The sequence below is a fragment of the Budorcas taxicolor genome, chromosome 21 (assembly GCF_023091745.1).
Source record: "Budorcas taxicolor isolate Tak-1 chromosome 21, Takin1.1, whole genome shotgun sequence".
NCBI lineage: Eukaryota > Metazoa > Chordata > Mammalia > Artiodactyla > Bovidae > Budorcas > Budorcas taxicolor.
In genome coordinates, this window is record NC_068930.1 from 219,654 (window position 1) to 363,832 (window position 144,179).

Here is a 144,179-nt window from a genome sequence, read left to right on the forward strand (position 1 = left end):
CCACCCTAAAGGAAATCAGTCCTGAATATTCATTTGAAGGACTGATGCTGAAGCTGAAACTCCAACACTGGAGACTGAACTGAACTGAACTGAAAGGGCTGAAAATTTTCTGGGCATCCAACGCAAAGAATTAGGAATGAGGCCAAATAGAATGGGTTTATCCTTGGGTCAAATAACACAGGAAGCAGGATTGATTGAACAATCTCGATGTAGCAATAGATAAGCAATTGTTTTCTTTATTAAATAAATGTTATCATTTATTAAATGTCAAATTCCCATCATCCATGCAATGGTATAGCAGTGCTTTCTGGTAAATCCAGCCCAGTTCAGGGATTCTGATCTGTGCATGAACTTCTTCAGCCTCCAGAGTCTCTCTGATCAGTACCTTTGGCACAACGGCACTGTGTCTCTCTCTCTACCTCTCTCCCCAACTCTTTGCCACTTTACAGCAATGTTATGTCTGAAATTCCAAATTGAGCCTTACCTTTTGTTTTTAGCTGTGACTCATCTTTGACACTCTTGAGAACTCCCACCTCGAACATGGATCCTTTAGATTTTAGCCACAGCTTTACACAGACCATTGCAATAGACAGAAGTACAATTAATTTGTATTTGGCATCCAGGACTATATCACAACAAGAAGATTCATATGGGACACTATTTTTACACATTAACAAAACTATTGGTCACCTTACCCTATTACAGTGTGACCTCTGATATAATCGTGGCCTTTTCTTCTTCTTGTGTAATTTTAAAACATGAAAACATAAAACAAAAACCCATAAAGAAGATATGATACTTAAGTCCCCTTTCCAGTCCTCCCTTCTTGCACCTCTTAGTTTGTTTTCTCTTCCACCCCTCCTTTTCTCATGTTTGCTTTTTCTTTCATTTCTCTTTCTCACAAAGCTGCTTACTCCCTTAAATAAACTATTGGTGACACCCAAAAGCATGTCTTTGTCTGTTTTTGGTTGCCCTCAGAAATAGAGATTGTTGTAATTGTTGTTTAGATGCTATGTCATGATGGACTCTTTTGTGACCCCCAAGGACTGCAGCCCCCGGCTCCTCTGTCCGTGGGATTTCCCAGGCAGGAATACAGGAGTGGGTTGTCATTTTCTTCTCCAGGGGATCTTCGCGGCCCATGGATTGAACCTGGGTCTCCCTTTAGTGGCATGTGGATTCTTTACCTCTGAGCCACCTGGGAAGCCCCAAAGAGCTCATAAGCTCTTGCCTATTGATTAAGCAATTGGAGTCTTCACTTTTCTTGATCCTATTCCAACTAAAAAAAAACAAAACCAAGTTTATTAACATATGCTACCAAACTATTACTTAAAGTTTAGTGCCTTTACATTTTAAATTAATCAAAATGTAAATTAAATTAATGGTCAAAGATCTCTAATGAAAATGTTTTCAGAAACTGATGATGTCTAGATGACCAAGATGGAGCTCATCTGTGGTTCTGATGTAAAAACCAAAGAAACAAAACACACTAGCACGCTGTTTCTGAGGAAGTCTTCTCTTGCTGAACCTTGGGGTCTTCCATTGTAATTCCAGACACAACTACTAAGTTACTTACACTTCTGGCATGTCCAGGTCTGTGTAAGTTGCCCTGGAGGGCTTTCACACTCCTAGGACGGCTGTGTAAACTTTTTGACCTTGAAGATGGGAATCCCAAAGTTTGGTGTGTTTTCACAGACAGTAAGTTTTCCTTGTCAGTTCTGTCAGTAAAAGACAAGCAAGAGATCTGAGGGGCTGTTTTAAAAACACAGTTTTCATCTTCCTTGTCTGTGAAATGTCCACAATGCTCAGCCTGCAGTGCAGCTTCGGACGAAAAGGAAGGTATTTCCGTGCTCCGAGAACGCATAATCTTTTGAACTTCATACTTCCATTCCGTGGTCCACTGCTGAACTGTCGAGGGGCATGTTGGGTCCCCGGCTGCACCCCAATTGTTAGCCCCGCCAACCACCTTTCTTCCCCGGGAATACACAAAGCTTCTGGACTTTAGCGTTTTACAAGCGCTGAACGTCTCATCAGGGTAATAGCGGCTTGGCTTTGTTTCTTCCAGGGGATAAGAAATGGTGCCTTCTATCTTCGTGGTTTCCACTGTCTGCTGAGTGCTTTTTTGAAAATCCGACTTGTTTTCTCCATGTATAGCATCTGTTTGACTTAAACGTGGGGAAGTCATTTCTTCTTTTTTAGGGACTACCTGCCTTTCATCATTTTCAGCGGAAATCCCAGTATCTGAACCTGACTTCGGTTCCGAGCTGCTCTTGCCGTTGTCGGAGGCAAGCTGACCTCGGTCTGGGGATGCTGGCGCGCCGGTACTGGGTGGCAGGCGAAGGCTGCCCTGGCGCTCTGGGGCCAGGTACGTCCTTTGGTCCTTCTCTTCCTTCCCACGGAAGGAACCGGCTTTTTTCCTGTTCGCTGCCCCCAGGGGCATGCAGAAGGAGGTATCCTCATACAACAGCTCGTCCCCGTTGAAATGGTACCTGTACAGGCTGTAGCCATCGGCGCTGCTGATGCTGCTCCGCCTGAGAAGGAACGTGGCATCACATTCCGAGGAGGCCCGGGACCGCGTCTGTATCAGGTCAGACTTGTCGATTCCCGCCAGGTTTTCCAGCGCGTTCACCATTCTGTTAGATAGTTCTTCCAGTTGGGAGAGGCGAAGGTCCACAGTCTGTAGGGAAGTTTTCATAAAGTTTTCTCTTTCGTTGATTTCCTCCAACCTCATAGACATGTTTTCAACTCTAGTAAATACAAAGGGACAGGTGTATTACCCCGAGATGAACTAAAGATTAAAACCAAAAATTAATGTTATTGTTGTTGTATGATTTTTTCAGGCTTTGGGGAATCGTGGGACTCGGACATATTTTTAAACGTCACACACTCGTAATATAACCACTGAAAATTACCCTGAGGAACATCCGGAAACAACAGAAGTACAGTTAACACATAGGGTGCTCTTTACCATTCATCACACTGCTGCTGCTGCTGCTGCTAAGTCACTTCAGTTGGGTCCAACTCTGTGTGACCCCACAGCCGGCAGCCCACCAGGCTCCCCCGTCCCTGGGATTCTCCAGGCAAGAACACTGGAGTGGGTTGCCATTTCCTTCTCCAATGCATGAGAGTGAAAAGTGAAAGTGAAGTCATTCAGTCGTGTCCGACTCTTAGTGACCCCATAGACTGCAGCCTACCAGGCTCCTCCGTCTATGGGATTTTCCAGGCAAGAGTACTGGAGTGGGGTGCCATTGCCTTCTCTGTTCATCACACTAAGTACCTTATATATGTATTAATACGTACTCACTGAGGTCCTACTCTAGGCTTGTTTAATCTCACAGCAGCCCTATGAGGCAGGCAGTCTTTCCAACACCCCCGTTTTATTGATGGGGCTTCCCAGGTGGCTCAGTGATAAAGAAACTGCCTGCCAATGTAGAAAGACGCAGATTTGATCCCTGTGTTAGGAAGATTCCCTGGAGAAGGAAATGGCAACCCACACCAGTATTCTTATCTGGGAAATCCCATGGACAGAGGAGTCTAGCAGCTGCAGTCCATTGGATTGCTGAAGTGTTAGTGACTGAAGAACAACAACATTTTACCCATGAAGAAATAGAGTCAAGGAGAGGGTAAGTAATCTGCCTAAGGATGCACAGCTGGCAGACACTGGGGCTCCAACATGAGCTCCAGCTCTGCTGTCTTAGCTGGCACATCACACTGCCTCTGATGATAAAGGAAGACACTAGCACTTAGGTTTGAGAGATTTGAGTATAGCTGTCAGCAAGCAATGGTTACAATGACAAAATAAATACATTCAAATCCTTATTTGAAATTCAGGGTTCAGAAAATACATTGTTAATAGTTAAGTTTAGGTTTATCACAAATTATTGGAGGAATGCAAATCAAAACTACAATGAGCTATCACTTTACACCAGACAATATATCCCTCATCAAAAAGTATACAAATAACAAATGCTGTAGAGGGGTGTGGAGAAAAGGAAACTTCCTACACTGTCAATGGGAATGTAAGTTGGTGCAGCCACTATGGAGAAGAGTATGGAGGTTCCTTAAGAAACTAAAAATAGAGTTGCAATATAACCCAGCAATCCCACTCCTGGGCATATATTCAGAGAAAACCATAATTCAAAAATATACATGAACTTTTGTGTTTATAACAGCACTAAAATAGCCAGGACATGAAAGCAACCTAAGTGTCCATCAACAGATGAATGGATAAAGAAGATGTGGTATGTATAGACAAAGAAATATTACTCAGCCATAAAAGAGAATGAAATAATGGCATTTGCAGCAACATGGATGGACTTAGGGAATATCAGACTAAGTGAACTAAGTCATATGGAGAAAGACAAATACCAAATGATATCACTTATATGTGTAATCTAAAATACGACACAAATGAACCTATCTATGAAATGGAAACAGACTCATAGACTTAGAGAACAGATCTTGTGGTTACCAAGGGGGAGAGAGAGTGGGGAGGGAAGGTTTGGGAGTTTCTGATTAACAAATGCAAACTAGTATATGTAGGATGTATAAACAATTAAGGTCCTACTGTATAGCACAGAGAATTATATTCAATATCCTGGGTAAGCCATAATGGAAAAGAATATGAAAAATATATATGTATGTAACTAAATCACTTTGAAGCAGAAATTAATACAATATTATACATCAATTATACGTCAATGAAGTAATTTTTAATGCAAAAATAATTAAGTTTAGATTATCAGATATTTTACTTCAGGGACAAGTAGTCATTTAGCTATCTGAGAAATACCAATGAACTTAAATTGTTAACTATATTTAATAATTGGTCTTCCCTTATGGGGTTGTAAGGAAGATCATGGCAGATTATAAATACCTGCTTTTGGATTTTCTTCTAATTCTTAGATGATCAGGCAACAGCCTGTGAAATCATAATGTTGCCTGAACTAAAACCTGCTAAGGTTCTACTGTTGGCCGCATTGAACAGCTGTGCTCTGATGTGTGGGAGGGTCCTTGGATTCTATTCTTAATTTTTTTCGTGAGGAGAGAACTATTTTTATGCCCCTTAGGAAACCACATCATTTGAGCAGGAAGGATCTGGCTTCCTGGAAGTTTGCCACCAGGAGGACCGATTTCACCAAATTCACCATGTATGAGGAGATGTGACTTCCTCCTTTAGAAGCTTCCCTATGGGGATTAACATACACACACTAGTATATATGAAATAGATGATCAAGATAAACCTACTGTGTAACACCAGGAACTCTACTCAATATTTTACAATAATCTCTATAGGAAAAGAATCTGAAAATATATATATATATATATAAAACTGAATCATTTTGCTGTACAGTTGAAACTAACACAACATTGTGAATCAACTATGCTTCAATAAATAAATATTAAAAAAAAAAACACAAGCTTCCCTACCATTGGGCTTCCCTGGTGACTCAGTGGTAAAGAACCCACCTGCCAAGCAGGAGACGTGGGTTCCATCCCCGGGTCAGGAAGATCCCCTAGAGAAGAAAATGGCTACTTACTCCAGTATTCTTGCCTAGGAAACCCCATGGACAGAGGAGCCTGGTAGGATACAATCCATGAGGTGGCAAAGAGTTGGACACAACTTAGCAACTAAACAACTACAACAACCATAGGGAGCCCGACTACAGTTTCTAAGGGTTCTTTCTCCTCCTGCATTTCAGGGACCAACAGAAGAACTTTTCACTCCTAATTTTCCATGACTTCAAGTCCAACTTAATTTTCTCTGTTAAATGTCATGTCTTCTCACACCCTTCAAATCCATTGCCACGAGGATTCATTCTTTTTGTATTAGAAATCACATTGCCTCTGGAACAGACTTGAGATCCTTGAACAAACACAGAATTTTGAGATGAAGCAGCTGTGCAAACTTTTAAAAATAAATAAGCTGGTAAAATAGAGATAAGTATCTTCTCAAATCTTTTCTAATTCTCTGCCTGACTTATCCCTTGTGTGACCTAATCCAGAAGATAGCATCACCAGCCACTCAGAAAAAGGAGACCTCAGACTCATCTGATTCTGTCACCCTGACATCTCCCTACCGTCCCTCCTCCCCTGTGATGACTAGATAACCCCACTGTGCGTAAGAAGCCTCTTTAGGTGTCTCAGAAATGCCCCATCCCTACTGTAGCCACTCCCTTAACTGAAGCTGTGGAGGAAATAAAGCTTCAAGATGTAGTTTAAGTTAAGAATATTATTTCAAAATAGATAACTGTCAAGAACCTACTGTACAGCTCAGGGCACTCTACTCAGGCTCTGCAGTGACCTAAATGGGAAGGAAATCCAGAAAAGAGGTGATATGTGTATACATATAGCTGATGTGCTTTGCTGTGCAGCAGAAATAAATGCAACATTGTATAGCAACTATACTCCAATAAAAAAGTAACTAAATAGAATGTTATTTCAAGCTTATTTTTAAATAGCTACAGCATGGAGACAGAACATTTTATGCCAAACCAAGGAAAGTTGTATTGAATTTTTAGAGCATGTGTGAAAGAAGGAAGAAAGAACCAGATGCCATTCACTTCTCTCTGAAATGATTTAACAGAAAGGACACTTGGAAAACTATCTCCCCTTCCAGCCTTGACTTGTAACTTTTATAACATGATGACTTAAGTGTGTTTCACAAATCTTGACATCCATATATGGAAATCGAAGGAGGGGTTTCCATTTCAGGAGGGGAAAGAGAAGGGATGGAGGAAACCGTTGGGAAAGGGTCCCATCTCTACACACTGAATGGCAGGAGAGCATTTAAGAGAAATCCATCGTTTATAACAGAACTCACAGTGAGATACGGACTTTCCTGGCTTTTGACATCTTAATTCTGTTTTCTTTTCAGCACAGAACAAAAAATTGTTCTAGGTCCACAGCCTACCCATGAAATAAATTCGATTTCCTCTCGAAGACATATTTCCAATAATGTCGTAATCCTAAGGTCATGTTTTCTCTTTAAAGCTATCATACAGTTAGTTGACTACTTTTTCTTTTGGTGTATGGTTCTTTTTTTTTTTTTTAATGTTTATTTATTTATTTGGCTGCACCAGGTCTTGTTTGTGGCATGCGAGATCCCTGCACCCCCTGCGTTAGAATTGCGGTTTCTTAACCACTGGACTACCAGGGAAGTTGCTGACCCATTTTTCATTGGATCATTTCCCCCTTATTATTGAGTTTTGAGAGTTCTTTAGATATCCTGTACACTAGCCCTACAGCAGATATGTGATTTGCATGTGTTTTCTCCCAGTCTGTGCCTCATTTTTCATTGTCATAGCAGTGTCTTTTGTAGAGCAAAAGTTTTTTCTTTTGATGAAATCCAGTCTATCACTTTTTCTTTTCTTTTATAGATGCTTTCTGTGGGTTGTACTTGCAGTTTCAGTTTAGTTTTAAAAACTTTCAGTGAAAGGATTCCCTGAACTCTAGGTGCTGAACAGGTATAGAATGACATGACCATACGGGTAGAGGTGGTTCGGTTCAGTTCAGTTCAGTTCAGTTGCTCAGTTGTGTCCGACTCTTTGCGGCCCCATGAATTGCAGCACTTCAGGCCTCCCTATCCATCACCAACTCCTGGAGTCTACCCAGACCCATGTCCATCGAGTTGGTGATGCCATCCAGCCATCTCATCCTCTGGCATCCCCTTCTCCACCTGCCCCCAATCCTTCCCAGCATTAGGGTCTTTTCCAAAGAGTCAGCTCTTCACATGAGGTGGCCAAAGTATTGGAATTTCAGCTTCAACATCAGTCCTTCCAGTGAACACCCAGGACTGATCTCCTTTAGGATGGACTGGTTGGATCTCCTTTCAGTCCAAGGGACTCTCCAGAGTCTTCTCCAACACCACAGTTCAAAAGCATCAATTCTTTGGCACTTAGCTTTCTTCACCATCCAACTCTCACATCCATACATGACTACTGGAAAAACCATAGCCTTGACTAGACGGGCCATTGTTGGCAAAGTAGTGTCTCTGCTTTTAAATATGCTATTTAGGTTGGTCATAATGGTTACAGATCTTCAAATATTTTTGTCCGTATCTCAGTATATCTAATACCTAGAGGATTTAAATTTGAATCTTATACCACTAAACCTGAAAGTAGTTTAACCAAAATGCATTTTTGTTAAGGTTCTGTGAATAATGTTTTCCATTCCATTCACATAATAGGCACAACAATCTATAAATCACTGGAACTTTTGTAGTAACTTGGGCTTCCCAGGTGGCACTAGTGGTAAAGAATCCACCTGCCAATGCAAGAGACAAGAGATGCAGGTTCACTCCCTGGGTTGAGAAGATCCCCTGGAGAAGGAAACAGCAACCCATTCCAGTATTCATGCCTGGAGAATCCCATGGACAGAGGAGCCTGGAGGGCTACAGACCATGGAGTTGAAAAGAGTCGGACTTGACTGAAACGACTTAGCATGCACCAAGAGAATATACGCCTAAGTAGGGCATAACTTTATTGACTTTCATAGACTCTTATCTATTAAATATAACGTCCAGGCTAGTGAGAAGTAGCTGTATAGCACAGGGAGTTCAGCCTGTGCTCTGTGATGGCCTAGTGGGGTGGGACGGGAGGTGGGAGGGAGGCTTAAGAGGGAGGGGATATATGTATACTTATAACTAATTCACTTTGTTCTACAGCAGAAACCAGCACAACACTATAAAGTAATTATCCTCCAATTAAAAATAATAATAAATAAATAAAAAATATGAGGTCCAAATTCACATTCTCATGGTAAGAGTCCTGTGTGTCTTTGCAAAGGACAGAACACAGACATTGGGAGCTCTGTAGTAAGCCAGTTATTAAAACTCATTTTTTGTACAGTCATTGTTTTATGTGAAACAATCACCCTTTACCTGCAAGGCGTCTCACAAATTATATGGGAACGTTTCCTTAATGATAGAGTTAAAAGGTAACATAAAAACATAATGTTAGTGGAGCAACCAGGTCCGGTTCCTACTTGACAAGACCCATGTTTCAAGATTGCATGGTCATCTATGTTGAGTTCTAAGACTATTCCTACCCTGTCATTTCATTCCAGGTCTATAGATCATAGAGTTGTCTCATCCAGCCAAAATTCAGCTATTTTAATTCCCATCTGCTTCTTCGTATGGGGCTGCCTTGTAAGTTTAGTAATTGTAGGGAGAACACCCAGGGTGGCACCTGGTTGTGTTTACTTATGGAGTTTTTATATGTGAAAGGCTAAACAAAGAACAATACTTGAGTCTTCAATCTTCTGTACTCATTCTTTTCAGTCAGCAAAAGACTTAGTAATCACTGAAGAATATTAAGTTCTCTGGGATTCTGTCTCCATGCCACATCATTTATACACAGCAGCTTGGCCAGGCACACCTCAAACCTTGGATTCTAGAATTCAGGTCATCTAAATCATTAACCTTTCCTGACTCTGTTCTCTGCTCTGGCCAGACTCTGGTCAGGCCCTCAGAGAAGCTCTTATTGATACCCTAGGTTGTCTCTCCCTTACTTCCAACGTAGTAGTGACAGTCCCTAAGCCTTCATCCATCATGACCAGGACTACAGGGCTGGACAGGGATAAACAGGGCTGGAGGTGATGTAATATGTTTTGCTGCCATTTGTGAACCCTGACATCACCATGGAACCTGCACTGACTGGTTCTCAGCAGCCCAGGCCACCATCAGCCTCCCTTTTGCTGTACCTCAAGCATCATTCACTTTCTGCATCCTTGCCATCAGGTTGAGAGGCATGGAGCCACATTGACTTGACACAATACAGAGCCACAACTGGGTTGTCATTACTGCCACCAGGCAACTTCTTGGTTAATGACGTTCCTACTGTATTTCCCCTCAAGGTGAACTCAGATCCTCCTTCTGGCTTCAAGTCTGTAATGTTGCTGGGCCATTCTTTCTCCCCATTCCTACTGCTTCTTCTTACAATTCGAATTTTCCATTCGTATAAAACTCTTGGCCTCTCTCTAGCCTTTCATTTACTCTTGACAAAAACTGATTTTCTGGAGTGGGGACCAGGACATGAGTGTACTTCTCTCACTCTCTCTCTCTCTCTGGGAGCCTGCTGCTTGCAGGGAGTGTGGGTTCTCATTTTGTCAGAGTCATGGAGTAAGCTTAGCAGGGGAGAAGACGGCGTGGGCTGTGGGCTCCTGGAGCTGCCTGTGCCTGGGTGAGGACAGGAGTGTGTATTTGGCAAGACCTGATCCACATCCTCTAGCACAAAATGTATTACTAATAAAGCTGATGTTTTTAATCTCAGTCCAATGTCTGCAATGATCTCCGATTTGGCTTTCAAAGTCACATAAGGAGCGAGATTGTCATTTACCAGACACATTGAAACTCCACCACTTCATCCCACTCCTCTTCTATCATCTAAGCATCCTTGACTCTTATGAATTTATAAAATTAAGACTTTCAGGTAAGCTCTTCCCCCACCTTCCCCACTCCTATGTGGACGGCATTCTCTCCATCAGAGGAATTACCACCTCCTTTCTAAGACTGATCATTCTTTGAGGTCTTTTTGCAGTTACTGTCTTGTTTCTCTTCGTTATGTCTTTGTTAGAAGCATCTTTCTTACCAGCATCTTCTCTTCCTGGTACTTGGGAAGAGGATACCAAAGATCACCAAAAGATCAATTGCTGATTTCTCATTAAGCCGACAGGAAACCCAAGACCTTCACAAGATCCTCCTCCCACATTGCTCCCCAGTCCTGGTTAAGGGTGAAGGAAAGCCACTTTCTCCTGGACCCCCTCCTCTTTCTGTCTCTGGAATCTACCTGTGATTCAGCCAAGAAAGCGTCAACAAAGGGAAGTGGAGGGGCAGGAATGTGCTCCCGTCACCCTGAGAACACAGCCAAGGGAAATGGAAAGCATTGTGTTTTTACTACCTTCCCACCCGCTGCCACCAGCCCCAGCACACTTTCATTCCTCTTACGTGTGCAAGGAGCCCCAAGAGGAAAATGCAATTTGGCAGCAACCTGATAATCACATTCCTGGAGCCTTGATCCAAGAATGGTAAAAATCCAAACAATGCTGGGAAAGGGAGAGGGGGCCAGGCAGGGTGAAAGAGCACTGTTCCCATGGTAAATCACTGCCTGTGATTACAGTCAAGTTAACGTATAACTAAAACGTGGAGATTAGGTTATAAGATGAGGCACCTTATCCTTCTCATACAGAAACCATTTTTCATCATCTTGAAAGGTTAGTAATTACTAGTAAAATAGCAAAGAAGTGTCTCAAAGTTTTATTGAAAAGTATTAAGGCCAAAAGTTGGTGTAGATAACCCTTGAGTTTGGCTGGTAGAATTATTAATACAAGGTGACTAGGTGTATGAGTGGGGAGGGGACAGAGCCCTGCAGCTGCCTGAGGCACCGTCCCTCCTGTGGCCTGGGGCAGAGTCGGTGGCCTAAACACACACCAGGAAGACTTCATTGTGTATCATGTATTCTCTTGTAATTGCTGAGGCCCCTGATTGGGAATTATGTGCTGACATATTCTTTTGACATTGTACCATGTTTTTAAGTTTCTCGGTATACACATGTATATCAGACATGAAATACATGGTTTCAGAAAACTTTAATGCTCAAGACTCCAGGGTAGAAGGGGACTTCCCCAGTGGTCCAGTGGCTAAAACTCTGCTCTCCCGATGGAAGGGGCCCAGGTTTGATCCATCGTCAGGGAACTAGATCCCATGTGCCTTGACTAAGAGTTCTCATGCTGCAACTAAAGATCCTGCATGCTGCAATGAAGATCGAAGCTCCCCAGTGCCACAACTAAGACCTGTTACAGCCAAAATAAAATAAATAAAATTTAAAAAGAATGATGCTCCAGAATCCCCTTAGGCATGGCTCCCTTGCTATGCTCATCCTTCAAGTCTTTGGAATGATGTCTTATCAATTCTCATGCACTTTAACAAGCTTCAGTTGCTTTTATGAAGTGACCAAGGTTCTTAAAGACTATAAAATGCGAAAAAAAAAATGTCCATAGTGTGGGTTGATTGTTCTTGTCCACCTTTGCTAGTTGCTCTGTGGTGAGCTGCTGCAGGAAGTGCAATACTACAAAGCATAGAACAAGTCCCTCTCTGTCCCTCCCAGACCTGCCTTCCTCTAATTGACTGACTCCCAAGCTACAGTTCATGTAGCTTGTAAGCGATGATGCTGATCTTGATGGGTAGCCAGGACAGATGACTGCACTTCCTGTACCTGTGTTCCCTGAGGGTGGAAAGGTGATGGGAAGGAGCAAGGAGGGCACAGTCAGGATGAGGAAATCAAGCTGGGGACAGACCACCCTTGGCTAAGGCAACAGCATTTGTCAAGAGCGGGGGAGAAACGTCCCCAGCAGTTACACGGCCCTGCAGCTGATGGTTCTCCCCATGTATTGAATTGTAAAGGCGCCCATTTAGGGGCTGGGGAAGAACTGTCACAGTTTTGTTTGTTTTGGTTTGGTTTTGGCCTGGGATATTTGCGATAAATGTCATCATTCACTTCTTTATACAATGTATAAGCATCATTTGGAACATTCACACTATTTCAGGGAGGGAAACGCATTAAAAAGCCAAAGTTGGGTCAACAGGAGAACTGCAAGTGAATGTTAAATCAAACTCGATGTCCCCTTCGGCCCTGATGCCCCGCTCCCCCGGTGGCCATGCCCCAGGTGCACCTCTCGCAGGTTACACGGATGCGTTCCTCGCTGGAAGACTGCTGCTCATCCTCCTTCTCCTGGAAGTGCTCCCGGACGCACTGCTCCTCAAACTCGTGCAGCCTCTTCAGCTCCTCGTCGCTGAGAAACAGCTCTATGCATAAGCAGAAGAGGTTACCACGTGAGACATCAGCCAGGTAGATGTGTCCTAGTGATTTTCACAGGCCGCCTTTAATCAAGCTCATTTCCCTATCCCTTGCAGGCAGCACCCTGCCTCCTGGACTGGTTATCACACAAAGACTCTGTAATATCAGTGATCATCTTTCCATTGGAGATGAACAGCTCACTTTTAATAAAAATTTTTATTGAGGTATGCATGCTAAGTCACTTTAGTCGTGTCTGACTCTTTGCGATCCTATGGACTGTAACCTGCCAGGTTCCTCTGTCCAGGGAATTCTCCTGGCAAGAATATTGGAGTGGGTTGCCACTCCTCCAGAGTATTGAGGTATAATTGATTTATAATACTGTGTTAATTTCTGCTGTACAGCAGAGTGACTCAGTTATACACACATTTTTTTTCATATTCTTTTCTATTATGGTTTATCACAGGGTATTAAATATAGTTTCCTGTGCTCTACCGTAGAATCTTATTGTTTTTCTATCCTATATATACCAGTTTGCATCTGCTAATCCCAAGCTCCCAACTGGTTCCTTTCACTGAAAGTTCAAATTTCAAGCACAGAGCGTCTGGCTGCGTCTGCTGGGTTGCATGACACCTAAACAGCTCACTTTTTAACACAACTCAAATTGCTGCTATTTGGAACGTGAAACCAAGCATTTTCTGGAAAATGTTTTCCATATATCTTATGGATAGAGGCAAGGTGGCAGGAATATTTTCCCATTCTCCTTAAGTGTAACACAGTAAAATATTTGGAAAGGAACAATGGGTTTATAGAGAAAAGTTATTTTCAAGAACTCTCTCAAATTTTCATCCCCTCAGGAGTGGACTTTCAGTGATATTAATTAGTAATAAACTAACGGGTATCCAATTGTAACTCTTCAGAAACTCGCCCAGGATAGCACATACTCAATCCACGATCCTGTTCGTCTTGGTCCCCTTCTCGTTTCTTCCTGCAGCGACGGCTGAGACGCATGATGATAATGTAGATGTGGCTTAAAATGATCATTGGTGGAGGCAGGACAGGCCGGTCATGAAATGTCATGATTAGCTGATAACGCTGGAATTTCCACACTTGGTTAGATATTGACTTCACTTCAAAGAAGGTATTGCTTTAAAAAGATTACAGGTTTAGTTAGCTATATTACTCAAAAAACTTTTTTTTATCGTGACAAAAGTCACATAATATAACCATATGGTCATATAGTAAACAAAAGTCATATAATATAATCATATTGGCCCTAGAGTGTGTCATACAGAATTAAATAAGTCAGGAAGAAAAACAAATACTGTGTATTTATGCATATATGTAGAATCTAGAAAAATGGTACAGAGGAACCTATTTGCAAAGTTGTATTACTTTTGTTAGCACTAGAATAAGTATTTTAATTTTTAATTTTTAAAATTGGAGTATAATTGCTTTACAATGTTATGTATACATGTAGCTGATTCACATTGCTGTACAGCAGAAAATAACACAAAGTTGTAAAGCAGTTGTAATACTTTTGATTGTGATTTCCCAGAACAATCAGAGTTACTCACACTGAATTGAAAATATGCAATAAAATGGCCTTTTGGTTCCATTCTAGGAATTAGGGCTGACTTCTAGATGACTTGTCTTTTGGTTTGTCTATCAGTGTGGCTTGTCTACATTGAAGGGCATTTTACTTGTATAAATAATTAAGAGTGAAGGGTATTGAGATTGTTATCCCCTACTTTCTTGAAAAACCACACCATAGTCTACAGACTGCTCCAGATATTTTATTTCATATAGTTAAAGATATGAGCCATTCAGCTAAGCATTTTGAAGTATTTAAACTTTCAATTCAGTCATAAAACTAGTTGACTACAGTTTTTTGGAACTGAGTTCATTAATTATTGAACATTTTTTATTGAAGGTGCATTATTTTGGATATTCAGTTCACTTCAGTCACTCAGTCGTGTCTGACTCTTTGCAACCCCATGAATTGCAGCACGCCAGGCCTCCCTGTTCATCACCATCTCCCAGAATTCACTCAGACTCACGTCCATCAAGTCTGTGATGCCATCCAGCCATCTCATCCTCAGTCGTCCCTTTCTCCTCCTGCCCCCAATCCCTCCCAGCATCAGAGTTTTTTTCCAATGAGTCAACTCTTCTCATGAGGTGGCCAAAGTACTGGAGTTTCAGCTTTAGCATCATTCCTTCCAAAGAAATCCCAGGGTTGATCTTCAGAATGGACTGGTTGGATCTCCTTGCAGTCCAAGGGACTCTCAAGAGTCTTCTCCAACACCACAGTTCAAAAACATCAATTCTTCGGCACTCAGCCTTCTTCACAGTCCAACTCTCACATCCATACATGACCACAGGAAAAACCATAGCCTTGACTAGATGGACCTTAGTTGGCAAAGTAATGTCTCTGCTTTTTAATATGCTATCTAGGTTGACAGAACCTGGTCCACTGGAGAAGGGAATGGCAAGCCACTTCAGTGTTCTTGCCTTGAGAACCCCATGAACAGTATGAAAAGGCAATATGATAGGATACCAAAAGAGGAACTCCCCAGGTCATTAGGTGCCCAATATGCTACTGGAGATCAGAGGAGAAATAACTACAGAAAGAATGAAGGGACGGAGCCAAAGCAAAAACAATACCCAGTTGTGGATGTGACTGGTGATAGAAGCAAGATCTGATGCTGTAAAGAGCAATATTGCATAGGAACCTGGAATGTCAGGTCCATGAATCAAGGCAAATTGGAAGTGGTCAAACAAGAGATGGCAAGGGTGAACGTCGACATTCTAGGAATCAGCGAACTAAAATGGACTGGAATGGGTGAATTTAACTCAGATGACCATTATATCTACTACTGTGGGCAGGAATCCCTCAGAAGAAATGGAGTAGCCATCATGGTCAACAAAAGAGTCTGAAATGCAGTACTTGGATGCAGTCTCAAAAATGACAGAATGATCTCTGTTCGTCTCCAAGGCAAACCATTCAATATCACAGTTATCCAAGTCTATGCCCCAACCAGTAATGCTAGAGAAGCTGAAGTTGAATGGTTCTATGAAGACCTACAAGACCTTTTAGAACTAACACCCAAAAATGATGTCCTTTTCATTATAGGGGACTGCAATGCAAAAGTAGGAAGTCAAGAAACACCTGGAGTAACAGGCAAATTTGGCCTTGGAATGCGGAATGAGGCAGGGCAAAGACTAATAGAGTTTTGCCAAGAGAATGCACTGGTCATAGCAAACACCCTCTTCCCACAACACAAGAGAAGACTCTACACATGGACATCACCAGATGGTCAACACCGAAATCAGATTGATTATATTCTCTGCAGCCAAAGATGGAGACGCTCTATACAGTCAACAAAAACAAGACTGGGAGCTGACTGTGGCTCAGATCATGAACTCCTTATTACCAAATTCAGACTTAAATTGAAGAAAGCAGGGAAAACCGCTAGACCATTCAGGTATGACCTAAATCAAATTTTGGATATTAGGTTGGTACAATCTTTGTCTTCTTTTAGCTTCCAGCAGAAGGCAGTAAGCCTAGAATTGTTGGAATCCTGATCAAGTGTGTGGTCTACACGGGGTCCTTAGAAAAGCCAGCTAACCTCTGTCAACCTTCATTTTCTCATCTGTTAAGTCAGGAGTGTAACCATATTCTCTCCAGTGCCTTGGTCAGCTCTGAGAGTCTCTATTTCTGTGAGGGATTTTTCTCTCATATTTTTCATCTTAGAAGCTAAAATAGTTTTTTCAACATTTATTAAACATGGTCACATCCTCAATGCATCATGCCAAGAGGGGCAAGTTTTACAAGAAACTGGACTGTGAATTTTAAGCCATTTTTTTCCTAGGTCACTTTATCTTCTATTCAGTAAATTATAAGAAAAATATTTCACGTAATAAATAGTACAGTAATTGTCATGGTTGTTCATTGGCTAAGTCATGTCTGACTCTTTGTGACCCCATGGACTGCAGCATGCCAGGCTTCCCTGTCCTCCACTATCTTCTGGAGTTTGCTCAGGTTAGTATCCAGTGTTAGCCACAGCCTATAAAATTAGCTTTGCTTTTGTGCCTCTGATCATAAATTCAAGACTCAACTTGATAAATCTTTCTATCTCAAGAGACTTTCATCTGAGGAAATACTTTCATTAGATTAAAATTCATACCAAAGTGTTAAAATACAAACTAAGATTGAATGTAAATATATTGAGGTGTCAACTCTTTATTTAGGAATGTATGAAGTCTGATTGTGGTTGAACAAAAAGGACTGCAAAAAAAAATTTGTATGCATTTGAAAGCCCTAGTGGATTCCATGTAAACGCCAGGCCGCCTCAGAGGTTTCTGAGATTAGACTGAAAATCTGTAAAGCAGTAAATAGTAAGCACACCGTCATCAGCTGTGACACGCACTTGAAAACGGCGATGAGCAGGTTCACGAGCAGGATGTTGGCCACTAGCAGGTAGCAGGCCATGATGGCAGGCGTGAGCCAGGCACCCGGGATGCAAGGGGGGAGCCGCTTGCCTTCCTCATCGTACTGGTTGTCACCACAAGGAGCTGAAATGAGAGTTTGTCTTTTTGTGCTTGATTTTCACATAGAATGGAAAGATTAATAACTGACCTATGCTATTAAAGGACCTATTTCTTTTTTACTGTGATTTTTTTTTCTGATTTCCTAATCAGTAATTTTCCATGTGAAAGATATCGACTCATACAAAGGAGATAAAAAACTCATTTCTGCACTCAGAGTTAGTTTTAACTTGTCATATTTATAAATATTTTCTCATTTCTGCATTATGTTTTTCAATCTACAGTGAAAATCTATAATGAAAAAATGTGTTCTTCATCTTTAAGCAGACACATCTGTCTTTATGGTGTTTTTTTTTTTCACTGTTAACCATTAGAAAGTGATTGGGTCTTCTAATTATGTAATATTAACTTACATTGTCTTCTTGATCATTAACTTTGAAAATGATTTTATTATGAGGTAGGAGGTAAGTATCCTCTCTAGGCTCAAATTCATTAGTTGGCTATTCTGTGCTCTGAAAAACAATCTTTTTTCTCTCTGCTTATATGAAATGCTACTTTGATCCTATGGGACTTATTTTCTGAAGAAAAAGATAGGATGATCCTAAGAGTCATTAATGAAGTAATATCCATGAATTCACAGTCTACTTATTTTTCACTTCCTATTTTAAAAAAGCACTGATACCAGAAAACAAGTATTTGAAACCAGCATACAACTCTGGGTAATTAGCTGAGGAAGAGACTTTAATTAATACACACATTCCATAGACTAGAGTCATCAATTATGTGTAAACTTACGATTAATTTCCATGGCGTAGACTATAGAGTGATTGGATAGCAGCATTTTATTTTTTTAGTTTTGACAGGAAGGAAGAAAAGAACATAAGACAGTTGAGAGAAATGTCAAACAAATGATGAGTAATATAAGAACTGTTTTGCTGTCAAGAAATGCAAAGTATTCAAGGGAATTACACATTCACACGTGGAAACAGTGATCTACTTAGGAGAATTGTGCACATTATTAGTTCTAGGAAATATATGTATATATATTTCATGAATATTTATTTTATGATGTCATAAGCAATAGCTAAAGCTCACTAGTTAAAAAGACTGTGAAAAAGACGTGAGGCTACTGACAGATGATCATTTTAATGTGTAGGTTGACCAATCAAACATCCCCTGTATGCCAACCCAAATACCTCATCAGCACAAATAAATACAAAATTACTATGAAGTAATCAGATCAAGAATTGAAAATCTACATTTCCCACTGTTACTGAAAATAGCCTCAAGTTTGCCTCTTCATTTTCTGTTTTTACCCAATTTAATTAAAAAATATTACAACTTACGTCTAGATCCAGGGACTTTTTCCACATTTATGTATGTTTACTGAAGCTAATATTCTTTTGAAACCAAATTAGATTTTTATGTTCTGGTTTACCAAGCTACAAACACATCCACTAATTGACTCTGAGATAATCATGATAAAAATGTGGTCTGAATCACATGACGAAATGCAGTAGGTGGAAGGCATTTGTGTGAACTGGTTATCAGTCTCACCTAGTGAAGATACACTGAACAACCCTGCATCTCCTACAACGCAAGGATATTCAAAACCTTCTAGTCTAAAGAAGCTTCTGCTTCTACTGGAAGTAGTAGCCATGGTACTGTACCTGGCGCTTTTTGACAGAACACAATATGCAAATCGAAATATGCAGTGTGAATATGAATATGGGTCTGAAGCTACTTGTTCACTGATAATGCGAGCTCATTATCATGTAAGCTCATTTGAACTTCACTTCCCTATAACACAAGAGACACTGTGACCTACCAATTCAGCTTGGGCAGAGCTGGGGCCTGCATTCCCCAGAAATCCATGTAAGATTGCAGCTCATCTCCTCTGCTAACATCCATATTACTGTTGATAATACAAAAATAGCACCTCAGGAGTGAGGAGGAGATGCACAGCTACATGGAAAAGGAACTGTGAAGCCTGAACAGGATGACACAAGGCACTAGTCACCTTCATGCTCACTGTCTCATTTGGCTGAAATAACACCATGAGCTCTATCTTGGGGCAGAAAGAGATCTAGGTTGAAGAAAAATTAGGATGTTGGCATTGGGACCACATTCATGTGTAGAATGTGCTCAAGGGATGTGAGACTCAGATTTCCAGGGAATGGTTCTCAGAGTAGAAGATTGGTGTCTCAAAAAATCTGTATTTCATAATCTGTACTGATTTCTTCATAAAATAATTGGACGCCTATGACACAATAAAAAATACCTACTCCCAAATTAACACAGGTTCTTCCATTAATTTGGAACTGATCATCTGCCTCAGGAAGCAGGGAAGAGAATCTTACTATGAATTCTATTCTTACGGTCTATCTGGTCTGCAAACACCTCCCCGTAGATCATCCAGTAGGGCATGTAGAAGATGTTCCGGGCCAGTTTCCAAGAAGGTTCCTCATCTGGATGCAAGATGGCTTGACGGGCTACTCCAAAACTCATCAGCACCACTAGCATGATGACCACGAAATACAGCATGTCAATCATCTGAGGAGAGAGGAAATGGGCCAAGTCCACCTGGTTCATTACTGTGTGCTCCCCTCAGAGACTTCATGAGTGCTTAATTAGGATGGAGGAAGCTTCTTCCCCCCTCTCCCTGCCATCCATGGGCTACTAGTTCTTGTATTCCATGCAACACATACACCTTATTCTAGAACATTGCCACTCCCATCTCCTGCTCTCAATCTTTCTTCTCCTCTCTTGTGTATGTGTTAGTTGCTCAGTCATGTCTGACTCTTTGCAAGCCCATAGACTGTACCCCACCAGGCTTCTCTGTTCTTGGAATCCTCCAGGCAAGAATACTTGAATGGGTAGTCATTCCCTTCTCCAGGGGATCTTCCCAACACACAGGGATCAAACTCAGGTCTCTAGCATTGCAGGTGGCTTCTCTACCATCTGAGTCACCAGTGAAGCCCCTCCTCTCTTGTTACCCATAACAAATTCCTCTAGTAACTACGACTGCAAGTAGAGAAAGAGAACCATTATGGGAAAACAGGAATTTGTACGGGAAACTCAGGGGTAAGAAGAGGAGATGTCTAGGGGGGTATAAGATGGTGAGTTGAGAGTGTATACTAATGTTCGTTCATTATACTAACGGTGAGTCGTTACAGTGAGTAATGCTCTGGTTGCTATGGATACTGGCCTTGTGTAATTCTTAATTTTGAACATCCCTGAAGATGAGAGCCCTGACTGGGATCACCTAGACTATGTGTTCCTTCCCTCAAAACCACTTGCCATACAAAGAGTTATTCCTAAGCTTGAAAGATGTCCTGTCTTTTAGGACCAGTCCTAACCCTGAGACTATTTTAAGTGATGTAAGGATGGTTCATTCTTAGTTGCATATTCTATAGCCTCTTCTGGATAAATGTTGCCATGGATTTGTCTTGACTTCATCCCCTGCATTGCCTGTGTCCACTCAGTGAGGAATCTGCCTACAACGCAGGAGATGTGGAATGCAGGAGACGCAGATTCAATCCCTGGGTTAAGAAGATACCCTGGAGAAGGAAATGGCCACCCACTCCAGTATTCTTGCCTGGAAAATTCCACAGACAGAGGAGCCTGGCAGGCTACAGTCCATGGGATTGCAGTCAACCAGGACTGACTGAGCACTGAGCAAGTTATATGTTACTCCAGTCTAGAGTATGTGATCTGAAAACTGTCTGGAGTTGCGGTGGAGGAGTGACTGCACCCACCTGTTTGTCTCTGGCTTCTACAACATGTTAGGAGATTAACCATTGGGTTATCGACAGAAATACATATACATACAGCAGGCCCTTAACTCTTGTTTGTCAACTGGATTTAATTAAGTGATCAATATGTAGAAGAGCTTAAAGCAAAGAACATTTCCTGTAAGAAACCAATTGCTGGGGAAAGATCAAATGAAACGTCACAGAGTCACGCCTGAGGCCTGACCCCAGGTCCTAACCAACAGCCTTGTGCTTGTAGTTCCTCATGGGCCATCGGCACTAACCATCTTTCCGATCATCATCACGTAGGGTCCCAGGTACTTGTTGACACCAAAGATGTCCAGGACACGGATGTACCAGAAGATGATGTCCACGCAGTAGATCACGCGGCCGTAGCCCATGTAAGGCTGCTTCTGGAGGCGAAGGATGGCTCCAATCATGAACATGGAAATGGCCACGAGGTCTGTGATATTCCAATACTCCTGCAGCCAAACTTTTATTTTCTGGCTTAGTTTACCCGGTTCTGACATGAGGATCTGAAAAGAAATGCCAAACAACAACAACAACAACAAACAACAGGGAGAGTGGTTTTGGAAGCTTAACCTTAGAATCCTGGGTATGGAGGGCTGGAGCAGCATTCCAGGGGCTTCCCCTGAACCGCAGTGGCTCAGACAGTAAAGAATCTGCCTGCAATGGGGGCAAACTGGGTTCGATCCCTGGGTTGGGACGATCCCCTGGAGAAGGGCATGGCAATCTGCTCCAGTATTCTTGCCTGGAGAATCCCACAGACAGAGAGCCTGGTGGGCTCAGTCCATGGGGTCACAAAGAGTCAGACGTGACTGCGCACCTAAGCACAGCACAGCAGCATTCCAGGGCATCTGGTCGCCCTTCCTGCTCGAGATTTCTAAGTACTCATCTTCTTAGGCAGATAAAATATCTAGAAAGGGAAATTCCACAAGACGCCTTTAGATTCCTAGTTTCACAAACTCTCAGGAAATGCCTTCTGAGTTATGTCCCTCTGGCCATAATGAAAGCAGCTGCCTTTTGACCCCTTTTCCAATTTTCTGGACACGTGCCGGTGAGCCCATGTTCCAGAGTTAGTCCAGGAAGAAAACCCCAGAGCAGAGATAAACCTATGTGGTCCCACAGAGGGGCGTCCCACCCACAGGAGATGGAGGGACTGGGATAGGACGGGTAAATCAGCCCAGATTCCTTTGTAACTCAGAGATGAGAAGTCAGGGGAAAGCTGAGCTTCATTTTCTCCTGCTTGAGATCTTACCCTTTCAAAGTTACCACAGCTTAAAAGAACACTTTCTCAGAGGCTTTCCTAGTGACCCAAAGGGTAAAGAATATGCCTGCAATGCAAGAGACCCAGGTTTAATCCCTGGGTTGGGAAGATCTCTTGGAGAAAGGAATGGCAACCCACTCTAGGACGCTTGCCTGGAGAATTCCATGGACAGGGGAGCCTGGTAGGCTACAGTCCATGGGGTCATAAAGAGTTGGACATGACTGAGTGACTAACACACACACACATCTTTGTCGGCAAAGTGATGTCTCTCCTCAGAGTAGAACTGAAAATATTTAACAAGCAGCATGCAGGGGCACACACAAAGCAAACATAGATGCAGCTATGGTGTGCAGCAGGGTGGGGTCTTTAAAGGTTGTGCACCTTTAGCTATGGAGTTTCTTAATAGGTCCTGGGGACCCCAGGGGTGGAATGGGGTGGTAGCTATTCATAATCCAACTCAGAAGGCATTCACTAGTTTGAAAACCCATGCACTCTGACTTATGCCTGCTGCCCTCTTTCCTATAACTGAGGGTGGGGGGCAAGGACAATGGGCTCTTTGCAGTAAAGAACAGTGTCTTAGCATAGGGCTGGTGCTCAGTGAGCTCACAGTAGCACTAGAGGTGGCACGCAGGCCACTTGGGAAGTCCCTGTTGTAGCATGCACAGAGTTTGAATGAAGCCCAGGTAGAAAAGAAAGAAGTGTAGGAGATGGGTTGTAACATTTTAGACCTGGCACTTTTCCTTTGGGGCTGTCATCAGACTGACAGCATGTAATTAGCTCTCCTGGGAAGAAGTTGCCAGTAATAATTTTTCAGTTCAGTGAAAGGGTCAATACAAAAATTATATTGCAAAAAAATAATACTGCTTCTCTCTCAGTGGGAGAAAGAATACGAAATTCTGCTGTGTGTTATCTCAAGTTCATTTCTTCTTGGGTTCAGTTCAGTTCAGTCGCTCAGTCGTGTCCGACTCTTTGTGACCCCATGAATCGCAGCACGCCAGGCCTCCCTGTCCATCACCAACTCCCGGAGTTCATTCAAACTCATGTCCATCGAGTCAGTGATGCCATCCAGCCATCTCATCCTCTGTCGTCCCCTTTTCCTCCTGCCCCCAATCCCTCCCAGCATCAGAGTCTTTTCCCGTGAGCCAACTCTTCGCATGAGGTGGCCAAAGTACTGGAGTTTCAGCTTTAGCATCATTCCTTCCAAAGAAATCCCAGGGTTGATCTCCTTCAGAATGGACTGGTTGGATCTCCTTGCAGTCCAAGGGACTCTCATGAGTCTTCTCCAATGCCACAGTTCAAAAGCATCAATTCTTTGGCGCTCCCCTTTCTTCACAGTCCAACTCTCACATCCATACATGACCACTGGAAAAACCATAGCCTTGACTAGACGGACCTTTGTTGTTGCTATTTAGTCTTGCAGTTGTGCCCAACTCTTTGCGACCCCATGGACTGTAGCCTGCCAGGCTCCTCTGTCCATGGAATTTACCAGGCAAGAATACTGGAGTGGATTGCCATTTCCTTGGATGTAAGCTTTCCCTTTATAAGCTGATATAATGAGCTGAAACCTGTAGGTGATATTAGAAAGAAAAGGACCTGGCCCATACTTTTTCTGCCACCTGCAAAGACTGCCCTCTCAGATATGTGAGTTTCAAGTCCCCATGATATGAGTCGTGCATGAACTGGTGTCCTTTTTCAACACTTCGTTGAAAACCTTGTTTCCTGTGTTTGCAGCAGATGTGCTGGAAGCCTACCCAGAGGTGCTGGAGGCTTCCTCTGGGTGGGGGTGCCCAGCCCCCACCTGCTGCAAGGGCCACTGTTCCCTCCCACTTGCCCCCTTAGGCAATGGGAGCCCTTACCCAGAGGCCCTGCTGGCTGACTCATGTGGGTATGAAACTCAGATCCCTTTGGTCAAGATGGAACAGACTCTACAGTACTGAATACATTCAGAGTCCGAGGCCAGGGACAGATTGCACTGAAGCCACACCTCCCTCAGCCCTGTCCCCTCTCCGGCCTGACCACCCTGCTCCTTCTCCCCGCTCTCCTGGAAGCTCTCCTTTAATAAACCACTTGCACAAAAATCCCCACCTCAGATGGAGGAAGACCCAGCTAGTACAGGGTGGTTCAAAGTCCTAAGTTACAAGAAAAATGTCGTCTCCTACATCTCCCTGTCTACGTTCAACTCCCAGAAAATGGAGCCCCAATTTGTACCCAGTTGGAGTCATGGGTTTATCTTAGGTACCTGGCAGAATTCCTGCTGCTTTTACAGGCCCTGAGATTTGTTTTTTTATCACTAAACACCATCTACTCTGCTTTGTGTTCTGATTTCCAAGTTCAGTTTCAGTTTGAAACAGAAGGCATATAAATCTGCGAGGGAACAATCAATTTGGGATTGTGACACCTGGAAAGAAAACATCCAGGGCACTTGGGATTTACATGACTCATTTTTGCAATAAGAAGCAACTTATGAGGACTTCTCTGGTGATCCAGCAGTTAGGACACTGTATTTTCATTGTAGGGGGCACAGGTTCAATCCCTGCTGGGTAACTAAGATCCTACATGCCTTGTGGCTGAAAAGAATTTAAATAAATAAATAAAGAATCTACATCTGAATTGAAGTCATTGGTGAGTGGGGATGGGATAGGTCTTCAGAGCATCACCTCCCGAATCTTCTCCAAGGCCAGGCTCAGGATGTAGGAGATGACGATCCACTCCTGGAGGCAGGGCCAGCGCTCCATACGCACCAGGATGACGTAGTTGAACAGCAGTAGGTACCCCAGGTAGGATATCTGAAAGACAGAGATCGACAGCAGTGTCTGGGATAGGGGGTGGGAATCAGAGCCCGGAAAAGCTCTGAAACCCTGTTTACAGGGGGACAAATCTTCTAAAACAAATTTTCATTTTTAGGTGCACGGAGTCTATTAGAGGAAACCTTCTACTCACATCACAGGTGCAGTAAGAACCTTGAGACAGATTGGGAGGCAATTTGTACTTTAGCATAATATGCACACTGAAAGTCCATTCTCTAAATGAAAGTATATCTGTTGCTAGTGTCAGCTTCATGGGACTTCCCTTATGGCTCAGCAGTAAAAAATCTGCTTGCCAATGCAAGAGATGCAGGAGATTCATGTTTGATCCCTGGGTCGGGAAGATCCACTGGAAGAGGAAATGGCAACCCACTCCAGTATTCTTCTCTAGGAAATCCCATGGACAGAGGAGCCTGGTGGGCTACAGTCCGAAGGGTCACAAAGAGTCATACATGTACGCATGCGTGCACATCAGCTTCATGGGGAAATTATGAAGTTGCACAAAATTATGATAAATAGAGAAACACTGAGTAGTATACTGGTATGCCTTCTACATTCCTGGAAATTGGAAAATGTTACTGACTCCTCCCTGCATTGCTAATTTCCTTCTTCAATCTTCCCACTGCTGATGGACAGGGGAGTTTTGAAAGTGGGGAGGGTGACAATGGGGAATCTGCCCAGCACGCCCAGCAGTCCTGAGGCCCCTTAATTAGCATCCATATGTCTGTGGTGTGCTGCACCCACAACAGGGTCCCTATCTCTGAGGCATGTAGAGCTGAGTGAGACAGGAGTGAGGTACGAGGTTGAGGAAGGTGATCTGAAGATGAGTGAGGTTGACTCACTCCAAAGATGAAGAATCTTCAGCTCTAGCCCCTACCCCTCTGGTCCAGGCCCCTTCTAAAGTTTTGGTGGTGTGGGTAAGGTGTGTGCTAGCAACTGATCATTTGTGATTCCCAGTCTTTTTTTTTTTTCTAATGGCCCCTTCCTGATTGGTTTTTTTAATCAGGATACAGGCAGCATCCCATGTCTAGTCTTTGCAGGAGGTTAGAGCGAGAGTTCTCAAAGTTGGGTTGCACTGGGAACCCCTTTTACTCAGTCATGTCAGTTGTGTTCAACTCTTTGCAACCCCATGGACTCTAGCCTTGCAGGCTCTTCTGCCCATGAGATTCTCCAGGAAAAGAATACTACTAGAGTGGGTTGCCATTTCCTTTTCAAGGGGCTCTTCCCAGCCAAGGAATTGAACCTGCATCTCCTGAGCTGTAAAAGCATGCGACCCCCCTCCCCTACATCTGCAGGCTGCATTTAGAGGCCCTGGGGAGACACCCAAGGCTTGTTAGCCTCTTGGCTCCACCCTCTTTATCCACTTGAGCTCAAGTTCTGGGCCTGGGCTCAGAACCACCTGGGCCTCAGCTGGTTCTGACCAGAACAGATGGACATCTGTGGCTTCAGGTGTGGCTGCCAAGAGGTCGGGTGTCCAGGCTCTCACTGGCCTGGGTCCCCATGTAGCCCTGAGGGTGCTGTGCCCTGGAGCTCCACCTCCACCTTCTGGCTACCCACATCCATTGCCCTGTCCATGGCCTTGGACCTGGCTCCTCACTTTCCATCACCTGCTCATGCCCAGTCACTAATGGATCCACTAATGGCCAGGATCTGCCTGAGATGGGCTGTGCCCTGGTACCTGGGGCTTCACAACCCTCCTGAAGACTGCAGTGATTTCAGGAGGCACAGTGTGCCCACCACCCCTGCTGGGACCACCCACAACCAGCCCAGTTTCCTTCAGAACCTTCCAAACTGCTCCAGTCTCTTTGCCCCACTTCTCCTGCCCATCTGCATGTGTAAGACTGGACCATTCCTGCTTCAGGTGCAGTGCCCTCCTAGAGCAATCCAGACAGTGGCCACAGATAGGGCTGTATGAGAGTATGTGGCCACAGTTTGGAGGCCTTGATTCATTCCTCAAATACAGGACTTCATGCTTTGGATTCAACTCTACTCTGAGTGATCCCATCAGTCTTCTGAAAAATAGCCTCCGTGAACTTGCTGTCTCAATATGAGTCATCTTTGTTCATTGTCGGACTAGAACTGTATTTTCCTAAGTGTGTATTACTATAAGACATTTGAAAATCCTTCTTCTTAAGGAAATAGAATATGATTATTTGGCTTTATGAAATGGTATAGTTAGTCTAGAATGATCACATTCCTGTATATAAATATTATCTACCTAGGTCCAATTTTAGTTGAAGATCTGAGTTAGTCCCACTTCATGTGCATAATTCATTTTAATCCACTGATTTTTTTTAACTTTTTATTTTACATTGGAGTGCAGCTGATTAATAATGTTGTGATAGTTTCAGGTAGACATCAAAGGGACTTGGCCATATATATACATGTATCCATGCTCCTCCAAACTCCCCTCCCATCCAGGCTGCCATGTAAAATTGAGCAGAATTTTCCCTGTGCTATATAGTAGGTCTTTGTTTGTTATTCATTTTAAATATAGCAGTGTGTATATGTCCATCCCAAACTATCCCTTACCCCCATCCTTCCCCTCTGGTAACCATAAGTCAGTTTTTTAAGTCTGTGGATCTCTTTCTGTTTTGTCAGTAAGCTCATTTGTATCATTTCTTTTTAGATTCTGCATATAAGGGATGTTATATAATTTAACTGAGGATCTGAGTTAGTCTCACTTCTATTTTCATAATTCATCTTAATCCATTGATTTTTTTAAAAGCACTTTTTTGAAGAAGAAGAATCATTCTTCTTGATTCTCACACATCTAAAACATGCTAAGGGAGGCCTTACTGTGTAAAACCAGAACTTGACGATGGGGGCGTTGTAGAATTCACAGATCTTGGTCCCAATGGGGACACTTCGTTGCTTTTTGTGTTCGTTCTCCTCGTCCCCCTTTCTGGAGCTGACATCTGCATTTGCATCCTGAAAACAGAGCAGAGCACATGGCAAGCAGGCTGCCAGGTGGGAAACTCTTGGGACCCTAGCCCCACAGTCAACAGACAGGCACCTTCCCAAATCAAGGATTATAAAAGTGTTCTGTATTCTTTTTCTTTTGACATATTATTGTGATTTATTAACAACTGAATTTTTCCAATGGCTAATGACAGAAGGCAACAAAATTCTGTAAAGCAATTATCCTTCAATAAAAAATAAATTAAAAAAAAGAAAAGGAGTAAAAGATTTGAATAGACATTTCACCAATGAAGGTATAAGGAAAACAAATAAATACATTAATGATGTTCAACCTCAAATGTTCTGTGTTCCTGCAGTGTCTAAATTCACGGCAAGAGAAATAACAATCATTTTGAAGATGAGGGTTGATGGTCGGGGGCATCACTGACCATATTCTCCTCTTCTTTTTCTTTGCCGTCCTCATTTTCCTTGGATGTCTGATAGGAGAAGTCATCATAGGTACGAAAGTCCAAAAACAAGATGGTTGGAGGGAGAAGAATCCCCATGATAACCTAGGTATATTGAGAAAAGTGGATTTTTAAGCTATGAGAACTCTTGAAAATTTTCCCAGTATAGGTAAAATTTTAAATGATGAGCTTCAGCATTCCTCAGTAAGCTAGCAGCCCTGGAGTGGGTCTGTCTCTGCTCTGATGGTCTGTGACTTATTCGGTTTAGTACATGGATAGAATTGCAGACACTGAGAAATGTGAACAACCACCACATTGTTCAAGATGAACAGCAAGCAGGATGGTGTGGAATCCTAACTTAAAAAGTAAAGATCTTACATTGAGTTTCAAAGCAGGTAATTTTTTAAAGTAAAATATAGTAAGTAAAAATTAATTAATTAGACCAAAATATTTTAAATAGAAATAACTTAGATGTAAATGTGAATATATGGGCCAAGAGTTGGAAGACGAATGTGACACCTCAAAGACGGATTTGTGGATGTACTTAGTGCCATTGAGCTGTATAGTTAGATAAGGCTAAAACAGTATGTTTTATATTATGTGACTTTTATCACAATAATAAAAAACATAAAAAACAAAAAAAGAAGAAAAAAACTCAAAGTTTTTCTGAAGAAGTAGGAATTCTGCCTCAAGAATGTAATATAGAAATCCTGATTTCTGTATTACAGATTCTGATTTACCAGTCTTCATACTCAATCATGTGTGTTGATTCTATAAAATAAATAAATTGGTTTTGTTCTTCTAGGAAAACAAGAAAGAAGAACTTAACATGGGCTCAGCCTAGACAGCAAAAGCATGGCCTAACCTATAGATGGAGACCTCTGTCATTTAAAAAAAAAAAAAACACATTTCTGTTTTTATTTTTTAATTTTTTAGCCATGCTGGGCAGCATGTGGGTTTTTAGTTCTCTGGCCAGGGATCAAACCCCCAGCCCCTGTATTGGAACAGTGGAGTTTTGACAAATGGACTACCAAGGAAGTGCCACTCTTGCCATTTTTATCAGTGTTGTGTTGTGTACCTCCAATACTGAGCTGTTTCCAATGTTAAGTCCTAATTTTTTAAAAAACTTTCCCCTCAGCCATCCATTATTAAGAACAACACAAAGGGGCTATTTCTATCATATACTAAAAATTATATTATAAAACACTAATAATTAAAACAGTGTAGTACAGGTATATGAAGAGACCAAACAATGGAGCAGAATGGAAGGATCCAGAAAAAGATTCAAATACACAAAAGTCATTACTTGTGAGACAAACACCACATTCAATGGGAGGAGTAAAGATGACTATTTAATGCATGGTATTGAGAATCTGTGTGATCATCTATAAAATAAATAAGTTGAATCCATATCTCACACAATCACTAGAATAACTGTCTAGCTCAATAATTTCATGAAAGAAAATAGGGGAGGGGGATGCATAGAGAGACAATTAAACAACTAAGTATCATCACATGAGAATTCTTTCATAAATGGAGGAGAAAGCCTTTCTAATGATGCTCCCAAATCAAGACACAATCAAAGCAAAGATCAATAAATTTCATACTTAAATCACAAACTTCTGCACAGCAAAAACACGTATCACAACCACAGTAAAAAAAAAAAAAACAAACTCATGGGAAAATATACTTGCAGCTCTTGACACAGGCAAAGGACGAATCTTTCTAATTAGGAAAGATCTCCTAGACTTCAAGAAGGAAACTTCTAACAACCCAGCAAAAAAATGGGAAAAGCAGTGAACTTAGGGACATTTGTATTTACAGCAAATGGGTTCAATTTCACTCACAAGAGATATTCAGAGACTTTCAGGTAGTCCAGTGGTTTGATCCCTGGTCAGGGAACTAAGATCCCATGTGCAGTGTGGCCAAAAATAAAATAACAATAAAGAAACTGATAGCATCTTTAAAAAGGTCGGGGGTGGGGTGGGGGAAAGACATTCAAAGAAACTATGCAAAGATCTCATTTTTTACCATTAGATTGTAAAAATTCCAGTGTGTGCTCACACACCATATTGGTGGGATTGTGGGAAAACTCTCTGCACAATGGCAGGGGGTACACTTCCACAGAAGGAAAGGCTATCAAGATCAAAAGTCCATATGCCCATGGGGCCAACAGCTCCCCTTCTGGATGTTCACCTAGCAGACATGTGAGGCACAATGTGTGTCCAAGAGCAGCCTTGGTGGCCATGAGTATAGCACCCCCAGGGGTGAGTGACTTACACTGGGGACTGGCCTGAGCTGTGACAGTCCAGTGTAAAGGAAAACAGGGGAAGCAGGTAAGAATGAAGGAATGTTCTATGTCGTAATACAGAAAGAGTTCCCAGAGAAGTGGAAAAAATGTACATAACAATGACTATGTCAACCTTTGTGAAAAAGAAAAACAGTAAGTATATTTAATTCACCAGGAAAAGAAAAGAGAGTATTCACATTCACTTTACATATGGAAATATACACAAGAAACAAATATCAGTGGTTGCCACTGGGTGGAATAGGTCACATGGGGGACAGGAGTTAGCAGAAAGACCTGTCACACTTTTAAACAGTTTTATTTTTATTTTTTTGATGTGCACCATTTTCAAAGTCTTTATTGAATGTGTGACAATGTTGCTTCTGTATTATGTTTTGGTTTTTGGGCCCAGAGGCATGTGGAATCTTAGCTCCTTAACCAGGGATGGAACCAGGGATTGAACCCACACTTGAAAAGTGAAGTCTTAACCACTGGACTGCCAGGGAAGTCCCATAAACAGTTTTAATTTTTTCATATGTGCATATCATATGACCAAGTCAAAGAATTAAATTTAAAAAAACAATCCTGGCTTTATAATAATTACATATTTATATTGCAAATTAAAAATGCTTTGAAGGAAATTTGATGCTTACAAATATTTATACCAATGGATAGACATTATATCAAAAAAAAAAAGGATTAGGTTAAAAAAAGAAAAGGAAGAGATTGCAAAACACCCACCAAATCTCAAAAACTTAGTACAAAAAAAGAATATAGACTATCTCATTAATGATATTTTTCCTTTTGGAAACATTTTATACCTACTGGTTTAAATCAATATATTATTAAAATTAACTTCAGGACTTCCCAGGTGGTCCAGTGGCTAAGACTCCGAGCTCCCAATGCAGGAGGCTCATGTTGTCTCCCTGGTCAGGGAACTAGATTCCATATGCTGCAACTAAAAGGTCCCACATGCCTCAATGAAGACTGAAGATCCTGCATGCTGAACTAAGACCCGGTGCTGCCAAATAAACAAATAAGTTTTAAAAGTTAACTTCAACTGTTTCTTTTTTACTTTTTACAATGTACTTGAAAAACTTTTTATAGCTATTAAAAATCTTTTTGTAATGGGAATATTTAAAGTTTAAAGCACATATGTGATTTATTTCTGTTGGACAGTGCTGCTGAAGATAATACAGTTTAATCTCACTCTTTAAATTCTGGCATGTTTAAAAATTACTTTTTAGTATATATATTCAACTACTTTTTTTTTTTTTTTAGCTGTGCCAGGTAGCATGTGGGATCTTAGATCCCGTCCGGGGATTGAACCAGTGCCCCCTGCATTGGGAGCCTAAAGTCTTAACCCCTGGACCACCAGGGAAGTCCTGGTGAACTTTTAGTACACATGTACCCTGTTCGTTTATGGGTTGAAGAGCTGGAACATATGGACCTGTAGACTTGATCACAGAGTGGACTTGGGGGTGCTCCTCTGGCTTTCTTATTTTCTGCCACTTGGCAGCTGCATGCTGAGGCTGGACCAGACCTTGGTTGGTTGTGTTTTTTTTTTTTTTAATTTTATTGAAGTATAGTTGATTAACAATATTGGGTTTAATTTCTGCTGTACAGCAAATTGACTGTTATACATATATTCTTTTCCATCATGATTTATTACAGAATATTGAATATAGTTCCCTGAGCTATACAGTGGGACCTTGTTGCTTATACATACTATATAAGCTAGTTTGCATCTGCTAATTCCAAACTCCCAATCCTTCCCTCACCCACCAACCCATCCCCCTTGGCAACCACAAGTCTGTTCTCTATGTCTGTGAATCTGTTTCTGGTTCATAGATATGTTCAGTATAGAGGTTCTTCAATAAACTAAAAATAGAGTTGCCAAATGATTCAGCAGGCCCACTCCTGGCCATATATCTGAACAAAACTATAATTCAAAAAGATACATGCACCCCAATGTTTGTTCATTGCAGCGCTATTAACAATAGCCAGGACATGGAAGCAACATAAATATCCATCAACAAAAAAATGGATAAAGAAGATGTAGTACATATATACAATGGAATACTATTCAGCCATAAAATAGAATGAAATAATGCCATTTACAGCAACATGAATGAACCTAGAGATTACGTGGGCTGCTCTGGTGTCTCATCAGTAAAGAATCCACCTGCAACACAGGAAACGTGGGTTCTATCAATGAGCTGGGAAAATCCAATGGTGAAGGAAATGGCAACCTACTCCAGTATTCTTGCCTGGGAAATCCTATGGACAGAGAAACCTGGTGAGCTACAGCCCATGGGGTCACAAAGAGTCAGATGCAACTGAGCCACTAAACAACAATGACAGGGATTATCATACTTAGTGAAGTTAGTCAGACAGATATTATATACGGTCACTCACATATAGAATCTAGAAAAAGAATACAAATGAACTTATTTACAAAACAGAAATAGACTCACAGACATAGAAAACAAACATATTTAATAAAGCCAAAGCAAGGAGGGATAAACTAGGAGTTTGGGATTAGCAGATACAAACTATTATATTAAAATACTTTTAATATAATATTAAAACTATTATTACATAGTAATTTTATGTAATATTACATAATACTATGTATAAAATAGATAATCAACAAGGACCTACTGTATAGCACAGGGAACTATGTTCAAAAACCTATAATGGAAGAGGATGTAAAAAAGGAAAATATATATATATATATATATAAAACTGATTCACTTCACTGTATACCTGAAACTAACACAACACTGTAAATCAACTATATTTCAGTGAAAATTAATAATAAAATGATAGCAAGTACTTTCAGAGTCATAAGGCAATCTATAGCCACAGAGCTCAGGTGCCTGCCTTAGTGGTGGGTGGATGGTCAGGGGTGCACAACTCGTTAGAGTAGACTCCATGCCCACAAGCTAGTCTTGCTGCAGGTTGGGCTCTGGTGTTAGACCACTCGTGTTCAGGTCCTGCCCTTCACCTTACAGCTGGGATCCTAGGCGAATCCCTTCATCTCAAAGTTTCAGGTTCTCCATCTGTAAGGCAAGGATTGCCGCAGGGTCTCCCTCCCGGGGTTGTTCAGAGTCATGGATGAAATAATCCACAGAAAGTGTTTAGCTCAGCCGGGCAGGGAGTCAGAGCCCACAGGTGTCACTTGACACTACATAGCCACGTCACAGGTACCTTCAGGCCAGGGTTCTTCCTCATCCGCAGCCTCCCCATCCACATGTCCGTCAGCAGCATCTGGCTGCAGGTGTGGGCAATGAAGTCCCGGTGTTTGGCTGCCACAGCCAGTTTGAGGCAGGTCGAATTGCTCCAGTTTTTCAGCTCGTACGTCAGTAGTTTCATGGCAATCTGCTCATCATGCTTGTAGGACTGGTCCAGGAGCTCCACAGCCAGCTGGCCAAAGTCTCTGCCGAGACACAGATGGGAGCGGGTGAGGCAGTGACAGCCATATACTTTGTTAGAGAGCCGTGTCCATGGGGACATCACGGAGCCACAGGACACAGAGTCCTTGACTCCCTGTCCTCTCCCATTAGGGAGCTCCCAGGGCAGCCAGAGGCCAGGGTCCGTGCTCAGCCATGTTGGAGGCTGACTTCCAGAGGTCCCATGAGGACAAATCGGCAGATTAATAAGTCTGGGGAGCCTTGGCTTAGAGAAAGAAGTGTGTCCACGCTTTCATTTGTTTTACCTCCAGGTGCCCCACCGAGTTCTCACAGGGAAGATGGGAGGAGAATCCCCTCATCCTGCCAGCCTGGGGAGGGTCCATTCTGAACTATGCCCAGAGCACTCTTTTCTTCCTAACAAAGCCTGCCCTGGGGAAAACTAGTTAACCAGAGTCCAACCTATTGGTGTTTTATCAGAGACTGACTGAGCTGAGGGTAGGGAAATACCTAGCTCCAGCCCCCTGTAGCCATCCTGTCCTACCTAAGAGGTCCTTGGGAAGATCAAGTCCAAGGGCATAGGTTCACTAAGGCTGTACTCCTCTGAATGTGTGTTTCCTTATAAAAATCAGTTTTGTTGTCTTTGCATTTAAATTGTGTTTCCCAGAAAAAGAATCAAGGACATAGAGAACACAGCAGTGATTACCAACTGGAACTGAGGAAGGGAGGGGGTGGGTAGTTGAGGTTAGCAGACATAAGCTTTTTTATATAGGGTAGATAAATAACAAGGTCCTACTGTATAGCACAGGGAACTATATTCAGTATCCTATGATAAACTATAATAGAAAAGAATATAAAAAAGAATCATATATATGTATACACTGTTGTACAGCAGAAATTAACACACTGTAAATCAGCTATATTTCAATAAAGATATACTGTCTAAAATTGTTTTTCCACAAATATCAGGTATTAATGTATGTATGTGGAACCTAGAAAAATGGTATAGTTGATCTTATTTGCAAAGCAGAAATAGAGACACAGACATAGAGAAAAAATGTATGGATGCCAAGGAGGAAGGGAGGGTGAGATGAATCAGGAGATTGGGATTGACATATATACACAACTAGGTATAAAATAGATGACTAATGAGAGCCTATTGTACAGCACAGGGAACTCTACTCAGTGCTCTATGGTGATGTGAATGGGAAGTAAATCCAAAAAAGAGGGGATACACGTATAAGCGTAACTGATTCTCTTTGTTATACAGCAGAAAGTAACACAACATTGTGAAGCAACTATGCTGCTGCTGCTGCTGCTGCTAAGTTGCTTCAGTCATATCTGACTCTGTGCGACCCCATAGACAGCAGCCCACTAGGCTCCTCTGTCTCTGGGATTCTCCAGGCAAGAATACTGGAGTGGGTTGCCATTTCCTTCTCCAATGCATGAAAGTGAAAAGCGAAAATGAAGCCGCTTAGTCGTGCCCGACTCTTAGTGATCCCATGGACTGCAGCCTACCAGGCTCCTCCGTCCATGGGATTTTCCAGGCAAGGGTACTGGAGTGGGGTGTCATTGCCTTCTCCGGAAGCAACTATACTCACATAAAAATTAATTAATGAAAAATTGCATTTCCATAGTTTGCACAAGAAGACAGTCAACAAAAACAATGACGGTTCAGAAATGCCTCAGAAAGACAGAAGGAAAAATATTGACACAATGGCAAAGCATTTGATGAACAAGCTTTAAATGTGATGATACTTAAGTGAGAACCATATTTGCCACCCTTCCTGGAAAAGGAGTGGTTCTCAGAACAACCAGGTCTCCCTGAGCTCTACGTTCCCTCCAGACACTCACTTTGAGTTGTTGTCCAGGTCCTGGGAGATGTCGTCCACCAGCTCGCTCTCGGAGGACTCATGGGCCATGGACTTGTAGAGCTTGCATGCCACCAGGGCCTTGGCCATGCTCTCCTCCCCCCGCTGCCAGAGGAAGACCGCCATCTTTTGGCGCTTCATCAGCACAGCCCACACCATCAGCTCGTGGAAGGGGTACTGGAATCGACTCACGGCCGGGTCATCCACATCAATGTCCAACTCCTCCTCCTTTTTCTTTTTCTTCTTCTTCTTCCCTTTGGCTGGCGGCTCGTCATCCTGAGGGGAGAGAAACACCCTTACCGTGGTTCTGCCATAAACATGCAGTAAAGGGTTTCAGGACCAACTGGAAGAAGGGAAACCTCACTGTCTGTGGGAACAGAGAGACTTCTTAAGTACATCTGTGTGTCCACCCATCTTATGAATTCTTTTGGAAAGATGCACATGTTTATTATGAGAAGTAAACCATTGAAAATCAAATGAGCTGAAAAGGCATACTACTGTTTGAAGTTTATATTCCTGGGTTGGCAGGTTTGTTTGTTTGTTTGTTTGTTTTTTCCAGAAGCCTCTAAAAATTGAAGAGAAGCTGCAAAAATGAAAACAAAGAAAACACCTCAATCCAAATCATCCTGTGGGAGAGATAAAGCCCAAAACTCATTTCTTGAGGGATGTCTTTAAATACCAATACTCTGAACCAGAGATTAATAGGAAAAATGTAGAAGGAGGTGGAGAAAAATATCTTGGTTTTCTACCAGTAGTTTGGGCTTCCCAGGTGGCTCAGTGGTAAAGAATCCACCTGCCAATGCAGGAGATACAGGAGACAGGGGTTTGATCTTTGGATTGGGAAGATCCCCTGGAGGAGGAGATGGCAGCTCACTCAAGTATTCTTGGCTGGAGAATCCCATGGACAGAGGAGCCTGAAGGCCTACAGTCCATGTGTTCTCAAAGAATCGGACATGACTGAGCATGCACACACATCTACCAATAGTTTAAGGAAGCAGGGGTTCTATTTTCAATGAGATTTGTCTTCTCATGGATGTGTTATAAATGGAAGGCCAATGCTTTCCACTTCCAAGGGATTATGAGGGGTCATTCTAATAATAGAGCAGGATCCTAAAGGAAGGCATTCATGACTGGGAAAACTGGTGGTGAAACATGCATGTGGCATGGAATCATTCAGAAAACTAAGATCATGGCATCTGGTCCCATCACTTCATGGCAAATAGATGGGGAAATAATGGAAACAGTGACAGACTTTATTTTGGGGGGTTCCAAAATCACTGCCGATGGTGACTGCATCCATGAAATTAAAAGACACTTCCTCCTTGGAAGAAAAGCTATGACCAACCTAGACAGCCTATTAAAAAGCAGAGACATTTGTTTGCCAACAAAGGTTTGTCTAGTCAAAGCTATGGTTTTTCCAGTAGTCATGTGTGGATGTGAGAGTTGAACTATAAAGAAAGCTGAGTGCGTAAGAATTGATGATTTTGAACTGTGGTGTTGAAGACTCTTGGGAGTCCCTTGGACTGCAAGGAGATCCAACCAGTCAATCTTAAAGGAAATCAGTCCTGAATATTCACTGGAAAGACTGATGCTGAAGCTGAAACTCCAATATTTTGGCCACCTGATGCAAAGAACTGACTCATTGGAAAAGACCCTGATGGAAAAGATCGAGGGCAGGAGGAGAAGAAAACAACTGAGAATGAAATGGTTGGATGGCATCACTGACTTGATGGACATGAGTTTGAGTAACCTCCAGGAGTTGGTGACGGACAGGGAAGCCTGGTGTGCTGCAGTCCATGGGGTCGCAAAGAGTTGGACACGACTAAGTGACTGAACTGAACTGAATAAACTATTCCAGGCTGAGGATCCGGTACCCAATAGGATAACAAAAATGGATCTCTGCTCTTTTGCAAATAGCTTTCTCATCAGTGACCTTGTTTTATTCTCACACTGATCCTGAGAGGTTGTTAATGTCTTCTAGTCAGTCAGATGAGGAAGTTGTGGCTTAAAGGCTGAATAATTTGCCCATGTTCACATGAATGGAGAGGCTGGGCATGGGGGGGGGGGGAGGGGGTGGAGCCTGAGTCTTCAATTCTTATGGCAAGTAGATCATGACTAAACCAAGTTTTATAAGCTCATTATGAGGTGTTCTGATGTTTTTATTGAAAGTATCATATCTTGCCTTGAATTTAAATGTTTTTGTTCTAATTTGTCCCAGTCACTGCAGTTTCAGTCACTCAGGGAATATTGAAATTAAAAAAGAAATATAAAATTTTCAAGATTATATCAAGTCAAATAAAAATCCGCTAAGGACTAATGAAATATTGTAAAACAGAAAGCTTTTTTTTTTTTTTTTTTTTGCTACACTACGAAACCTGGAGGACCTTAGTTCCCTGACCAGGGATCAAACCTATGCCCCCTGCAGTGGAAGCGCAGTCCTAACCAATGGAGTCTGCCAGGGAAGGCCCAAACAGAAACCCCTTTAATCCTACCTTTCCATAGTATGTTACTAAAATATTAATTATATGCAACTTCTCATAAAATAATTTTAATATTGCTATAGACAGAAAATAACCAACAAAGGGTTCATTTCCCTAAAGTGCATGAAAAGACACAAAGCAACAAGTAAAAGAGAAGCAACCCAATAAAATAACAAAAGATATGAACTGGAAGTTAAGAAATGAATCCATCCACAATCACAAATCATAGTAAGAGCCTCTAAACACACCTCAGTCAGAAATTAATTGGAAAAAACTAGTACATATGGAAGCAAATTGAATAATAAAATTACTAAGTTTGATCTGACAGCATGCTGAAAGCAAAAGTCGCTCAGTCCTGTCCAACTCTTTGTGATCCCATGGACTATATAGTCCAGGGAACTCTGGGCAGCCTTTCCCTTCTCCAGGGGATCTTCCCAACCCAGGGATCAAGCCCAGGTCTCCTGCAGAGAAGTATATAATTGTGCCCAACAAACTGAGAAAATACATTTGTTTCAACACACGTAGATCATTAACAAAATTCCACCTGGCATTATTCCTCAATTCTTTTGAGATTTTCAATCTCAACAAGTTCTAGATATTGGAAATCATACAGTCTACACCTAAAGAGTAATACTAGAAATCAATGAGACTAAGATAACCGCAATAACAAAAGTCTGTATTTAGGCAACTTAAAATATGCTTATAAATAACTCTTGGCTTAAGGAGGGAATTATAAACTGTTTAGAAATGAATATCAATAAAAGTTCTACTTACTGACACCTGTAGGATACCATGAAAAACAATGCTCAGAGAAAAATGTATACTCTTCATGAATTTATTGAAATACAAAGAAGATTGAAAATGGGCAAACACTTTCAAATTGAGTCAATAAAAATAACACAATAACTCCATACAAAGTATATGGAAGGAATGAATACAAATTAAAATTTATTAATAAAATAGAAAAAAGAAAAAAGAAAGCTGCTGGGTTAAACAAAAATACCAATGAAATCCAAAGACAGTATGGTTAAGAAGAAAGGGAGAAAATATGAAAAAAAAAAAAAAAAAAACTGGAACAAGAAATGGCATACAACTAAAGACATTCTTGAGTAAATTGAAAAAATTAAAATACTCGGTAAAGGTTTATGGGGCTTCCCAGGTGGCTCAGTGGTAAAGAATCGCCCTGCCAATGCAGGAGACATGGTTTCAATCCCTGGGTCAGGAAGATCCCCTGGAGAAGAAAATGGCAGCCCACTCCAGTATTCTTGTCCGGGAAATCTCATGGACAGAGGAGCCTGGCAGGCCACAGTCCATGGGATCACAAAGAGTAGGACACAACTGAGAGACTAAACAACAACAAAGATTTACACCAGTGAACCTGAAAGTCTAGATAAAGTAAATTGTTTTCTATGAAAATATAACTGACCAAAGCTGACTCCAGAAAATAGAAAGCTTCGATGAACTCCTATTATAAACGTTATTACTACAGTGGTGAAAAAATGGGCCTCTAACAACAACACTGGACAGGCTATTATGTAGGAGAGTTCCACCAAGGCTTCACTCAGCAGATAAACCCTACATGAGACAACCAGTCTGAGAGACTAAGGGATTATGCAACACTGACTTTCATAACCCTTCTAGTTATGCTGAAAGTCGGTGTCAACTGTGAACAAGAGACAAAACCTCCTACCCTGAATCCATATAGAAATTGGAATGCTACTTAACTCATGAATTTATTTGAGAAGAATCTTTACAATACTCAGTCTCAATATTGTGTTATGGTACTTCTTCTACTCGTTTATGTATTTTCATGTCTAGTGATTTGTTCTTAAGTTCACTTGTTAGGTTATTTCTGGATATTTTTGTCCCATTACGAGGAAGCTTTGTTGCTTATCCTGGACTTATACAAAATATTTTTCTGCCAATAATCATTTCCTCCTCCTTCTATATATTCTTCCTTTATTTATGTTTTCATGTGGTAAAATTTCCAGAACACTTTTAAAAACCAGAGGGGATAATGATGCCAACAATAATGGGTGAGCTTGATTTGTTCTTGATTTTAATAAAAGTCAGCTGGGTGGCTTTTACCTTTTAAAAAAATATCTATGACCTTTGAATATAATCTGACTAAATCATCCAAGTAAATCTTGGTGTACGGTGAAGTGGATTTATTCATGGAAAACAAATTCAATCAATTTTATGTTAAATACAAAATGAAGAGGCTCCATGATACCATGAAACCACTGGAAACAAATCCTACTTACTTCCATTCCCAGAAGTTTGAGAGCTTTCGGCTGCATAATGAAAAGGGAGGGAAAAAAATTCAATGGAATCAGATAACTGAAGTTACAATACTATGAGTTATACATTATTGATATCGCTAGTAGATTGATAATATATTAAAAAGTACTTGGGGTAGGGAGGTTCAAGAGGGAGGGAACATATACATATACCTATGGTGGATTCATATTGATATATGGCAAAAACATTGTATTGTAATATTGTAAAGCAATTAATACTGTACAACACAATATTATAAAATAATAATCCTCCAATTAAAAATAAAATTTTTAAAGTACTTTGTATAATTAACAATGAAGGACAAACCTAAGGAAAGCATTTATAATGATATAAAGTACTCTTTTATCTATTAAAATCTATTTTCCTTTCCTCTGCTTCTGTCAGCGCAGGTCAAGTGAGGAGAGAGATGTGCAGACATGGGACCCCCACCCCAGGGAGAACAGAGAAGTTCACTCACAGAAATGCAGACACAGAACTATGGGGCTCTGAGTAGGGCGAGAGGAGGGCTTCATGGGAGGTCTCACACATGAGCTGGGCATGGGATACACATCGGGTTTTGAAGTGGGGGATGCGGCTGACACATTAGTAGAGTTTGTTCTGAAAGTGGTACATCGTCACCCACAACAGGGTGTGGATAATGAGGGAGAGCCTTAGACGCTTTGATCATGAGCTTGACAGTGATTCCTCAGGCACTGGGGAGCCTTGGGAGTTTGTGAGCAAGGAATGCCCCAACAGGTTCCTCATTTTGGAGGATCAGGGTGGCTCGAGAGATAGGATGCATGGAAGAAAACAGAGACAAAGGAGCCCAGGAGGAAGACAGTCGTGGACAAAGGAAGGGGCAGGTGCAAGTGCTGGGCTGTGGGCCCAATGTGTGAAGGGAAGAAAGGATGCTTCACACCGAGAGCCACTGCAGGAGGATTGGAAGATGTGTGGGGGGATGGGGTGATGAGTTTGGCTTTGAATAGGCTGAGTTACTGTGGAGGTGAGCAAAGAACCATGTGTGGCCCTGGGAACCACAGAAGACTGCGTGTCCGCTGAGCTCTACCCTCTTGGGTCCAAACAGGTTGTTGTAGAGGGTCCGGAAGCTCTTGCGCGTGTAGTTGCAGCGGTAGGCACCACCCATGAGGTACTCCAGTACAAGCCCAATGTCTATGAGGCTGATGTGGTAGTCAGGAGGAAGGTTGCCCTGTAAGGAAAGGAGCCATGTATCAGGCCCTGCGAGAAGCTCCTGCAGCCTGGACTGCATCACACACCTTGGCGTCGTGGCCATCCCTGCTGGTGATGTGGGTGTTAACAGAAGCAATGGGGCGTTGAACAATCTTCTGTTACCACAGGATGGAGAGAGATAAGAGGGTGAACCATGTTCCAGAAAATGGGTTAAACTTTCCCATGAGATGAGTTAGAAACCCGCAGGGCTATAGGGGAGAGGTCTGGGGTCGTCTGTGGGCTTGGACAGAATGATCAGTAATGTGCATTTAAACATAAAGGAAAGAGGGACCTTCCCAGTGGTCCAGAGGTTGAGACTCTGCCTTCCACTGCAGGAGGCACCAGTTTATTTCCTGATCTGGAAACTGAGGTCCCACATGCAACAGAGTGAGGCCAAAAATAAAAATAAAGAATATATATACAAATAAAGAATGTATATGTATGTATAACTGCATCAGTTTGCTGTACAGCAAAAAATAACACAACACTGTACATCAACTATACTTCAACAAAAAATTGATTAAGGGAAAAAAATCGTTGAGAACAGATGGTGTAGCTGGTACAAGCCTTCCTTGATGTGAGTAGATTTGCCCTGTTGAGAAGGTGCTTTGACAGCTGCTTGCAAGGGAGAAGGTATCTTCAGGGGCTGGTGTCCAGATTTTCTACAGAATGTGGGAGTGAGCACATGATGGGCAGGAGGACTCTGTGAAAGGTAGGGGGAGGACGGGACACTCCTGGGACTGGGACCTTTCTGGAGAAATCTCCACATGGTGCCCCAGGATTTTCTGAGGGACCCCGAAGTTTTCAGTAAGAACACAAACTCCCTGAAGTGGCTGGGAGTTGGTGAAGGGGCAGAGTTCTGCTGCAGAATGGATGAGGCTGTGTTAAGATGAAGGCAGGGTGTGGGCAGAAGAGAGAGGGACTGAGGGCATCCATGCACCTGTAAGCCAGTCACTCATGCCCCTGGGCAGCTGGCTGATCCAGGAGGCAGAGCTGACCCATCCGTTATAAGGATGCTATACTATGTGCTATTTCTGGCTTAGTTAACTTCCTGCAGCTGAAATGATGGAGGAAACCTGGGGTCCATCCCATGGAGACTCTGTTGTTATTTAGTCACTAGTCATGTTTGACTCTTTGTGACTCCATGGACTGTAGCCCACCAGGCTTCTCTGTCCATAGGATTCTCCAGGCAAGAATACTGGAGTGGTTGCCATTTCCTTCTCCACTCACGGAGACTACAATTTTTGAATGTCTTCCTTGTGCACAGGGACCTCATCCTTCACTCAGGTTTTGCAAGTTTGTTCAGCCCTCATCGTGATCCTTGATCAAGTCAGGGATTTCACATGAGGGGACAAGATATATCTCTGCCTCGGTGAGCTTGTTGTTTGTGGCAGGGGAGGGGATTAAGGGCCAAGCCACCCAAATCTCGACACAGGAGCATGTTCAGACCCCCACTCTGCCTGGGTGGGCAGGTGAGAAAGGGCTTCCTGGGGAGGGTGACACTGAGGCAGAGCAGGGGCTGCTGCAACTGAGGGCAGAGAGTACCACAGATATGATCATGCTTGGCCCCAGGACAGAACACATGAGCGTGTGGTGGACCCCGTATGGTGGGCATGTGATGGGTCCAGTGGATGCAAGTGTCTTAGATGGAGCCTCAACTTCATGAGATGTAGGAGGCTTTGGCTTTCAAGTGAGGGCATCCTGTGTCTGGGGAGGGTGGGAGGAGAATGATCGAAGCCACTTAGGTGAGACCTGGTTGGTTGGGTCTACACTTGAGTAGCAGTGGCTTTTGACTCTCAGTGCTTCCTTAATTAAGAAATCTGGGAAAGTGGGAAACAAGGGCAGGGCAGTCCCTTGTCCCTCTTGGTTCCCAGACCCAATGATTCTGCTCTGATCCAATGAGCATTTGTGAGATAGGCTGGGAATGGGGATCCTTCACTGCAATGCTTGCACCTGGACACACCTCTCCTTGAACAACAAAATACAAAGGAACTGTATGGGCCTAAAAATAATCACATACATGTGCCGTTGGGGCAAATTCTGGACCCAAAAGATACAGGGAGACCAAACATTGCAACTGCCTCTTTTGAGAAGCCTGGGGCAAAAGCAGGGTACTGCCCCCTTCATATAGCACCATGGTTTTTCCAGTGGTCATGTATGGATGTGAGAGTTGGACTGTGAAGAAAGCTGAGCACCGAAGAATTGATGCTTTTGAACTGTGATGTTGGAGAAGACTCTTGAGAGTCCCTTGGACTGCAAGGAGATCCAACCAGTCCATTCTAAAGGAGATCAGCCCTGGGTGTTCTTTGGAAAGAATGATGCTAAAGCTGAAATTCCAGTACTTTGGCCACCTCATGTGAAGAGTTGACTCATTGGAAAAGACTCTGATGCTGGGAGGGATTGGGGGCAGCAGGAAAAGAGGACGACAGAGGATGAGATGGCTGAATGGCATCACCGACTCGATGAATGTGAGTCTAAGTGAACTCCAGGAGATGGTGATGGACAGGGAGGCCTGGCATGCTGCGATTCATGGGGTTGCAAAGAGTCGGACACGACTGAGCGACTGAACTGAACTGAACGGAAGAGGTGAACAAACCACCTAAGTCACCCTTCCAGCCCGACCCTGGACACACACCTACTCTTACTCCACTGCCTAAGGAATCAGCTTGCCCTTCCTCAGGGAGCAAGCAAGGGAAACTGTTGTTTGTTCTCACTCCCCATTGCTGCAGCAAGAACCCCAATAAAGCCTCACCTGAATTCCTTGTCTGGCCTCTAGTCAATCGCTATTGATTGGGGAAGGTCAAGAAGCCAGGTTGGTAACATTTGTAGTAAAAGCCACATTCTCACATCAGTAGAATCAGATATCTGTTTGAAGCCTAAACAGTCTTTCTGGGACTCTGACTGAAGGCCCTTTTCTCCCGTATGAGTTGTTCCCTCCTGCTCAGAACACAAACACCCATCCTGTACTCTGCATGCCAGGGGCTGCATTCTGGCCTCATGAATCATTCTATGTTAACCTGGTCTGATCCTCCAGCCTGTGGTGGCCAACAGGACCCCAGAAACTCCACGACAGAACAGGGAGTAGACGGAATCCTACAAGACTGTAAGGAGCAGTAGTGCTGGAAAGGGCGATGGGGCTGTGAAGTGGAGGTGGCTATCACTGTCTAATGAGGAAACAGGGCCAGGAAGAACTGTTGCGTGGGACACGCCGAATGACATGAGGCCTGTCCTGCTAGGACTTCTGGAAAGAGGCACAGGGAAGGAGAGAGGGCAAATCTGAAACTTGCAGAGCATGAGGGCCCTGGGCAGCAGAAAGGAACTTGCTGTCCTCCCCCACTTCCACCCCTGGCTGGGACCAACCTACCACCAAACGGTCATTTAGAGCAAGCCGATTGTGTGTGGGATGAACACCACACTTGAAGAAGATGACATTGGAAAAAAGTAAACTATTTTTATGGAGAGAAGAATTCATGATTTCCTATGCCTCCAATAAAATGATACCACATTTGGAAATTTAAAAATTGCTTTAGAAAATGTCTTATTGAAAGAAGTCAACAGGTAAAGGACTAGAGAACAGCAGACTGGGACTTGCCTGCTGATACAAGGGTTAAGACACCAAACTCCTGATGCAGAGGGCACAGGTTCAATCCCTCATCAGGGAACTAGACCCCACATGCTTCATGGCATGCAGCCAAAAATTAAATTAAAAAAACAAAAAACAAATAAACCTTGAAATAGCTCATTCAAAAAAAATTATATATATAAACAAAAGCAAAGACAAAAAGAGAAGACTGACCTTTTTTACATCCCTCACCAGCAAATGAAGTGTATTGGGTGGACCCAGTCTCTGAAAGAGAAGCATTCAGCCATATTAAATATGTTTTTCTCTTCAACTCTTAGAGCAAAATCCAACTGTATAGAATTAATGAATTTGTGAAAGCTGGGATGTCATCCACTATCAGCCTATGTCTTTTACAACACAGGACTGGTCATGGGTAAGAAGTATCCTGCATGTTCAAAAATATGTTAAATACCATTTATCAAATTATTTTAAAGAGAATCTCACAGGGCACCATATCGTCTTAAAAGTTCACCAAGTTTTACAAGCAACTGCTCAGGACCACCTCTAAGGCTTAAAATTTTAGAACAGGGAAGGGAATGTACATCTCAAAGTTCATATGGTGAGAATACAAGCCAAGATTTTATCCAAACACTGTGATTCTCATATCAGGAGCTCCTTGTTGTGCAAACTCAGTTTTCTATTTTTATCAAAGCCTCATAAAAAGTGGTAGTCCCCAGGAACAAATGACTGCTCACCCCGGGAACTTTTCACTCTGATAATGATTCTAGGAGCTGGACTCTTCCTTTGAAGAAACTTGTCTTCATGCACCATCCCTGAGTTAATGGTACAGATGGGGTGGGGGGCTGGGTAGCCTGGCAGAGGTAGGTGAGAATGGGACCCTCGCCGAGCCACTGGTCAGGCGAGAACACTGGCCCTTAAATGATGCATGCTTAGACACTCCGTCATGTCCGACTCTTTGTAACCCCTAGGACTGTAGCCCACCATGCTCCTCTGTCCTTGGGATTCTTCAGGCAAGTCAAGTGGGTTGCCATTTCCCTCTCTCTTCCACTAAAGCCGTGTTCTGATGGGGCCAGCTCCCCTCCACTCTCCCTCCTTCATGATCACTCACTGTGTTATAAAGCTCTTCCAGCCTCGGGATGGTGAGAAAGTGTTGCATGTTGACTCCATTTTCAATCAGAAGCTTCACAAAGTCCACACGGTCTAAGACCAGTGCGTCCAGCATGGCCTGCTCCAGAGCATTCACCTGCGTGAGCCCAGGAAAGGGGCATGAGTACCTGGGGGTTGCGGGGTAGGGGCAAGTTCACAGGGCAGCTGAGGAGGCAGCGAGAACTGGACCTTCCCCTCGAGGAGGGTGACTGGCTCCGAGAGGTCCCTGTGAGCCCAGGAAAGGGACCAGAGCCGTCCCACCTACCCAGTTCAGCAGCTCAAGCTTCCGGGGGTCAGTTTCTTCCTCTACCTCCTCCTTCACCTTCCCTTTCTTCTTGCCTTTTCCTTTTCCTCTTCCCCCCTTGGTGGTCGCCGTGGGTGGCTTCTTCTCCTTCTCCGTGGCCTTGCTATCTGTCGGAGGTGCCAGGCTTCCCAGGGGCTGCAGTTCAAGCAGGCAGGGTTGGGAAAGGGATTAAAGCTTCCCCTTGTCCCAGGACCAGTGCCTCCCCTCTGCATGCACATGTGTGCACACACACACACACGTCCAGATACACAGGAGCACACACATGCATGCACAGATACACAGGCACACACACACAGATGCAAGCATGAGCACACAGACAGACATGCACACAGGCAACACAGGCACACATACTTGTGAGCACACACGCACACACATACACTTAGCTGTCACAGGCCAGGTTGTCTGGTGGCAAAGACCCTGATCTCGCGACCCTCTATTACGTATATGCTTGAAGTACATTCATGTACTTTAAGTGGCTGTTTCAGTTGATGTGTGTTGTTGTCCAAAAGAAAGGGTGCTGAGAGGTAAATTCAAAGGCACCAAAAAGAAGTGTCTGTGGAAAGTGATGGAAACGAGAGAAAACAGCTGTGAGGGGCCGGAGATGACAAGTGAAACCACAGATGCTTGTGTGGAGAGAAGCCTGGGCTGAGGTCTCCTGGGTGTAACTGACAGGCACATGTTTCCAGAGATACAAGGGCCTTTGAAAGATACTGTAAGAAAGGGAATTCCTCTCAACGGACAGTAATAAAAGAATAGATAGTCTTGATGATGTAAGGAATATGCTAAGAAGAAAAGAGAGAATCAATTAGAAATGCAAGGGAGGGGCTTCCCAGGTGGCTCTGTGGTAAAGAATCTGCCTGCCAATGTAGGAGATACAGGTTTGATCCCTCGTCCAGGAAGATCCCTCATGCCCCAACTGCTGAGCCTGTGCTCACAGCCCGTCCTCCACAACAAGAGAAACCACTGTAGTGAGAAGCCTGTGCACCACAACTAGAGAGTAGCCCCCACACGCTACAACTAGAGAAAGTCCATGTGCAGCAATGAAGACCCAACACACTCAACAATACATACATAAATAAACTTATTCTTAAAAAAAGAAATGCAAGGGAAAGCAAACATCTATCTATTCAAATAAGGCAAGGTCTAAATATGAAGGAAACTCAAAGATCGCATAATTTAAACAATGGATGGACTGTACAAACCTTCATGCTTGTTGTGTTTTCCTTTGTATGGCCCCGGTTACTCACCCAGGGCTACCTTTCTTTCCCTTTGAGTTCAGCTACAATGTTAGGCTCAGCTGTGAACAATCTGTACAGAATCACAGTAAAATCTGCTGGTTTTTCCATTTTTAGAATTAACATAAAGACCTAGTATGGAGGATGGAGGAGGGCGAAATGAATAAAGATTGTTGAAAGGTACAAAGTCCTAGTTATAAAATAAATGCCATGGGATGTCATGTACAACATGGTGACTACAGCTGATAATTCTGTGTTGTGTATTTGAAAGTTGCTAAGACAGTAGATCTTATGAGTTCTCATCACAAGAAAAAAAATTGTAACTGTATGTGGTGACAGATGGTAATTAGACACATTGTAGTGATTTCATAATATATACAAATATTGAATTGCTATATTGTATACCTGAAACTAATATGTCATATGTCAATTATATCTCAATTAAAAATAAAATAAAAACAAGGACCTAATATACAGCACAGGGAACTATATTCAATGTCTTGTAATATGCATTAAATCTTCCCTGGTGGCTCAGCAGTAAAGAACCTGCCTGCCAATGCAGGAGATATGGGTTCAGTTGCTGGGGCAGGAAAATGCCCTGGAGAAGGAAATGGCAACCCACTCCAGTAGTCTTGCCTGGGAAATCTCACGGACAGAGCAGCCTGATGGGCTGTGGCCCATGGGGTCACATATAGTCGGACGTTACTGAGTGACTAAACAGCAACAAATAAGTATTAATGGAAAAGAATCTGAAGAAGAATAAATACAGATCTATACAAATGTACAACTGAATCACTTTGCTGTACACATGAAACTAACACAACATTGTAAATCAACCATACTTCAATTTAAACAATAAAGAAAAAAAATATGTATGTCTTAAATGAGAATTTCATTAGGAATTTGTTTGAAGGTTGTCCCTCCTACATTGAGAATATAAAGTATATTTGATCATAAATAAATATATACCATAATGAGATACTACTACTTATCATTAAAGAAGCTAAAATTTTTTTTAAAACCTGCCAATGCCAAGAAACCCTCTTACATTGCTCATGGGAATGTAAAATGCTACAGCTCCCTTGGAAAGCAGAACATGGGGACAACTGAGGGGCTTTCGGAGGTGGGCGTGAGGGCTCTGCTTTTCATGGCATGCTCGGATTTGTAATCTGCTTTTCAAACCATATTTATGCATTTACTGAATAACAGAAAGCAAAGAACACTAAGCAGCATGAAAATGGAAGTCAGAGAGAATTTAATGCCAACATAAGAGTGAAAAATGAAATTATAAAATATTGACAGTATTGCTGAATTTTTCTAGGGGGAGGTGGTCACGAGTGATTGTTTCCTTTGTTTTGCTTGTCTGTATTTTCCACACTTTCTAGAAACCGCTTATTGCTTCTATAACAAGAAAGTGGGTGCAGGCCATTACTTCAGCCTGGCACCCTGTGTGTGTGATGTGTTCCCCAGGTCAGGCCCTTTCTGTAATCCTGAAAACCTGGCTCTCTCGGTGTGGCTGATTCAGAGCTGTGTCTTCATAAAGCTGCCCTTCAAAGAGAAAAACCAACCAAGGTCTGGGATTCCTCTTTCTGAGTAGACGGTCTCCAGAGCTCATGACACTGCCCTTCCTGCCAGCCCTGTCTTGGAGCTCTTAGCTTCTCTGCCTCATCACCACTCATGGACCGGTTCACTTTGCTCGAAAATCCTTTACCAAGAGTAGACAAACCGGGAGATTCAAAACGAAATTAAAATATGTAAGGTGTGGTAGTGTTCTTTTAACTTGTGTAGTTCAATAAACAACACGCATAAACCACTCCCCAAACTTGTATCTTATTCCTTTAATACACTTCTCTGATTCCTTACCCCTGGAGGAAGAAATGGCAACCCACTCCAGTATTCTGGCCTAAAAAATTCCATGGACAGAGGAGCCTGATGGGCTACAGTCCATGGGGTTGCAGAAAGTTGGACATGACTGAAGCCACTGAGCACACATGCACACACTGATTGCTTAAATTCTTCACACTAATTGGATAAAAGGTAACTGTGAAAATGAGATGTACTTTGAAGGTACATGCCAGGCCTGTTTTGAGAAATAAGGTTTTTAAAGTTTGACATGAACCCTCTAGATATTCCAAACCCCCTTTAGAAGCAGCAGAGCCCTAATTCTGCAAACAAAAATTTTCCCGAAGTCCCAATACACAAAACCTATCAAAGAAACTGCTTTTTTAAAAAAAAAATAATTTAAAAAAATTGAAGTATAGTTGATTTACAATGTTCTGCTAATTTCTGCTGCTGCTGCTGCTGCTGCTAAGTCGCTTCAGTTGTGTCTGATTCTGTGCAATCCCATAGATGGTAGCCCACCAGGCTCCTCTGTCTCTGGGATTCTGCTATACAGCAAAGTGATTCAGTTATAAATAAACACATATATTACATTTTAAAAATTCTTTTCCATTATGATTTATCCCAGGAGACTGAATAGAATTCCCTGTGCTGTACAGTAGGACCTTGCTGTTTATCCATCCTAGATATAGCAGTGTGCATCTGCTAATCCCAAACTCCCAGTCCATCCTTCCTCTACTCCTCTCCCACTTGGTAACCACAAGTTGTAAAGAAGCTGCTTTGATTGAAGCAGCAGGAGGCTGCTGAGAGTTGTTCATCATGCCTGCTCATATCTGCACACACATGCCCCCACACCACACCCATGTACAACCACACACACACACACATACACAGATCCCACAGACATACACTGCATGCACGGTAAACCACACCACACATCCACACATACATTTCACACCCTACACACATACTGCACATAGATACACGTATACAATACACCAAACCACATACAAACATACCACGCCCCAAAGACTACACACAAAGGTCAAACACATAGTCCCCTAGCCCTCTGGGGTTTCATAGAACATAGTTTAAAAATCAATGCTTTCAATGCAATCATTGTATTTCATTTTAATGAGCAATCTTCTTTCTTCTTCTTAAAAGTGTAAAAACCCATGTTCACCAGCAATGATAAAATATTTAGTGCTCTTTATTCAGGAGCACTGGTTTGAATCTGAAGTTAGTGCCAGGAGCTCTTATTTCTTGCTGGTTCTTTGAAATGACACAGCAACATCTCCTAATAATCCTAACAACTAGACATTGTTGGTGTTAGTTGCTTAGTTGCGTCCGACTCTGAAACACCATGGACTGTAGCCTGCCAGGCTCCTCTGTTCATGGGATTCTCCAGGCAAGAAAAACTGGAGTGGGTTGCCGTGCCCTCCTCCAGGGGATCTTCCTGATCCAGGAATCAAATCACATCTTGTGCATCACAGGCAGATTCTTTACCATCTGAGCCACCAGGGAAGCGACCAGACATTGGGTCATCAGAAACCCCAGAAGATTTTCTGAGATCCACAGCACAAGGGAGCTTGTACTAATACACCCTCTGTACAAAGTCATGACAAACAGTATAGATTGAAAACACTTAGTTTCACCGGCCAGCGGGGCCCAAAGACAAAGATCTGACTCCGAGCTATGTCCACACGGTTCCAAGCCAGGGCCAAGCTCAGCTGGTCCGGAGCCGATGCATTTGTTCCTGGAAGGCAAGAGACGGGGCAGTTCTCACCTCATGCCTGGACTGTGGTGGGTTGTGGGGGAAGGGGCTGGGTGGGGAGCATGGGCTTCCACAGACTGGCTCAGCATCTCACCCTTTTCTCTGGCCCCTGAGTGACTCAGTATTTTCTAAGAGCTGGCTGGGAGGAGGATGGAGGCAACCTCTTTCCATGTCAGGAAAGAGGTTTCTGTCCCTGGGGGGAACAGAGGAGGAAGCCAGCGACCCCATTTTCCTATTCTGCAAGAGGGCGGGAGCCCTGGGGCCACCCAGACACCCGCCAGGCCAGGTCAAGGGGCATTGCTCCTCCAGATCAAAGGGGAGCACAGTCCAGGGTACCAGCCCCTACTGCAGGGAGACCAGCTCAGTACCACCAGGAGGCTGGCCCAATGGGGACCCCTGCCCCTCTCTCCTCCAGCACCCTCCCCTTCGCAGTGGAGGAGGGAGGTGACTCCTCAAGCAGCCAGGTGGCAGCCTATCATTAGGAGAGTCTGGGAAAATTGACAAAGTGCAGTGACAGGGATCACAAATGAAAAATTGTTTCATGCTTACCCTCTCTGAGCTGAAACCTGTCATGAGCTAGCTGTCAATGGAAACTGGTTCTTAGCCATCAAGAACCAGTGAACCATTGCTCCCTCCTCCCAGAAAAGTCCCCCTCCAGAGAACCCACTTGGAGCCTCATCATGTTACCACAGCTTTAGACTACAATAACTCTAGGCAGCCTGGCCAGCTCAGGGTTCCATCCCCAGCAGACACATTTCCTGGCGGGAGGAGGTTGCAGGGGGAGGGTTTCCTGGCCAAGAGTGGGGCCTGGAGAGGCCAGCATGGAAAGGACAGGAGGAGCCATTTCCGAGAGCTCACCTTTCAGCAGGGCAGTTAAAATCGCCATCTCGATGTCTTGCTGACCCTCAGAACCCATCCTAAACACAGTGACCTGAAAATAGATTAATTGTGAAAAGACTGAGTAAAGCAAAGCGGAAATTGAGAGGGAGAATTAGAGTGTTGCTTAAAAAAAGGACCTCAGAGGCCAATGTTAATACAACCATCCCTAGAGCAAGGGGATTTTCCATCAGGGCCTTCTGATTTCCAGAAGGGACAGCATTTTGTATCCTCACCGGGACCTTATTTTATTCTTCACCCCACGTGGAGCTGAAAGAGCCCATGCAGGACATGCATGCTAATATCTAAATGGCTACTGAAAGTGACAAAGGCATCTCTACTCAGATTTGATACATTTGTAGGAAATTTGTAGATTTAGAATTTTGAAGAATGCCTGTGTAACAAGAGTGCGTCTTCCTTATAATTGAAGAGGTAAAAGTCTTCCCTGGTAGCTCAGACTGTAAAGAATCTGCCTGCAAAGTGGGAGACCCAGGTTCTATCCCTGGGATGGGAAGATCCCCTGGAGAAGGGAATGGCAACCCACTGCAATATGCTTGCCTGGAGAATCCTACGGACACAGGAGCCTGGAGGGCTACAGTCCAGGGGTCGCAAAGAGTCAGACACAACTGAGTGACTAACACTTTCACTTTCCCCTTGAAGGAGGCAAAGGGTAGAAAATATTGAGGGTATTTGGTAGAATTTTCTAAGCACACCTGAAAGCATGGTGTGTGTCACTCCTCAGTGCTTTATTTATTTAATTTTTTCATAAACTTTTTGGCTACACTACACAGCATGTGGGTCTTAGTTCCCTGACTAGGGATCGAATCCAACCAAGCCCCCTGCAGTGGAAGCATAAAGTCTTAAGCATAGGGGCCACAAGGGAAATCCCTGTGACTCCAACACTGTAAATCTCATTGATGACATCAGCCTCAGAACTGGTGGGATGCGGCCTGAGGTGCCCTGACACACACAAGATCCTATGCACCTGTATCCCTACTCTGAGGAGAACCTGCCTATGCTTTACCTGCTTCCCTCACATGGACAGAATCGCCAGCTGGGTCAGGGTCTGTAAACTGCCTCTTGGAAAAGCCTGAATGGAAATAGGAACAACTTCATCCTGCACACATCGGCAGCATCAGAAAGGAAACAATTTTCTCTGTGGAGCTGCCTCGAGAACCCACTCAAGACACTTACCAGTTCTTTCTTCTTCATGCACTCCATGATCATTGCAAACAGCTGATGTGATTGTGTCTTGTTGTAATTAAATGTTTTTTGGATGGTCACTATAAGCTGATCCCTGAGGGAGTCACTGATTATCCTGTTTGAAGGAGATGGGAGAAAGAAGAAAACACAGGTGAAATCCATATGAATAAATCTATATGAGTCAGGGGTCCCCAGCTTCCAAGATCTAATAATGCCTGATGATCTGAGGTGGAGCTGATGTAATAATAAAGGGCACAATCAACGTGATGTGCTTGAATCATCCCAAAACCATCCCTCTGTCCCCTGTCCATGGAAAACTGTCTTCCACAAAACTGATCTCAGGTGCTAAAAAGGTTGAGGACTGCTGAATGTGATAATGTCTGGTATCTCTGGTTTGAAAATTAACCATTGGAGGATATTCCAGGATACCAGGATAGGAGTCCAAAAGGGACCACAGTCAACAGCTGCATTTACACTTGTCCTAAATTTCAGGCTGTGTGAGTGCTTAGTCGCTAAGTTGTGTCTGACTCTTTGTGATCCCATGGACTCTAGCCCACCAGGCTCCTCTGTCCATGGGATTTCCCAAGCAAGAATACCAGAGTGGGTTGCCTTTTCCTACTCCAGGGGATCTTCCTGACCCAGAAATTGAACCTGAGTCTCCTGCATTGGCAGGCAGATTCTTTACCGCTGAGCCAGCTGGGAAGCTCCAAATTTCAGGCTATTAGGTTGAAAACCTTAGAAGGGAAAATGAAGTTGAGAGAGAATGTATACCCTCCCCCTGCCCAAGAAAGAATCCATAAGAAACATTGCTTCTGAGAGCACCCTCACCTACTGACCCTGGGAAGTGGGAGAGTAGAGCTAGAAAAACTTCCTTCTCTTATATTTTTGGGCTGGCTAGCCATACCACGACTCCTTCTGGGCCTCACAAGAGGCAATTCAAACCCCACCCTTCCTAACACATCAGAGTTCCTACCCTCCTTCCTCCGAGTACTTGTGAGCAAAGGACAGGATGTCTGAGGCCCGGCCGCTGCCATCACAGACCACCACGGGGACTGGCGGATCTTCTCGGAGATATTCCAGAACGATGGAAACCACGTTAGGGCCCCCTTCCACCACAAGGCCCACGAGGGGCACGCCCTGCCCCAGCCCTGCAACACATACCACATCCAAGTTCAGACCACTGTCAAGGCCCCATCTGACCCCTTGCTCTGACTCCTGAAACATGGAGAAGAAGGAAACCCTTAGGCCTGGACGTGCGCTTACAGAGGGTTAGTTTTCACTGGGAGAGTTGAAGGCCCTCAGGATGTGATGGCTGCTCACGTTCTTTTATTAAAAGCCCACATCATAGCCTTATTGGAAAAAGCAGAGCCTTAAAATGACGAACTTGACAACACATATGTGGTTCAACTGTATGTATCACTCACATGGCTTACAAGATGCTTCAAGGTGAGATGCGAGAAACATGGAAGATTCTTCTTGCTAAAAGAATACTTCCCTGCTACCCTGTCCTGGGTGATGTTCCCATTCTGGATGGCTGTCCCTTCAAGAATGACACTGCAGATGGTGTCTGGACCAGTGCTAGGAAAGCTCCATTCTATAATACCAGCCTCATGTGAATTAGCCTTAGGAGATGGGGCCAGTCACCAGGCCACCCTGAACTGCAGCAGACCATCAGTAAGAGGTGAATCACCCCAGGGCCTCCTCTGCCTCCTGAAGGAGCAATGGATGTAAAGTATAAGAAACTGTGAGGCTGTCAAGTCAAGGCGGTCTGTCAACCTCAAGCGGTGCTATGAATGTGCAGTGTTGTTATAGTAGGTATAGTAGCTGTTGATTAGCCTCCAGTGCCTGGAATAGGCAGTGAGTTATCTAAGAGGGCAAAGGCATGGGCCATCATTAGCTCGCCAGTTAATAACTTGTTCCCATAAAGAATCATATATATATATGTGTGTGTATATATGTATATATATATACATACACACACTTTGTTGTACAGCAGAAATTAACACAACATTGTGAATCAGCTATATTTCAATAAATATATACTGATTAAAATTGTGTTTCCACAAACATCATATATATATGTGGAATCTAGAAAATTGGTACAGATGATCTTATTTGCAAAGCAGAAATAGAGACACAGATGTAGAGAAAAACCAAGAGGCGGGGGAGTAGGATGAATTGACAGATTGGGGTTGACATATATATACAACCAGGTATAAAATAAGTAACTAACAAGAACCTATTGTACAGCACAGGGGACTCTACTCAGTGCTCTGTGGTGATCTGAATGGGAAGGAAATCCAGAAACAGAGGGGATACATGTATACATATAGCTGATTCACTGTGCTGTACAGAAGAAACTAACACAACCTTGTAAAGCAACTTCACTCTCATAAAAATCAATTTTAAAAATAATAACTTCCCCCTGAGTCCTCCCTCTGCCTCTATGAGACAACAGGACTCTTCTGAACATGGTAGGACAAGCCGACTCTGGTGGCAGAACCAGAAGGTGGGCTCCGGGAAGCAGGTGGTAACAGGCGTGCCTCAAGAACCCAGGATTCTGGGTAGGAGGGGAGATAGTGGGAGTGAAGGAGCAGCAGAGACCCATTTTCCTACTTCACAATTTTACCCTCAAACTGGCCAGGACAGACTATGTTCTGAGCATGTTTCCCCAGTGTCTGTTTGTTGTGATGGGAGTTATCTGATCTCGGTGAATAAGGCAGTGAATAGAAGACATGTCCTTGGTCTCACGGTTCTGAAGGACTCTGGATAGGAACTGCCAGCACAGCTGGGAGAAGGTCTAAGAACTTCAAGCAGGGGAATTGAGAGGTTCTGGTTTGCTTCCACAGTGCATTTCTATAGTCAGTAACTCTTAAATATTTTGAACTTTTTTTTTTTTTTTTGCTTGCACTTCAAGACATGCAGGATCCTACTTCCCTGACCAGGGCTAGAACCCATGTCTCCTGCAATGGAGGCATGGAGTCCTAACTGCTGGACTGACATGGAAGTCCCACTGTGAACAGCTTTGCAGTCTCCTACCAGAGTAATCTCAGTAATATTCATTTCAGAAGCTATGTGTTGAGGGTCTGGTATGTACCAGGCAGGCTCTCTAGCCAAGAGATGCTAGAGAAATGGACCAACCAAGAGATGCTGGAGAAATGAATCAACCAAGAGATGCTGAAGAAATTGGACCAAGACTATGCAGACTTGCCCTTGAGATTTTCAACCTCTGCAAGGCTTGACATTTGAGATCTTCAGGACTTCAGGGACCCAATCACCTTCTTTTCTAAAAACAGAGGAAAGCTGGTTCTTCATGGTTCAGGCTGGACTACTGAAGCTCCGTGCTGTGGGAGGTGACGACTGAGCACCCCTTTGCTGTCCCTGCCCCACTCAGAACCCTGGGCAAAGGATGACAAAGGGAAGCCCACAGGTCACATGGGCAGGGGAGGCTGGGCGGTGTGAACATGCACGTGGCCAGAACAGCAAAAATGTGAGAGCCATCAGCCAGGCAGCTGCTGCTTGGAAATCCACAACTTTTCATAGCACGCTGTCTCATTCCAACTACACTGCAGCCCCACAGACCCTTTAATTATCATTCACAATGACCATTTCCCAGGTCTAGAATGTCTTTTGCAATCTTACCAATAATGGTTACAACAAAATACGCTTTAAGATCGTTTGACCATTGTTTGACATTAAGAATCACTGGAGTTTGAACCGTCACTTTGCTGTACAGAAGAAATTAACTTAGCATTGTAAATCAAATATACTCCAATAAAAATTATTTTAAAGTAACGACAGTCATTACAAGAAATGAGAACCACTGTCAACATGGTGGGGAATGCCATCACCATGACAACGGCTGCAGGGCTGTTTCTCGGGTCTGCACTCCTTGTGAACTTGGGGAAAAGCATCCTAGTGCAGCTCGAGGAGTGGGATTTGGTCGGTGGCCATGGGAAAGGGTCTTGCTATGGTCGAATAGGAGTCGAGGGAAGGCTGTAAATGCCTGCGGGCAGTCTCTTCTCCAGCCTGTTTTGTAGGACAGCCCCGACCCGTGGAACAACTTACTCGTGTTGATCTTCTGCAAAGAAATGTGCTTCTCTAGCTGCCGTCTCAGCATCACCTCGGCCCCATACTTGCCCAGGGTGCCATTGTCAGCCAGGATGAAGTGCGTGTGAGAGTTGTTGAGCACGGAGAGCTTACTCAGGGGGTTGGACATGGTCTGGTACACCCGTGTCACCTGATGAAATGCACAGCACAGTTCAGAGCTGCAGAACTTCGACAGTAAGACTAACAGGAGAAACAAAAACACTCAGATGTGGAGCTACGGCTTCATCTAATTGTGCACTTCAACCTGCTCTGCCTTCCCTAGCCTCTCTATTGAAAGGTTTTTTTTTTGTTTGTTTGTTTCTAAGTTTTATATTAAATTAGAAAAAATACTTTCATCATGACAACCCAGTATCTTAATTTTGCAATTAAAAACATTTTTTTCATATTTTGGCCAAACCTCATGGGATGCGGGATCTTAGTTCCCTGACCGGGGATTGAACCCACATCCCCTGCAATGGAAGCATGGAGTGTTAACCACTGAAGCAACAGGGAAGTCCCAACATCCCAACATTTTAGATCATGCCCTTCTTCAGGGGATCTTCCCTACCCAGGGATAGAACCTTCATCTCCTGCACTGGCAGGCAGGTTCTTTACTGCTGAAGCACTGGGCGGGGGGCGGGGGGGGGGGGGGGGGGCGGTCAGTATCCTGCTTGAAGTCTTGTATCATCATTTTGCAAGATGTTACTGCTAATGAAAGGGAAAAGGCTACATGAGACCTCTCTTTATTATTTCTTACAACTGCAGGTGAAATCTACAATGACATCAAAATAAAGCCTTCAGTTTTTAAAAATTGCACACCTCTGGGGAGAAAATACTTACATCCCTTCCTATCAGGTCTTCCTTGTTCTCCACAATGCCCCAGGGAGCAATTCCTATAGCACAGACCCGGCCTCTGGACTTGGAGGAGTGGTCCTTCAAGGCATCCCCCACATGGCTGATGACACCTGTGAGCAGCCGTAAGTCATATTTGCAGGCCCTTTACCTCCCATCAAATCACTTTTCAGGAACTTTAGGGATCCCTGCTCTGAGCTGCTCCACTTCCTGCAGAACAGGGTTGAATCACTGAAAGTCTGAGCTCATAAAAACTAGTCATCCTGCATTAGCTCCTAGGAAAGGGAAAATAAAAACCAAAGCAACTGTACAGGAATTTTCTTTACAAGTTTCCAAAACCTAAGGATGGATGAAGCAAGGGTCTCCCTTTGTCTGCATTCAGCTAAAGCTGAGAGTCAGATGGCCAGGTGTGTTTCTCAACCTCTCTGGGCCTCAGTGATGGGAAAAGAATTGTCAGAAGCCTCAGTGAAAATGAGGCTTTGTCCAGTGCTCACGTCAAAGAATAGCATATAGTAGGTGCCAGAGATGTTGACCATTATCATGATCATACCAAAATAAATACCAAGATACCACATAAAATTTCACTTCTGCCATAAACATTATTGTTACCAACCAGGGTTCTTGGCCTTCCCCCATCAATAGAGATCGCCTAGAGGCCAGACAAGATTCTGGCAAGACTTTATTGGGGTCCCTGCTGCTGCAGGAGGGGTAGTGAGAACAAACAACAGGTGCCCTTGCTTGCTCCCCAAGGTGGGGTGAGCTGGTTCCTTACATGGAGTGAGGATCAGGAGTGTGTCCAGGGGTGAGTCTGGAGGGGTGGCTTAGGTGTTTTGCCCACCTATTAGGTGGTGCTGTGTGCAGGGGGCATGCACAATACTGTTTTTGCTCCTGATCCCCTGCTTTTGCTCCAGGCTCTTCAGAAGTGGCAGTTATTTTTTTGTTTTCAGTCTCTTTGTAACTTTGGGTCCAGAATTTGTCCCAACTGTGCATACACATAGACACTGTTTAGTCCCATAAAAATAACTTTATGAGACTCTCTCTTTAGTTACTTTGATTTTGTATCTCAAGGAGAGGTGTGTCCAGGTGCCAGCGCTGCAGCGAAGGGTCTCAGGACCCAGCCTGTCTCAATCTCAGGATGTAGCATATTTTGTTTCTTGATCTTAATTATCCCAAAGCTTCTAGGGAATCACAGTGATCTCAGGGTCTCCACATTCACAGCCAGGGAGAGGGCCGACACTTACCCGTGCTGACGCCCCCGGTGAAGATCCAGGCCCCAGTGGTCATGGCAGCCTTGATCAGGCCTTTCCCGAAGACCTGCTTCAGCTTGGGCTGCATCTCAAAGTTCTGAAGGCCCCCATGCACGGATATTAAGAGCTTGGGGAGCTCCAGCTGCCAGTCTCTCACCATGAGATGAAGCAGCGAGTCTGGCTTGGTGTCGTAGGAGACCCGGATATACTGCAAAAGAGGGTGTGGCCCTCAGCACCCTTTCTTGGGTCTGACCCTCGTGTCACTGTCACTCCGGTTCAAGTGACAGTTTCCTGCCTTTCTCTCTGGCAGGGATCTGGGGCCCTCTGTGCAAGTCCGTGGCCACACAATGGGAAGGAACACTGGAGGGTTGCCAGATTCGGCAAGTAAAAATATAGAATGCATAGCTAAACTTGAATTTTACATGAACAATGGAACATGTTTTAGTATAAGTATGCTTCCTGCAATATTTGGGGCATCCTTAAAAATTACATGTTATTGATCTGAAATTCAAGTGTAATTGGGGGTATTGTATTTTACCTGGCAAACCTTATCTTTTATTTTTTCATTGCCTTGTGTTGTGTGAGTGTTAGTCATGTCAGACTCTTTGTGACCCCCTAGACTGTAGCCCACCAGGCTCCTCTGTCCACGGCATTCTCCAGGCAAGAATACTGGAGTGGGTTGCATTTTTCATTGCCTTAGGATGATTTATTTTGTCAAAGTTCTCAGCCAATTTTCCTAGTATCAGAACTTCTATAATGACAATAATTAATACTGAGAGTAAAAGGAATCCTGAAAGTGTCCAATACTGAAAGATATTACGATTAGCAAAGATTTATTTTTAATTATTTAACTAGCTTGTTAAAAATTATGTGCATTGCAAATAGGTTCATCTGTACCGTTTTTCTAGATTCCACATATATGCATTAATATGTGACATTCGTTTTTCTGTTTCTGACTTATAGCAGAAAATAACACAATATTGTAAAGCAACTATACTCCAATAAAAAATATTTTTAAAGTAAATAATCCCCAAAAAATTAAGTACTGTCACACACATGCACAAATGTCTGCAAATTAACAAATTTGTCAGAAATTTTGTAGAAACAAATTTGTAGAAAATGAAACCAAAGTTCAAAGGAAACACATTCTAAAATTTCAAAGCAAAGACCATTTATAGTTCTAAACAACAATTGAAACACTTCTTCACTGTGTCTAGCATTCATAGGAGCACAGAAATTACTCCAGATTGATTTTATTTCTGGATACTTTTTGTTCATTGGAAACTTCTAAGAAATATGCCTGTTAGGTTTACAAAAATTTTAGAGCAATTTAGGAATTTATCTACTTTATGTAAAGCTTTTTAACAATTGGTCATTGTTGGGCTATATTTCATGTGCTCATGATCCGTTGCTAAATTACATTGTTCAAGCCAGGGATTCCTCCAAGCCCATGGAAGAAAGCGAAATCCAGTCGAATCCAGTGATAGTCAACTCAATCCCCCTCCCCTTCCACCCACCCAAATCCCAAATCTGTTTTCCTGGACCATCTCTCTTTTACTATTGAATCAGAAACATGTATAACAGGTCAAAGCTGACTGCGGTAAAGCTCTGTGCATGCTTACGTGCTCAGTCACTCAGTCGTGTCCAACTCTTTGCGACCCCATGGACTGTAGCCCACCAGGCTCCTCTGTCCATGGGATTTCCTAGGCAAGAATATTGGAGTGGGTTGTCATTTCCTTCTCCAGGGGGTCTTCTCAACCCAGGAATCTAACTTGAGTCTCCTGCACTGCAGGCAGATCCTTTACCACTGAGTCACCAGGGAAGCCTATAGAACCCAAGGTGTGGAGGAGGGATAAACTGGGAAATTCCGGTTGACATTTACCCACAGTACTATACATATAATAGAGAACTAATAAGGACCTCCTGTATAACACAGGGAACTTGCTCATGGTCTGCATGGGAGCAGACTATAAAAGATTGGATATATGTATATGTATAGCTGATTCACTTTGCTATATACCAGAAACTAACACAACATTGAAAATCAGCTGTAGTCCAATAAAAAATTTTTTAAAAAAGGTCCCAAGCTGGCTCAGCTGGAATGTGGCTCCAGATGCTGGACAGGATGTCTTAGAGGGGATGGGTGCTGGAAATGGGGGTTGTAACTGATCTTGGGGCTGGACCTTTCCCTTAAGATGAAGAAGAGGTTAATGAGTCCATGCACTGGCCCCTGTAAAATGCCTCTTTGTGTCCTGGCCAGTAGGCAGGGCGCCCTTCTGGAAGACCCAGTGCTATGGTATTTGCTTGGAACACTTCTGAATTTTATCTGAACAATGATGTTGGGCCAGTGAAATAGAATAAAATAGCAAAAAATGGCCTGACAGGGACCGTGGGAGTATTATTTAGAATGGGCTGAAAGGGATCCCAGTGCTGCCGCCTCCCCTTTCTGGCAGGGCTCCTCAGAAAGGCAGAGGGCACTCCCTGTTTACATGCAAATGTGAAAGGCCGCCGTCTTCTTGTCTTCTTGGACCAGCTGAATGCCTGCCAAGGGAGGCTGGGCTTGGACTTCAGAGAGAAATATTTCCAGGCGCTCCTCACCCATTTAAGGGTGGCTCAATGCCGGCAGTTATTTAATAGAAAAGACAAAACAAAGCCCCAAACAACCCTAAAAACCAAATGACATAATTCGTCTCTTATCCCTGGAGATGGAACAGTTTCTTTGTAGAGTCCGGCTGGACTTCGATTCTTAGTATAGATTTTATTGTGTTTCCCTGGTGGCTCAGTGATAAAGAGCCTGCCTGGCAATGCAGGAGATGCATGTTCGATCCCTGATTCAGAAAGATGCCCTGGAGAAGGAAATGACAACCCACTCCAGTATTCTTGGGACTTCCCTGGTGGCTCAGACAATAAAGAATCTGTCTGCAGTGCAGGAAACCTGGGTTCAGTCCCTGGAGGAGGAAATGACAACCCACTCCAGTATTCTTGCCTGGCAAATTCCATGGAAAGAGGAGCCTGGAGGGCTGCAGTCCAGGGAATTGCAAAGAGTCAAACACAACTGAGCACAGCACAGCATGTGCTCTTCATCATAGTGCCCAGTTTCCAAATCTCACGGCTAAAATTGGAGTGTGCAGATATATTTCTTGTCTTTACAATGAAAACTCTAGGAAGATTGCATCACGCCCTTGAAAGAAGACCCAGGTGTCTACGGTCTCAGAGTCTGGGAGGCTGGGCCTCTGATGGAGGCTGTGGCTTTGTGACACCCCTTCCCAAGGCCTCTCTTACCATGGCTTTGTTGGAGTATCCACCACCCTGAAATTCAAGAATCCCATAGGAATCTGTGGGGTAGCTCTGGGTGTGTTTGCCAACAGACCATTTTTCTGGTTGAACTTCCGCCAGCTTGTTTTCCTCTCCATTTTTGCTGGCTGTTACACTTGGCAGAGGGGGAATGTGTTGGTTGGTGAGCTGGCCACAGCAACACCTGAAAACAAAGACAAAGCTTGGTCTTTCTAGAACATTCTCCTTCTTACACTGCATTAACCTGAATAGAAGCAGACTAACACTTTCCTCATCCAGTTTTACTGGGGACAGAAATACCCCTTATGGTGTCCTTTTCCAGATAATCAGTGCATATCTATTTCCACACCAGACTATTTTAAACACATTGGATGACTGCCCTTCCTTACTGAACACATCTTAATTCTTTTTCTTTTAAGAATTGTTGTATTTATTTTAAATTTTTTATTAAAAAATTTATTTATTTATTTATTTTTGGCTGTATTGGGTCTTCGTTGTTGCATCCAGGCTTTCTCTAGTTGCAGTGAGTGGGGGTACTCTATAGTTAAGTTGAAGACTTTTCATTGCAGTGACTTCTCCTGTTGTAGAGCAAGGGCTCCAGAGCGCAGGCTCAGTAGTTGTAGCACAGGGATTTAGTTGTCCCACGGATGTGAGATCTTCCCAGACCAGGGATTGAACCTGTGTCCCCTGCAGTTGGCAGGCAGATTCTTAACCACTGGACCACCAGGGAAGTTCTTTAATTCTTTTTGGTGTTTTGACAACATGATTATGGCCACCAATCACTGAAATTCTGTGACAAAGGACACTCATTCTCCACCCACCCCCCCCATATAGAGTTGACCCTCAAGGATTTTTCAATATTGCTAAATTCTTCCATTGCTTTAGTAAAACATTTCTCTACACAAATTAACATTGAAAGTGTATTTGTTTTGCCGCTCATACTTTTGGTGTCAATTCAAAGAATCATTTGCCAAATCCAAGGTCATGAAGATTAACTTCTACATTTTTGTCTAAGAACTTTATAGATTTAGCCCTTATATCTGATATGTGATAGATTTGGAGTTAATTTTTATATGTGGTGTGAGGTAGGGGCTTAAAGCCATTCCTTTGTGCCTTGATGTCCAGTTGTTTCAGCATCATTTGATGAAGAAACTAATCTTCCCCCATCAGGTTAGGTAACCTTGCCAAAAAATCATAGACAAGTCATAGACAAGTGGGTTTCTTTCTGGACTCTCAGTTCTATTACATTGGTCTTTATGTCTACCCTTATTCCAGTACTACACTACCTTGATTAGTGTAGAACTGTAGAAAGTTTTGAAACCAGGTAACATGAGCCCTTCTACTTTGTTCTTTTTTATAGGATTGTTTTGGTTATTTTGGATCCCTTGCAATTCCATGCCAATCAGCTTGTCGATTTCTATAAAGAAGTCACCCAGAACTCTGATAGGGATTACATTGAATCTGTAGGTCATTTTGGCTGTCTGCATCCTGATGGAGGAGTTTATAGCCCAGGTGACTCTCTGCTTAATGACTCACATGGAGAATAAGTTCTGGGCATCCTTGACTCCTCCTCCCTTTCCTTCAAACACCAGAATAGTTGCTGGCAGCTGGTGGACAAGGGCTATTTTGAATAACATCTTAATTATGGCTTCCAATTTACCTGTTTGGGTCTTTATTGCTGGGAATGACAAAGATACACTCTCGTTTGCAAAAAGTTTTTTCTATCCAAGCTTTCTGTCCCTAGAAGAGGAAAAAAGTGGACATTAGACTGAGATATTCCCAAACCAACCTCAGAATTCATTATTTTACTTTTATAAAATGAATAGTAACAGGGAGTCTGCCCAAAACATCTGAATAAACACCTCCAAGAATGGTGAATGCAAGCCTTTCAGGATCTTAGCTCTGGTTCTTTTTAAGAGAAATGGCTCAGAAATATGCTTTTGTGGTTTCCGTAGGGCTAGGAAACCTGTGCTTTGCATGAAAATCAGAGTCTACAGAAGGGGAATGTTGGTGCCCCTAGAGACAGCCAGTGTCCTGCGGAGCCTGGTGTGGACCTGAGTTATTGGAAAAGCTGACAAAATTGTCAGTCTCTGATCAGGTCTTTGTTTTGTTTTGTTTTTCCTTAAGATGTGTGTGTGTGTGGACCATTTTTAAAGTCTTTACTGAATTTGCTACAATATTGTTTCCATTCATGTTTTGTTATTTTGGCCACAAGGCATGTGGGATCTTAGCCCCTGGATCAGAGATGGAACCCATGTCTGTCGCATTGGGAAGCAAAGTCTTAACCACTGGACCAACAAGGAAGTCATTCTGATCAGGTCTCCAATTTGCTGACAAGAACCTGGTCTTCTCTAGACTCCCAGGCCCCATTGCACTATAGTCATTTTATAAGTAATGTTTCTAACTGGTGCTCAGATTCACCAACTGTTACTTTTATAATTAAAAATATTGAAGATTGTGAAAAACTGGGGCCTCGTGTAACATTGATGCTGGGGCTGGAAATTGGTACATTTACCATCAGGGGTTATTTGGCAATCATTTGTTGTAGTTACAAAGCTTATATGTTTTCACTTGCCATTTTTTAGGATTTTATTCTACAAATATGCCTGAACAAGCTGACACAGGCCCAAAGCTATTTACTGCATCACTGTCTGTGATATCAAAAGGCTGGGAGTCACCTACTGCTTATCAGTAGGGGATTGTTACCCAAATCATGGAATTAGTCATCGATGCAATTCTTTGACAAAACAAACAAAATTTTTGAAAGAGAATAGGATGTTCTTATTCTATCGATAGGGGAAAATCACTGAGCTATGGTAAGTGAAAAAGCAAGCCACAGGATAATTTCTAGAAAATAGACACCATGTATGGGAATGATACCCCAGGAGCAGCTGGCAGTGGTTCCCTCAGAAGGAGACCTAGAGGCCTCAGGGACCTGGGTGGAAAGGAGGTGCCCATAGCCTGGGGCCCTGCTTAGTTTTTTTAAGATTTTCTTTTTTGTCAAGCTTAGTGAAGTAAGCCATAAAGAAAGACAAATATCGTATGACATTGCTTTTATGTGGAATCTAAAAATGTGATACAAACAAACTTATTTATAAGACAGAAATGGACTCACAGACACAGAAAACAAATTTATGGTTACCAAAGGGGAAAGGTTGAGGGGGAGGGATAAATTAGGACCTTGGGATTATCAGATGCACACCACTATATATAAAACAGATAAATGATAAGGACCTACTGTATAGCACACGGAACTATACTGAATATCTTGTAATAATCTATAAAGGAAAAGAATGTGAAAAAGAATATGTGGGAATTCCCTGGTGGTCCAGTGGTTAGGACTTAGTGCTGTCACTGTGGGACCTGGGTTCAATTCCTGGTTGGGGACTAATATCCCACACACTGCACAATGTGGCCAAAGATACATAGAAATAGATACAGATACAGATAGCTGAATCATTCTGCTGTACACCTGAAACTAACACAACATTGTAAATCAACTACACTTCAATTTTAAAAAATTTTTAAATTAAGACTTTATTTTTTTTAGAGCCATTTTAGGTTTACAACAAAACTGAAAGGGTGGTACAGAGATTTCCCATAAACTCCCTGCCCTCCATCCTTATCAACATTCTTCACCAGGGAAGTGTATTTTTTACCAAAGTCGAACCTACATTGACAAATCATTACCACCCGAAGTTGATAGTGTGTGTTATTTCACTCTTGGCATTGTACAGTCTATGGTTTGACAAATTAAAATGACTTCTATCCACCATTATAGTATCATACACAGTGTTTTCTGCCCCAAAAATCTTCTGTGCTCCGCCTATTCATCCCTCCCTCCTCCTACTCTCTGGAAACCACTGAATTTTTACTATCTCCATAGTTGCACCTTTTCTACGATGTTGTATAGTTGGAATCACCACTCTAAAGTCCTTTTAGGCTGGCTTCTTTCACTTGCAAGCGTGCTAAGTCGCTTCAGTTGTGTCTGACTCTGTGCGATGCTATGGACTATAGCCCTTCAAGCTCCTGTATCCATGGGATTCTCCAGGCAAGAATACTGGAGTAGATTGCCATGCCTCCTCCAGGGGATCTTCCTGACCCAGGAATCAAGCCTGTGTCTCTTATGTCTCCTGGATTGGCAGGCAGGTTCTTTACCAAGCAGTGTCACCTGGAAGCCCCTTCTTTCACTTGGTTGTATGCCTTTAAGCTTCTACCATGCCTTTCTGACAGATAACTCTTTTTTAGTGCTGAATAATATTCCATGGTCTGGATGTACCACAGATTATTTACCCATCTACCCTCTGAAGTTGGTTGCATCTAAATTGTGTCAATTCCAAATAAAGATGCCATAAGAATCTGTGTGTGGTTTTCCATGCGGGTGTAAGATTTCCCATTTAAAAATCTGAATGATGTGAATGTATGACCTTGGTGTGTGGCCATCCCTCAAGTTTGCCATAGACCCTCCAGGACCTGTGACTAATAAATCTTATTCCTCCAAGTTCCCTTGGTCTTGTCTGAAGTGTATTTTGTAATAAGAATAAGAACCACAAGGGTTAGGGCAGCCACATCAGTCCTAGAGGGGTGATGTCTGTGGGACCCCCTGCAGTGAGGCCTGGGTGAATGCCCTGGGCATGCCTAGCCAGGAGCTTCATTTTCTACAGGCTGAGACCAACATGGTTACACAAAGCACAGAGCTCAGGAGACTGGGGATCATCGGCTGACCACACATATACATGTATGTATATTTATTTCCTGGTTCCATCCACCAAAAGGGGCTAAAAACACTCTGACAGAATTGAATATACTTAGTGTGCAAATATTTGTTTCTAAACAACATTCTCCACTAAAAAAAGCCAGGGCTCCTAGGACAAATGACTGAATCCAGATCTGGGGCAGAGAAAGTACAAGAAGAGCTTGGAACATCTTGTGCCAGAAAGTAAGGAAGTGTTTACTTTCCACTTGGGAACTTGTCAGAAAACACACAACCCTCTTTGAAAGGCTCTCATTGGCTTTATCTGAGATGTGAGCATGAAACTAAATGATCACAATAAAGAACTGTAACCCTTTGGCTGAAATAAGGATCCATGAACTCACAGTGGCATAAATTTATACATAAATAAATATATAGGGGAGATGGGAAAGCTCTTTCTTGCATTTTTTTAGTCACCCTCCCAATGCAGCGGGCCCAGGTTCCACCCCTGGTCAGGGAACTAGATTCCACATGCCACAACTAAGACCCAGCACAGCCACATAAATAAATATTTAAAAAATAAAGAAAATAAAGAAAACCAACATTTGGCAACTGTCAAGAATCTTTGTTGAAATCTACATGCCATAGGTAAAGGATTGGAGAGGAATAGTACACTTACATAATCTCAAGGCATCTCCCACAGATATTTCTTAATCACAAAGGGGAAATGAGAAACCTGACAGGTTGGAGAAATCTGGTAAATACCACCTAAAATAAAGTGAGCTGTCACCAGCAATGAAACCAATATTCACCATGAGCCTCTAGATGAAATGCAGAGAAGAAAAACTGCCTAAAATGCAAAATCTGAATCTAATAAGGAGGAAACTTTTGACAACCAAATTGAGGAGCATCCTGGAAAATAACTGAAATCACTGACCTTCAAAACTCCAAAGGCCATGAATAGCAAGTAAAGGCTGGGGAACAGTCACAGGAGCTATAGAGACCTGACCCTGGAATACCGTTCAGTTTTTTGCCTCATCTTTGGCCCTGCCCCCCAGTCCCGCCCACCCTTTCCGGCTCCCACCCTCTGATCCCTCTCCAGGCCCCACTCCCTCTAATGGCTCACTGACCCTTCCTCCCAGTGCCTCCACCCCACCCCTGCATAAGAAACCAACAAGTGGGCCCCTCACAGAAAACTGTTAGTAACCAGGTGTGGGAAATCAGGGGAGCTTCCCAGGTGGCACAGTGATAAAGAATCCACCTGCTAATGCAGAAGACTCAGGTTCGATCCCTGGGTTGGGAAGATCCCCTGGAGGAGGAAACAGCAACCCACTCCAGTATTCTTGCCTGGGAAATCCCATGGACAGAGGAGACTGGTGGGCTACAGTCCATGTGGTCCCAAAGAGAGGGATACAACTTAGCGGCAGGGCACACATGCACGTGGGAAATCAGAAAGCCAGGGTCTAGCCCCTTGGGAAACTAGGCTCAGGCCCCTGTCATCACAAGGGGGACAAGCCATCTGCCCTGCAGGGTCTCAAGTGCTAAGGTGGGTAAGGAGCAGGGCCGGCAGTAACATGCCTCAGACATAGTCACATCTATTCCATCACAGGCAGTATTCAAACGCCCCCCAGGCACCCTTCCTGCTGGTGCAGGGCATCTGTGGGCCTCCAGGGGCATCAGCCTGGCATCTGCTCCCCCAACTCAGAAGGGGGCTTTTCAAGGCGCCCAGCACTGACTCTGCTTGTAGCCATGGGCAAGGGCAGCAGCTGGTATCCACACAGCTCCAGGCTCAACCCACTTCCCTCTGCTTCACCAAAAATCCATTCTTTTTCTAATGAAAAAGCTAATATGTGATTACCATACTTTCCCTGAGGAAAGAAAGGCTTTGCATTAGTACTAACTCTGAATTTTTCTTATTCTTTTTTTAGGTTAGTTAGGAAGAATCCAGTTCCAAAATTCCAGTTACTGCTTGTTGTTGTTGTTCAGTCACTCAGTTATATTCAACTGTTTACCACCCCATGGACTACTGCAGCATTCCAGGCTCCCCTGTCCTTCACTATCTCCTGGAGTTTACTGAAGGCACTCCTGCAGGGGACTGAGCAGGACTGTGGCTCCTGTGATTTTTGTGGGAGATTCATATCCATCAAGTCTGTGGTACTATGTTACTGGTTAGTCTCCAGAAATGTTCTAGAATCTTCTGAGGATGAACAAGAGGTCCCGGAAGTCGCTCACTCTATGCCTGCAGTCATGGTTCACAGGGTCTATTTTCTGTCAAGAGGCCTGGCAGGGAGGCTCTCTGGCTCCCTGCTCCCCAGCCCCTCCGGCAGGCTATTCCTACACACCCTCCCTCTCTCATCTGACCCTTTTCCTCCCACAAGAATCTCGGAAGCCACAGCCCTGTTCGGTCTCCTGTAGAAGTGCCTGGTGGAAGGGTGGTGCTCACTGTCCCCTGGTGACTAAGGGGTGATTCAGAAGCCCAGGTGGAGTGTGGCCAGGGATGCGGTGGATGTGGCCTGGGCCCCTGAGGGCAGCTGGGCACACAGAACAGGGAGTCACCCAAGTCAGCTGACGTGGGGCGAGCTCAGTCTCAGAGGCAAATTCAGGTGAGAGGCGATGGGTGGAGGGCCCCTTGGTAAACAGTCCTCCCAGCCCTCCAGAGGATGCCCCAGGGCTGAGTCAGGCCAAGGGATTAAGGAAGGGCATGTGGACTGAGATGAAAGGAAGCAGAGCCTCCTGGGGTTTATTCATAAACCCTCCAAGTCCCCCCAGCCCCTAGGCTAAATCCCGCTCACTCATTTGAAGTAGTCTCTTCCACCACAAATATTTATATTATTTTATTTTTTTAACAGAAATTGAGAAGCATTTTATTTTTTTCAGGGAAGAAGTGGTTATTTGAAATGCCTTGGGGCAGGGTAATGGGACCCCTGTCCTGGGGATTAGGCTCCCATCTGAAAGAGTGCAGGAAGCTGAGTAGGGGAATGTGGGAGCACTGCCCACCACACTGAGCTGCAACTTTCCTGTCTCTGAAAGGGACACTGCTTTGCATAGTTCTGAGCTTCAACTGAGATGATACTAGTGCCATATTTGGGAAGTGCTACAGGAGACGTGGATTCAATCCCTGGATTCAATCCCTGGTTCAGGAAGATCCCCTGGAGAAGGAAATGGCAACCTACTACAGTATTCTTGCCTGGAGAATTCCATGGACAGAGGAGCCTGGTAGGCTACAGTGCATGGGGTCACAAAATAGTCGCACATGACCAAGCAACTACGCAGGCACACACACACATTTAAATGGAAATCTTGGTCATTCCAACAGCTCCCCTCCCTTATCTACAGAGGTTACATGCTAGGACCCCGCAGCTGATGCCCAAAACCCAGATAGGACCAAATTCGAGATATACTATGCCTTCTCTCATACATACATACCTATGATAAAGTTTAATTTATAAATTAGGCACAGTAAAAGATTAACAATAACTAATAATAGAATAATAACTAATAATAAAATAACACAAATGAACAGCAATTCCTAATAATGAAAGAAAAAGCCTTGCCTGGTCTGGCCTCTAGTCAGTTTCTCTTACTCGGGGAAGAAGGTTCAGTAGCAGGCAGATGGGATATTTGGTGGTGCTGTTGGGGCTGGGAAAGGACCTGATGTTGATGGGGATGGAGGGACAGGAGGGGCCTAATCACGAACCTAGGTTTCTGGCTGGTGGAGCTGGGTGGCTGGGGGTGCAATTTATGGAGGTGGGGCCACGCAGGCCCAGGCTTGAGGAAGACAATCCAGCCCCCTGCAGTGAACACCTCAGGCTCCAGGCACCCACTGGACCTGCAGGGAGGGAAAGGGGTCAGGTGGTTGCATGAATGAGACCCAGGGTATAGCGATATCTAGATAACTCTAGATAATGGGAATCAGAGAGATTGCTGATGGGGAGACGGCAGGAAGTAGTGAGGAAGGTGTCTGGCACTGAGTCCCCAGGAGCAGGGGAGAGGGCTGGGGACACAAGGTCTGGGAGGTCGAGGACAGACACAGTGTCTCAGGAGCCTGCTAAGGATCGAGTGTCCTTGGACTAGCCAGGTTTGCGGGAGGAGGGTCATAGTGAAGTGGGCTGATGGCCCTGCCGGCTCGTTTTTTGTTTTATTTTCAAAGAAAGAAAAAAAAAAAGAAGAAGTATCTGCTATTAACAAGAAAAAGCCCCAGGTAACCTTTATACAACCTGGGGAGTAACCACCAGATCTCATGATCAGGTCATTTGCTGGACTTTTATGTGGATTTAGAGCCAAGTCCTGAGGAGCTGTAGACAGCCAGCCTCACCCCCCACCCCCACCCCCATTCAGAATAGGGGTGGCATCAGGACCTTCTGGAATGGGTTCATGTGGATGGGGAGGGGCCTCTGGGGAGGTGTGGGTGGGAGCAGCAGGGCAGGGCACAGCCTGGAGAAGGCAGGGCTGAAGTGGGGGTGCCCAGGGAAGGTGGGGAGGGTGGGGCTGGGGCAACGGGACAGCCTGGTCTGGGCCTCAGGAAGTGGCTTCGGAACTAAGAGCTGGTTTGCTGCTGGGTGAGTCTCTGTTTACTCAGTGGCCCTGCTTCTTGGGCCAAAATTAACAGCAAAGGCCACAGTGAAATGGTGATTTGTGGACCAATTTAGCCAAAAGAAACCGCTGGTCTCATGTGTCTATTTAGAGCAGACGTCTTGCGCTCTCATCCAGGGCTGCATGGGGCCCACACGTGGACTTGGTTTGACCCTTGTATCAGGAGAATTCTCTGCTGTTATTAACTGCAAGAGAGAACCCCATGTGAAAACCTTGACCTCTGGCTGCCCTGCACTGCCCTGGGGATGTGGGAACTCAGGCTGACAGACCTCCTGCACGGCTGAGGCTGTGAGTACCCCCACACAGGAGAAATGAGAAAAGTGCTCTTGAAGAGGGGACAGCAGGACAGGGAAGAATGCCAGGACTCCCTTCTCTGCTGTGATGGGCACAGTGATGCCCGCTCAAACCTGGATGCATTTGGGGTGGGGGCCATGCAGAGACCGTGGGCTCCCTCACTGTGGTTTCACAGATGAGGAAACAGACAGTGGAGGGGTTAGGACTTTGGTAGGAGCTCTGGGAGGTGATGGTTGGATGGCATCACTGACTCAATGGACATGAGTTTGAACAAACTCTGAGAGATAGTGGTGGACAGAGAAGCCTGGCATGCTGCAGTTTATGGGGTCGCAAAGAGTTTGACACGACTGAGTGACTGAACAACAGCTGGGAAGTTAGGGGGCATCAAGACATAAGACACAGTGACATGGTGAAGCCACAAGCTTGGCCAGTCTCATGGCCAGGTGGCCGGGCTGACTCCCCTGCATGGCTCTGTCCCTCATCTCACATCTGTCTTCTCTGGCAGATACAAAAAATTTTCTCCAAAATGGGCAGATGCTTTTGAGGTCCTCCCTTTAAGGAGGATAGAGAACAGAACTATCTCTATTTTGAATTAAAAAAAAAAAGTTGTAATAAGATTTTTCTGGCATGATCTAGCTGTGCAAGGACCACCCTTGAGGTGTAAATGTCGAGTTCACCATGGCAGCCATAGGTAGCTTATGGAGCATCTTAAATCTGGGTGGTCTGAGTTGGGATATGCTGTGAATTTACATGTAAAACAGCAAGTTATCATTTGCCATGTCTAACACTGGACCTTAGGAAGAAAAGTGGGGACTTCCCTGAAGGTCCAGTGATTAAAACTTCACCTTCCAATAAAGGGTTGTGGATCTGATCTCTGTTTGGGGAGCTAAGATCCTATGTGCTTTGCAGTACTGTCACCCCACTCCTCCCACCCCAAAAAAGAAAGAAAGAAAGAAAAGAAAAAGTGTTTGGGAGGATTTTTCCCAGGTGGCTCAGTGGTAAAGAATCTGCTTGCCAATGCAGGAGATGCAGGAGAAGTGGGTTTGATTCCTGAGAAAATCCCCTAGAGAAGGGAATGGCAACCCACTTCAGTATTCTTGCCTAGAGAATCCCATGGACAGAGGAGCCTTGTATCTGTGGACACAACAGTCAGACGCAACTGAGCTAATAGCTGCGAATGCATTAAAAAACTAATACACTTTTTATGTTGACCACATTTTGAAATGATCATATTGGGGATATATTGAGTTAAATACATTTTTATATTTCACCAACTTTTTTAACATGACTTATTTTTGTTTGGATACAGCTACTCTACAATGTACATTGATGTCTAGGGACAGATCTCTCTGCATATTAATGCATCCCTGGTGACTGTCTTTTTAATGGAGGTGTTTAAATACTGAATGCCATTAATCTCTAGGTCAGGGACTGGGTCTCATTAGTCCTCTGGATGAGGGCTTCTATTTTCCCAGATCTAGAACTTTAACACACACACACACAAATGTGCACACGCGCACACAAAATTGTAGAACAACTTTAAAACATTTTCAAACAAAGCAAGAGAGAATTTTCTAAGAATACCTAAGTGCTCCAAGTCAAGAGGACTGTAAGTTAATAGAAAGTCTGCTTTGTTTTCACTTAGTTCAGAATGAAGACCAACCACTTAAATGCCTGCACATCTTTCTGTGCCTTGTACTTATCAACTTCGCAAAACAAACAAATGAAGTTTCGAAGGAGCCAAACCCAACACAAGCCCTGACTTCTGCTGAAAAATAACTAATAAAACATAAACCATGACAGCAAATACCCTTGGCACTGGTTGACTAAAATACAAGGCAGGGAATGATCACTTTATGGGACAAATATCACGGCAAATGCCATGAATCAAAACTGCTGCTTGAAGGGCTTCCCTGGGGGTTCAGTGGTAAAGAATCCTCCTGCCAACACAGAAGACATGGATTCGATCCCTGATTCGGAAAGATCCCACATGCTATGGAGCAACGACGCCTGTGCTCTAGAGCCCGGAAGCCACAATTACTGAAGTCTGTGTGCCCTAAAGTCCATGCTCTGCAATAAGAGAAGCCTGAGCACCACAACTAGAGAGCAGCCCCCACTGGCCACAGCTAGAGTGATGCCCACACAGCAATGAAGAGCTATCACAGCCATAAATAAACAAATCAAATTATATGTATATATATATATATATATTTTTTTTTTTTTTAATGTTGCTCAATAGTTTGCAAAATGTAATTTGGTGAACATTCCCGAAGACAACCCTTTCCCAAAATCAGACCTGTATTACTAAGGTCCTCTCCCAGAGAGGCCGATTTTCCCTCTTATTTCCTCCATAAATACTTACTTTAGGCTCAGCAAATCTGTCTTGTCTTTTTCCTCCCGACCTCTCTCCCTTCTTTTATTCCCGTCTCCTACCTCTGTTCAACCGAGAACAAATCCTGTGAATATTTTCAACATTCCCCACATTCCCACTATTTTTGCTAATATTTGCTAAAGTTTACAATTTTTCTGATAACAAAAGGAAAATGTATTTCTTATTGAATATTGTTAAAGTAAAAGAAAAAGAAATGTACAAAGGAATAAATAAACATCAGACAAACTAACTGGATTTAAAATAATGGCTAGCATTTCAACGTATTCCTTGGCTCTTTCCTATGAATAGATAAGATGTGTGTGTGTGTGTCTGCACGCGTGTGTAATGAAAACTATGATTATCCTGCTTTGTCGTTATTCATTCTTCTCTGTCTTTTAAAAAGTTAATACATTACAAAGACTTCCCTGGTGGTCCAGTGGTTAAGACTTCACATTCCTGTGCTAGAGAGGAGAGTTTTATCCCTGGTCAGGGAGCTAAAATCCTTGATGGCTCAAGGCCCAAAACCCAAAACATACAACAGAAGCAGTATTGTAACAAATTAAGTAAAGATTTTAAAAATGGTCCACATCGAAAAAAAAAAGACTACATTCCACCTTGTAGATAGACCACGATTATGTGTCCAGTCCTCTGTTTCAGCATTTGGATTGTCCCCTGTGTTTTACTGTAGTAAACAGTGCTCTATAAATGTTGGCTTATATTTACATTAATCCATCAGGATTATTTCCTTAGGACATATCCTTAGTTGTGCAGTTGTTGGACTTGGGCGTATGTGCATGCTAAGTTGTGTCCAACTCTTTGTGACCCCATGGACTGTAGCCTGCCCGTCTCCTCTGTCCATGGGATTTCCCAGGCAAGAACACTGGAGTGGGTTGCCATGACCTGTTCCAGGGGGCATGCCCTTCTCCAGGGATCAAACCCACATCTCCTGGATCTCCTGCACTGGCAGGTGAACTGCCTTCTAGAAGCCAGCTACCGTTTCCCACCCCCTGCCCCCTAGCAGTGAGAAGCAATCTCCATCTTCCTTCACAGCCAATCAATCTTTCCACCGAGGTTTTAACTAACAGCTAAAAAGTCAGCTGATAAAGGCTTATAGGGACATCCCGGCCAAGAGGAAGACTCACAGATGCACATTCTGCAGGAAGCAGGGGACCAAGGTAAGATGCTAGGGAGTGAAGGCCAGGAGGCCAAGCCCTGGAGCTGGCGCTTCTCAGCAGAACCCCAGCATCTGCATTTAGACAATGGAGCCTGGTGGTGGCCGGTTCCATAGGCTTGTCCCTTCAGGAAACATGGATTCACTGGCCCTTCCCACATGACCTTGTCCAGCCAGGCTCCACAGGAGAGGAGCTGGAGGCCCCAGGAAGCTGAGTCCTACCTCCAACACTCCCCCACACCTGAGCTTACCTGCCCCAGCACGGGGCCAAGAGGGTGCAGCTGGCCTCTTTCCGCCTCCTCCTCTGGCCAGGCAGGAGGCTGGCCGAGGAGGGCCCACCCTTTAAGAGGAGGTGTCCACATGAGGAGCACGTGAGCCCCCATACTGAGCTCTCATGATCCCCATGAGGCTTGTGACCTCGCTTCCAAGCCCAAAAAGGAAGCCAAAGCCCAGCCCACCAGGCTGTTCAATGTCCATGCCACAAAAGCAGCCTTGGGGTCTGGGGAGGCTGGAGGAAGGGAGTGAGAACTTTCCCTTTGAAGTGACCCTTCCCCCAGCAGCTCTTCCCAGCTAAAAATGTCAGCACTGTTTGAATAATTGAGACAATTGGACATAACTGGCTCTTTCAGCAGCCTTTTAGCTTGAAGGCAGTGCCCTAATTACCCTAATCCTTTCATATCATCTGAGGCTGGGCCAGAGGTCGAGGTGGATGTGAGTCCCATGTGACTGTCAGCCTTGTCTTGGTGCCCCTGAGCCCCGGGTCCCCACTCCAACCACAGCCCAAGCGACCTATGTCCACAGTCACCCCACAACTACCCTGATGAGAGCTTCTGAGGTTTGCTGTAATGATTAGTCCAGTGATCAAGGAGATCAAACAGGTCAGTCTTAAAGGAAATCAACCCTGAATATTCATTGGAAGGACTGATGCTGAAGCTCCAATACTTTGGCCACCTGATGGGAAGAGCTGACTCATTGGAAAAGACCCTGATGGGGGAAAGATTGAGGGCAAAAGGAGAAGGGGGCAGGAAAGGATGAGATGGTTAAATGATATTGCCGATTCAATGGACATGAATGAGGAAAGAAGAAACCTGAGCCCTGAAATTCTCCCACCCATGGCCTTCCACTCAAGGAATGCCTCCCCAGCAGAGGGGGGTGCAATTCTCCTCAGCCTGGGTTCCCTCTGTCATCCAGAGGAACCAACAGAGATGCAGGCAGACTGGACCTCAGGGGCACTGGGGGAGTTTCCATTTTACAGATGAGGAGACTGAGGATCATGTGAGTCAAGAGGCTGTTTGCCCAGACATTGTGAGAGGCGGGCAGGACCCTAACTGGCCCAGGCTGTCAGGTCCACCCTGTAGAGCTCCTGGGACTGCAGGCCAAGCCTGGGACCAGCCCCCACCGCCAGCTGCAGGAGAACATACCTACACCTGGGGGATGCCCAGAGGCTTGGGGAGCCTCTGAAGTTTGGAGGTGGATGCAGGATTGTGCAGGGGGCCTGGGGAGGAGAGGTCTATCCTTTGCTTTCAGCAGCTTGTCTCAGGTCTCTGCCCACTAGAGGGCAGAGACATCTTTGACATCTTTGTCCCAGCAAGGGTGCTGGGGTCGGGTAAAGTGTGACTCCTGCCAAGCTTTGCCCATGCACACAGCCTGGAGTGAGTCGGCAGTGCCTACCCTGAAGCAGCTCTGGCCTGGCAGCAGGGTTATATGCCCTGTAGACCACATCCCTGATGGGCTCATAGGTTTTAGCAGGAGTCTTTCTGGGCAGAGGGGAGGCTGCAGGTGGCTGTAGGTCTGACTGCAGGGCTCGAGGGAAAATTATGGGTGCTGGGTGCTTCTGGGGCATCAGGAATCAGACTGGAGCAACGAGGAAGGCTTCCCGCCTTCCCTGCGGCTGCCTCTATGGCCAGCCCCACCATGGCTGCAGAACACGAAGCCTGGTGGTCAGTGCCAAGGACCAACCCCATCCCAGCCAGCCAGTAAGTGGCTCTCCAGTCAGTGGACATGACTGTCATTGGTCATTTAGGCCCTTCTCAGGGTCAGATAAGATGGAGAGAATGGGATACCCAGACCTCTGCAAGCCAATGCCCATCCTCCCCGGGGCCAGTATGCTGAGCCCAGTCCCCTGGGACTGCCACGTGCAACACGGTGGCCCCAGCGCCATCTGCCTGCTGACTGAGAACATGAAACATGCCCCGTTCAATCTGAGATGAAATCTATGCATAAAACACATGAAATGGCCAAGACTGGTGATCATATTTTTTACTGATTGCATGTTAAAATGATATTTTGGATGTTTGCAGTTGAATAAAACATATTTTTTAAAATATTATTAATATTTTAATATATTCTATTTTAATATTTTAATTTTCAATATAATTAATCCTAGGAGGAAAATATGAGTAAATTTTATGTACAGTTTGATTCCAACTGTAAAAATATACTTAGAGAAAAAAGGACCAGAAAGGAACATGATATGCTAACAGGTTATATTAATAAAAATAAATGTGATTTTTATCACATATATTAATTTATATAATATACATAAAAGAAAATTCATCATGAGTTCGTACTGATGATTTCCCATTCACATTTAGAAACAGTGATTTTCTTTAAAGTCCTTGATTTTATATTTATGTCTCTTTTTCTTTATGCTCTCTTATCTTCAGGTCATTGACACAGTTTCTCTTTTGCTTTAACTTAGGTAAAGTTTCAGAGCAACAGTATTACTGTGACTCATAAATTACTGAAAGCAGTTTAAAATGTTGTTTTATTTTTCTTTTTGGTCTGAGGTATATCCCATCAAGGACTTCCCAGGTGGCTCAAGTGCTAAAGAACTCACCTGCCAGAGTGAGACGGAAGAGACATCAGCTCTATCCTGGGTCAGGAAGATCCCTTGGAGGACGGCCTGGCAACCCACTCCAGTATTTTGCCTAGAGAATCTCATGGACAGAGGAACCTGGCTGGCTATAGTCTATGGGGTCACAAACAGTTGGACCCAACTGAAGAGACTTAGGGTTTTCACATCACTTAAAAATGATTCTGCCTTGTGTGGCTACTTGGCAAAAATGATACATAGTTGGATTCACATATGGAATTTTCCCCTAGGTTTTTAGAAATTGGCTTCTCAATTTAATATAATTACATAAAATAGGATTGGGGGCAGGAGGAGAAGGGGACGACAGAGGATGAGATGGCTGGATGGCATCGCTGACTCGATGGACATGAGTTTGGGTAAACTCTGGGAGTTGGTGACGGACAGGGAGGCCTGGCGTGCTGCAATTCATGGGGTCACAAAGAGTCAGACTGGACTGAGTACTGAACTGAACTGAAAATGATTACATTATTGCAAACTCAAAACTGCAAAGAAGGTTTTTTCAGAAGTGTCTGGCTACTATATCTATTTCCTCCTAAAGTTTATTTACTTTAAAGTGTAAGGTTTAAAATATTTTTTGTTTAATCTTTCTCCTTTTGAGTATTGGTATATAATATTAATTCTGTGTCTATATAGACACAGTATTTTTTTCATGGAACTGATAGAGGACTTTATACACTTTTTCCCACCTTGCTTTTTGTACTTATCTTCTCCACTTTGGGGAGGTGTTACTTAGCCGTGTCTCATTTCTGTTTTGTAGCTGTGTATCCTGAATCCTTGAGTGAATGCATGAAAATTCATTCAACCATACAGACACTTGGGTGAGTTTTGGTCTTTACAAATCACTGAGCAGCAAAAAGCCTTGCCACGTGTCCTTTTGTATTTTGCCAGTCATTTCTAGGCTAGTTTCCTAGAAGTGAGATTATTGGAATTAAGGGTAAATGCACACATAATTTTGCTAACATTGCAAAGTTTTCCTTCCATCTGTGCGACCCCATAGATGGCAGCCCACCAGGCTCCACTGTCCCTGGGATTCTCCAGGCAAGAACACTGGAGTGGGTTGCCATTGCCTTCTCCGCAATAGAGGTTGCACCATCTTGCATTTCCACCAATATTTTATGAGAATTGTTTCCCCACAGCTGTGTCTATAGAATGTGTTATTAAACTTTTGGATTTTTTTGTCCATCTTATTAAGAAATGATGTCTTAATAAGTATAGTTTTCATTTCTTGCAATGCTCTTGTCCAGTTTTATTGTTTGTTTGCTTGTTTTTTAATCAGGATAATCCTGGCTTCACAGAATGACCTGGGAAATGTTTCACCTTCTATTTTCTATAAGAGTTGGTGAAAGGTTAGTATTAATTCTTCTTTACAAGTTTGATCAAATTTATAAGTGAAAACATCTGAGCCTGAGGTTTTCTTTGTGGGAAGTTTTAAAGTTAATAGTTCAAGCTCTTTGCTTTTCATAGATCTACTCAGACTTTTTTGTTTCTTCTTGAGACAGTCTCAATAATTTGAATCTTTTCAGGAATTTGTTCATTACATCCGGGTTTTTAGTTGTTATACATTACAACTACACTGGCATGTAGTTGCTTATGGTTTTCCCTTAAACTTATCCTTTTTATTTCCAGAAGATCAGTGGTGGTATCCTGTCTTTCACTCTTGATTTTACTAACTTGAGTCTTCTTTTTTTTTTCTCTTGGTTCGTTAACTAACTTATCAATGGTGTTTATCTTTCCAAGAAAACAGCTTTTGTTTTCATTGATTTCTTCTATTGTTCTCCTATTCTCTATTCTATTTCTTTCTACTCTAGTCTTATTTCCTTCCCTCTGCTTGATTCAGGTTTCAGTTCAGTTCAGTTCAGTCACTCAGTCATGTCTGACTCTTTGCGACCCCATGAACTGCAGCACGCCAGGCCTCCCTGTCCATCACCATCTCCCGGAGTTCACTCAGACTCACGTCCATCGAGTCTGTGATGCCATCCAGCCATCTCATCCTCTGTCGTCCCCTTCTCCTCCTGCCCCCAATCTCTCCCAGCATCAGAGTCTTTTCCAATGAGTCAACTCTTCGCATGAGGTGGCCAAAGTACTGGAGCTTCAGCTTTAGCATCATTCCTTCCAAGGAAATCCCAGGGTTGATCTCCTTCAGAATGGACTGGTTGGATCTCCTTGCAGTCCAAGGGACCCTCAAGAATCTTCTCCAACACCACAGTTCAAACGCATCAATTCTTCAGCCCTCAGCCTTTTTCACAGTCCAACTCTCGCTCGTTGGTTTTTGTTTTTTTTTTTTTTTTTTTAGTGTTCCAAGGCTGAAGATTTGGAGAAGGAAACAGAAACCCACTCCAGTGTTCTTGCCTGGAAAATCCCAGGGACAGAGGAGCCTGGTGGGCTGCCGTCTATGGGGTCGCACAGTCGGATACGACTGAAGCGACTTAGCAGCAGCAGCAGCAGCAAGGCTGAAGATTAGATTATTGACTTGAGGTCTTTCATTATTAATACAGGTGTCCAGGGAGGGATGAAAAAGCCCTGGGGAGTGCCAAGTGCTCGGGCCAGCACTGGCCATTTGTGAATCCTGACCTAGAGCTCTGTCCCAAAGGCCTTCTTCTGAAAGTCTCATTTGATGCAGGACTTGTACCTGCTCGACAGATTATGCTGCTCCTGGAAATGGCTGCAGGAGTCAGCATCCACTTTCAATATTTCTGAATTATTTACATACATTTTAAAACCAAGTAGTGTTGACTTATGGCCTATGACCCTTGGCAGAATCTTTGAAACAAAGCTGAAATGGTAGATTTATCAAACAAATATATTGGCTTTGTAAATTAAAATTCACATGTCATCAAACAATGCCTGTATACATGAGGAAGGTCAGAGTGGACTTGAAGGCCTTTGATACTAAGATCAAGGATAGTCATAAATATAAATGGAAAACTTGATCAGGCAGAGACTGACAGGTCCATCAAAACCTTTGGTGACCATAAACTCTGACTCCATAGCTCTGGAAATCCTCCACCGACTGACAGAAGAACAAGGAAGGTTTTTCTACTTTGGGGAAAGAAGATCCTCAAATATCTGGGACACAGGCCTGGGAAGCTCACCCCTCTCCGTCTGAAAAGCAGAGGGTCTTTCTGGTGAATCTCACGGGCCACATAGACCAAAATGCATAGGTCATTCTCCAAAGGGTGCTTCTCCGATCAATAGTTGAATATTGGCAGCAACCTTTTCACATTCCCTCCCCTTCCCACATGGCTCTAGACTGGTGAAGACAGAGCTCTGGTCATTCTTCAGTGGAGGACACAGGCCAAGAGAGTCCAAATGGACAACAGCTTCCTATCTAATCCTGGGTGCTTTCTCTTCATTTTTCCTTTTTCTCTTCTCTTTATTTATTTTGGCTTCTCAATGGGTTATGTTGCAATGCTGGCAGATGATATGTCCTGGAATCACAAGCACATGGGCAAAAAACGAAAACACAACCAAACATTGACTATATTTTAGTTTCCAGAATAATCTCTGCAGTAAAAAGAAAGCTGGTGATTTTATTGTGGAAATGACCAACTGCCTCAGAGCTTTGTAGGAGCCTCACACTGGTGTGGTTGTTGTTGTTGTTCAGTTGCTAAGTTCTGTCCAACTCTTTTCAACCCCATGAACTGCAGCATGCCAGGCTTACCTGTCCTTCACTATCTCCTGGAGTTTGCTCAAATTCATGTCCATTGAGTTGGTGATGTTATCAATCCATCTCATCCTCATCCGCCCCCTTCTCCTTTTGCCTTCAATATTTTCCAATGAGTCAGCTCTTCGCATCAGGTGGCCAAAGTATTGGAGCTTTAACTTCATCATCAGTCCTTCCAATGACTATTCAGGGTTGATATCCTTTAGGATTAACTAGTTTGATCTCCTTGCAGCCCAACGGGCCCTCAAGAGTCTTCTCCAGCACCACAATTTGAAAGCATCAATTTTTTTAAAAAATTTTAATTGGAGGCTAATTACAATACTGTAGTTGTTTTTGTCATACATTGACATGAATCAACCATGGGTGTACATGTGTCCCCATCCTGAACCCCCCTCCCATCTCCCTCCCTATCCCATCCCTCAGGGTCATCCCAGTACACCAGCCCTGAGCACCCTGTCTCATGCATCGAACCTGAAATGATGATCTGTTTTACATATGGTAATATACACATTTCAGTGTTATTCTCTCAAATCATCCCACCCTTGCCTTCTTCCACAGAGTCCAAAAGTCTGCTCTTTACATCTGTGTCTATTTTGCTATCTCGTGTATAGGATCATTGTTACCATCTTTCTAAATTCCATATATATACATTAATATAGTGTATTGGTGTTTTTCTTTCTGACTTACTTCACTCTGTATAATAGGCTGCAGTTTCATCCACCTCATTAGAACTGACTCAAATGCATTCTTTCTAATAGCTGAGTAATATTCCATTGTGTGTATGTTCCACAGCTTTCTTATCCATTCGTCTGCTGATGGACATCTAAGTTGCTTCCATGTCCTAGCTATTGTAAACAGTGCTGCAGTGAACATTGGGGTACACATATCTCTTTCAATTCTGGTTTTCTCAGTGTGTATGCCCAGCAGTGGGATTGCTGGGTCGTATGGCAGTTCTATTTCCAGTTTTTTAAGGAATCTCCACACTGTTCTTCATAGTGGCTGTACTAGTTTACATTCCCACCAACAGTGTAAGAGCGTTCCCTTTTCTCAGCACACTCTCAAAAGCGTCAATTCTTTGCACTCAGCCTTCTTTATGGACCAATTCTCACATCTGTACGTGACTGCTTTGACTATACGGACCTTGTTGGCAGTGACGTCTCTGCTTTTTAATATGCTGTCTAGGTTTGTCATAGCTTTCCTTCCAAGGAGCAAGTGCCTTCTAATTTCATGGCTGCAGTCACCATCCATAAATTCCAGGAACTGGGGTGGCCAGTCTGGGCACAGGGCAGTGTGTGCGTTGTCCTTCTGGGGGCTGGCCTGCTCATGGCTGGAGCTTCTGGGAGTCCCCAGGAGAGAACATTTTTCTGAGGTGGTTTTTCTTGTCGTCAAATTCCTGACATCTAGTTAATCTGCAAACTAATCAACCACCTGTAAGAGGACCCACCGCGTCTCGGTGGTGGAACCGCCACACATCTAATTCCACGATGTCATCTTCTGCTCTCTGATGGGACTGAGGAGGGCCCTTCTTACAAATTCTGAGCACTGGTGGTTAATGCTTCTTCAGCCTTCACTCTGGAACAGTGGCACATCTCCCAAAATGTGGGTCCCATTATGTGGAAGTCACTGTGACCTTGTCTTCCTTTGAGATGTCTGTGTTTCAGAGGAGACGTTTGGGCAGGAACCATGCAAGAAGTTGTTTTGCCTCTGTCTGACTTTGTTTATAGTAGCTGACTGCAACAGCACAGGCTTGCTGGGAGATAAAAGGAGGAACTTCAGCCCCAGGAAGCCAGCTGTGCCTCCTCACTGCTGGGCCCTGAAAGGTGCCTTGGAACACAGACACCTTCTACACACGGGGCCTCCCCTGGCCACCTGGCACCTCGGTTGTTTCTACCTCACACTTCGTTGGAAAGGGAGTGCTCGTAATGGTCTTCATCAGCGTATCTCCTACCCGCCTCATCTCTTCTGAGCAATGCTTCACAGCTACTAAAATTTGGGTTTCACCCAATTCGGTTGCAATAATCAATGAAGAAAAAAATACACCAAAATAAAAATTTAGGCACATCCTGTAAATCTCAGTAAGGCTTCAAACAAAACATTCTGGGAATCAAGTACTCAATGTCACTTGAATCATGTCTCCATTAACAGTGACTCTTTGATTTTTAATCATTTGATGAAAATCTCCCAAAAAGTATCTGAAAAACAAGCCCAGGCAGGGTGCTCTGGAGGAAGGTGGCCAGTGTGAGAGCACAGAGCTTATGGTCTGTAAGGTTCGGTTCTAGAAACAGCAAGAAAGACTCTGGCATTTTACTTTTTAAAAAATTTTTAAAGTGAAAGTGAAAGTGAAAGTGAAGTCACTCAGTCGTGTCCGACTCTTTGTGACCCCGTGGACTGTAGCCTACCAAGCTCCTCTGTCCATGGGATTCTCCAGGCAAGAGTACTAGAGTGGGTTGCCATTTAAAAATTAAAAAAATTTTTAAGTAGACTTTAATTTTAAAAACCGTTTTAGATTTATAGAAAAATTGAGAAGACAGTATACCCTGGACATGACTAAAGTGACTTAGCAGCAGCAGCAGCATACCCTGGATGAGAGGGGGACTGGGGGAGAATGCTGCTGCTAAGACACTTCAGTCATGTCTGACTCTGTGTGACCCCGTAGATGGCAGCCCACCAGGCTCCCCCGTCCTTGGGATTCTCCAGGCAAGAACACTGGAGTGGGTTGCCATTTCCTTCTCCACTGGGGGAGAATGGATACATGTATATGTATGGCTGAGTCCCTTCACTGTTCACCTGAAGCTATCACAACATTGTTAATTGGCTATACCCAATACAAAATGTTTTTGGTGTTAAAGAAAATAAAACGTAAAACAAATAAAAATAAAAAGAGAAAGTATAGATAGTTTCCATCTCCCCTCTACTCTTTAATAATATAAACATATTATTATGGTCCATTTATACTAGAATATAAATGTATATATGTTGTATATACTGTTGTTGTTCTTTGTTTAATTGCTAAGCCCTGTCTGGCTCTGTGTGACCCCTTGGACTGTATCCCTCCAGGCTCCTCTGTCCATGAGATTTCCCAGGCAAGCATACTGGAGTGGGTTGCCATTTCCTTCTCCAATACATTATTCTGGTAGCATATATGCGACTTAATGACTGAAGAACAACAACATATACTATGGTGCGTGTGTGTGTGAACAGTCACTCAGTTATGTCTAACTCTTTGTGACCCCACGGACTGCAGCCCGCCATGTTCCTCTGTCCATGAGATTTTCCAGGCAAAAATACTGAAATGGGTTGCCATTTCCTTCTCCAGGGGTTCTTCCCAACCCAGTGATCAAAGCTGTGTCTCCTGCATTGGCAGGTGGATTCTTTAAAATTGCGCCACCTGGGAAAGCCTCATATACTGTGGTATATTGTTATGGTTAATGAGCCAATATCAATATATTATCACTAACTGAAGATTATGTTTTATTCAGATTTCCTTAGTTTTTTAATTTTAATTTATTTTCATTGGAATATAATTTCTTTACAATGTTGTGTTAGTTTCTGCTGTACAACAGCGTGAATCAGCCTTATGTATACATATATCCCCTCCCTAGTGATTCTCCCTCTCACCCCACCCCCTCTTCCCACTCCTCTAGTCATCACAGAGTACCAAGCTGAGTCCCCTGTGCAAAAATACCAAACAAGCCAATCAAAAAATGGGCAGAAGACCTAAATAGACATATCTCTAAAGAAGACATACAGATGGCCAAGAGGCACATGAAAAGATGCTCAATATAACAATATTATAGAGATGCAAATCAAAACTACAATGAGGTATTACCTCACACCAGTCAGAATGGTCATTATCAAAAAATCTACAAACAATGCTAGAGAGGGTGTGGAGAAAAGGGAACCCTCCTACACTATGGGTGTGAATGTAAATTGATACAGCCAGGCCATGTGGGGCCACCCAAGATGGCCGGATCATGGTGGAGAGGTCTGACAGAATGCGGTCCACTGGAGAAGGGAATGGCAAACCACTTCAGTATTCTTGCCTTGAGAACCCCATGAACGGTATGAAAAGGCAAAAAGATAAGGACACTGAAAGAGGAACTCCGCAGGTCAGTAGGTGCCCAATATGCTATTGGAGATCAGTGGAGAAATAACTCCAGGAAGAATGAAGGGATGATGGCATCACCGACTCGATGGACATGGGTTTGGGTAGACTTTGGGAGTTGGTGATGGACAGGGAGGCCTGGTGTGCTGTGGTTCATGGGGTTGCAAAGAGTCGGACATGACTGAGCGACTGAACTGAACTATAGAAAACAGTATGGAGTTCCCTTAAAAAGCTAAACTTAGGTTCTTTTATCTAATTCCTTTCTCTGTTCCAAGGTCTCATGTTATGTTTATTTTTTCCAACTTTATTGAAATAATTAACACACAACATCGTGTAAGTAAGTGTTGATCTGATACATTTCTAAATTGCAAAATGATTACCGAAATAGTATTAGCTACCATCTCCACCCTCTTCTTCTCTCTTTTTTTTTTTCGTGGTGATACCACTTAAGGTCTATTTTCTTCCCAATACGCAGGCATGTGACTCAGTCTTTCTTTATCTGACTTATTTCAATTATTTCACTTAGGGCAATGCCCTCCAGGTCCAGGGGCTGGGGGGCGGGATTGGGAGGGGGGAAATCACGGGATTTCCTTCTTCTCAGGACTGAATCACTCTATTTTTTTCAGGTTACCATTTCTCTCCCAGTTGATTCAGAAAAAAAGCAAACAACAAACAACACTGGCTATGAGATTGTTAGCAATGAGTCCGGAATTTCCCCTAGTGCTGGGAAAATTTGCTAGCTGAGATTTCTCTCCCCATCACACCCAGTTCCCTCCTCCCAAGGTACCAATTAAACATTTTTTTAAGCCCCTTGAGATGAAGAGGAATATCTCTGCTGTGAGGAGTTCCTAATTCAGTGATGCTGTTCCTTAGAGAATCAAGTCTGCCCAGGAACAACATTCCCTAAACTTCTAAACTGGGCTCCTCCGAGACTGGACATTCTCAAAAAATGGTCCCATATGAACTAACTGAGACCATTTTGCAGATTGTATTTTCCTTTCAGAGATTCACATGTTAGGATGTGGAAAGGCTCTGAGAAGTCCTACAACCAATAAACGTCTTTAATTTTACATAACCCAGTGTTCTCCAAACTCATTGGCCCTTAATCCCCCTTTTTCTTCTGAAGTACCTCCAAGTGTATCTCAGATCCAAAGTCACAAGGAAGGGTTTGGGAAGCCCCCTCCCCAAGTACCAGGAGCTTAACCATCGGGGGGCTGATGACTGTTCTGAGGCAAACTGCCCCCTGCCCAGGTCCATCCGAAGGTCTGGAGATGGGATGCTAAGGATCCCTATAGAAACCTCCTTGGCTTTGGTGAGATGGGATCATCTCCCTGTGTGCATTCTGTCTGAATCACTCACACTGTCACCCACCTTCAGCTGGGTGACAAGAATGGTACCTGATGAAAGTGTCCCAGCTAAACCAGCTGGAAATGGAGGCAGACCCCTGCTCTCTCAGACTCCAGGGTCTGCCCCCTGAACCCCCTGAACCCCCTGCCAGACAGGACCTGGAGAGTCAGGGGCAGAGGGTGGTCTGGTGACTGTCCTGTGGCCAGCTGTCATGCTCAGCATCCTGTGCAACCCTGCCTCTGTGGTCCTGCTCCCACCCCATTAGACCAGGCAACTCTGCCCTCTCTTTGCAGGGCTCTAAATCTTGCCCTCCTTCCCTCCTTCTCTTTCTTGCCCTTGACATTTTATCCAGCACATTTGAGGAGCACGGGCCCCACTTTCTGTCCCAAGCTCCACAAAGGGCCAGCTTCTCCAGCAGGACAAACTCCTTCCTCGGTGGTCCAGCCTGGGGACTCTGTGTCCTTCTTGGCTCCCTAGCACCTTCCATCCCACCTGGGATGGGAGCGACTGTGCACAGGCCAGTACTCCCTGCCAGACATGACTCCACGGCCTGGGATATCATCATAGCGCAGGAGTCCCCGTGGGCCTGATAGAAGTTCTCCTGAGTGTTAAATGCCCTGCGGGCCCCCACAGGGGCTACCAGCTCTATGCCATGGCTGTGCTCTGGGCTCCTATTTCTCTGCTGCGGCCGCAATGCTGCAGCCCCTCCTGGAGTTCCCTCCCCAGGGCCCTACTCTGGTTGTGCTCTTGGGGTCTCTATCCACACCTGGCAGCCTTGCGCCAAAGCTCTTCTGAGGCCCCTGCCTGGTTCCATTGCCTCTGCTCCACTGGGGGCTACTCTCACCTGCCTCTGGGTTCCCATCTCTGCCCCTCCGGGGAGCTGCAGGAGGCCTGGGGTGTTTCCCCTTCTCCCCCTCATCTGTGTTGCCGAAAACACCCAAACCAAGTGAAGACACCAGTCTCCAGATGCAGAGTTGATGGCATCCAATTAATGTTTTTGTTGTTTTTAAAGAATAGACATAAAATCCTTTTATTTGTTGTTCAGTTGCTAAGTCATGGCCGACTCTGCAACCCCATGTACTGCAGCATGTCAGGCTTCCCTGTCCTTCACTATCTCCCAGAGTTTGCCCAGACTCATGCACATTGAGTTGGTGATGTCATCCAACCATCTCATCCTCTATTGCCCCCTTCTCTACCTGCCCTAAACTATATATATATAACATAAAATTTATAATTTTAACCTCCTCCAGTCTTCTTGTCTTGTGTAAGTGGGAGAAGAAAGCTGAGACGCACTTGGGAAGGTTGGAGCCCAGGGCACAGGCACACTAAGACTGAGACCTGATCTTAGGGTAACAGAATGCTTCTGTACACCCACCGGCCCTCATATCTTCCCACCCACCACAACAGAGCTCCTGTGGAATAGAAGGGCTACAGCTGGGTGGATCACAAGGCTCAGATGCTAAGGACTCTCAAAGGAACTCAAAGACCAAAAAAAAAATAGACGAAAGTAAAAAATACACTGGATGAAAGTAAAGCCTCAGACATCTACAACCACAGTAAAGAGCAAACACAGTGTAACTGCTAGCCAAATAAATATAAAGCCTCCAACTAAAGTCATATGAACCTCAGTTCTCATTATCCAATATAACATGTCTTGCTTTCAACAATTACATGGAGTGCTGAAAGACAAGGAAAAACAGTCTGAGAGACAAAAGAAACAACAGAACCAGACTCAGATTCAGCAGAGATTTTGGAATCATCAGACCAAGAATTTTAAATAATTACGATTTTACACTAAAGGGTCTAATGTGAAAAAAGATGACAAGCAAAAATAGAGGGGAAATACATGCAAAGAGATGAAAGCTCTAAAAAAGAATAAAAAGGAAATCAAATCAAACACACTATAATAGCAATGAACAATGCCTTTGATGGGCTCACTGGCAGAATAGATACTGGAGACTCAGTGATTTTGGAGATGTCAAAGGAAACCTTCAGTGGGGGGAATTCCCCAGCGGTCCAGTGGCTAGGACTTTACCTTCCACTGCAGGGGCTTTGGGTTCAATCCCTGGTCAGGAACTAAGTTCCCACATACAGTAACTAAAGATCCTTCATGCTGAAACTAAGACCCAGTGCAGCCAAATAAAAATAAATCAATCAATCTTTTTTAAAGTTACAAATACAAGATAAGGAGAACACTTGAACACACAAAGGGAGAACTGTGTCTAGAGTGGGTTCTGCAGTAATGGCCTGAGTCCAGTCCGCTGGTCTGTTTCCCCTTGGGAATGTGAAACAGGGCAGAGGCAGCCGTGACCCATTCTGCGTGGCCACAGTAGGGTCCCTGTGATTTGCATTTTCTCCAGTCATCCCACAGGCCTGGTGTTTGTGCTTCTGTGGGCGCCCAGAAGATGGGCTGAACTGGCATGTTATTCAAGGGGACCTAGATTAGAGGTAAATGTATACTGCTGGAGTAGAAGTGGGCCACAGAGGATGAGATGGTTGGATGGCATCACCGACTCAATGAACATGAGTTTGAGCAAGCTCTGGGACTTGGTGAAGGACCGGGAAGCCTGGCATGTTGCAGTTCAAGGGGTCACAAAGACTCAAACACGGCTCAACGACAAAACAAGGCAAAATCCGTGGGATGCAGCAAAAGCAGTGCCGAGGTGGAAATATATAGCCTTGATGCATTTATAATTAAAAAGAAGGAATATAAAGAATGAATAGTCTAAGCTTCCACCTTAGGAAACCAGAGAAAGAACAAATTAAGCCTAATACAAGGGCAAGGAAAGAAATAATAAAAATTTGAAAGGAAACCAATGAAATGAAAAACAGAGAATCAACAGAGAAAATAAATAAAACCAAAAGCTGGCTGCCGGAGCCAGTGGTTCCCTGCTTCCAGAGCCTTGGAGCCACCGCAGAGATGGATATGGAAGGCAGCTGCCCCCTCCGGAAACCCCACTTGGGACAGGATTAGGGCTCAAGAAGAGGCCGGAGGCGGCTGGCTTCGTGCACCAGCCCCAGCCGCGCTTGTGGACCAGAGCTGTGCCGGCTCAGCTCTCTGCTGCCCTCTCCTGGCCGCCTCTACAGCCCATCTGACCACAGTCGGAGATCTGTCTGGCTCTAAATTGCCAGCTCCCTGAAGCAACATGAAATTGCCGCTAGTTGGCTGGTTTTGACCCATACAAATGGCAGATTTTCAGTGGTCCAACCTCATACCATGGATTAGCAGGGTCTTACAAAAAGGAATGGAGGGACATGGGTGAAAAGGTAGGGTAAAAGACATGGGTATAAAGAACAATCCTACAGGGGATGGAGGGAGGGATAAATTGAGAGATTAGAACTGACATAGGCACACTACAATGTATAAAATAGATAGCAAACGAGGACCTGCTGTACAGCACTAGGAACTCTACTCAATGCTCTGTAATGACCTATGTGGGGAAAGAGCCTTTTTAAAAAAAGTGGGTATATGTGTATGTATAACTGATTCACTTTCCTGTACACTGAACACAACGTTGTAAATCAACTATACTCCAAAAAAATCTTGAACATCTTCCTCCCCCTAAAAAAAAAAAAAAAAAAAAAAAACAGAACAATCGTGAAGTACAGCTTTAGCACTTGCTCAGAAGAGGCCGGGAGTTTGTCAGCTCTCTGTAGTCGCTCTGGGGGCAGTTCAGATGTTGGCATAGAAACTGACTGCCTGTGGGGAGTGAATGGGTGTGAGAACAACACTCACCTCCCTCCCCCGAGGACCAGGAAGGGGGAAGAGGGAGGGTGTGCTCAGTGAGGGCAGCAGCCAGGCACCCCTGGGCAAAGACAGGCAACTCACTGTTCTTGGGAGAGAAACAGCGGCTCCTTCTGTGAGGACAGGTGGGCGGGAACAGTTAACGCCTGGGTGGGGCGCCTCTCCTGGCCCAGAGGTTAACCAACATTGGAGGATGAGTGAGAGCTGCCTTGGGGCAACGAGCCTTGGTTGCAGCGGGCCAATTTGGCAGAAAGGAAAGGACATGACAAATGCAGTCAGTGCCTGGTCTGATGGGAACGCTGGATGGTGCCAAAGTCCAGAGCCCTCTGAGCTTGAGTGTTTTCACCTGTGATTTTAGGAACCAAGCACCTGCCTCCTGCACAGGCAGGTGATCACAGGCAGGGCTGGGCTTCAGCAGGAATGCACTTTCAGATGGGAAAACATCAGGATGCCTCTATACATGTTAGGAAATAGCCATTGTCCAGAGCTGCCCAGGCACCCGCGTGCCTCCCCTGGAACCCTGGACTCTTCTCTATGACCCAGGGGCTGAAGGGTTAATGCTGGGCACACCTGAGACAGCGGGGACCTGCCTAATGCCCTGCCTGGCATCTGATTTGTCTGCACCGATCCTGCTGTTTACAGGGTACTGGTGAAGTGCAAATGGATCACATGCAGAGGAAAGACACGTAGATGATTCAGAGGCAGAATGCTCCTGGTGTTACCACTGGTGCGGCCAGGAGCCGTCCAGGTGGGGCAGAAGACCTGTGAGCCCAGGCAGGAGGCAGTGAGAGGGTACTTGGGGCCCCAGCACCAGGCTCCCTCCTGGCTTTCTTTCTGCTCTCTCCGTGAGTTCAGAGCCCCACCTCTGTTATTAGTCAGCTTTTAGTATTTCTCAGATGATGACTTGGCCACTGTCCTCAAACAGTTGTGCTAAAATGTAAATGGATGGAATACTCCCTGCTCCCAGGATAACCCAAAGTGATGCTCGCAGCCAGGCTTAGCTGTGGCACCCGCTTTCCCGGGCTCAAGGGTTTATCCACAGCCATTAATCACACGAAAGCAGATACTAAGGAGCATTAGCCCTCCAGCTGCCATCCTGCTTCCCAGGCCATTACTTGGATTACCCTTGAACTGTACCCTCGCCCCCATCTCGGGATTGCTGGGATCCTGCAGCCCCCCAGGTGGGTCCATGATCCCCACCACCCACAGCTGCCTGGCCTCCTTCGTACTCACCCTTCCTCCCATGGCCAATGAGGCTTCACACAGTGTTAGAATGGCCACTGGGCAGCAAATGAGCCCTCCCAAATCTACAGCCTCTGCCCCCTTTGCTATTAACCACAACCAGCAGTATTAAAAAGCACATATTCTTCCATGGGCCTGAGGGGATAGGAGACCCTGGGGAAGGAGGCGTGACTGGTTGTAGCATAGCTTTCCAGGAGAGATCTCTGGCTCCTCAGGTTCCTCCCAGTGGCCAAGGGGATTCAAGTGTGGATACATTTTGCTCCTTTTTGGTCCCAGAGTCTTTTTAACCACAGAGGGGCTGGAAAGGCTGATGGTGGGAATCTGGCTACAAAAAGAGGCAAGGAGGGGACTTCTCTGGTCTAGAAGTTAAGACTTCACCTTCCAGTTCGGGGGTGCAGGTTCAATCCCTCCTCAGGGAGCTAAGATCTCACATGACTTGCAGCCAAAAAACCAAAGCATTAAACAGAAGCAACATTGTAACAAATTCAATAAAGACATTTTTTAATGGCCCACATTTTTTTAAAAAAGAAAACTAAAAAAAAGGCACTGAAAGAAAAGAATACCAAGGAGTACAGTGTAAATTCAGACCCCATGAAGGGCTCGTCTTCCACCACAGGCCCAAGGAGACCCCCCTCACCACGCAGGCTGCAGTTTTGCGGAGCTAGGACACCTAGGTGGATGGAGCCCTGCTCTCTGGAGCAGTCACTCTAGTCAGACTGAATGTGAATAAACCAGCAGATTCATCATGTAAAGAGGGAAAATTAAAGGCGTGGCTGCCACAGATGGGGTGTCTGAGGGAATGAATGAGTAAGGCTTCTGGGAAGGGCAGCCCAGGGGAGTGGACAGCCAGTGCAAAGCCCTCAGGTGGCGGGACCAGTGGGCCGGAGGAGAGGAGCACTGTGTGTGGCTGGAGAGCTGAGGGGGATGGGGTGGGGCTGGATCTTAGGGGGCAAGGGAAGCCCAGCCAAGTCCAGTCCTAGGTCACCTTTTCTGGACCTACGTTTCCTCAAATTATTTGGGCTGATGTCAAGAGTTTTAAATCACCTACATCCCCAAAGACCAAGAAACATGTTCTTTTTGATCCCATCTTTAGAAGCAGACACTGACAAAACCCCAAGATACGTGTATTCGTTCTATGTCCACAGACTCTACTGTCTGTTCATTGGAGCACAGTGATCATGATGCCGTGTTACACGCACATAGCGAGTAGACAGGGAAGAAGAGGGGAGAGAAATGAAAGACCCCATCACGGGTACACATATATGGATGAAATACCCAGAAATGCAAGATAGACTTAGCTCTAGACCAGCTGGCTTACAGGGATGCTGCTGAAAGAGTACATGGGCTGCTAAAGGTGTGAGTGATGAGAACTACGGAATTCTGTTTGAGTAAAAATGGCTTCCCTGGTGGCTCAGATGGTAAAGAATCTGCCTGCAATGCAGGAGACCCTGGTTTGATTCCTGGGTCGGGAAGATCCCCTGGAGAAGGAAATGGCAACCCACTCCAGTATTCTTCCCTGAAAAATCCCAAGCACAGGGGAACCTGACAGGCTATAGTCCAAAGGGTAGCAAAGAGTTGGACACGACTGAGCAGACACACACACACGAAGATGATTCCATCTACTAACCCCTCCGTGTGTGTGTACTTCCCAGTCTGAGTGTGTAGAAGCCAGTGGGGTACCAACCACCTGCCAATTATCTCCAGAGGATGGGAGGGAGCGGGGGCTTACACTGCTTCCTCCGGATGTGGGGTGAGGGAGGGTGGGCAGCAGGGGGCTTGTGGGTGCTGACAGACTCTAGGATGTTCAGGGGAGCAGGCGGCCCCAGTGACTGCAACACTGGCTCTGTTTCCCTATGTGTTCTCCTAGCCTGCCAGGGGAACATACTGTCATACTTGACAGTATGAAATACATGTCACAGCACCATGTAAAATTAGAAGACACTGAAGCACTGTATTGTTCAAGCCAGGGGTTCTTCCAAGCCCATGGAAGAATGTGAAATCCAGTCTAATCCGGTGAGATGCAACTCAATCCCCCTCCGCTTCCCCCCTGCCCAAATCCCAACTCTCAGTCTTCTGGACCATCTTTCTTTTACTGTTGAATCGAAAACCTTCATAACAGGTCAAAGCTGACTGCAGTAAAGTTATGTGCATGTATGTGCGCTTGGTCACTCAGTCGTTTCCGACTCTTTGCGACCCCATGGACTGTAGCCCACCAGGTTCCTCTGTCCATAGGATTTCTCAGGCAAGAATACTGGAGTAGGTTGCTGTTTCCTACTCTAGGGGATATTCCCGACCCAGGGATAGAACTCAGATTTCCTGCATTGCAGGCAGATTCTTAACCGTCTGAGCCACCTGTCCTTCAGGCCTTGCTCAGTGCCTCCTTCTCTGGGGCCAACATAGAATTGGAGCCCCTGCCCTGAGGCTCTGCCCCTCCTGCTGCTGTCATGCTTTCATTAGCTGTCACCTTATCCAGGTGACCCTGTTGGATGTCTGCCCCTGATGGCAGTGTTGTTTTCTGATTTGCCATCACTGGTTCCTGAGCTCCAAGAGGTCCCGGCAGCATGCAGCAGGGCTAAGATGTGCTTGCTGGGGAAGGATGGCATGCACCTGGCTTTACTAAAACACCACAGTGGGTTTGCAGAGAACAAAGAATCATGACATACTTGCACCAACAACTTCCTAGCTGATCATAATGGGGTTTTGTTTGTCTTTCAGCCAGTGTTCTAAAAATTAAACCTGTGATATGTTACAAATTGTGGTTGTCGTTGTTGTTAATGGCATAAAACATATAGAAAGTAAGAAATTTTCTAGAAAAGTCCCATGCAAAACCAGCTCATCTTACTGATGAGAAAACCAAGGCCCAGAGAGGTTAAGTGGCTTCTCTGTGGCCACACAGCAGAACTAGGATTTACACTGAGGCCTTCCCAGCTCCAGGCTCTTTTCTAGCATTCTAGGCTGCTCTAGAGCTGAAGGTCAAGCCTGCCAGCGAGGCCCACGGTTATACCATGTGATACCTACTGCTCAGGGTCACGTGCACCTTTTCCAGACACTTACTTGCATTCAAAAGAGGAAATGTAGCCCAAGACCCAGAGGGGCTGATGTGGGAAAAAGTATGACTTTTCTTAGCAGCTGAAAATCTCTTGGGGAGGATATTTTGAAAGGGGCCAGGGGAGAGGGGCCTTGGTTCCAGGAGGTGGGGGTCACCTGAGCTGCCTTCTAGGGATGGGGGTTCTGATGAAGGGCTTGGTTTGTGGCTTGATCTGCTGTGTACAGTGAAGCACAGGCCAAAGGGTAAGGTGAGGTCAGAGGTCACAGGGCTGCCTTTGCGTACCCAACCTTCCCCTTGAACTGCTCCAAAAATGGTGACATGAAAAGTGTTTTGGTGGGGTGCTCTGAGTTAAATGGAAGTTTCTTTCATGCAAGACTTATCAGAACCTTTAATATGGCGGTGTGCACTGTGAATCTCTAACAAGGGACTCCTTGGTCCCTCTGGTTTAGGGGCTGCTGTCTCCAGGCTGTTCTTGATGTTAGGCTTCACAGGGTCCTCTTGGGGGTCCTGAAGCAACAGGACATCTTGGTTGCCTACAGCCCCTCCCAACCCATCAGAGATTTTGTCTCAACCTTGTGATGGCTTTCCTTCGTTCTCAGGCCGACTCAACAAAGCAACCAAATGTTTCCCCTCCAGCCCAGCCAAACTCCTCCTAGAATGTACAGGGGTGCCTTCCTTGGAATGCCTTCCAAGAGTCTCTTGTTTGGCATCCCCTTTACACTGGGGTGGGGGTTGGCCTGCCAGGGTCATACCTCCCCCTGAGTATTTGCCCAAAGCAAGGGCGGCAGGCTGGTTGGACAACACAGCAGTCGTGGTGGGCTCTGGCCAGGTCTCAGCCCAGGGGTGCCCCTCAGCCCAGCCTGGACCCAACATCAGCCCTGGGGGCCTGTGAGTTATTGGGCAATGTTAGATCTGCTCGCCCCTCCTGTACTCCCCCTCCAACTTCCTCAAACACAGACCTTGTATCCCAACCCACTCCTTTTGACTCCTGTCACCCTGGCAGCTTCTTTCCAGGGCCCTTTCTCCAATACTGTGGGGAGGAGGAGAGGCAGGGAGAAGAGGGCGCAATATCCTTTGAGCAAGTGACTCCGAGCCCATTCCCTGCTCTCTCCCGCCCCCAGGGTTGGATGGCATCACCGACTCAATGGACATGAATTTGGGCAAACTCTGGGAAGCCTGGCATGCTGCAGTCCATGGTGTTGTCAAGTCAGACACTACTTAGCGACTGAATAACAACTCCCCCACCCTGGCCTCTGAGTGGAAGAAGCAGGCCTTGAACTTTCTGCCCCTGGGCTAAACCTGGGGGCTACTGAACAGTGAGGAGTCCAAGTAAACCAGAAGCTAGGACCTGCAGGCAAGTGGGCGACCCCACAGGCCCCAGAGAGGGGCTGGACCCACCGTCCCTGGGAACACCTGTTGTCACATAGGTGAAGGGTGACTGGACTGTCCACAGGCTGGGGGCCCCTGTGGCACATTCTCCCAAACTCAAGGGCTCTTTCCACATCACCCAGGCCCTTCTCCCATGGGTGGCTGCCTGGGGAACTCTGCTCAGGTTTGAACATGGAGTCTGGGGCCTGTTCCTGGGCCTGGGGATCCCCAAAGCTCCATATTCACACAAAAGGGAGCTCCCCTGCCCAGTTCAGATGCTAGAGAATCAGGCACCACAGTGCCTGGGGAAAGACGGGGCCCAGATTTAGTCTCCCCTGGCTCAGCTCTGCTCTGAGAATCTTCCTCAGCCTCAAAGGGGACCACAGCCCCTGCTCCCTGGGGTAGTGGTAGGGATCAAAGGAGTCGTGTAGTCTCCTGGCCCTTTGTATTCATAGTGCGCCCTGAGCACGGGGCTGTAGACTGTAAGGGCTGCCATGAGGGCCACGCCAGTGCAGCAATTTGAAGGAATCAATGGATGTCTGTTCCAGTTAATAATTTTTTAAAACCTTAAGGCTTGAATTTTGTATCTCTTTTAAAAATTTCATCATTTAATAATTCATTTGTATTGCATTCTATGAAAGTATCAGTCTATAATGGGTTGAAGATGTAACAACAATTGGCTATTCACAACAGTCAGATTTCAGGTTTTGTCCCGCAGATGTTGAGGCAACCGTGGAAAGACAGGTCATGGTGGGAGTCTGTTACCTCTATGGCCTTTGTGACAGAGTAGGGAGCTGGGCCCCTCCTGCTTGGGGATGGGGATGGTTTGGATTTACATATGAAATTCTGCTGGAGGAGGAAATGGCAACCAATGGCAACCCACTCCAGTATTCTTGCCTGGAGAATCCCATGGACAGAGGAGCCTGGTGGGCTACAGTCCATGGGGTTGCAAAGAGTCGAACACAACTGAGCAAGTGAAGACACACGCACTTGGAATTCTGTAAGTGGATTCCAAATGCAGGCTGTGTGGGTATGCATGACACCCAAGGTTCTAGCAATGTCCTCTGAGAAGTAGGGGAGGCAGAACCCCTTGGGGCCCTGGATCTGGTCATAGTGCCAAAGGCCTGCCACCGCTGCTGCAAGAGGAGGGGCAGTGGGACTGCAGGAGGTGAGACTGGCGGCAGTGACCCCAGCCTGCATGCTGACTTTGAGAAGGAGGCTCAGACAATCCTGGGGGCGGCTTTACAGGAGTCTTTTCTCAGCCCGCTTTGTAATGTGCTTTGCCCTCACTCACAATTCATTCTCCATTCACACAGCTGGGCAACCCCAGGTCAGGACACCCTGTGAGGCAGTGACGGTTTACCTTTACTGCCTCTGTGGCTTACTTTAAAGGTATTAGCACATTTTTTGGTTCCCTTTTGCCTGGAATGTTCTCTCAGCTCTTTGAATAGCTGAATCCTTCTGAAACCGAAGGCATGTGTATAAATGCCAGCTATTTAGACACTATCTGTAAATTGGATGGCCACCTACCCAACCCTATCTTTCTCTGTCCTACCCCTGTTTACTTCCTATCACATTCTGTTATACTTCATCTCTTCCACTGAAATATCAGCTTCACAAAATCTAAGTCTTTGTCTATTCACAAGGCCTCACACAGTGTCTGGCATGGACTAAGCTTCAGTGAACATTTGAATGAATTAATGAAATAAAATCCTATGTTGTGACATTCAGAGAAGGCAATGGCACCCCACTCCAGTACTCTTGCCTGGAAAATCCCATGGATGGGGAAGCCTGATGGGCTGCCACCTATGGGGTCTCACAGAGTCAGACACGACTGAAGTGACTTAGCAGCAGCAGCAGTAGCAGTTGTGACATTAAAAAGCAAAGTATCAGCACGTTTTTTAAAAAATCATTAAAACATGCCTCTGATTTCAATATCAGAGACACAGCTAATACAACAGATAAGCACAGAACCACAGTCCTGCTGTTACAGGTGTTCCAAATTTCCATATATGCTTCGTATTTTTTTATTACCTTTAAAAAGAGGGAAGGAGGGGGTGGGAGAGCACACTACAGATACAGCTAACCACCTCCACACTAAAGAAATATGTGTACTTATGTGGAATTTTCCTGTGTTCTAGAATTTCAATAAAGAGTGCGCTTTCAGGGTTTGCTTTTTTATTCAGTGCATCCATGCTGAGATAACTGGCTTGGTTATTCAAGTGCTGTAGAGTATTCCATTGTGTGAATAAACAGAAGCTGATCCTTACCCTCCTAGAGGGACTGCTTGGTTCTTTTTGATTTTCTGCAGCATGCAACGCTGACACAAGCATTGTGTAGCTTCTCTTGAGTACATGGACTACAGTTTTTCAAGGTTGACTCTAAGATATAATCACTGGGCCAGACTATTAGTTAGTTGTGTTTAAGACCTTGGCTGTGGACTCTAAATGTCCTCTGCATCTTTTAGCTAAATAAAATGCAGACGGAGACGAAAGTACAGACAAGGAGTCGCACACAGACATATTTTCTATCTCCCTTGTGAACACTCGAGGCTTTTTCTGGAAGACAGACCGTTCTGCCAGGCAGCTGAGGATGGAGTTCCAGGGGCCCCAAAGTCCACTGAGTTTGGTTCATCACCCAGGACTGCGTGCCGGCCATCCCTGTCTGTCTAAGACCATAGGAAGAGCCTTAGAGGTGAGAAGAGCTGGCCAGACAAGGACTAAAGGCCAAATTTGCCTTTGGCAATGGAAGGTTCGGATGAGAGGACCCCAGGGAGGTTGTGCGTGCTATACCTTGTGTTAGTCTTTTTCCCTTTGGGACACCTGGTGTGTTTCAGTGAACACCAGGCAGAAGAATGTGGGTTTGGGTTAGGAAATAGGGACCTGGCCTTGAGCTAGTGATGTCAAAGGAGGGCCAAGTATGTAAAAAAATAGAATGGGCACAGTCCTCTATCTGCCTGTGTGTTTTGGGGGGTGTTTCCTAGCACCGCTTTAAAGAGTGGCTTCCTTAAAGCCAGAGGTATTGTCGTTCATTCTTCTATCAGCAAGAGCACTTCTCAGTTCCAGGGCTGAGGGCTGTAAATAGGGCAAATGATGACATTAAGACTTTTTATCTTATGCAGCTTTTCTATGAGTTTGGCACTGTCTGCTCAGAAATGAGAAGTGGGGCTGAGACCTTTGTTCTTGGAATTGTCACCGATGGCATGTCGCCTACAGTGAAGATTGTGAGTGTGTCTATATCAGTGAGGTGTTTTTCAATCTTGAACAAAAGATGAGCACTTCCCCCTCCTCCCCTCTTGCCCAATTCCCTGAGTCCAGACCCCATCTGGCACCATTTGGGACTTCCCCTGCTCCCATTCCCTCTCCAGTGTCAGGCACAGGTCAAGAGGAAATATCATGTTCAAGAACAACAAAAGCCTGTTCCTTTTCAGAGTTTATCAGTGAGAACAGAGTGGAAGCTTGGTTTGGGAAGAAGGGGTCACGTGGTCCCAGGCTGCACATGGGTCTCATTCCTGCCAAATGCTGTGGTGGGTTTTTGGATGTTGATTTTGCACAAGACATGGGTGCGTACTGTCCCCGCAAAGAACACTGACTCATACACGCATAAAAGCAGAGAGATGCCCCCACAGAGCCCCCGAAGGATGGATCTTTTCTATTTCTGAGACAGGTGAATTTTAACTCTTTATTTAGAAGAGAAAGCCTTTCATTTGTTCCATCTGAATCTTCAGGCTCATGGGATGTGAGAGACTGGTCCATACCTGCCCACCCAGTTTGCAGCTGGGAGCCTGAAGCCTGGGGAGCCCCAAGATGACCCCTCTGCTTCCAGCCCAGGGGAAAGGCCTTTCCTGGCTCAAGTCCCAGGCCCTGGAGTCCGCCTGCATGTGGGTGCTAGCGAGGGCTTGTGGGAGAGGGGTGTCCTCACCGCCCACACAGGGCAGGCCCCTGTTTGTGCACTGTGGCACCTCTGCTGCCTCCCCTACTCCCTTCCCTCAGTGGGCATCCCCAGGGAAAACAGAGATTCCCCCTCCCTGAGCCTCTGGGTTGAGATGTCCAGAGGCCCCCAGAGTGGCCCAGGCTGGTTTCCTGGCTGGATCTCACCACTCTCTGAATGGTAAGTGTTAAGTGCTGGCCTGTCCAGGTCCCCTGAGTTCAGAGAATCATTTAAGGCCCTAGGTGCTCAGACCCCCCAAGTCCAGTCACCTGGGAAAAGCACAGGTAGGGTTCAAGTCAGCACACCTCTTTGCAAGGCGCTGTACGGGGCCCAGGGGCAGGGGCATTACAACCTCTTTCCATCAGTCTGCTTTGAGTCCCAGGAGCCCCCTGGCCCTCCCGGGATCCTCTGAGGCATCTCTGATCTTCACTGAGGGTTCCCCAAAGTCCTCACAGTTATCCTGCAGACATGTGATGAGGAACAAAGGTGAACTTTGAGGCAAGACCTCGAGAGCTAAGGGGGTGGCATTACAGTGGAGGAATGGAATGTGAGACTCATACTATCTGCACGGCTCACACCCCTAGTAGCCTTCTCTAGAGCTGTGGGGGATATGTGCATGGTGGGGGCAGCTGGGAGGGGTGGGCGTTAGATATACTGGCTTGAAGGGTGAGGAGCAGTCCTGACACAGGAGCTCTAGTCTCGGACGCCCACCTCCACCACCCAGGCACTCTGAAAAAGGGCAGCGGGAGACCAGCATCCCCTCCCCGCAGGCCCTCTGCCTGCCCACTCACCTTCTGTGACCCTGACGTGGCGCTCTTGAGTGAACCCCTCTTGAAGGAGCTGCTCATCTTCCTCACGGAGCCCATGAGCCTGCTTTTCGTGTCCTGGGATGGGTGGAGACACAGTCCCTGTGGGGGCCTCCGAAGGGCTGGTCAAAGGGGTCCAGAGCCTGATCAGCCCAGGAAGAGCAGGTGCAGGTTCCAGCTGCCCTCTTTCCAGACTCCCGCCTTGGGGCTCCGGGGTGCTTCTATAACATCTGTAATCAGGCTTAATCCCTCCATCCCCTCAAGGTTTAGAGGGGGCAGATTTAGCAAATGGCGATTGAAATTAAATCCACTTTGAGAAAGTGGTGGCTGCAAAGGGTGGTCACACGGGAGGGATTTGAGCGTGCAGAGCGGAAAGGCGCAGATGGGGGCAGACAGCCCACAGCTACAGGGTGGGCCACCCCCACCAAGGGCGGCACCCAGATTCCCCAGTCTGGAAGTAAGACCAGCACCAAGGCCTGGCCCCTTGGGTCACAGCTCCTTCCCCCAGCCTAAGGCACGCTCTGTCTCCGCTGTTAACCTGCTGTCATGGCCTGTTACAGACATCCTTGTTGATGGTCTATCCAGTCTGGGTTGGGGCTCACAGTGTTCTGTGAGTCCCTCTCTGTCATGGCTATTTCAGGGGTGCCGGTCTGGCCCCACACAAAAGGGCTCAGTTTCTTGAGGGAGGCGGGGCTGTAGGTTCTGGCCCAGGGCTCCAGGTGGGCATGTGGTGGGTGTCCCCCATGGGGTGCTCTGTGTCAGCATCGTTACCCACCCTGCTCTCGCCTCTGTGGGCACAGGTGTCATCACTCCCTGCAGACGTGGACAGTCTGTCCTCTTGAACCCAGAGACTGAGCCTCAGAGGACAGTGACGTATTCCCAAGGTCATAGGTGAATTTTTTAAGGACAGACAGGCTTTAGCTCAATAAATAAATGGTAGCTGCTGGAGCCTGCATAGCACTCTAAGCAGGACTCTCTGCTTTGGCATTTCCTTTTCCTATTAACCTCAACATGTGTGTCTTAGTCACTCAGTCATGTCCCATTCTTTGCTATCCCGTGGGCTATAGCCTGCCGGGCTCCTCTGTCCATTGGATTCTCCAGGCAAGACTACTGAAACAGGTAGCCATTCCCTTCTCCAGGGGATCTTCCTGACCCATGGATCAAACCCGTGTCTCCTGCATTACAGGCGGATTCTTTACCATCTGAGCCACCAGGGAAGCCCTAACTTTGTTAACTTTTAGTGAACTGTGAGCTGCTGCAATCACTGCTGAAATCTGAGATTCACTCATCCTGACCCTTCTCTGGATTCCCCTTGAGAAGGAATCCTGGAGCAGGACCACCCCAAATACCAGAGGATAGAAGGGAGATAAGGAGGGGGGCTGCAGGGAAAAAGGGGATGGGTAGAGAGAATGAGGAACAGGCTAGTGTGTTGAGTCAGACTCCTGGGGTGTCACACACTCCTTCTTGCCCCGGGAGGTTGCTTGACCTCGGAGACAGGACCTCTTCCTCTTAGGGGGCTTAGGAGCTTGGAGAGGCCCAACTCTGCCATCTCTTCAACACACTCCCCACTCTCTCAGTGTGGACAAAGCTCCCAGGAAAGGGATGGTCTAAGCCGTACAGGAATGTGGGAGAAGGCTCCAGGCCAAGGGAGCAGTCGGGAAGAGGGGGTGGAGGGGGAAAGGGGGTGTATGTGGGGGGATGTCTGGAAAGAGGAAGAGCCAGGAAGCACAGGTTGCTGGAAGTGGGGTCAATGTGCAGTGGGGATCATGGAGGCCCTGCAAGCCATCCTAAGGAGCCATAGAGTTCGCTGAGCCATGTGGCCTGATTTGCAGTTGAAAAGGACCCCTGTGGTCCCTGGGAGGGCTAGCTGGATGGGCCAGGGCAGAAGGGGAGCCCAGTCATTGAGAAGGCAGGAGCAGGGTGGTGAGTGGTGGTCTGACCCTGAAGATACAGTGACAGCAGAGCTGAGGGGCTGTGTGAAGGACCAGGCCTGGGGATGACAGGGCGGGGAAGGGGTAGAGAAAACTCAGTGCGCAGCAGGCTCAGGACCGCAGCTATTGGAAGGATGGAGTTGCCCTGGGTGACACAGAGAAGCCTGTGGGTGAAATGGTTTTGGAGAGACAATCCAGGACTTGGTGTTGCTAAGCCCTAGCCCTTTTTTTTCCCTTCAGCTGTGCCTTGCATCATGTGGGATCTTAGTTCTCTGACCATGGATAAAATCCAGACCCCCTGCATTGGAAGCACAGAGTCTTAACCACTGGACCTACCAGGGAAGTCCCCCAGTAGCATTTTCAGTCCTAATTCTCCCTAGTCTTGCAGAAGCATTGGGTGCCACATCCCTGTATTGCCCAAGAGTTCCGCCTCGTGCATGCGTGCTAAGTCGCTCAGTCATGTCCAACTCTTTTCAACCCTATGGACTGCAGCCCACCAGACTCCTCTGTCCATGGGATTCTCCAGGCAAGAATACTGGAGTAGATTGCCATTTATTTCTCCAGGGGATCTTCCCAACCCAAGGATCGAACCCACATCCCTTATGTCTCCAGCATTGGCAGGTGGGTTCTTTGCCACTAGCACCAAGTAGGAAGCCCCAGTGAGAAAAAAATCCCCATCAAATTGCTAAAGAAATAACAAAACACCCATCAATAAACCTAGCAACAAGTTTGTAAGTTCAACGTGAGGAAACGATAGAATTTTACTGAAGAACGTGAAAGGAGATCTTGATGAAATGTATATTCTCATTCATTGCTGCAGTACTGTTTGGAAGTCAAACTAGCTATACTATTCAAATAAATAAATAAAATACATTTAATATATTATTTTAAAAGTACACTTACTTGTTGACTAGTAACTCCTCTATGGGCTCTATCTCACAGAAATTGAAGCTCTATGTAATGTAAAGATATACATATATATATATACACATATATATATCTCTTTTTTTTGCAGCTTCATTCTGACTCTTAGCTAAGAATAATCAGTTTCCATTCAAGGGAGGGGCAAGGGTATGATTCTGGTAACACCAGCATCTGTGTATCTTTTCTACATGTATATGTATGGGCTTCCCTGGTGGCTCAGACAGTAAAGAATCTGCCTGCAATGCAGGAGACCCTTGTTCAATCCCTGTGTCGGGAGGGCTTGGCAACCCACTCCAGTATTCTTGCCTGGAGAACTCCATGGACAGAGGAGCCTGGAGGGCTATAGTCCATGGGGTCGCAAAGAGTCAGACACAACTGAGCAAATGACAATTTCTTTTATTTATATATATATATATGTGTACACATATGTATACATAGTATATATATATGTATGCATATTAAATACACATATATGTGTATATAAGGGGCTTCCCTGGTGGCTCAGAGGTTAAAGCATCTGCCTGCAATGCAGGAGACCTGGGTTCAATCCCTGAGTCGGGAAGATCCCTTGGGGAAGGAAATGGCAACCCACCCCAGTATTCTTGCCTGGAGAATCCCATGGAGCGAGGAGCCTGGTGGGCTACAGTCCACGGGGTCGCAAAGAGTTGGACATGACTGAGCTACTTCACTTTCACTTTCATGTGTATATAAATGTATATATATATATATATTTAAAGATGTTAACTACAGCATTTTTGGTAGTAGCAAAAAAACTGGAAACAAAATCAGTGTCATTCAAAGGAGAAATAAGTAAATCATGGTACAATATGCATACCATCATTAAAATAACCTTTGTATGGGCTTTTCTGGTTGTTGTTATGGCAACTGTCAACCGCCTTGGGCTGGTGGGTGTGTCCTTTAGGGAATGTGTCACAGTGAGCCTATGATGAGGTTCAAGATCTACTGCAGGTTGCTATCTTGGACCTAGTTGGTTCCAACCAGCTTTTATTTTCATTTTGGGGTTTTTTTTTTTTGCAGCTTCATTCTGACTCTTAGCTAAGAGTAATTAGTTTCAATTCAAGGGAGGGGCTGGGGTATGATTCTGGTAACACCAGCATCTGTGTATCTTTCCTATAAAGTAAATCTTGCAAAGAGAAGCCCTTTAGCCTCTGACTTGGGTGGATGAGCTTGACCCCTAAGCTTCCCTGAGCCATGGGAGGAAAGGTCTGGAGTAGTTCACATCCCCTGTGTCCTGGGTCCAGAATGGATCTTGTACCCTGGACTGTGCCTGGGGTTCCCACATCCATGGGGCTCATGGTTTCAACCTCTCCAGACAGCAACTTCACCTCCTGCTGAAACCATGCAACCCAAATTTGTCTCTTAACTGAGATCGCACACCTGGCCTCAAGACATAATGGAACTCAGGTCCTTGATGTCTCTGCAGAATTCAATGAAAGACACAGTGGTAGGTAAGAAGTGCATTTATTTAGAGAGAAAGAGTGTGGGCCATCTCTGAAGAGGAGAACAGCCCTTGGGTACTGGGTTGTCAGTTTTTATAGGAGTGGTTAATTTCACAGGCTAATGAATGGGAGGACTATTCCAGCTATTTGGAGGAAGGGGTGGGGATTTCCAGAAATTGGTCCACTGCCCATTTTTTTACCTTAATGGTTGGCCTTGGGAATGTCACAGCATCTGTGCATGTATCATTTAGCTAATGTGTTACAGTGAACGTATACTGAGGCTTAAGGTCTAGTAGAGTTGACCTATTTGCCATCTTTGACCTTATTCTTGTTCAGTCTCTTAGGACACGTCCAACTCTTTGTGACCCCATGGACTATAGCACACCAGGTTTCCCTATCCTTCACTCTCTCCTGGAGTTTGCTCCAACTCATATCCACTGAGTTGGTGATGTTTGTTTCTAATCAGTTTATGTTGTGTCCTTGGGCTATGTCATTGTTTTAAAGGTTGTACCCTGTCCCCCTTCCCTCCTGTTTTACTATTAGGAGAGGGACGGGAAGTCACTTGAGGGGTGAAGGAGACAACCTGGAGATTCAGTTGCTTCTTAGGCTGACTTGCAACTGCTGCTGACTTCATATTTTCCCAAAGGATCTCAGATGCCCCCCAATACTGACATTCCCGGGGTCATTGGGGGCAAATCAGCCTGTGTGCTTCCAACTGAAGGCAGCTAGGTTTCAGCTTCCCCAGCCCTGCTGAATCAAGGTCAGCAGTCAACCCAGCTGTTTCCCTGCTTCCCAAATGTCCCGGGCATTTCTCAAGGGCTGTCCAATATTCTGCTGAGCTCTTTGTCATTTAGGGATAATGCCTTTGTCATCCATTTACTGTCATTTTAGCTGAGTTTGGGGAGGGAACAGAGGTTAATGCAACTTTCAATTCAGCATGTTTAACCAGAGGTCCATATTAGATTAAAAAAGATTAGGGAGGTGGGGAATTGGAAAAGAGAAAGTCGGAAGGAAACACTTAGAGGATACCTAAGTTTTTTATAATAATAAATGCTGAAGAGATGCCACTAATGTAAACATGTGTGTCTGTGTGTATGGGTAAAAAATGATAATACTCATTATCTCAGATTCTTGAGATTTCAGGTTTTATTTATTTTCTTTTTCAAAGATTTTTGGAGGGGAAAAAAATTTACATAGGCAAAGAAATTTGTTTGGTACAGAAAGCCAATGACTGCCTCTATGAATATTCAAAATCCGCTTCTTGGCCATCTACCTTCAAGGCACATTTGTCCACATGGACACAAAGGTCTGAGTAAGATTCTCGGAGCAGTTCTCTCAGGGTTACTTGAAATGCTGCCTTCTGGGTTTGAAGTCTTAAAACTTCCTGCTGAATGAAACATAAGTCCCAACTTTTAGGTTTTGAATATTTTTTAAGTCAGCAGTGTGTTCCTTGGCTTGTCAGGACTCAGAAAGTCTTTGCTGGCTTGCCAATGAAGGAAAATGTCTCCTCATGGCAGCGCCCAAAGGATGGTCAAGGCTGCAAGTTTAGCAAGACAGTTCTTTCCAGGTGGGAGCAGCCTGAGAATGGCCGGGAAACCTGCTGCTAACACAGAGCCTGGGAGAGCCCGTGTCCTTACATGTGCCCGGAGATACCTGTGCTTTCCGAGATCTCCAGACCCCAAAGAGTGGAGAGAATTAACTTCCCTCTAAGCCCAAATGTTATTAATCCTGCCCACTCACCAGGCTTAAGCATCCTGCATTGGGGTGCATCCTAAATCAGGATTAAAGGCAAGAGTGCAGGGCCAGGCAAAGCTGAGACCCTAAACAGAAGCCCAGATGATCACCTGTATTGAGAGTGCAGCCCAGGACAGTGGGGTGACTTTTGTCCTCCCTGTGGCCCATATGGCCACCCTCCTGCCCATGTGTCACAGGAAAGACAGGTGATCCTGCCCTCTGCCAAAGCCTGGCTGCTTCTTGACAGAAGACCTGGCAGCTGTGAGCCTTTGGGAATGTTTATTTCCCACAGCAGGAAAAGTCCCCGCAGTTCCCAGTCCCTTGTAAATGGCAGAATGCTCCACCATGTAGGGCCTGAGTTCTGGCTGCTGTGATGGGGTGTTTAGTGTGACGAGTGGGGACCACAATCACCCATAAACACAGCCTCCTTCACTCTGCTGTTTTCAACATCTATTTGTTGAGCATCTGAAATCTGCAAAGGATTGAGCACATTTGCCATTTGCTGGTAATGAGTAGAAAGCAGAGGGGAAGAACAAGGTGAATTTAAAAGTGTCCCCAAAGCCAATGACAGTGTAGTGTGGACAGGGCTGACGTTTATGAACAAGACAGGAAAGGACCAGTCAAGGGGTCTGGAGGGACCCCTGGGAGCAGCAGAGGTGAAGCTGCAGACAGAAATCTGCGTTGGGGTCCTTGTCCTCTGTTGGGCCCATGGGGTTACTGTGATGTATCTTTCTGTTGGGAAGGGGATGCTGCCCAAGGGGCCATTGGTGCAGAACTAACAGATGAGGCCCCTGGATGGCCTCAGTTACAGGCCAGGGGAGGTGGGCGGGGTGGGGCAGGGTAGGGGTGGCCCAACGTGTCAAAAGATCATCCAGGAACTAGAAAAATCTGCTATGGCCGAATTTAGGGTTGTGGGAAAAGGCTGAGTAGCCTGAAGAGACATCCAGAGTTCAAGGTCTGTATGAATTCCTTAACTGACAAATTCAAAGATGATCATTGGACTTATTTCTGGGAGGTGGAGTCGCTGGTAGAACTTTCTCTTTTGTATCTTGATATGCTTTGGCCACCTTATGTGAAGAGCTGACTCATTGGAAAAGACCCTGATGCTGGGAGGGATTGGGGGCAGGAGGGGAAGGGGACGACAGAGGATAAGATGGCTGGATGGAGTCACCAACTCGATGAACAAGAGTTTGGGTAACTCTGGGAGTTGGTGATGGACAGGGAGGCCTGGCGTGCTGCGATTCATGGGGTCGCAAAGAGTCGGACACGACTGAGCAACTGAACTGAACTGAACTTATACTTCTACATGGGCTTCCCTGGTGGCTCAGCAGTAAAGAATCTGCTTGCAGTGCAGGAGACTCCGGTTCGATCCCTGGATGGGGAAGATACCCCGGAAGAGGGCATGGCATCCCACTTCAGTTTTCTTGCCTGGAGAATCCCTTGGACAGAGGAGCCTGGTGGGCTACAGTCCATGAGTCCCAAAGAGTTGGACACAACTGAAGCGACTTAGCACACATGCACGCATGCTTCTAAATGTTTACAATAAATGTCTGTGTTTTTTTAAAAGTAAAAACAACTCATAAACACGATAAACCATCAAACATCAAGGAAGGATTTAAATTGGAAAGGACCCCTCCCTCGAGGCACCCACTGTGTCCATCTGTGCGTGAATCCTTCGGGGAATGTTTGCCGCTTATGCAAGCTTCTTGTTTGTAGAGCTGCCTGGACGGGATTAAGAGTTCCCAGGTGAAGCCAGCTTTCTTCACTTATCCAGATTGTTCTGACATCTTCACCCTGTCAATAAACATAATTGTGCAATTCTCTTTAATTACATGTGCAATGATATTTTTGCAATTTTCACACTTTGGTGGCCATTTTCACTGTGCTCTTTGAAAGAATGTTTGAACTACTGCACTATTGCACTCACCTCACACATTAGCAAAGTAATGCTCAAAATTCTCCAAGCTAGGCTTCAACACCTGGCTACGTGAACCATGAACTTCCAGGTGTTCAAGCTGGATTTAGAAAAGCCAGAAGACCCTGAGATCAAATTGCCAACATCTGCTAGATCATCAAAAAAGCAAGAGAGTTCCAGAAAAACATCTATTTCTGCTTTATTGACTATGCCAAAGCCTTTGACTGTGTGGATCACAACAAAAGTGAAAGTGAAAGTGAAGTCACTCAGTCGTGTCTGACTCTTTGCGACCCCGTGGACTGTAGCCTACCAAGCTCCTCTGTCCATGGGATTCTCCAGGCAAGAGTACTAGAGTGGGTTGCCATTTCCTTCTCCAGGGGATCTTCCCAACCCAGAGATAGAACCTGGGTTTCCGGCATTGGAGGCAGACACTTTAACCTCTGAGCCACCAGGGAAGCCCACAATAAACTGTAGAAAATTCTTAAATAAATGGTATTACCAGACCACCTGACCTGCCTCATGAGAAATCTGTATGCAGATCAAGAAGCAACAGTTAGAACTGGATATGGAACAATAGACTGGTTCCAAATAGGAAAAGGAGTACGTCAAGGCTGTATCTTGTCACCCTGCTTATTTAACTTAGATGAAGAGTACATCATGTGAAATGCTGGGCTGGATGAAGCACAAGCTGGAATCAAGATTGCCAGGAGAAATATCAATAACCTCAGATATGCAGATGACACCACCCTTATGGCAGAAAGTGAAGAGGAACTAAAAAGCCTCTTGATGAAAGTGAAAGAGGAGAGTGAAAAAGTTGGCTTAAAATTCAACACTCAGAAAACTAAGATCATGGCATCCGGTCCCATCACCTCATGGCAAACAGATGGGGAAACAGTGGAAAGAGTGACTGACTTTATTTTTTTGGGCTCCAAAATCACTGTAGATGGTGACTGCAGCCATGAAATTAAAAAGATGCTTGCTCCTTGGAAGAAAAGCTAGGACCAAATTAGACAGCATGTTAAAAAGCAGAGACATTACTTTGCCAACAAAGGTCCGTCTAGTCAAAGCTATGGTTTTTCCAGTAGTCATGTAAGGATGTGAGAGTTGGACTATAAAGAAAGTTGAGCACTGAAGAATCGATGCTTTTGAACTGTGGTGTTGGAAAAGACTCTTGAGAGTCCCTTGGACTGCAAGGAGATCCAATGTCAATCCTAAAGGAAATCAGTCCTGAATATTCATTGAAAGGACTGATGCTGAAGCTGAAGCTCCAATACTTTGCGCATCTGATGGGAAGAACTCACTCAGTGGAAAAGACCCTGATGCTGGGAAAGATTAAAGGTAGGAAGAGAAGGGGATGACAAAGGATGAGTTGGTTGGATGGCATCACTGACTTGATGGACATGAATATGAGTAAGCTCCAGGAGTTGGTGATGGACAGGGAAGCCTTGCGTGCTGCAGTCCATGGGGTCGCAAAGAGTTGGACACGACTGAGCAACTAAACTGAACTGAACGTCGAAAGAGTTCACCAGTTCACAGGGACCAACATATTCTTTTCTAAAGAGAGAAGTTGTTGTTGCTGCTGTGTTGTTTTAGTCGCTAAGTCATATCCAACTCTTTGGGACCCCATGGACTATAGCCCACCAGGTGCCTCTGTCCATGGCATTTCCCAGGCAAGAATACTGGAGTGGGTTGCCATTTCCTCCTCCAGAGGATCTTCCTGATGAGGTCTGCCAATTTCTTTCTCAGGAGCTTGTAGTCTTGGTCCCTCTGGTGTCTGCCTGTAGTACTGCAAGTTCTCTGGAGCAGTGTCAAGCTGCTGAGCTTTCTCTGTGGCCCCGGGCATCTGAGCTCTCCTAGTTCTATCACTGCTTTGAGTCAGCAAAGACAGAAACCAGTCTCTTGGGCAGCCCCCTGAAAAGCTGAAACATTGGACGTATGTTCTGCTCTCTTCCTCTCAAAGGAGAAGCTGGGAGCTGCACTTTCTCCTGATAGCAAGCTGTGCCTGCTTGGGGAAAGGGTTGATGCGGTTTAAATGAAATGGATTTTTCTTCCTTGTTTCAACACAGCTATTCTTAGCTTTCACCTTCCTGAGATGTTATGACTTCCTAACTGGCTTATGGAGTTCTCTGAAACACTTTTTTGGACTATTTATTGTTGTTAATTTCTGTATTTGTGTCTTCCTATTACACCATCTTGCTGTCACTTCCTGGGTTGGCACCCGTTTACATAAATAAAGTTTTATTGGAACATAGTCATGTTTCTTTATTTGCACATCATCTAAAACAGCTTCCATGCTGCAGTGGCAGAGTTGAGTAGTCGTGACAGACACCCTATGGCCATGAAGCCTGATGTATTTACTGATAGGTCTTTTACAGGAGAAGTTAGCTGATCTCTGTGCTATATAACAGAGATTAATCATCTTTTAGGGCCTCCCTGGTGGCTCAGATGGTAAACAGTCTGCCTGCAGCGTGGGAGACCTGGGTTTGATCTCTGGTAGGGAAGATCCCCTGGAGAAGGAAATGGCAACCCATTTCAGTATTCTTGCCTGGGAAACCTCACGGACAGAGGAGCCTGACAGGCTTATAGTCCATGGGGTCACAAAGAGTCAGACACAACTGAGCGACTTCACTTTCACTTTCTAATCATTTTTTAAACACTTTATAAAAATATATGACAAAAGAACTGCCATATAAGAAAGTCTAGCCAAAAATGTAGAAAAAGAAGTACTATATAATTATGTCAGGAAGTTAATATTTTTTAATGTTATGTTATATTTCTGGATTTACAGTGTTTGGGGCATTTTTCAGCCCTTTAAAGTTTCTGATTTGTTGTGATTTATTTTCTCATTCTAAATATTCACTTTTATACCTAACTTGGTTTTTGCAACATCTAATTCTTACAGGAGTCTCACAAGTCTGTAATCTTCAGACCTCACAGAATCCAGATCCACCCTGTCTAAATGGCTGTTAAGACCTAAGAGTGTACAGTTACATTTTAGAGAATAATACCTATATTGCATCAAGGAAAATTATGTATTTCAACTGATCTTGCCTGCAAGGACTTGAGTGTCTCATTACTGCACTAATGACAGCAACTGAGAGATTTAAAGTTGGTGAAATGTGAAAGTAGCTGTTCAAGTGACAATGAATGACAATAAAGCCACAGTGTGGCTGCTCAGACCCAAGCAAAAAGCCCTCAGAACTGTTACAAATGCTCCTCATTCCTTGAGAACTCTGTCCCCTCTGCTACTGACAAAATGACCAACCTTTGGGTTTGTAAAACCTTTTTAATAACAGAGATATATTTTATGCTATAAGAGTGCACACAGTCATAAAAAACTTAACAGCAGTTACACACAAACAATACTCCATTTTATTCTGTTTTCCACTGTGGCTGCACCATATTATTTACCAGTTCTGCCCAAAAGGTCCCATTTCTCCACATTTATATGAAAATGGGGGAACTCTGGATATTGTCCTTATCAAAGATTTGTAGTCAATTTGGTAGGCTTTCATAACAGAATTGTGGTTATATTAAAAAGGCAAAGGGCTTAAGTTTTAGGAATATATCTTTATGGTTCAGTTCAGCTCAGTTCAGTTGCTCAGTCGTGTCCGACTCTTTGTGACCCCATGAACCACAGCACGCCAGGCCTCCTGTCCAACACCAACTCCTGGAGCCCATCCAAAAGTCGGTGATGCCATCCAACCATCTCATCCTCGGTCATCCCCTGCTCCTCCTGCCCTCAAACTTTCCCAGCATCAGGGTCTTTTCAAATGAGTCAACTCTTCGCATCAGATGGCCAAAGTGTTGGAGCTTCAGCTTCAACATCAGACCCTCCAATGAACACCCAGGACTGATCTCCTTTAGGATGGACTGGCTGGATCTCCTTGCAGTCAAAGGGACTCTCAAGAGTCTTCTCCAACACCACAGTTCAAAAGCATCAATTCTTCAGCACTCTGCTTTCTTTATCGTCCAGTTCTCACATCCACACATGACCACTGGAAAAACCATAGCCTTGACTAGACGGACCTTTTTTGGCAAAGTAATGTCTCTGCTTTTTACTATTCTGTCTAGGTTGGTCATAACTTTCCTTCCAAGGAGTAAGCGTCTTTTAATTTCTTGGCTGCAATCACCATCTGCAGTGATTTTGGAGCCCAAAAAAATAAAGTCAGTCACTCTTTCCACAGTTTCCCCATCTGTTTGCCATGAGGTGATGGGACTGGATGCCACGATCTTAGTTTTCTGAATGTTGAATTTTAAGCCAACTTTTTCACTCTCCTCTTTCACTTTCATCAAGAGGCTTTTTAGTTCCTCTTCACTTTCTGCCATAAGGGTGGTGTCATCTGCATATCTGAGGTTATTGATATTTCTCCCGGCAATCTTGATTCCAGCTGTGATTCCTTCAGCCCAGAGTTTCTCCTGATGTACTCTTCATCTAAGTTAAATAAGCAGGGTGACAATATACAGCATTGACGTACTCCTTTTCCTATTTGGAACCAGTCTATTGTTCCATATCCAGTTCTAACTGTTGCTTCCTGACCTGCATACAGGTTTTTCAAGAGGCAGGTCAGGTGGTCCAGTATGCCCATCTCTTTCAGAATTTTCCACAGTTTATTGTGATCTACACAGTCAAAGGCTTTGGCATAGTCAATAAAGCAGAAATAGATGTTTTTCTGGAACTCTCTTGCTTATTCGATGATCCAGCAGATGTTGGCAATTTGATCTCTGGTTCCTCTGCCTTTTCTAAAGCCAGCTTGAACATCTGGAAGTTCACAGTTCACATATTGCTGAAGCCTGGCTTGGAGAATTTTAAGTATTACTTTACTAGCGTGTGAGTTGAGTGCAATTGTGCGATAGTTTGAGCACTCCTTGGCATTGCCTTTCTTTGGGATTGGAATGAAAACTGACCTTTTCCAGTCCTGTGGCCACTGCTGAGTTTTCCAAATTTGCTGGCGTATTGAGTGCAACACTTTCACAGCATCATCTTTCAGGATTTGAAATAGCTTAACTGGAATTCCATCACCTCCACTAGCTTTGTTTGTAGTGATGGTTTCTAAGGCCCACTTGACTTCACATTCCAGGATGTCTGGCTCTAGGTGAGTGATCACACCATCATGATTAACTGGATCGTGAAGATCTTTTTTGTACAGTTCTTCTCTTCCCTGGTGGCTCAGAGTTTAAAGTGTCTGCCTCCAATGCGAACCTGGGTTCGATCCCTGGGTCGAGCTTGGTAGCCTACAGTCCACGGGGTCTCAAAGAGTCGGACGCGACTGAGTGACTTCACTTTCACTCTGTGTATTCTTGCCACCTGTTCTTAATGTCTTTTGCTTCTGTTAGGTCCATACCATTTCTGTCCTTTATTGAGTCCATCTTTGCATGAAATGTTCCCTTGGTATCTCTAATTTTTTTGAAGAGATCTCTAGTCTTCCGCATTTTATTGTTTTCCTCTATTTCTTTGCAGTGATTGCTGAGAAAGACTTTCTTATCTCTCCTTGCTATTCTTTAGAATTCTGCATTCAAATGGGTATATCTTTCCTTTTCTCCTTTGCTTTTTGCTTCTCTTCTTTTCACAGCTATTTGTAGGGCCTCCTCAGACAGCCATTTTGCTTTTTTTCATTTCTTTTTCTGGGGATGGTTTTGATCCCTTATTGCTGCAGTAACAGCCCCCAGTAAATTACTTCCCCTGTTTCTCCCTCCTTGTACATCTCTCTTCCCCTCCCGTGTTGATTCTGGGCAGGGCTACACAAGACCTGTTTTGCCAAATGGGACTTTAGCAAACATGACACAAGCAGCAGGCTTGAAAAGTAACTTCCCATTGAGGTTTGCCTTCTCTTGCCGTTGGAAACTCACGGAATGCTGCCACCATGACAACAAGCCCAAGCTAGCCTAACTGGAGGAGCCACATGGACAATGGAGGCATCTAGGCCAGCTGTCAGACGCATAAAGCCATCACAGACTGTGTGGCCACAAGCAAGACACCAGCTAACTACTTTTATATGAGAGAACCAGGCAGCATCAACAGAAGAACAGTCCAGTTGGTCCCAGCCAAAACTGTCAAGCCAGAGCATCTTAATCTAATAGAGTAGTGCTGTTTCAAGCAAACAGATTGCAGCGATAAATCAGATAATCCTGAAACATATATAGATGAAATTACTGATGTTTAGGGATTTGTTTCCCAATAAGCTGGAGGGTACGGAAGCCCCAGCGGTTCATAGGTAAAGAACCCGCCTGTCAATGCAGGAAACATGGGCTTGAATCCTGGATGGGGAAGATCCCCTGGAAGAGGAAATGGTAACCCACTCCAGTATTCTTGTCTGGAGAATCCCATGGGCAGAAGAGCCTTGGCAGGCTACCATCCATGGAGTGGTAAAGAGTCAGAAATGACTGAGTGACTGAACACGCATGCACAAGCTGGGGGTCGGGGGTTGAGTCGAAGCAAAGATGAAACAAGATGTGTTCTATGATAGTCACTGTTGAAGCTGGTGAGGGGGTACATGACAGCTTATTATTTATTCACTGTTCTCTCTACAATTGGTTATCTTTGAAATGGAAAGTTTCCATAATAAAAAATCACAGGAGGACTTTCCCCATGCTCCAGTGGTTGGGAATCCTCCTTCCAGTGAAAGGGATACAGGTTCAATTTTTGGTCTGGGAAGATCCCACATGCTGAGGGGCAACTAAGCCCATGCGCTGCAACTACTGAGCCTGCATGCCCTAGAACCTGGGCTCCACAACGAGAGAAGCCAATGCAATGAGAAGCCCAAGCACTATAACAAGAGAGTAGCCCCCACTCACTAGAGAAAGTTTGTTCAGCAATGACAAGGACCCAGTGCAGCCAAGAAACCCAGAAACAAACAAATAAACCCCAAAAATATGGAAAACAAGGAAGGGGAGGGAAAGAGAAAGAGAGGGAGGAAGAGAGATTACTCTCTTGTCTATACACATATAATGCAATTGAGACCAGAGAAGGGCAGTGATTTCTGCAACGTAACACAGCCAGCTCACAGCCAAATTCATCACTGAACAGACTCCTGACTCCTTGGCCAGGCTCTTTCCATTCTCCCCATAGAGTCAGAGGCAGGAAAGTTCCATAGGAGAAGCAGTACAGGTAGGCATATTTTCTCCTTTTACTTGAGAAAAAAAGCCTTGTGGAAGGTCCAAAACATTAGTCACACTGAGATCTTTAATGACAAAGGATCCTCATTTATGGTGTATGTTGTTTATCTATTGTTTGAGGAAGAAATATGTCCTGCTGTTGTGTGTAACGTTACATATAAGGCAGGCTGGGAATACCTCCCTCCATGCCCCATTGTACCATCTGACACCAAAAATCTGTTCTGTTTTCAAAGTTGTATCGTAACCATTGCAGGGGCAACCCACACTGTATCACACTCTCAGGACAGCAACACCAAGTTTTCAAATCCAAATACTAACATCGTTTCTTTCCCACACGTACAAAATGAGCAAAGCTTTCCTTAATCATCACATGGGAAAACGAAGCACTGCAATTATGTGTCTCTTGCCCCGGGACATGTTGGGCATTTAATCAGACGTTACTATGTGGAGCCAGAGATGGAGCCCGGCAGTAAACATACATGAAAGGAGGGTTACTTCATGAAGAAAAAAAAAAAAAAGCCCCTTCCAAGTTTTATTAACCAGTGTCTGTTCCCCTGAGAACTGCAGAGCCTCAGAACTCAGCGGGAGTTGATGGGAAGGAAGATCCTCAACGATGATAACCTGCCTGTGACCAAAGCTTCAAATAAAAACAAAACTAAACTGAATCCAAATCTGTTTCCTAACTGAGTGGGCAGGGCCTACCCTGGCTTTTCCTGATCGCTGTTTACCAAGAGATCCACAGGGCTCCACAGATGATTTGTCTGGAGGTGGTACGGTGGTAAAGAACCTGCCTGACAATGCAGCAGACAGAGGTCCCACCCCTGGGTCTGGAAGATGCCCTGGAGAAGGAAAGAGCATCCCACTCCAGGATTCTTGCCTGGAGAATCCCATGGACAGAGGAACCTGGCGGGCTATAGTCCTTGGGGTTGAGAAGAGTTTGACATGACTGAGGACGCCAGGCAGTCTTTCAAACCTGGAGCCCTGTGAGGGCAGGGGCGTGGGGGGTGGGTGTGGAGTCGGGGTGGATAGACTCTGGCAGCCTCTGACTTGAGCAGGCCTCCTGCTTCCTATATCAGAAGTTCATCTTGCTGGGGTTCACAGACACCAGCCTCCCTGACAGGCCAGTGCTCAGCCTGGTCACTGACAGATGCAAATTGTGGATCCCGGGAACCAGGGCAGGAAGCAGCATTCTGGCTAGAGGGTTTGGAATGGTTCTGGGCTAAGGTGACCCACTGGTCAGGTGAACAAGGGGTAGGGCTTTCCAGGATCAGGCTTAAGTCCAGGAGGAATCCAAGGCCTAGGCTGCAGAGAGCTCAGAATGAGTGTACTAGGAGGTGGTAGAGCTGCGATGCCCACCCGAGAAGTCCCAGGGCCGTACAGGAGGCAGCGAGGCCCAGGGTGGGCTGATGCCTGGGAGGCCAGGTCATCTCCATGGTCCCATAGCTGGTCCCTGCCGCAGGCCAGGGACCTGGATCTGCAACGGGACTTCAGGATGCTGGGCTAGGGTGCGGCTGGACAGCGCTCAGCCAGGCTACAGGCGGGAGCACCGCCCTGGATAGAGGCGAGAGGGCCGCTTCGGGGCTTCCCCACAGAGCAGACCCAGGGCCCCGCACACCTGGGCAGAAGGGCCGGGGTCTGGGGGAGTCAGACAGACGCTCACAGGGGCGTGCTCCTGAGCTGGGCTCCAGCCTGCGCAGTCCGGGGGCTGACACTAGGGGGCAGCGTCGGGTAGCGGGAACCAAGTCCTGGAGGGGAGACCCTCCGACCCGCCAGATGAAGTGCAGGCGCGCTGGGCGCAGCGGCCTGGGCATCACGGAGGGAAGCAGCCTCCCGCGGGCCAGGGGGCGAGGAGGGGCCAGCGGGCCCGCATCCTCGGCTACGCAAGCGGCCGCCTGCGGCTCCCGCCCCGGCAGAGGTCCCGGGTCCCCCGTCTGCTCCCAAACACAGGCGCAGCGGCTCCGCGTTGACCCACATTCCCTCCAGCCGCGGAGCCGGGGGCGGGGAATCCACGCGGCCGCAGAGCAGGTGCGAGCACAGGGCGGGGCCCGAGCCTGGGGCCACCCAGCCCGCCCGCCTCTGCTTGGGGGCAGGGCGCGGGGGGGGGACAGGAGATGGGGGAGGATAAAAGATAAAGGCGAAGGAGGGTCGGGGAGAAGAGAGGCAAGAGGGTTAGGAGGGACAAGAAAGGGGAGAAGAAGCAAGGGGACAGGAGCGGGGAGTGGGGAGGAGAAGAAAGGAACCTGAAGGGAAATGAGAGGGAGGGAGGGTTGGGAAGGGCAGGAGGGCGAAGCGAGGAGCGGGAGGAAGATGGAGGTCGCAGGCCGCACCCCTGCCTCTTCCCCGGGGCCCTAGGCTAGCCCTACAGGGAACTATGAAATGAATGAACAGTGTACCTGCCTTCCAGGTCTAAGGGGTGCAGGGTACCGGCTGTACCACCCTCCTCGTGCCTTGACCCCCGTCCCCCGCCTGGGGTCAGCCAGCTCCTGTCTCAAACAGTGCCTACACCGCTTCTCCCACTAAGCTGGGACCCTGGACCTTCAGGAAGGCTGTGCGTTTTCTGATGAGATCACTGTCCACTCACTGACTGTGTCCACTGGGGGGACTTGAGCCCTGGGACGTGGTGGATCGAAGAGCGGGGCAGAAAGGAGAGTGGCGATGATGAATATCATGGCCTAGCTCTGTGCAGTGCCCCTTCTCCAGGGTCCACCTCCCAGCTCCGCCCCCACCCACCCCCATCCCATTCCTGAGTGCCTCTCAGGGACCTGGAGGGGCCTCAGGTCCCAGGGCTCTGCCTGCATTGTCCTGTTACATCCATTTGAGTATTTGTCATCTGTATACTTGCCTACCTACAGGAGTTAGTACTTTTTAGAGGAAATTGAAAGGATTTATCCATTGACTGTAGACCAATAGACACCATATTTGTTAGGGGAAGCACACTGACTGAAACCGCCCACCCTGGTCAGGCCCTTTAGTAACCATTTGCATGGGCTGTTTTATGACAGGAGATCCTGATAAGGAATACGGAACTAAAAAGTCAACACCAACCAGAAGAGTTCGGGAAAGGTCGAAAGGAGACACTGGGTGTCTGTCCACTTCCCAGAATCGCTCTCGCTAGCATCCATCTTGGCTGAGCGATGCGTGCACCACCAGGAAAGACTCTGAATTAGAATGATTGGCCAAAGACCACCCGGAAACTAATCCCACCACCATAAAACCCGAGACTGTGAGCCACATGGCAGAGCAGTTCTCCTGGGTTCCCTTACCCTACTGCTCTCCACCAGGGTGCCCTTTCCCAATAAAATCTCTTGCTTTGTCAGCACGTGTGTCTCCTTGGACAGTTCATTTCTGAGTGTTAGACAAGAGCCCAGTTTCAGGCCCTGGAAGGGGTCCCCCTTCCTGCAACAAATGGCGACTCTGGTGGGACTCTTCACTGCAACTGACATCCTAACCACTTGAGGTACTCAGGGGCCAGCTTGCCTACCAATGAACCAGACCGAGCAGCCGCAACTGGGACCTTTTTGTCCCTGGTCTCCTCCTGACGCGGACAACTGGCCAGAGTGCCCTGACTGGTAAGGAGCAAGAGACTTTATTGACCTCTCTCCCCTTCGTTCTCTCCTTCCTCTCCTTAACCCTTCCTATCCTCCTCCTTTTTTCTAGTTCTCCGGTCGTGGACACAGGAATCTGGTCGAAGGGCCTCAGCCTGAGCTGAGGATTGAAGATTGATCACCTCCTCTTAGTAGAGAACTCGAATTCTGGTTCTGTTCTGGTCTGATTTCTGGTAGGGCCAAGTTCCAGTCCTCCCTTCTCTGGAGGCCCAGGGTGAAAGTGAAAGTGAAATCGTGTCTGACTCTTTGCGACCCCATGGACTGTAGCCTACCAGGCTCCTCTGTACATGGGGTTTTCCAGGCAATAGTACTGGAGTGGATTGCCATTTCCTTCTCCAGGGGATCTTCCCGACCCAGGGATCAAACCCAAGTCTCCTGCATTGTAGACAGGTGCTTTACCATCTGAGCCACCAGGGAAAGAAAGTGAAAGTGAAAGTGAAGTCACTCAGTCGTGTCCGACTCTTTGCGACCCCACGGACTGTAGCCTACCAGGCTTCTCTGTCCATGGGATTTTCCAGGCAAGGATACTGGAGTGGGTTGCCATTTCCTTCTCCAGGGGAAACTTCCTGACCTAGGGATTGAACCCAGGTCTCCCGCTTTGCAGGCAGATGCTTTACCCTCTGAGCCACCAGGGAAGCCCAGGGTAAAGTCCCATAATTCCTGGGTATCTGCAGGTGGCAGGAGACGTCTGTAAGGCCACCCCTTTTACCCCTCTCTCCCACCTCCTCCCCCTTCTTCTTTCAACCTGGCTTCCTTTCCTCCCTTTGAAATCTTTGAAGACCTGAGATATTTTCCTTAAAGTGTTAGTACTTGGATCTAAAGTTCTGTGTCTCTATAGGAGGTTTTCTGAGAGACTGTATTCTTATATTTAAGAAAGCGTCTGACGAGGACTGCCAGGTTTATATGTGTGTACTTCAACTCTGTGTTCTGTGTTGTGATTTTTGATGGCCATTTTGCTTTGTCTGGCCACCATTTGGTTTAGACCTACCACCATTTTGTTAGAACTTGATTTTCTTTCCCTGTGCCTTGAGACCAGGGCTCTCAGGAACACTTATCTAGACCATCTCTAACCCCTGACACTGAGTAAAAATGGAAAGAAAAGTTTTATTTCTTCCGACTGTTTTTTTATAAACTAGTAAAATTTATATTGTAATATCTAATTCATGACTAAACTTAGAAAATCTTCTTTAGGAATATCTGTCTAAAATAGTCTCTCCAGATTGGCGTAACTTGAATTTCTATGGGTTATGCTAAGTGTGCTAAGTGTTAGAAGTCTATTAAATAGTTAGGCCATTATCCAAATAAAATAAGATTTTGACACATTTACTACTAAACCCTAATTTCCTTTTACAGAGAAACAAAGAAATTTGGGACTATAAGTGAATAATGTTTGGAGCCATCCTAAAATGTTCTAAAAATGCAAGGGTTTTAGAAATTATCACTGGTGTTTATGCTCACCAATCTATAAAATGTTGATATAAAAGTTAGTTCTTGGTTGCTAAAGAAAAGTAGGAAGTGTGTCTTCAGTTAAAAAAAAAAGTTATGAAAAATACTAAAAAGAGTTATGCATGATCAGGATTTTCTAAAATTGGATTACAATTAGTCAGATAAATGGATTTTGTTAGAAATAACACAGCCATAAGAAAACTGGTTAAAGCCAATTTGGTCCAAGATGGCGGAGCTGATTTCACTAGACCTTGAGCCTTGGTTCAGTTCAGTTCAGTTCAGTTGCTCAGTCATGTCTGACTCTTTGCGACCCCATGAATCACAGCACGCCAGGCCTCCCTGTCCATCACCAACTCCCAGAGTTCACTCAGATTCACATCCCTCGAGTCAGTGATGCCATCCAGCCATCTCATCCTCTGTTGTCCCCTCCTCCTCCTGCCCCCAATCCCTCCCAGCATCAGAGTCTTTTCCAGTGAGTCAACTCTTCACATGAGGTGGCCAAAGTACTGGAGCTACAGCTTAAGCATCATTCCTTCCAAAGAAATCCCAGGGCTGATCTCCTTCAGAATGGACTGGTTGGATCTCCTTGCAGTCCAAGGGACTCTCAAGAGTCTTCTCCAACACCACCGTTCAAAAGCATCAATTCATCGGCGCTCAGCCTTCTTCACAGTCCAACTCTCACATCCATACATGACTACTGGAAAAACCATAGCCTTGACTAGATGACCTTTGTTGGCAAAGTAATGTCTCTGCTTTTTAATATGCTATCTAGGTTGGTCATAGCTTTTCTTCCAAGGAGTAAGCGTCTTTTAATTTCATGGCTGCAGTCACCATCTGCAGTGATTTTGGAGCCCCCGAAAATAAAATCTGACACTGTTTCCACTGTTTCCCCATCTATTTCCCATGAAGTGATGGGACCGGATGCCCTGATCTTCATTTTTTGAATGTTGAGCTTTAAGCCAACTTTTTCACTCTCCTCTTTCACTTTCATCAAGAGGCTTTTTAGTTCCTCTTCACTTTCTGCCATAAGGGTGGTGTCATCTGCATATCTGAGGTTATTGATATTTCTCCTGGCAATCTTAATTCCAGCTTGTGTTTCCTCCAGTCCAGCATTTCTCATGATGTACTCTGCATATAAGTTAAATAAGCAGGGTGACAATATACAGCCTCGACGTACTCCTTTTCCTATTTGGAACCAGTCTGTTTTTCCATATCCAGTTCTAACTGTTGCTTCCTGACCTGCATATAGGTTTCTCAAGAGGCAGGTCAGGTGGTCTGGTATTCCCATCTCTTCAGAATTTTCCACAGTTTATTGTGATCCACACAGTCAAAGGTGTTGGCATGGTCAATAAAGCAGAAACAGATGTTTTTCTGGAACTCTCTTGCTTTTTCCATGATCTAGTGGATGTTGGCAATTTGATCTCTGGTTCCTCTGCCTTTTCTAAAACCAGCTTGAACATCTGGAAGTTCATGGTTCACATATTGCTGAAGCCTGGCTTGGAGAATTTTGAGCATTACTTTACGAGCATGTGAGATGAGTGCAATTGTGCGGTAGCTTGAGCCTTCTTTGGCATTGCCTTTCTTTGGGATTGGAATGAAAACTGACCTTTTCCAGTCCTGTGGCCACTGCTGAGTTTTCCAAATTTGCTGTCATATTGAGTGCAACACTTTCACAGCAGCATCTTTCAGGATTTGAAATAGCTTAACTGGAATTCCATCACCTCCACTAGCTTTGTTCGTAGTGATGCTTTCCAAGGCCCACTTGACTTCACATTCCAGGATGTCTGGCTCTAGGTGAGTGATAACACCATCGTGATTATCCGGGTCGTGAAGATCTTTTTTGTACAGTTCTGTGTATTCTTGCCACCTCTTCTTAATATCTTCTGCTTCTGTTAGGTCCAGACCATTTCTGTCCTTTATCGAGCCCATCTTTGCATGAAATGTTCCCTTGGTATCTCTAATTTTCTTGAAGAGATCTCTAGTCTTTCCCATTCTGTTGTTTTCCTCTATTTCTTTGCATTGATCGCTGAAGAAGCCTTTCTTATCTCTTCTTGCTATTCTCTGGAACTCTGCATTCAGATCCTTATATCTTTCCTTTTCTTCTTTGCTTTTCGCTTCTCTTCTTTTCATAGCTATATGTAAGGCCTCCCCAGACAGCCATTTTGCTTTTTTGCCTTTCTTTTCCATGGGGATGGTCTTGATCCCTGTCTCCTGTACAATGTCACGAACCTCAGTCCATAGTTCATCAGGCATTCTATCTATCAGGTCTAGGCCCTTAAATCTATTTCTCACTTCCACTGTATAATCATAAGGGATTTGATTTAGGTCATACCTGAATGGTCTAGCAGTTTTCCCTACTTCCTTCAATTTCAGTCTGAATTTGGCAATAAGGAGTTCATGACCTGAGCCACAGTCAGCTCCTGGTCCTGTTTTTGTTGACTGTATAGAGCTTCTCCATCTTTGGCTGCAAACAATATAATCAATCTGATTTTGGTGTTGACCATCTGGTGATGTCCATGTGTAGAGTCTACTCTTGTGTTGTTGGAAGAGGGTGTTTGCTATGACCAGTGCATTTTCTTGGCAAAGCCCATTGTGACATATCAACAAGCTAAATAATACACCCATCAACTAAATCTGACCAAATGTTCTAAATCCTTTTAATTGATCTTTTCAATAAAACTTCCTAAATCGAATTCTTTTTAAGTTCTTTTGACCTCTGGCTAACTTTGAGGTGCTTCAGAGGGCCGCTGAAACATCCCAAAGTGAGATATTAAACTGTGTTTATTTGGTTGGTTAAATTACATGAAAAAGATTATCAGTGAGTAATAAATCCACTCTCATTATAATATATGATAAAATTACTAATACAGATATCCTAGAAATTATATGGAGTTCTTAACATTCTGCTATGTCCTGGTATTATAATGGAAAACCTGACGACTTCACAAAAGTTAACAAAAATGTTAGGGGAAGCACACTGACTGAAACCGCCCACCCTGGTCAGGCACCATAGTAACCATTTGCATGAGTTGTTTTATGACAGGAAATCCTGATATGGAATATGGAACTAATAAGCCACCACCAACCAGAAGAGTTCGGGAAAGGTCGAAAGGAGACACTGGGTGTCTGTCCACTTCCCAGAATCCCTCTCACTAGCATCCATCTTGGCTGAGCGATGCGTGCACCACCAGGAAAGACTCTGAATTAGAATGATTGGCCAAAGACTACCTGGAAACTAATCCCACCACCATAAAACCCAAGACTGTGAGCCACATGGCAGAGCAGTTCTCCTGGGTTCCCTTACCCTACTGCTCTCCACCCGGGTGCCCTTTCCCAATAAAATCTCTTGCTTTGTCAGCACGTGTGTCTCCTCGGACAATTCATTTCCAAGTATTAGACAAGAGCCCAGTTTCAGGCCCTGGAAGGGGTCCCCCTTCCTGCAACAAAAAGACTAAATGAACCAGTGAGTATGCTTATAACTTTTATGGTTTCTGTCTGAAAAATTATGGGTTTGGATTATGTTTTCCGGGAGTAGGGAAAACCTTCCTCTCAAACTAATTATGACAATACTTTGGTGAAATTATACATTATAAACAAATCAATTATATTTTCTCTCTGACTCCTCCAGAAATTGGAAACTCTTAGTTTTCCAGTAAGTTTATCAAATTAATTAGGAAGGTTATCTGACTAACAGGTACAAAAATCTCAAGGAATTTTGAGACCTTAAAAAGGGAAAAATTCACTTAGATTTGTTAGGCAAAATCTGTGATAAGCCTTTGGTGTGAGTTTCCCAGCCCTGTTTTATTTTAAAAGTTCAATCTGAGACTCTATAAATGTTTCAGCAAAATAAAAAGTCTATGATCAATTATGGTTATATAAATCATCAGACCAAAATTAGAACAGACCTATTTTGCAAACAAGCTAGCCTTAATTTGGTTATATTTGATAAAAATGAGGGTAATTTTAGGGAGAATAAGATGTTTCAATAAATGCTAAATCCCAGTTTGTTAATGGAGGTCTACCAATGGAGGTAGTAAGACTCATCTCTTGGATAGTTCTTTGCTGTTATGTAATATTACTATAAAATTTAATTGAATTCTTAAAGAACACCCTAAGTTTGTTTCTGAAGTTTATCTCAGTAATCTATCTTTGGATGAAGATCAGATGCCTCATGACCTGCAACCAGGACTGGAAAAAGACATAATTTAAGGGACTGTCTCCAACCTGGATGAAGGACTTTATTATCAGGTACTCTTAACTAGCTCATGCACAATGAAACTGAAGGGAAATTAACTCTTAGACTAATTCCCACTTCCAAAGTCCCCTACACTGAATTGGTCTATAAAAAAGATAGCTGACCTAATCTCACCTTAAAATGATCCTCAAACAGAGGAGAAACTACACTACACCAGGATGAGAAGATGACATCCGAGGTAGACAGCTTGCCCAAGATGCTGGACCTGATTCGTATGATCATTTATAATGTTTCCTTGACTTCTTGGACCTTTGCATATAAATCAAATGCTTTTCTATCATAGGCCTGACCCTATGCTAGTTTTAGAAATCAATCCAATTGTTGGGTTTGTGGCCAATTACCTGTGTCTAGTTCAATGGCACCCCACTCCAGTACTCTTGCCTGGAAAATCCCATGGACAGAGAAGCCTGGTAGGCTGCAGTCCATGGGGTCACTAAGAGTCAAACACGACTGAGCGACTTTACTTTCACTTTCATGCATTGGAGAAGGAAACGGCAACCCATTCCAGTGTTCTTGCCTGGAGAATCCCAGGGATGGGGGAGCCTGGTGGGAGGCCATCTATGGGGTCGCACAGAGTCGGACATGACTGAAGCAATTTAGCAGCAGCAGCAGCAGTTCTGGGTTACCTTTGTAAATTTCTCTACTACAAGACTCTAACTGGTTGGCCCTGAGAAAATTTACTTTAAAAAAAAATTATAGTCATATTCAGGTGACTATGATATTTTTAGATGGGATCCCCTCATTGGGCCAATTAATAATGTCTTCTCTGACTCTGGCCATAAATTTGAGCTTTCTTCTATTACTCAAGCTCAATCAGAGCAACAAGCGAAGTTTCAGCAAAGGAGGAAAAAAATCTCCCACAATTATGAGATGGATTTATATAGATAACACCATGCTATGGTAATTTAGGTTTAAAGTCCCCTCTATGTTGGAAACAATTAAATCATACTATGGACTGTGAAGAAGGCTGAGCGCCGAAGAATTGATGCTTTTGAACGGTGGTGTTGGAGAAGACTCTTGAGAGTCCCTTGGACTGCAAGGAGATCCAGCCAGTCCATTCTGAAGGAGATCAGCCCTGGGATTTCTTTGGAAGGAATGATGCTAAAGCTGAAACTCCAGTACTTTGGCCACCTCATGCGAAGAGTTGACTCATTGGAAAAGACTCTGATGCTGGGAGGGATTGGGGGCAGGAGGAGAAGGGGACGACAGAGGATGAGATGGCTGGATGGCATCACCAACTCTATGGACATGAGTTTGAGAGAACTCCGGGAGTTGGTGATGGACAGGGAGGCCTGGCATGCTGTGATTCATGGGGTCGCAAAGAGTCAGACACGACTGAGCGACTGAACTGAACTGAAGGATAATCAGTCTAGTAACACTAGAAAACTGGGCTATGTACCTTATAGACGGTGCCAATATATAATTTCTCTGGAAGATAAAGATTCTACAGAGCAGACTAAGTCAGATGACTTGAGATATACTGGGCTACATCTAAGGGAAGCTCTTAACTTAAGTCTTACTTGTGACTTTATTAATACTGCTGGCTATGTTATTTGTATCTCACCTGTTTTACAAAATTGCTGTTTCTTCCACTGCCAAATGTGTGACTGAGACCTCTGATAGAATAATATATAGTTCCATATGAGATTGATGATGATAACAGTGTAACTCAAGATATGGGAAGAAACAACAAGAAAAAATATTTTCCTGGACCAAGAGGCTAGTAAGACAGGTGGTCCAGAAAATTTTGGATACTGTTTTATGGCCTAGTCCAGTAAATGGCAGCCCACTCCAGTACTCTTGCCTGGAGAATCCCATGGATGGAGGAGCTCGGTGGGCTACAGTCCACGGGTCGCAAAGAGTCAGACACAACTGAGCGACTTCACTTTCATTTTCACTTTCCAGTAACAGCACATTGAGTGGCCTAACAACAAAGTCTTTGCCAAACCTGAGAATGGACATTCTCAGCACCATGGGATAATATGATCATGAAATGCCCCCCTCAAAATCATGGTCAAGTTTATGAGCAAAAAGGGGCTCTGCCAACTGAAAACTGATGCTTGCCATCTACGTCTACAAAGATTAAATTATGGCCACTGCAACTGCTGACTTTCGACGCCCCTGAAAGGAGTTCAGGGTGAAAATCAGAAATGAGATACTCTGTGCTCTGGAAAAAACTGGCAGAACAGGCATTCAGTTAGATCCTCTCAAGAAAAGATTTTATGAGTTCCGATTCTTGCGTCTTCTCATACCTAGAGAAACACTGAGGTCATTAACGGTGACATCTGCTTTGGCTATTAAGGAAAATTTTACAGTTAAAAAGTCAAAATAGAGTGGCTATGGTTCAGACATACTGAGAAATAACTAGGTGACACTATGGTGTAATTTCTGATTAGACATTGTATTGCTAACATTTGAGTTTTCTGAGTTGTGTCAGGTTTAGATGCCACCATTCTCAAAACAATGTCTGCTGGAAGCTAGTAATTGCAACCTTGCTTTTTATAAAATTAGGCAACTGGCTACCTGGCTACAAGTCTCCCCGAAGTGCCAGGTCCAAACTGAGTTTCAGGCCTATTCTTTTAAAAAGAAATGAGATTTATTTTGTCTATTAAAATTCCAGTTATCCCTCCTCTGGCTACTTCTAATTGGGTCTGTTACAACAAAATGACAGACCAAGAGATTGAGATTTTAATCGTACAAGGCTCAGATGTAGGACTTGGAACTCAGAAATGCTTCCATTTCAGTGTCTCTTCTCCAAGCTGAGGCAGTCCTATGCCCCATTTTGACAGGAAGTTATCACAGTCATAGTTGCCCTGTTCCCTAAATTAAAACTAAGCAGGACTCTTTGGGGCTCTGGAGTACAGATCTGTTCTGTGTCCTCCATTTCTTGTCTGTAAGATACAGGCTTCATTCAGCCTCCTTTACTTTCCCTGAGTTCCAAAGGGTGGATTCAAAGGATTGCTAATCATGGAAGGGAGGGGATACAGAAACAAGAGAAACAATCAAAGGTTGGTACAGCCTCCAGACAGGGTCCTAGTTCCTACTCAAAGAAATATGCACAACAATGTCTTTGAGTTCTTTTACAGAACTGGAGCCCCCACCCAGGTGGAGGATGGTAACTTCAGCTCTGTTGCCTCACCACCAACCAATCAAAAAGGGTCACAAACCCCGCAACCCTCACCCCAAATGTTGCCTTCTGTTTCCAGGGACCAGAGATGACCATCCTGTTAGGTCTCCTGTTTGGCCCCTGTCGATTTCATCTCTGAGAGGGGCCAACAATTTCTAACTAAATTGCTGTTATTACAAGGGTGAATGCTGGTTTCAGGCAAAAAAATACCTTGACTTAGATCAGGTAAAGAGAGACTTCTGCTCTAGTAGGCAGGCCTATGCCCATGCACAGCAGAAGGAAGTTGCAGAAGAAAGAGACCTCCACCTCAATTCCCAAGAAGTATCTTGAGTATGAAGTCTCTCAGGGGGAGTTGTTAGGGAAGCACACTGACTGAAACCGCCCACCCTGGTCAGTCCCTTTAGTAACCATTCGCATGAGTTGTTTTATGACAGGAGATCCTGATAAGGAACACGGAACTAATAAGCCACCATGAACCGGAAAAGTTCGGGAAAGGTCGAAAGGAGACACTGCGTGTCCGTCCACTTCCTAGAATCCCTCTCGCTAGCATCCATCTTGGCTGAGCGATGCGTGCACCACCAGGAAAGACTCTGAATTAGAATGATTGGCCAAAGACCACCCGGAAACTAATCCCACCACCATAAAACCCGAGACTGTGAGCCACATGGCAGAGCAGTTCTCCTGGGTTCCCTTACCCTACTGCTCTCCACCAGGGTGCCCTTTCCCAATAAAAGCTCTTGCTTTGTCAGCACGTGTGTCTCCTTGGACAGTTCATTTCTGAGTGTTAGACAAGAGCCCAGTTTCAGGCCCTGGAAGGGGTCCCCCTTCCTGCAACATATTGACCCCCTTTCTCCCACCTCACTCCCACTTCAGGTAACCACTGTTCATGGCTAAGGATGTACAGCTGGATCAATCGGCCTTGGTGTGTTTTAATGTGCTTGGTGTAGAAATGAGATCAGCATAGTAAAAGACCTACTGGGCAGTGACTGGTACCCAAATGCCAAGCATTGCTCTGAGCGTTTTGCATGCAGTAACTCATTTGATCCTGTAGACTTAAAAAATATTCACAACATAAAGTTTGACGGTTATGTTTTATTTGGTGGGAATTTTTAGGACTTTAAGCCAGAGAGACAGTGTTTCAAGTGACCCTGAGAGAACTGCTTCCAGGAGGTGAGTGGGGGAGGAGTCAGGTTATATAGAAGTTTTGCAACAAAGGGCAGGTGGTCTGAACATCAAGAAAGTAGCTCAGTGATGTCTTTTGACCCCATGGACTATAGAATTCTCCAGGCCAGAATACTGGAGTGGATAGCCTTTCACTTCTCCAGCAGATCTTCCCAACCCAGGAATCAAGAACTGCGGTCTCCTGCATTGTAGGTGGATTCTTTACCAGTTGAGCTACCAGGGAAGCCCTGAACATCAAAAGATGATTGTTAATTAAAGAAAACCAGATATCCCAAGTTAAGGAATTTGGCGCTTTACTGTGTATGGGAAGATATGCAAAAGTCTGGGCTCACTGAAATCATTACTTTGATGTCCACCTTAGCTACCTGGGGCCAGCAACCTGTGTTTTCTTTTTCTAGGGGGGAGGGGCGGACCTATAGAGTCTTCATCCGGGGTGAGAAGGGCTAGGAGAGGAGCTACCCTTCCTTTCTGGCTGCATCCCCCACCCCTAAGGGCCATGCCTTGAGGTAGCCTGGTGGGGCGGCTCTAGGCTGTGGATCTCCCACAGAAGCTTCTCTCAGACCAACACATGGGAGCCAGAATGCTGGGAGGGGGCCACTTTGAAGAGACAAAGCCTCAAACCTTTTGTTCCCACTCTGAGGAGGCCTCTGATGCAGGGACAATCTGCCTCTCATTTTGCTACAGTTAAGGGACAGTGGCCCTGCTCCCTCTCTGGGGTGCCCCTTGCAGCCCCCTGTCCTATTGTAAAGCTGTCTTCTTTTTTTGTTACTGTTGACTTTTGGCTGCGCTGGGTCTTCATTGCTGCTTGGGCTTTTCTCTAGTTGTGGCAAGCTGGGGCTACTGTTCATTGTGATGCTTGGTCTCGTTGCGAAGGGCTTGTTGCTGAGCATGGGCTCTAGGCACGGGCTTCAGTAGTTGCAGCATGAAAGCTCAATCAATAGTTTTGGTGCATCTTCCATGGTGACTCAGACGGTAAAGTGTCTCCCTGTAATGCGGGAGACTCAGGTTTGATCCCTGGGTTGAGAAGATCCCCTGGAGAAGGAAGTGGCAATCCACTCCCGTACTCTTGCCTGGAAAATCCCATGGATGGAGAAGGCTGGTAGGCTACAGTCCATGTGGTCGCAAAGAGTCGGACACGACTGAGCAAATTCACTTTGACTTTCACAGGCTTGGTCGCCTTGCAGCTTGTGGAATCTTCCCAGACCAGGGATTAAACCTCTGTTCACCCCCATTGATAAGAAGATTCTTATCCAATTATGTCATATCTTATGCCTCCAGGGAAGTCTCTAAAACTGTCTTCTGACTTTATCCCCCAGGCAAACAGGAAACCAGCTTCACTGCCTGGGTGGCCTTTCAGGTAACTCTCCCCATAGAGGTTCATGGCCCTGCACCCCTCCTCCCTCTCAGAAGGTGGTCCAGTCTTGTGGGTCCTCAGGGATGTTGGGTTTCACCACTAGTCTGACCTCTTCTGCTTTGTCTCTTCTGCGAAATCTCCCATATTCTGGTCTACTGGTGGCACTTTTTCTAGTTTTCCACGGCATCTGGGTGTTTTTTTTCTTATTTTTATTGGAGTGCAGTTGCTTTACAATATTGCATCGGTTTCTGCTTTACACTAGAATGAATCAGCTATATGCATACATATATCTCTTTTTTGGATTTCCTTCCCATTCAGGGAACCACAGAGCAATGAGTAGAGTTCCCTGTGCTATGCTGTAGGTTCTCCTTAATTATCTACTTTACACATAAAGTGAAGTGAAGTGAAGTCTCACAGTCGTGTCCGACTCCTTGAGAACCCATGGACTATAGCCTACCAGACTTCTCCGTCCATGGGATTCTCCTGGCAAGAATACTAGAGTGGGTTACCATTTCCTTCTCCAGGAGATCTTCCCAATCCAGGGATCGAACCCAGGTCTCCAGCACTGGAGGCAGACGCTTTAACTTCTGAGCCACCTAGTAATGTATATATGTCAATCCTAATCTCCCAGTTCATCCCACCCCTCTCCCCCTTTGGTGTCCATGTTTGCTCTCTACTCCTGTGTCTCTATTTCTGTTTTGTAAATAAGATCGTCTATTCAAAAGCAGAGACATTACCTTGCCGACTAAGGTCCGTCTAGTCAAGGCTATGGTTTTTCCAGTAGTCATGTATGGATGTGAGAGTTGGGCTGTGAAGAAGGCTGGGTGCCGAAGAATTGATGCTTTTGAACTGTGGTGTTGGAGAAGACTCTTGAGAGTCCCTTGGACTGCAAGGAGATCCAGCCAGTCCATTCTGAAGGAGATCAGCCCTGGGATTTCTTTGGAAGGAATGATGCTAAAGCTGAAACTCCAGTCCTTTGGCCACCTCATGCGAAGAGTTGACTCATTGGAAAAGACTCTGATGCTGGGAGGGATTGGGGGCAGGAGGAGAAGGGGACGACAGAGGATGAGATGGCTGGACGGCATCACTGACTCGATGGATGTGAGTCTGAGTGAACTCCGGGAGTTGGTGATGGACAGGGAGGCCTGGTGTGCTGCGATTCATGGGGTCACAAAGAGTCGTACACGACTGAGTGACTGAACTGAACTGAACTGAAATACAAAGTGTTAGGGGAAGCACACTGATTGAAATCACCCACCCTGGCCAGGCACCATAGTAACCATTTGCATGAGTTGTTTTATGACAGGAGATCCTGATAAGGAATACGGAACTAATAAGCCACCACCAACCAGAAGAGTTCGGGAAAGGTCGAAAGGAGACACTGCGTGTCCGTCCACTTCCCAGAATCGCTCTCGCTAGCATCCATCTTGGCTGAGCGATGTGTGCACCACCAGGAAAGACTCTGAATTAGAATGATTGGCCAAAGACCACCCGGTAACTAATCCCATCACCATAAAACCCAAGACTGTGAGCCACATGGCAGAGCAGTTCTCCTGGGTCCCCTTACCCTACTGCTCTCCACCCGGGTGCCCTTTCCCAATAAAATCTCTTGCTTTGTCAACACATGTGTCTCCTCGGACAATTCATTTCCAAGTATTAGACAAGAACCCAGTTTCAGGCCCTGGAAGGCGTCCCCCTTCCTGCAACAAAAGGATTTGTTTTTATATTTATCCTGCTATTTCAGAGGGTCTGAGGAGGGAGAGTTGGATGTTGAATGAGTCATCTTGAGCCCAATGCATGAATGAATGAATGAGCAAGGGCTCCTGGAGGAGTGGGAGGGTCAAGGAGGGCCAAGGTCTGTGCAGACACTCCTCTGAGGCAAGGATGCCATGAGGGTCAGAGGGCATGTGGTTTGGATAGGAAGTCCCACCTGTGTAAGAGCACCTGTACCTCAGGTGAGGCCAGGGTGTGCCCTGACCCTGTTGTCATCCAGGAGCTCAGCGATTGGTGGAAATGCTACAGGTCCCTGTGGGGGGGGGGGGGGGTTGTCAGCACACAGAATGCTATAGAGACGGCCCCTCCCTTTGGGCTTAATTTAAAAGATGTGTTTAAGCCAGGGGAGGGCAGAAATAAGCTTTAGAAGGAAAGAAAAGGAAATCTCCTGTGATTCCCACAGGAGATGCTGAAGGACAGGGAAGCCTGGCATGCTACAGTCCATAGGGTGGCAAGGAGTTGGACATGACTGAGCGACTGAACAGGAACACCCTGGTTTCGGTCCAGACTCTTCAGGAAAGGTCTGGCTGTGTCTCTTGGGTGCCAGGCCCAACATGAAGAAGGAAGAAAGAGAAAGCTGGGGGCAGGCCAGCGACCCATCTGACCACATGCGGGATGCTGAGTGGAGGCTGGGAGCAGCGCCCCGCCCCGCCCCAACATACACTCAGACACCCACCCTGGGCCTGATTGCTTGTTAACACCCAGTGGGTCCCGGCTGCCTCCTCAGGAAAAACAAACCTTTAAAGATGTGATCCCGGCAGCTGCAGGGGGCCGGGGTGTCCACGGAGCAGATCAGGGAAGGAACCTTAGATCGGCTCATGTTTTATCTGAAACAAAACACTCCTCCTGAAGCCAGAGAGCTCCGTGCCTAGGCAAACTCATAAAACCAAAGTTAACGCTGTGAGGCTTCATGGGGGAGTCTGGCCACACTCTCCGGATACGGGAAAGGCCTTCTTCTTTATTTCAAATGACCTTGTTTTGCCTCTTTTAGATGCAAATGTTTATTTGGTCTGACTTTGAAATACCTCGGTGCAGCTGAAATAATTCGAGGCAGCCCTGTGAAAAGGACCACTTCCTGATCTCCTAAATACTGATTCTTTGCAAGGTCCACAGAGGGGCCTGGCGAGACACCAGAGGGGCAGCACCAGCCACCTCCCATCCCGTCTCAGCAAACACAGAGGTCACTGAGTGCCTCATGCAGTTGTGCTCTCCTGCAGGCAAGCAGTTTCAGTCCCAAGGGAGCCAGCATTTGTCAGGAACCCGATACACTTGTGTGTGTCACCACCTCTAGGAAAGGGGCAAGGGACTCACCTTGGTGAACAGGTGCAATCTGACTTTTACCCCTAGGCCTAGAGCATCCTCCAGGAGTGGGGGCACTTGGTTCCTGGTGGCCCAGGTAAATCGTGGAGGTTCAGTTGTTCAGTTTCAGTCGTGTCCTATTCTTTGCGACCCCATGGACTGCAGCACGCCAGGCTCCTCTGTCCTTCACTATTTCCCAGAGTTTGCTCAAACTCATGCCCATTGAATTGGTGATGCCATCCAACTATCTCATCCTCTGTTGCCTCCTTCTCCTCTTGCCCTGTCTTTCCCAGTATAGATGCTAGCTGTGCTGAAATCTGTGATGGAGAGTTTCTCCGTTTGCAGAGAAAATGTGATCCTGGATGAGTGTGTGTGGGAGGGGTGTGCACTACTGGGCTGGTGAGTGGGATCAGCTCTGCCCTCCAACTACACTCACTGAGCAGTGCTCACAGATCCAAGGATTCACATGGGTCACTCCTCACCCATCTCAGGGGTTGCCATAGCATTACGTGCTCTTTATAGATGAGAAAACTGATAATCAGCGCTAAGTCAGAATCAGAGGCTGAGCTGCCAGCCTGCAGAGCCTGGCCAGTCCCCAAAGGCATTGGGGTCACTGAGGTCCTGTATAGGCACTGCCCTCTGGGTTGGTGGGGCATCCCTACTAGTCTCACCGGGGGGTGTGGGGGTGCCGCCAGCTTGGTTTGGCGGGGGGGTGTTGACCCTATGGGGTCTCTGCAGTGTGTCCACAGTGGGGAGCAGCCTGGGCTCTGGTCCCCGGGTCTGGCTTCATCTGCTGCCACCTGCCTCCTGTCAGCTTTCCCTCCCAGATTCCAGGCAGCACTCAGTGCAAGCCGCTGCTTCCCCCAGCTAAGCGGACCACCAATCTCCACAGTGCAATCGTCTCAGCCCCCAGGGCAGGCTCTGACACAAAAAAGTGGCTCACTACAGTGTTTGGTGGTGTCCCGTGGAGAAGGATGGAGAATGCTGGGCAGGAAAGGCCAGGGACAGGCAGCTGGGGTGGCCGTGGACACTTCCAGCCTTGGTGGAGAGTGTATGGGACCCACCCACCTGGCCTCCCACCCCTCCCTCTGCCTTGGGCCTTTCTTCCTCAGCTGCAGGGGTGCTTGAAGCTGGCCTGGACCCCTGCTCTGAGACAGTCACACCATGATGGGAAGAGGTGGGGATGCTGCCACGTGGATCAGACATTTTTCTATGTGGGAACTTTCCCATCTTAGGGACACCACTTCACAAGGATACACTGGCCACCGCCATGTCTTGAAAGGGGCTCCTGGGCTTGGAGGCTTATGTGACAAAACCCTAGGCCATAAATCACATCATAGATACCAGATAAGAGCCAGATATTTCTGCTTGGCAGAAAACATGTGATTAAAGTAGAAAGGCAACTTTCAACTAAGAATAAAATAATGGGTCTTTCCTAGAATGGAATTATCATACAGTCATTAAATGAACAAAGTATAGTTCTGTCTGTAATATGAAAACAGTATCATCTGCATAATAATATACGCAATTTATGTCACAAGCACAGGAATGCTGTAAATCAATACCAAAAAAAAAAAAAAAAAAAGCCAGGGAAGGAATTGAAAAATGGATAGAAATCCCTCACGGGAAGGGAAAAGGCTTCTACACCTTTGAAAAGAGGCTCAATCTCACAGTAAAAGAGATGCAGACTGAAACACCTGGGAACCTTACTGTAGACCTAAATCAGATTGGCCAAGCTCCAGAAACTTTGATAACTGCAATGCCGGAGGGACAGGACCTGGAAGGTTTGGGCCTTTATGTCGGAACCACCAGCCCAGCAAGCTTGCTTTCAGACTTTGTTCCGTGTGTTCTCAAGTACCTCTGCAAGGATGTTGATCACAGGCTCATGGAAGCATTGCTTATGATTGTAAAAGGGTGGAAACACCTCGTTATGGTTCAGCCACTCAGTCATGTCCGACTCTACATCCCCATGGACTGCAGCACACCAGGCTTCTCTGTCCTTCACTATCTCCCGGAGTTTGTTCAAATTCATATCCATTGAGTTAGTGATGCTATCTAACCATCTCATTTTCCTCATTTAGAAAAGAACCTGTTGCTACTGCTACTGCTAAGTCACGTCAGTCATGTCAGACTCTGTGCGACCCCACAGAAGGCAGCTCACCAGGCTCCCGTCCCTGGGATTCTCCAGGCAACAATACTGGAGTGGGTTGCCATTTTCTTCTCCAGTGCATGAAAGTGAAAAGTGAAAGTGAAGTCGCTCAGTCATGTATCCAACTCTTCGCGACCCCATGGACTTTAGCCTACCAGGCTCCTCCGTCCATGGGATTTCCCAGGCAAGAGTACTGGAGTGGGTTGCCATTCCCTAAATACTAGCAATAGTAATATTAATGAAATTATTGCACACCCATAGTATGGAATTATCAGGGTTTGTTTTTTTTTTAAGATGTGTATATAGCCTAGCATGCTGCTGTCTGTGGGGTCACAAAGTTAGACATGACTTAGTGACAACAACAGCAAATATATAGGTCTGTGATATGGACCAGTCTTCAAAGCATATAAAAGTATAATCATGAAAAAGAGAAAGCTAGAAAGAGTGTGTGTAGAATCCTTTCATGTGTGTGTGTGTATGTCTGTGTAGAAGGATAGAAATTAATTCCTGGAAGGATACATAGAACATGGACACAGGCATCATGGGTTTCTCTGATGTCTGGCTAATCGTTTTTGCCCCACTCTCCCATTCATATACTGAAATCCTAACTCACCAGTGTGAAAGTGAAAGTGTTAGTCACTCAGTAGTGTCCAACTCTTTGTGACCCCATGGATTGGAGCCCTCCAGGCTCCTCTGTCCATGGGGATTCTCCAGGCAAGAATACTGGAGTGGATTGCCATGTTCTCCTCTAGGGAATCTTCCCAACGCAGGGATCAAACCTAGGTCTCCTGCACTGGCAGGCAGGTTCTTTACCACTGAGCCACCAGGGAACCTCCTGCCTTAGGAGGAGGGCATCACAACTAACAAATGCTTTTCTTCTACCAGCTGAAGTAGGTTAAGTTTGTATTTTTCTAAATTAGCCTCTGACAATGTCCAGGTCATCAAACGAATGACCTCAAAGCCTAATAACTTCCCTGAAATACACGTGTGCACTGTGACTACATACTAGGGCACAAGACAAGCTTGTCCATGTGTCTGGCCAGGCCTCCAGGCATCAAAAGCTCCAGGCAAGGCTTCCTGCCTCAACAGTCCTGGTCAGGGATGGGAGGCGGGCCAACCTGGGTCACTGGAGCAGACCCAACCTGAAACACCCTGTGTCACCACCCCCTAGTGCCCATGCTCTGCCAGGAGCCTGCTGCAGCAGACAGGTTAGACCCCCGCAGAACAGAACTAGGACTGCTCTGCAAGCTCGCCTCGCCCTGCATGGGAGGGACATACATCTTTCCCACTCTGGCAATCACTCTTCCTAAAGTCAGACACCATTTCGAAGGTGGGTGAAGGTAATTTGAGGAGTAGGTGGGCAGATGGCACAGAGCTGGCTCATTCTTCTTTCAGACCGTCATTAGCCATGCAGGTCTCAGCTGCCAGCTCATGTTCTTGTCATGGTGACTTTGCACTTGTTCACATTTCTGTCTGTGGGTGTGGAGGGAGGGGGCTGAAAGGAGGCTTTGGGGAGGCTGTGAAACAGCCAACGCAGCATCATTGGATGGCACACTTGGCTGGAGGCCGGCCCTGCATGGATGGGTGGGGATGGGGGCATGTGAAGGGGGCAGTTTTCCTGACTCTGTGCTTCCCATGGTCCCTACATGTGACTCCTCTTCATGGGCCTGTGTGGGAGAAACACAGTGTGCGCCAAGGACAGAGCTCACTCGAGGGGCTGAAATCATGGTCATGGTGTTTGTAGGAAGGGAGACCCCTTCCAAGATCTGAGAGGGGGGCTCTTGGCTTTCACTCAGAAATGAATTGTCCAAGGAGACACACATGCTGACTAAGCAAGAGACTTTATTGGAAAGGGTGGAGAGCAGCAGGGTAAGAGAACCCAGGAGGACTGCTCTGCCATGCGGCCTACAGCCTCAGTTTTATGGTGATGGGGTGAGTTTTCAGGTTGTCTCTGGCCAGTCATCTGACCCACGGTCCTTGCTGGTGCTGCGTGCATCACTCAGCCAAGATGGATGCCAGCGAGGAGGATTCTGGGAGGTGGTAGGACACATGGCGTCTCCTTTTGACTTCCCCAAATTCTTCCGGTTGGTGGTGGCCTGTTAGTTCCTCATTCTTTACCAGGACCTCCTGTTGTAAAATAACTCATGCAAACAGTTACTATGGTGCCTGGCCAGGGTGGGCTATTTCAGTCAGTATGCTTCCCCTAACAATGGCACCATGGTGACCTCATTTCTGTCTTGCAACAGCATAGGGGAGGGATCCACAGCTACCTCCGCTTTCCCGATGAGTAGGCTGAAATGTGAGGGGGTAGGATGAGAGGAGGTAGGCTAAGATGTGAGAGGGTAGGATGGAGAAGAGGAAGCCAGGACCTAAGGATCTGTAGGGGTGGGGTGGAGTCCACTGCCAAGGATCAGGTCTGTCCACTCTGGAACCCGGGAGCCTGGACAGTGGGTAGCAGCTGGCATCACAAGAGGCAGATGATGTAAGGGTGGTCAAGGTAAGAAAAAAAGGGAGGGGTTGATTCAGACTCTGTCCAGGAAGCAGGTGGGACCCCAGGTTTCCTCCTCTGCAGTCTTCAGACAAGCCTGAGGTTTTGCTCTTTGGAGAAAGTGGAGAGGGGTGGCTCTGGTCTCAGGGACTTCAGGGACAGAAGGAGGTGGGAGTGGGATTCTGGACTGAGAAGGGCGAGGGTAGAAGAAGAAAGACGCCACACTAAGAGAATTCACAAAGCAGCTTCCCAGCTCTGCACCCAGGAAGATGGCAGCAGGACCTCTGTGCTTCAGGGAGAGCATCATCCCTAGAGAAGAGACCTGGAAACACTCACCTATGAGGTTACCCCACAAGAAATTTGCTCTTCCCACCAGCATAAAGCCTCCTCCCCACAAGAAATCTTCAGAGAGCCCTTTAGTGCTATTCTTTTGATTCTGAACAGATTGCCCAGAATCCCTGACCATGTGAATGAATGTGCCAGTGTGGAACCAAACAGAAAACAGGCATCAGAGGACTTAGAGACAAAGGAGCAGAAGAGAGGCTCTTAATGAAACTGTCATTAATATTCTCAGGAATGTGAGAGAGGATATTGCACCCAAGAGACAAGGAAAAGGTCATCCAAGCACTGGGATTCCTAATAAATGAGGTAGAAGGCAAGGTGGAGGAAATGTCTAGACAGAGAGAAAATGTCTATGACAGAGAGAAAAGACGACTAGAAGGTTGGTCCAAACAATTCAGTATCCTACTCTTGTAGTTGCAAAAGGAGAGAACAGAGAAAGGAGAGACATTTGCAAAGAAATAAGACAAGAAAATTGCTGGCAGAAGAGTGGAAGCTTCCAACTGGAAAGGACTCATCAAGTGCCCACCAAGGAGCTCTGAAAATTCCACTCCAAGCTGTGTGCCCAGGGGCAGCAGTCCTGGCCTGGGCAGCCAGTGGGAGGTCTTCTCTTCTCTTTTCTGCAGGGACTATCAGCAAATGATGGCAGTTGATGGTGGAATATAGCTTCCCGAGGAATACTGGTCTCTGGTGCTGGGACACAGGGAAGAGATCAGGACTGAACCAGGAAAGTGATGGTCCTTGGGCAGTTTGGAAAAGGAAGTGGCTGCTTGGCTCCTCTGCAGTCGGATCAGCAGGATGGAGGGGAAGAGATTTCGGTGTCTGGAAGAGCTAAGTAAGCCATGTGAGCAGAGAGGAGAAGGTCAAGTTTCCTTCCCAGGCCAGGGGTCAGGACTTTGAGGTTCCCTGGTTTCCCTGAGCCTTGCCCTTCCTTCTGTTATGGTCGGTGCTGGCCCTCATTGGTGACTCTTGCTGACCCAGGGCCAGGGGGCTGGAGGGAGGTAGAGGCTGATGAGGAAAAGGAAGTGGGAGTACCCTGCTGGGAGGGGACACAGCTCCCAGCTGACAGAGCAGTCAGGAGTTAAAGGTGCAGTCAGCTGGTGTATGAATGAATCACCATTGCCGTGTTACAAATGACCACATACCTGAACAGCATGAAACAACAAACGTGCATCATGGCCCACCGGTTCTGGGAGTGAGGAATCTGAGAGCAACTTCCTGTGTGTTGCGGTTCAAGGACCCTCGTGAGGTTGCAGTTGAGCTGTTGCCCTGGGCATCTGTCTCTGAGGGCTTGACTGGGGCTGGAAGATTCACTTTTCAGGTTGCTCAATCACGGGACTATTGGCAGGAGGCCTCAGCTCCTCACCATGTGGGCATCTCTAGAGGGCTGTTCACAACCTGGCCTCTCCCAGAGTGAGTGATCTCAGACAGAGACACAGAGACATAAAGGGACAGAGCTCAAACATGGAGTGAGCTGCAGAGGCTTTAAAAAAATTTTTATTGGAGTTTAGTTGCTTTACAATGTTGTGTAAGTTTCTGCTGTACAGCAAAGTGAATCAGCAACACATATACATATTTCTCCTTTCTTTTGGATTTCTTTCCTATTTAGGTCACCACAGAGCATTGAGTAGAGTTCCCTGAGCTGTACAGTGAGTTCTCATTAGTTATCTGTTTTATACATAGTAGCGTGTATATGTCAATCCCTATCTTTCAATTCGTCCCACCTCTCCACCCACCTTGGTATCCATACCTTTGTTCTCTACATCTGGATCTCTATTTCCACTTTGAAAATAGGCTCGTATCTATACCTCTTTTCATATCTATACCAACAAAGGTCCGTCTAGTCAAGGCTATGGTTTTTCAAGTAGTCATGTATGGATGTGAGAGTTGGACTGTAAAGAAAGCTGAATGCCGAAGAATTGATGCTTTTGAACTGTGGTGTTGGAGAAGACTCTTGAGAGTCCCTTGGACTGCAAGGAGATCCAACCAGTCCATCCTAAAGGAAGTCAGTCCTGAATATTCACTGGAAGGACTGATGTTGAAGCTGAAACTCCAATACTTTGGCCACCTAATGTGAAGAGCTGACTCATTTGAAAAGACCCTGATGCTAGGAAAGATTGAAGGCAGGAGGAGGAGGGGCCGACAGAGGATGAGATGGTTGGATGGCATCACTGACTCAATAGACATGAGTTTGAGCAAACTCTGGGAGTCGGTGATGGACAGCGACGCCTGGCATGCTGCAATCCATGGGGTTGCTAAGAGTCGGACACGACTGAGTGACTGAACAGAACTGAACTGACACCACTTTTCTATATTCAACACATATGCATTAATATCCAATATTTGTTTTCTCTTTCTGAATTACTTTATTCTATGTGATGGACTCAAGGTCCATCCATATCTCTGCAAATGGTACGATTTCGTCTTTTTCTTGATTCATATTCCATTGCATTCCATATGTGCCACATCTTTTTTATCCATTCCTCTGTTGATGGATATTCAGCACAGTGCTTTTTATGACATTTTCTTGGAACCTTTATACCCTCACTTCTGCTGTGTTCTGTTGGTCCTGGCACAGTGCAAGTGGATCCCACGTGAGGGTATGACCACCAGGGAAGGGATTCTGAGGGCCATCTCAGAGGCTGCTCCCGTGGGCAGTCATGAGCAGCTACTGTACGGGAGACCCTGAGCTTCGGGTTGTGGCTGTGACCAGGTCTTGAAGGGGACACCAGCTCCCAGGAAACTGACACTTAGCTTCTGATTTCCTCTCTCCCTGCCCCAACCCTAGTTTCAATAGTAGGATCACCAGCTCATATCACCTTCTCCCTTTTCAGGCTTACCTCATTCACATCCCATACTAAAGTCTCACGATGCTCCTGCCCAAGGTGGTTAGATTTGTAAATTGCTTGTCACTGCACAGAGAGGACTTCCCAGGTGGTGATAGTGGTAAACAACCCAAATGCCAATGCAGGAGACATAAGCGATGCAGGTTCGATCCCTAGATTAGGAAGATCCCCTGGAGGAGAGCGTGGCAACACACTCCAGTATTCGTGCTTGGAGAATCCCATGGACAGAGGAGCCTGGTGGGTTACAGTCCATAGGGTTGCAAAGAGTCAGACACGACTGAAGTGGCTTAGCACATACACATGCACTCACAGAGAAGTCCATGCAGTAAGCCTGTAGGTTGGGGACAGTGAGCAGAGCTGGGGGCTGTGGGTTCCCCACACACCTGACTCTGATGGTGACATTTCACTGATGTCACCATTGTAGGCTCCGGGGAC

General features: G+C 45.2%; 1 protein-coding gene across 1 annotated transcript; it reads right to left on the reverse strand.

Annotated features, from left to right (window-relative positions):
- Window positions 1-1,486: 1,486 nt before the first annotated feature.
- On the reverse strand, window positions 1,487-66,275 carry LOC128066963 (transient receptor potential cation channel subfamily M member 1). Its single transcript, XM_052660095.1, has 27 exons — window positions 66,255-66,275; window positions 65,209-65,288; window positions 63,537-63,732; window positions 60,249-60,462; window positions 58,996-59,120; window positions 58,135-58,306; window positions 55,040-55,214; window positions 54,058-54,181; window positions 52,846-52,918; window positions 51,869-51,969; window positions 47,101-47,274; window positions 46,798-46,932; window positions 45,903-45,953; window positions 41,946-42,086; window positions 40,864-40,893; window positions 36,103-36,395; window positions 34,049-34,277; window positions 28,531-28,653; window positions 27,980-28,111; window positions 25,034-25,162; window positions 21,373-21,624; window positions 19,715-19,889; window positions 18,132-18,152; window positions 17,219-17,363; window positions 13,733-13,935; window positions 12,667-12,799; window positions 1,487-2,744 (listed from the first exon to the last, which is right to left on the reverse strand). Exons 1-27 carry the CDS (start codon window positions 66,273-66,275, stop codon window positions 1,487-1,489), a joined length of 4,905 nt encoding a protein of 1,634 aa, XP_052516055.1.
- Window positions 66,276-144,179: the final 77,904 nt, after the last annotated feature.

Excerpts from the sequence above, each read along its gene's own strand:
- LOC128066963 (XM_052660095.1), bottom strand. The coding sequence starts at position 66,275 with ATGACTAATTCCATGATTTGG. Across the intron at positions 65,289-66,254 it reads TGACTAATTCCATGATTTGG|GGACAGAAAGCTTGGATAGA; the intron begins GTAACAATCCCC and ends TTCCTCTTCTAG. Across the intron at positions 18,153-19,714 it reads GTTTGCAGACCAGATAGACC|TCTACGCCATGGAAATTAAT; the intron begins GTAAGAATAGAA and ends ATCACTCTATAG.